A 136,655-nucleotide genomic window follows, 5' to 3' on the forward strand; every position below is an offset into this window, starting at 1 on the left:
CCCTCCCCCCACCCCCTCTCCTCTGGCCCACAGGCTATTATATCCAATGGCAAGAGCCCAGCCCAGAGACCACTGGCCCAGTCAGCAGACACCCTCAGGTCCTCACGGGTTGCCATTGTATGGAGTTTGCTAACACCCACGCGGTACACCACAGCCACTGGAGAAACCAAAAAGGCCTATAATTACCTGACAAAAGGTTAAACTATCTTCTCAAGTCCAGCTGCCCTTGTTCAATGGGAGCCCTTCAGGGAAGATGTGCTTGGTTGTAGAATCCTTAGTTACATTTGAAAAATCTGAAGGGATCCAATGCCCAGGCCCAACCTGCATTTATGTTGTTTCTTCAGTGCATAACATGAGTGATACATGAAATTGTAGGTTTCTAAAGATGAAAAGTGCAAGGGGAAATGAGCTAATTGTCTCTGCAATAGAGAAAAAAGAAGAAAAACCGAGCTTCACTGAGCCCCTGGTGTTAATCTACAGGACAGCCTGCGACCCTCTGTGCAGGCGGGTCTGCCTGCCCTGCCCTGCCCTGTCCTGCCCTGCCCTAAGACAGCTTCGTGTCCATCAGCAGAAACTGAGCTAACGCCATTCTGATGAGAAAGAACCAGGCTGAAACAAATAAACTGCCCCCGCCAGGCTCCACCCCTGCTCCTGCCTTCTGCCTGGTGACACTGCCCGCTGATTCCAACATTTCACGCTTTCAGGAGTTCCTGTTTTCCAGGCTTAGTTTGTGAACTTAGAGTACTCTGAGGCCCCTGAGAGCCTCATGCCATATTCTTTTGTTCTTCCACAGTGGGTCTTCAGCTGCCTGTGCCTAAGTGTGTACTTGTAGCAACTACAGGAGGCTGGGCTTCCCTGGAGGGGAGGGCAGGGGTCAGGTGAGAATGGAGGCCCTCAGTAAGGGGGGGCATCCACATCCGAAGGGCATAACAGAGGAGACCTAATCCCCTGCAAGCCAGCCCTGGCCCATGCTGGGGGCAGCCAGGTTCTGTCTGGTATAGCTGTGTGCACTCTCACAGCTCCAACGGAAGGCAGAGGCTGGAAGGTGAGAACCCAAAGTGAAAACTTGTCCTAGCTAGGGGACAGGACCTGCTCCCCAAGGACTTAGTCCACTCACCCTCACTGCCCTCTGCCCCCTTAGGCACTGCCCAGCCTTTCACATGGAGCTCTCCATGTGCCCTGGGAAGTGACTTGGAAGTACCACTGGAAGTATTACTGGCAACCTCGCCCAAACACAGAGTTTCTGCAGAGGCCTAAAAGATGAGAAAAAGCCGCCTTCAGAACTCTCAGAGAAGTCTTGAGCAAACTGAAACTCTTGAGGCCATAAATCAGTGGGAGAAGCCCTTGGTCCTGCTTCAGAGAAATGCCTTAACGCCTGCAAGGCCCAGAGGCATCTCCGCGACAGCCTGAGCCCCCAGTTAATGTTCCAACTGCTGTTTAACAATTAACACTAACGGCTTGGGGTGGGACAGGGTGATTTGATGGGATGAGAAGAGGGAAATCAAGGGAAATGTAATTTTTGAGGTTAAAAATGGCTTCTCTGAGGCATCTTGGGCAAGGCAGGGAACAGCAACCCACCAAGGGGCGGGGGAAACAGCAACGGAAAGCCTTGCTCAACCACTCTGAATTCTGCTCTGTGGAGCAAAGCGACTGACCTTTGAAAACCCCAGCTGCTAGTCCCTCTGCACTCATGCCACCAGGCCAGAGCTGGGGTCCCAAGCTGGTCCAGGCCACCAGAGCCAAGACAGGGGGAATATTGACTTGGAAAGAGCAGGCAACCAAGGATATAGCTCGTTAGTCAATATTTGCAAGGCTGTTGGCAGATTAGATAGATCTGTGTTCAAACACTGCAATCTGATTTCTCTATCAAAAATACACTTAACATTTTTGTACCTTTGGTTAGCTTAAGTGATTTCTCTACTCAGTATCAAGTAAGGTTCTCTTAGCCCACTGTGTGTGTGTGCGTGTGTGTGTGTGTGAAAGAGAGAGAGACAGTGCACGTGTGTGTAAATGACAGATCATTATTTAACATGAGATAGTTCCTGTGGGTACAACTGCAGCACAAATGGGCTGCACGTTCTCTGGACACATGTGTGTGTAGACTGTGTGTTAGACACATGGCCCCAAACTCCTGAAACTATTTATACATGCCTTGTTCTGTGCTTTGCAGAGATCCAAATCATATAGGCACAGAGTTGCAAAGTACTGAGATGGTCCATCTACATGTAATATAAACAGACACACAGTAGCCAAGAAAGTAACCCAACCTTGCTAGTACTCTGTTTACTTCCTAACTGATAAAATAATTGAATCCAGAACACCACACCAGCCTTATGGTAACCGCTGAAGAGCATGTTTCAACTAATCAATAACCTGATATCTATGCGGAGCCCATAGACCTAGCGAATAGAAAACAAAATCTCAAAACTTTTAGAAAAGCAGTAATTTTGAAACAACAGAGCAAGCTCCTGCCTCCATAGGAAGCTTCTGAAAGCTACTCCAACAGCCCCTCCCCCAAATAGGCAAGTAATTTATGGATCTTTTACAAGGTAATAAACCACAGTAATTACCTCCCTGCATCCCAAACTAAGGGAACAAATTAAGCCAGAACTTGAAAAGAATTTTAAAGCGTTTTCCCTCGTTCCAAATAGGAAAAGAAAACGTCCAGACTTAGAGGACGCGAGCTTTTCCTGTACGAGGACCCGCGGATCAGCCCTGCTCCAAGAACCAAGACCCCGCTGCCTGAGAAGGCCGCCGCGTTCAAAATGCTACAGCAACTTCTCTCGTGCCAAGGAAAAGCAAAAGGCTCACAGAACCTGCGAGGCGCAAAGACGGCGGTTTCCAGAACGCACTGCCTCCGCCGTGGCCTCGGCGGCGCGGAGAGCAGCCCACGCAGCGGCCGCCGCCCCCGTGGCCTCCCTTTGCTCTGGCCTTGCTCTTCTGTGCCGCGGTGGGTTTGGGCTTGCAGGAAAGAACAAGCACACCCCCACGGACGCCCCCCCAGCCTCTCTTTGGCTTCAGCAACCGCCGCCCCTCCCGCCTTTCGCCGGCTTCGGGGCAGACTCTTTGTCTGCCTGGTGCCCCGCATGGTCGGGGCGCGCCGCGGAAGGGAAGCGGGCTCCAAAACTCGTGCGAAGTTAAATATTGACCAGAACCTCTTTCGCCAGCTGCAGCCGCCAGGAGCCGCCCGCATCAGTCCCTCCCCGCCCGTGGCGAAGAGTTTTGGCGCAGCGCTTACCTCCAGCGATGTTTAAGTCGCAGCCAGGAATCGTCTCCGGCCCCAGGCGCTCGGGGAACCGCCTCGTCCGGTGTCCAGACTCTGCGGACACACACACAGCGGAGGGTGAACGGTGACCGCGAAGGAAGGGAGCTGGAGGAGTCCAGTTGGAACCGCGGCCTGCGCGGGCGCCAGGGTGGCCCCGGGGATGGCGCGGACACGGAGGAGTCGCCAGGGCGGTCGACCATGTGGCGCACTCCTAGCCCGAAATGTTCCAGTCTACAAATGGCCCGAAGATGGTGATTTATTTTTGGAAAATAAATACATACTCCATCTCCGCACCCATACTTTCTCCTTTTCTTTCTTTTCTTGGGGGGGGGGGGTGGAGGGTGAGGAAGGGGGATGGGCAGAACACGGACTGTACTGGACAGAGGAAGACAGGGTGGTGGAAGAGGCTGCTCTGGGAGCGCTGCTGCTGTACCCCAATTTGGGAATGTGAACGCTGCTTTATTTTCTTTTGCTAACAAAGGGAAGCCTTGTGTGGGAGCCTTCAATCACCGACTCTCCCGAAACCTCGCTAATAGTGTGCATTTCTGTTGGCGGGAAAGCAGACCCCTGCTCAGTCCACAGGCCAGGGGCAGTCTTGGGAGATTTTTGTCTTCTGGTTGGCCGCAGTCACCTCTTGGTGTTGGTGGCCCATTGGACTCCCGCTGGTGCACAGTCCCTCGGAGCAGGCCAACTGGGGGCCAACTGACTGGGCAGGACCGGGCTGGTGGTGCCTGCTGAGCAGCAGGGTGCCTGCTCAGGCCAGCCTTGCACAGCAGCCAGAGGCCGACTCCACTCCCCCATCCTGCTGCAGTCTCATCATGCTTCCACGCTTGCAACCCTCTCTTGCCCTCTGACAGCAAATGGTCCCTCAGCCCTCAGCCAACTTCCTGGGGAAAGTGCCAAAACCTCGTCCTTTCGCGGGGCTCTGCCTGGCTGGGCCTCCGTGGGCCAGTCTCCTTGTACAGCCTGCCCCGCTCCCCCTTTAGCCAGACCAGGTAACCTCCCCACATGCCAGCCTGCGCCACACCGGCCCTCTGCTGTCCGTCCTGCATCCTTGCAGTCCTGCTGATTAGCGCTCAGAGGGGCTAGGGAGTAGCTGGGGAGTCCCCTGAGCCTGGGCTGTGGAGCCCAGCCCGCTGAACAAGTGGCCACCAACCCGCAGCTGCCCTGGGCCACCACTCCACCCACGGGCACTGCCCTCTGTCAGCCTTGGGGACTCAGAATCCTTGCTGAGCCTCTTTCTCTTTTTTCAGACTCACCCATTGTAGCCCCAAGGAGAGTGCCTCCTGGGCTTAGAGGCTCCAGGCCTGACCCTGAGCCAGGTGGGGCTTCGCCATCCTGCACTTTGGCACTCAGCCTCACCCGGGAAAGATCGGTCATGCTGCCGTCCACCACCACCCCCGCGCGACGCTTAGGAGTATTATAATTGTTATGGTTATTATTATTGTTGCTATTTCCCAGTCTAATATTCATGACTGCTGCTCCTCATAAATCCTTCAGACTAATGAGTCAAAGAGATGTTGCCCAGGTCTCCCGGCCCGCAATGGCCGCCTCCGTGGCCTCTCTCTGCGCGCCTTTGGCGGTGGCTCGCTCCCTCGCTCGCTCTGCGTGGGTGATTTATGAACGCCGGGAAAATTGAACAAAGCCGCGCGCCCGTGTCCGGCGGTATCGCTGCAGCCTTCCCCAGCGTGAATGAGAACATTACCAACTGCCTGCGCTTCCGTCCCGCTTCATCAGCAGGGCGAGAGGTGACCGCAGACTGCCCGAGCCCCGACTCACGTTTCCCCCGACGACGGCGACGACGACGCGGCGCACTCCCCGCACTGCCGGAAAAGCCCCAGAACCCCACCAGGGTCCGGCCCTGCTCGTGTCCTCCCGGCGGGCCAAAGGGGACGCTCCTCCCTTCCCAAGGAGTTAAAGGCTCTTGGAGATAAATCTGAGGATGTGTGTTTGTGAAAAATCAAATAGGAAGTTGAAGTCTCACTTCTGAGAGATTCAATCCTAGTGAGGCCCAGCGACTCCCATCCATTCCTGATGAGCTGCATTAATTATTTAATGAGTCACGTGACCTCAAAGATTACAATTTCAATATCTCCTTCCAACAGGCTACACCTTTATCAGCTTCAACCAGGGTCCTTGTTTGGCTCTTCTGTTCCTTAGGCCTCCCCACCTAGTCAGCCCTTGTGCTGGTCCAGGGTAAGCCATGTCATTGAGCCACTAGGGTGAGCAGAGCAGAATTAGACATCCCGGGACCAGGAGCACCCTGGACAGGGAGGGGCCCACTGTTCTCCCAGGCCCTGAGATGCCCCTCCCCCCCGGCACAGTGGTCAGCCCACCTGTCTTCATGCAAGGATTAAGGGTCTGGTCATATCATTTTCCTCTGCAGCTTTGATGGTACATCAGGCAAGAACCCTCCCTTCTTCCCTGCTACACATGTCCGGTGTAAGCCAGGGTAAGACCAAAGTGCTCTCTATTCAACTTGCATGCTCAGGAACCTGAGACACATTGGGAGGTGGATCACTGGGCTGCCTCAATTTCACCTGTAACCCAAGAAGCTGGAACCCAAGGACCCGAGGTCCCCTTCCAACTGGCCAGTCTTTGAATCTGGGACTCTCAGCCCCAGGAATGGCCCCCAGAGAGGGGCTGTCCTGAGAGGGACAGCTTCCTGAGTTCAGTGCCTTCAGAAGAAGAGATGCCAGATTCCAAGTCCGGAGATGCAGGCCAGAGGTGTCACAGCACCCCCAGCAGCATCCTGACGCTGTCAAGAATCACCCCACACCCCTCCTCCTCCTATTGTTTCCAGCCCATGTTCTTCCAGTGTGAAGCTGGGTTATCCTTGGGCCACTCTGTAGTATGGAAAAGGCAACAGGACCAGCAGCTGGGAACGGTGAGCCTGTCTTCTTCAATACAGAACTGTGCCTTGGGCTGCAGAAACCAAGGCAGTGCCGAGAATGGCCTACTGCCTAAACAGAACATCCTCATTCACATGGGAAGCACTAGGTTTCTGTCGCTACATTGATTTGGGGTGTGTGTGGGGTCCTTTCCTTCCTTCCACTCTAAACAGTCACTGGAACTGCCAGAGAGACAGCAGTGAGACAAGCAGCACAGTTTGGAAGTTTTGGGGGACCTGGGGGACTGAGAAGGAAATGTGATACCCACCCCCTGGGGAGCAGGGAAAGAGGTAGAGGGAGTGGGGCACCCCAGGATAGCTGGTTATAGAGGCAGAGAGGCTGTGCGGAGGGCCCGCCCCCATCTATCTAAGTAATCTTCCCATGAGCTCCATCCTGGGTATTAAGTACTCTACTATGCCTGTCACAGTTGAATTCCTGCTGTAATAAAACACCGGGTATATCGTAGATTTCAGCAAAACTAGGGAAGAAAGCCTGCAAAGTGCCATTTTTCTTCAAGGGGGAGAGTGTTAAGTACTTAATTCAAACTGTGACCATTAAAGTGTCTCCTATCCGATTTAGGTTGATTTCAGATGTTGACAAAACTTTTATCTCTGGAGTCATGCACAGCTTGGCTCTGTGACTAAAGCAGATGAGTGTGTATTGCAGGGAGGGAGGGAGGAAGAGCAGGAGGAGAGGAGAGCCTGGGGAGGGTCACTTCAGTAGGAGAATTATAGAGCTTACAAAAATACTGTCTTTAAAGGTCAAGGGTTTGAGGGGCTAGTGGGGTGTGCTTTAAAAAAAAAAAACAATTAATGAGATAGAAAATTTGTCCTCTCGGTGAACTCTTATGGTTGCCCTAGCAAAGGGCAGACAATGCCTGATTTTGTAGCACAAAGTGGGATTTTCTAAGCTCTTAAAACAGCCCTCTTAAGGGCTAAATCTGAAACAGGCAGAACACTGCACAGAGATGACATGCTCATTTGGATAGTTTTGGCTGATTCTGGTTTTGTAAAACCCACCATAACCTTAATAATCAATACAGCTTGCACAAAAAATGCGATTTTGTCCTGGAATAGTGGAGAAACGAGCCTCTCTTCCCTTCCTGGATAGCGGATAAGAGCAAGTGAAAGAAGATCAGTCCTGTCAGCCCATACAACTGCCTCCACCGTGAAGCTAATGAATGCCCACTCCTCCTCCCCCACAAAGGAGAAATGGAAGAATTTACCTTAAATGCTGATAATCTGCCATCTGAGGTTTTGCAGCTTGACACCGAGTTTCCACCGAGGGTCTAGGCATTTTTTTTTTTTTTTGAGCAGACAGCCAAGATGCTGTGTCTTTGCCTGAGACCACAGTGTTTGCAAGGAGAGTCCTCTCTCGTCCACAGACTTTTCCCAGAGAATGCCTTTCAGAATTGCTGTTGAATTACAAAGAAGTATTTATTGTATGAGGTGATTAATGATTCCTGGGAAAATTGCTATTTTCAGCGTGATTTAATTTCGTTTTACAAGTGCGTGTAGCAGGGGGAGGGTTTATAAGTTTCAGCAGAGATCACAGTGCCTCCAGAAATCCCTGGCGCTCGTTCTCACCTTATAAAATGCATTTTATGCCACGTTTGCCCTGACTTGGGAGGGCTTGTGTGTATCTGTTTGCCCTTAGATTTTCTTTTTCTTTCTTCCCCACATCTGGTTATTCATAGGTGCAGAAGAGATTGCTCTTGTAGGGGTAGCAGGAATGAAAGTGGTACCAGCACTGGCTAAGGGTTTGCCACTGACAGAAGAACATGTTGAAGATTCCACTGAAGTTGTAGATATGTAAGCATTCCTTCCCATCTCTGCTAAAATTACACGACCTGAAAACCACTTTTTCAAGGCCAGGTGACAGTTCTGACATTCTGGGGCCAGGGTGCTTTGGTGTTCTGTGTTTTGTTACACAGTGCTCCCTTGTAGTAAGCACCAAGTCTAAATCAGTAAACAAATATTAGAGATACAGATATTGGAAAGTGGGTTTTGATTTTAACCTTTTGTATCTAGATCTCTGGCAATCTAGATCCCTAAGCATCTCAGAGAAGTGCCCCTGGCTCAGGGTTTGGCACTCTTCCAGCAGCGAACTCCACCATGTCCATTTTGCTTGGGGTTCACTTTGGAGTGTCATTATGCTTTTTCTTCCCCACCCCTGAAGAACTTTTGGAGGGTATTCTGGGAAAATTCAATTTATTTTGAAATATCTCTTTTCAGACAGAGAGAGAGAGAGGAAAAAAAAAAAGCAAGCAAACTAAAAATTTCCAAGCTACAGTTAGTGAAGAAGACCTTAAGAACAGCCAAGAAATAAAAATCAATCTCAACCCTTTGCACAAACTATTTTTTATCTCCTGGGAAACGGCAAATTAAGTGTGAAGGTGCAATAAATGCCAAAGGGAGCACTTCTTTCCAAGTGTGCTCAGAGTTCAGTGTGTAGAACAGCTGCAGAAGCTCCTGGGCCCGCTGCACTGCATGGTTTCACCTTTCATTGCAGAGAAGGACACGTTTCTATACCTCACAGAGACTGCAAGCCTGCAAGCCTGGCCAAGTTGGGGAGGAAGAGGAGCCCTCTCAGAGCTCAAGAGCCTTCCTGCTCTTTGGAACCTTTCCACGATGGGTCAAGCTTGACAGGAGCTCAGTGCAAGTTGTGCACGCACGTGTGCACATGCACACACACACACACACTCACAAATTATGGGAGCAGTCAGAATACAAGTGAATACCACTCCAGCCACCTACAAGGTCTGAACATGGAAGGTCACATATCTCAATCCAGAGAGATTTTTTTTTTTAATGAAAAGCTTAAGAAACACACAAATCTGTCTCAGATTTTTAATTTTTTTTAAATGGAGTTTATTCTCAGCACATGGCTTTCTATACAGCCACATCACAATTCATACAGTTGCACATGGGTCTAAATGCACTTCCCTCTGCCCCTGGAGTCCATGCCCCAGAATAAGACAACAGCTCTGTAACAATATCTTAAATAAATGCAAGGACAGGAAACTAACATGTCACGCCTACCATCAAACTCTACACATTAAATAATCTTGTGAGGTCCACAATGTCTACTCATTTATTTCAGTTCAACACAAGCTTGCATGAGCTGCCTTAATAGAGGAGGTGGAAGTGAGGAAGGTAGGGAGAGGGTCTGTTTTCTCCTGCTTGCCACAAATACACAAGTAGGCATCTGCATCCAGTGGTCTGCAGGTCAGCAGGGGCTGTCCCGCTGACTTCAGCCATCTCCAAAGTACCTATCTGATGCCAAGTGGCCCTTCTGAGGTGTCCAGACCTGGCAGCCAGGCTCAGAGCAGCAAGCAGGCTGTCCCACCATCCAGCATGTGTACGACTGTTCTCTCTCGGGTGGCAACCAGCACACAATTCTGAGGATAAGGTCTTCTTTTTGGTTAGCTTCTCACCAAGCTTGGGCTTTGTTTTGGTGTCTCATGGTCCAAGTGGGGAGGGGTGGATAGGGAACCAGGCGGGAGAGGAGAGGACAGTAAGGGAGAGAAACTGATGTGGGTCCCTAATGGATTATATGGTGGAGGGAATGGGTGTGGAGGCGCCCGGGACTGGGTGGGGGTGGGGGTGTGGGCTCTGAGTTTGTGCTTTTCCGGGCTGGCCGGTGGAGGCAGAGTTTGTGGACCGCATCTTGGTGTTGGGCAGTTTGTGATCTTTCTTCCACTTCATCCTCCGGTTCTGAAACCAGATCTTGACCTGGCGCTCGGACAAGCAGAGTGCGTGGGCGATCTCAATGCGGCGCCGCCGGGTCAGGTAGCGGTTGAAGTGGAACTCCTTCTCCAGCTCCAAGACCTGCTGCCGGGTGTAGGCGGTTCGAGAGCGCTTGGGCTCCCCTCCGTTATAACTGGGGTTGACTGAACCCGCGGAAGACCAGGGAGAAGGCAGTGAAGGAGAGGGAGAAGAGAGGAGCCGGGGGAGAGAGAAGACGGGGTGGGGAAGAGCAATTGGACATCATCATTATAGAATAACCTGACACCAAGTTCACGCAAGATACATAAAACGGCAAAGAAAATGTTTCACAGGCTATTGGCAACGGGAAACACCCGAGAGCCATAAAGAACGGCGCTGGGCACTGGGGCTGAAGAAAAGCTTCAAAGACACAGGGCCTGAAGCCTCTGCCAGGGCAATTAAATTTATGGGGGCTATAATTACTGCCCTAACAGTTTGGCGTCTCGTAAATCTCCCGATAAAGGGACCCTGGGTACAAAAGGGTTCTCATGTTGGGAGCAGGCGGCTGGCTGGCGCGCACACACCCACAGCCCACCGCAGTCCGGGCCGGACGGGGGCTCCCCTCCCGAAGACCCCCCTTCCCCAGGGCCTCTCCCTGCTGACCCTCGCCCCGGCCCCAGCCCACCCTCGCGCGCCTCCCCGGCGGCGCCACGTACCGGCGCTGACATGGATCTTCTTCATCCAGGGGTACACCACGGGCTCCTTGCCCTTCAGGCCCGGCGGGCTCTTGTCGGCCAAGAGCAGCGGGCACGCGGGGGCGCTGCCCCCTGCCGGGACGCCCGGGGTGGCAGGGGCGGCCTCGCAGCGCCGAGGGGGTGCGGGGGGCGCCGCGCGGTGCTGCGGGGCAGGCGGCGGCGGCTGCCGGCCAGGCTGCAGGACGTGGCTCGCGTGCAGGCCGTGCGCGGGGCCCTTGGCGTGCGCCGGGGGCTGCTCGGGCTGAGGCGGCCGCCCGGGGCTGGCGCCACCGCGGTAGCCATAGGGGTAGGCGGCGTCCGCGGCACCGTGCGCGGGGTAGAGCGCGGCCGCGGGGTAGGCGGGCTCGCGGGTGGCCCGCGGCGCGTAGTAGGTGGCGGGGGGCTCGCGGCTGCCGCCCGCGTGAGGGAGCGGGGGCTGCTGCGGCGGCAGGTGCTGGCTCGCGGGCGCCGGGGGCTGCTGGTAACCCGGGCCCCCGCCCGGGCCGCCGTCTCCGCCGCCCGGGCCGCTGTGCTGCGCGTACTCCTCGAAGGGAGGGAACTTGGGCTCGATGTAGTTGGAGTTTATCAAAAACGAGCTCATGGTCATTAATTTGTGAAGTGCAAAAATACTAATTTTTCTCGCGTTGTCGTTTTTCTGGGCTCGCCGAGGCCCCTCCCCCTCTCCCCTCGCTTCCCATCCCCCTTTCCCCGGCGCCCTTCCCCTCCCCCCGCTGTCAAGTGCCCACCCCTCCCCCTCCCGCCGACGCCTCCACCAAAGTTCGCGCCGCTCCGCCCCCGCGCGCGCACGCGCGCGCGCGCGCGTTCTGCCTCGGCCCCGCGCGAGCCCCGCCCCGAGGTCCACGTGCAACGCCCCCACCAATGGGCGCGCCGCGCGCGCGGACCCGGATCAGGAAACGCGCGGGTGGGTGATGGATGCGACTGTCCTGCCCCGAGGTGGGGGGAGGGAGCGGGTGCTGTGGTCCCCTAGCCCCCCAGCTTTATTCCCACTGGAAATTCGGGGGCCTGTCGGGCTGTCGGTCCTCTCCGGGCTCTAGGCCTGGGCTGTTTTGGGCCTAGGCCGCAGGGCTCCCGGGCGGCAAGCCCAGTGCTGCTACCGGGCCGTATCCAGCCAGGCCTCCCGTCCTGAGGGTTCGAGTCCACCTCGGGGAGCGAAGGGCTTTGGAACCAGAAGGCACCCTGGCTGTTATCCTGGCCCCGAATAAAACGAATGAGGCCTGCGGACCCGTTTTCTCACCAGCCGAGCCCTCTCCCCGTCCCCTGCTCGCTGCCTTTGCCAGCTTGGAGAAGCCTAACGCTGCGGGTGGCAGGGGAGCTTGGAGAAACCGACAGAGGGATGTACCGCGAGGCTGTTCTAATGTGACTGCATGGCCGCGTCGCGTTCTTCCCCTTTAGAGACAGCGTCTGTTTAGGCAGAAAATCCGGAGCCTTCCTGGTAGCGCCTATTTGACGGAGGTGTGGATGAGAACGCTACCTTTGCGGGTGTTTACTGGGGGAGAGTGAGAGAGACGGTGGTCCGAGAATGCGATCGGATGGAAGCGAGCGGCGCTGCCACAAGACCCAAGCTGTGAACCCCTAAGTTCCCACTTCAGAGCAATCCCCAAACAGAAACAAGCTGAGGGTAGGATAAGCCCCTAGCCCGGGCCGATCGCCGAGGGCGGATGACACTTCTCCAGCTAAGAATTTTGTTTTCCCTTTTGGACGCCTTTGTAGTTGAGGCTAGAGTTACATTTACAGCACAGTCTATAATTCCTGAATTGCTGAAAATTAGCATATAAACGATATCAGTAGCTCCGGAAAAGAGAGGACCATTGCCTGCCATTTGGTAATTAAAATTTGATAGGTAAACTAATTACACCATTATTAACAAATACATTACTTATTAATCTCACCTAATGTTGATCTTTGAAGTAAATACTGATACCTTCTTCGTACTGTGTACTTTCCCCCACCCTGAGTAGCAGACACACCTACATCCTTTAGTTTTCAGCCTGGAGGAAAGCAGTTGGAACTGGCATAGTCACCATTCTAAAAACACTTTCATACTGGCATGCAAACCAGGGATTTTTCAGCTGGTTCACCGGAGTTGATTTTTTTAAAGAGCAGTATAAACAGCCTTCTCACAACTGAGTCTGGAGAGCAGACAAGGAAAGTTATACCCTAAGCCTGGAGACACTTCAAAAAGCATGTCAATCCTATCTTCATTTATATCGGTTACTCATATGAGTTACTAAATGCCGGAATATATCCATTTGATGGATAGTCATTTAATGCTTAGCCACATAAAGCCTATTATATGGGACTAATCTTTAAACTAATATAGGAAAAGAGGTTAAAAAAGGGATCATGTTAGCTTTCTAGCTGGGATCACCCTGAAGTGGTACAAAGAGGTTTTCCACAGTGGGTGTGTGTGTGTGTGTGTGTGTGTGAGTGAGCAGTGCTGTCCGTTGACACAAGGCCCCCTGAAAATTTTTTTGTTTTCAATGAAATCTGAGCCACAGACAGAAATCCACGGTGAGTGTAATCTTTAGACATCCTCTCTAGATGCAGGGAAAAACCTAGCCTGTGATAAAGCTGCCTAAACCAATCTGTCTCCCCAGCAAGAAAAATAATTTATACGTAGATTGTACTATATAGTATAAATAACATACAAGGGTACCATGTATTACAAATCTAAACTGTAAGCTTGGGGGGGGGGGTGGCAAGGAAACCTTGCCCTCCTCCTCGTGTCATCAGCCTTGAGCACTAGGGTCTGTGTAATATTATTTGAGGACACTAAAACACCAAATCCATGCTGTTTAGCCTCAGAACCTTCTAGGGAGTTTCTATTTTTAAGTATTAAGGAGACACGGACGCTGTTTTGTATATGGTTAACCCAAACGAGTGAACTGTGCCTGTGTTTCGTGAGGTTCTATTACTTTAGGAAGATGGGCTTACACAGAATCCCCCAAGGCCTGTAACTTGTCTTTGCGGTTCGTATCATAAACACAAACGGAGCCAGGACCACCAAGTGTTATCTCACCCACCGACATTTTGACATTTTACTGCAAGATTTATGGCTGTAATAAACAATCTCAGTACCTTTTCTGAACCTTCCACAATCTCCCTTTGCAAGCCATAGCATCATTCCACTGAATCAAATAATCTCTTTAAAAACATTTTAAAAAAGAAATACCTCTTGCAGTTATATAAAATTCAAGACACCAAAGTAAAGCCAGGAAGAAGCTAATTCAATTAAATAAAAAACACCACCACCACCACAACAACAACAAAAACCCTGAAGTTTACCAGCATCATCTCACCCGGGAAAACACGGGGTGCCCTGAAGTGGAGCAGAAAGGGAGCGTGCTGATCTTCGCACACCAACTGGCTCCAGTCCTAAGCCGGGTGAAGCGTTCTCTTTTCCTTGGGAAACTGGTAAGCACATTTGCTCAATTCCACGAGCAGGGATAACATATATGCCCAACAAAAGCTTTCTTAAAATCCCATTAAGTGAAGTAACTTTTCATCATGTCTTCACATCCCAGATGGAGAAGGAGAGCGAAAGCAGTCCGAGAGAGGGAGGGCAGAGAGGGAGGCAGTGTGAGCAGCTTGGTTTGAATCTGATTTGAATCATTTTGAATATATTTGGAACAGCCTTCCCTCTTGAATGCAACCCTGTCCCAAGTTTCAAAGTGACCGAACAGTGACACCGTGTGCATTTTGTTTCTTATTAATCTTACACATTGACAGTCTTTGTTAAATCACAAGGCGCGCCCTTCACCAGCCGACATTTTCATATTTGTTAGACGCGCTGACCTGAAGTTCACCTCGGCCTTGGACTTTGCGCTTCTAAAAGGTCTATACAGTGTCTTTTAGAGAGCAGGGTGCTTTGCCCAGGTCACTCCTTCTCAGGAAAAACCAAGGGGAAAAGGCAAAGGAAATGTAAACGTTATGGAATGTATTGACTGTATTTGTCCTTTGTTCTTTAGAGCCAGAGTCCCCAGACTGTTCCCTATCTGAAGCCAACAGGGGAATGGCAGAATTTCAGAATACCTCATGGTGGCATTTGAGGGCCATGAGGCATATGATTTTAGAGGGACAACACTTTCTCAGCCATTTGACCAGTTAATTATTTGGGGGCTGACTTCCTTGCAGGAGTTAAAAATAATCAACACCACCCAGACATAAGGGCTGAAATTCACATTAGGATTTTTCATGAATTTAACCAGGGTTGTGTGAGAGGCCTGAAGTTCAAAAAAAAAAAAAAAATTCCTGCAAATAATAAAGAAGTAAGCACTCTAAAAGCTATAACCTCAGCAAGTACCATTTTCTTTCAAGGACTAGCTGAGAAGTATCTGTGATCATCAGAGCTGACATGTTTCTAAGGGGTGGCACATTTTTAACCAAAAGCACAATAAAGAGATTTTCTCAGAGACACTTAATTGTCTTGGTGGTAACCACTGAGGGTGTGCAGGGTTCCTCATTTCAGCAGCCCAGATGTGGTAAAGTGCTCACTGCTGTAACAGCCATCACCACAGTTGTTTCTGTTTTGTCTGGCAAAACCCCATTTGGCTCCAAGCTCTTGATCAGAGTGGAAACTACACATTGCACAGTAGAAGCACCCTGATCACTTCCATGAGGGCAGTGTTTGGGAAATATTTACTTTGCTACCGAACATACCTGGCACAGTTAAATCCCACCAGTCAGCATATATTGGGATGAACGTAACTATCCCTACAAACACTACATTCTGAATGGTTGAATTATCTTATCTCGAAAAGTGAAAAGGAAAAACCTAGCAAAAATAGGTCATCTTTCTCTTCTGTTTGCCAGCACTGATCACTTGAAGGTCAATACACAGGAAAAGAAAGTAAGTCCCTTGGAAAATAGAATCTAATGGTGCCAACACTAAAGCTAATCTAGATGCATGAAAAATAAAATATTGTTTAGTTCGGCAGTTGCAACTCACACATGAGGGCATGGTTCCAGTCTGCTTCCTTAATACACTGTTCCCTTTCTTGTCCACTCTCCCGCCCCTTCCTCCTTAGCTTTCTACCTCTCGCCTTAGTCTTTTTATTATTATTCCACATGTATTTTTAAAAAGTATTTTCTGTCAGCAGAAGCCTGACATGGTGGCTTTATAGAATGGCCTGGGATCTGTGGACTCCATCCTCCTCTGCGTACTCTACAGCTCAGTTATTTGCTTGCAGATTGGAACGTTTCTCTTGCTTTCAGTTGTGGTTTAATAAGAAACGCAACAAAAAAAAAATCTCCAACAACAGGGACATTTTCATGGCACCAATAAGCATTTTCTTGCTGGTGGTGATGGTGGCAGAGGGGGTCTGGTCCTTATCTGGGGGGGTCTGCTCCTTCCTTTCCCTCCCCAGTTCTGAGGAACCTTTGCACTCAGAAACACATATTCCACTTCTGAAAACGGCAAAGAATACATTTTGCAAGAAATGCCTGTGTTTGCCCTTGTTCTCACACACTTTAGGGGTCATTCTATACACTAAAAATAAACAAACAAACCTGACCAATCAAAATCACCTTTTTAAAATAAAGGCGGTTTCCTGCACCCTTCTCTTGCCTTTGAAGGTTTAATGGGACTTTGGAAACTTGCTACGTTATTTCTTAAAGATCCACTGATGAGGGCTGAGTGTTTTTTTCTCCCCTGTGGCAAAACCATAGACTCTTTGGTTCTCCACCATGTAAGGTGTTGGTGTTTGTTCCAGTAATCTATGCCTATTTACCTGCTGCTAGTCTCTCAGAATGGGAGTGATAATTCAAGATGAAATACAGCATGTATTACTCTTGAAAAGAGGAATTTTCTATCCTTTCCTCCGTAATTGAGGTCATTCAACCACTAGGGTTCACCTGGAGTCCATACAGAGATGCACGCGTCACTCCGAGCCATTTTATCTTTTGTGCTGATAGTCAAGATCGCAGCTCTAACATTGACATCAAACTCTGTCTGGGCAGATGACTAAGAGTGCTACACAACGTAAACTTTTGACCCTCAACTTTCTGACCTGCCGTTGTAGTGCACCAACCACAAAGATACACAAAGCGGAGCCTCTCCTTCCAGGGGGAAGGGGCCCCCTAGGATCTCAGGACGCCCTGCTTCTGCCACCGCCTTTCAGAATTAGAAGTCGAACTGCCTGTTTGTGTGTGTGTGTGATTGCATTTCCTGTCACATCAGCCTCCTATCTGTTTATCAGCATTTAGATAGGAACTGGATTAACTTGAAATCACTCCTGCTTCCCTTTACAAGGAAAATGTGGAGTAAACAGGAGATCCTTGGAAAAAGCAAAAGAAAGCAGAAGACAGGGGAGCAAGCAGGCAAGAGGTAGGAGGTGGAGTCTTTTTTCCTTTATTTAGAAATAAAGACGCAGCCCTAATTGTTGGGCGAGCTGGCCCAGGCTGGCGAGTTGACTGTGAACTTGTACTAAAGCGTGCTCTGCTGGCGATTCCTAGGGTGTGCAGATTTATCTTCTCTGCATTTACTTAACCTGGCAGTGAACTGCGCGGGCCTCATTTGTTAGGCGATGACAGACTTCACCTCCAGCAGGGGCTGCTTCACAAAATCGCAATAATTACCCAATAACCTTCATAACAAATATTATTACTGAAAAGGCTGGTTGGTGGGGAGGGGACTTAGGGGGAGAAAGATGCATTTCTTTGTGAAAAACACCAAACAAAACAGACCTAGGCATATCAGCCAGTTCTGGGGCTCAGGAGGGATTGGACTGAGGCTGTCCTCTCCTAGATTGGTTGGGGGGGGGGTAGCCTATGCTGGCCCCCTCAGTTCTGCCTGGGAGTCCTTGCTAGAGTTTTGTCATTGACTGGCAGGAATTTCCCCTGTTAGAAGCCAAAGGGATGGAGCCCAAAATGCTTGGCACCCTGCATAGTGGGCAAGCCCTGGGCAGAACCCCAGCAAAGGCTGGGGGAGGCTGCAAAGGAGAGCCTTGCAGCTGAAAGAATTGTTTTCCTTGTTAGCAGCCCACCTTGGAGGGTGGGGGTGGCCCTGCCTCACTAGCTGGGTGGATGCAATCCTCTGCAAAGCTCCACAAATGAACAGGATTGTGTTTCTGGTAGGAGCCTCTGTCTTGCTCTCCCAGAGCTGCCTACAAGGAAGCCAGGGAAAGAGCAGGAGAAAAGGCATCTTGGCATAATGTTGTGAAATCAGACCATGGAAACCCTAACAAACCCCTAAGTAAGTGTGACCAGAAGCTTCCTATTATATTTATAGTTCAGGAAATATTGTCTCTTCAGCTTGTGGAAACAAACGAGACCCTGCACATTTCCGCCGCCTTCTCCTACAAGTCCAGGAGGAGCTCGTATACACACACACACACACACACACTTCTTCCCCTGGCTCAGGCTGGACATCTTCATAAAGCTCTCAGTGGCAGCCTTTCTGTTTTCTAAGCAAGTTCCTCTGCAAAAGCAACCAGAAAGAACTTATCTACCAAAGGAGCAGATAAGCAGCCATCCTCTTTATTATGCTTCCTATGAACATAGGAAGAAAGGAAAAAATCCCTCCAGTAAGGTTCACATAGGTCTGATTGGATGCTGTATTTTTTTCAGTCACTTAACTCCATGTGGCTTGACCTCCTCTCTTAAATTCTACCTAAGTTTTCTGAAGATTAAAACAGACAGAAATAAGCAAGCTGACAATACTGCTTGCCTGTCATTTTTAAATTTCTAGGAAAGATTCTCTATGGTGGGTGGTGAGTGATGCTGGATATGACTTCAGCTTTTGTGTCCACTCCCACAGCCCAGGGTGGGATGTGACCACAGACGTGGCATGGATGCTTTGTCCATGCCAGCTACTCAGCGCAAAGCCACCAGCTTTCTCCATCACTTTCTTTCTGCTTCTAATTCCAGTCACTAAGAAATCATCCAAGCAAGATCACCGAATGAGGAACCAAGATAAAACTGTATCCCAGTATTTTCCCGGAAAGACGTGAAACTCAGGGCAGCAAAACCAAGTCCAGAATCCTTTCAGACACACAGAATAGTAAAAACAGACCCCCACGCCCGTGCAGAGTCTGAATTCCAGTTCCCACTAAGCTGTGGGCACATCTTCCTGATTTATTTTGATAGGTTTCACAAAAGGACTGTAGGGTTTCCCCACCTTGCCACTACTTATGAGAAGTGGCACTTGCCAGAGAGTTTTCGAGTATTTCTAAACAACTTCCCAGGTTTTACTGTTGGGACACTGATTTGGGAACATCTGTTGGACTTGGGTTTTAGGTAGGCAGCCTTTGCCAGTAGTTGATTGAAATCCCAAATCTGTACTTCCAGGAACATGTTCACCAGGAGCCCTTCGTAAATTTCTTTAACAATTAACACTTGCCAAAAACTACCCAGCTCCCAAGGAGCAAAGCAGATCCCATTTCTTTGGTTTTGTTTCATTTTGTTTCTGAATGCAGGTGGAGATAGGATTAGAGAAATCTAAGTCCTTTGTGGGTACCCATCCAGAAAGAGACCCCAGGACAGACCAAGGCATCCCCAACCCCTTGGCTTAGTGCTGCCATTCAAGAATATGGAGGGCTGGGGCCAGGATGGAATCGCACCCAGGAAAAATTTTTCTCTCCTTACTTCACCCATTGGTGCAATCGTAGAGACTGTTTTGGAAATCATAGATTATGTAAATTTCCTGGGATCAAACAGAAAGAGCAGCTAACAAAAGAAAGGCGGAAATCTCCTACTGACAAACGACCCATTTCTTTCCTAAACTGCCCTTTATGATGTGTCAGGAAAAACAACCTACTGTCTCCGGAGACTTTTAAGTTGGGCATTGAAGACGCCTCGATTTCCACCACCCCCCAAACTTTAGGGCACAGTTTAGGAGAGAGAATCCGTCTGTATATTCAGGGGGAGTAATTTCTCTCCTCTTTAGTGTCACCTAGGGGGACGCCTAAGTCGCCTTTTGAGGGTCCCCTTGCATAGACGTTTCAATCCTGGAAAGAAGGGAGGCAGAAGAAACGCAGGGCGGAAGAAAAGAAAGCGCTTTCACCCCTTTCAATTAGCCTGGGATTCAAAGACTAAAGTTAAATCCGGCCATAAAGTTTATTGCTTCAGACTCACAGGCGGGTGAGAACAGTTCCAGCGAAATAAAAAGAACGTGCAGGCCTGGCCCCGGGTGCGGGGGAGGGGATGCTGAGCTCCTCACCCCCCCCCCCGCCCCCGCGCCCGGACCCCCAGAAGGGGACCCAGGGTCCCCAGCGTCAAGTGGGTGGCAGTAGCCTGGGCTTGGCCTGGCAAGCCGGGGCCCAGCCTGGCAGTGCAAGCCCGCGCCTCGCCGGCCTCTGCCACCCTCACCAGCCGGCCTGAAACCTGGCCCCGAAGGCCGCCGCCTCAATTCAGCCCTGCCAAATGACCCCGGCCCGCGAAGACACATTGCCACCGCCCCGTAAGGAATCCCGCCAGGGTCCGCCGCCGCCCTGCCCCGGCCTTTCTTTGCAACCCGCAAGCGCAGCGCAGCCCTAGGCGCCCGCGGACGGCGCCCTGCTGTCTCCCAGCCCCCGCCCCAGGGCGCCACGACCCCCGAAGAGCAGGGACCTTCCAGGCCGGAGCTGGGGAGGGGGGAAGCGGAGAGTGCCAAGTCTCCACACACAGGCCCGTTCGCACACAAAAATCCTAGTTTGCACGCCGGCGGGAGCAGCGGAAGTCATTACCGTCCGCGGTGGTGCAGCGATTAAAGTTAGGCCTGGGAGGCGCGCGGCCACGGGCGCGGTGCCCCGCGCGGCCTGAGCAAAGCAGGAGTTGGCGCTCTCTCTCTTCGAATTTAGAGGCAGCCTCAGAGTTACTGCACCAGAGAGAGAGAGAGAGAGAGAGAGAGAGGAGGAAAAAAAAAAAAAGTTTTCAAGAGCACAAATAAACTCGAAAGCGCTCAGGAGGCGAGCTTACCTTAAGTGGAAGGGAGCCATTTTTCAGGGAGTTTTGAGAACTTGTGGTTTGGACACTTCTGGACCTAAAATTGACCACGTGAATGACCAGGCGGGCACACGTAGCCTGCAAAAGAGTCAAATGGAGTCCAGCGTCAGTGAGATTATATGTTATGTGGTATATAATGTTGGATGTCAACTCCCCAAAACCATAAAACTTGCTTTAATGGCCTCACGTGACGGTTTATAGCCAGTGAGCCGACCTGCCTGCGCTATGGATGATTTTACGATCTAATTCATAGACAAAACCCTATTCATTTGGCACCCAAATGTCATCTAGCCGGAACTGGGGCTTATAAAGTTTACTGTTTTATAACTTTTAAAAGGAAAGGCGGCATCAGTGTAAGCAGTCGGTAAAAGTGCAAATCTCTAGTGGCGCTTTAGCCGCTCTGAGGAGTTTCCCAATCGAGCTAGGATGGGGTAAGTACCTTCCATTTGTAGCAAATTAAACGTAGCGGAGTGAGGCGTGGGGCAGGGGCGCTGGGCTGGGTGCAGGGCCCAGGGTTGGGTGCCCAGCAGCTGGCAGAGCGGGGCCTCGGCAGTGGAGGCCCAGCACACAGCCTCAGGGCAGAGGCAGGCTCTGTGTGGGCCCCAGGGCGGCTAACAAAGCCAGGAGCTCTTCCTTGTCCTTTCTCTCTCTTCCTTCCTTTATTTTGTCCCCAGTAAGTGCACTTCCTTTCCTCAGAGGTGGGCAGGGTGGACTCAGGCTTTGGAACTGCCTACAGCTCTTCCACCCTCTGCCCGGAGGGACCGTTCTGGTGGGGCCAGAGGTAGGGAGGCGGCGGGTTGGGGTGCTGGTCTGAGGTCCCCAGGCACAGGCGGGCTGCTCAGGTGGCCTCAGACTCACCAGCTGCCAGGACTGGACAGACAGACAGAGAAGCAGAAAAAGTCGCTCGCTATTTGGCACAAATCAGACCAAGAGAACTTACAATAGAAAGTTTATTTTTTTTTTGTTTCCAGTCAGTATTTTTTTTTTCATTAAAAACAAATACCAAAAAAAAAAAAAAAAAAAAAAGCTGATCACAGTTTGCTTAACAGCCAGACTTGGACAATATTTGTAATTTTGTTCACAAAAACATACATCACTGAAGCTGCGCTTATAAGAGCCACTTCCAGAGTCCGTGCAAAGGGTCCTACAAGGCACGCAGGGACACACCGCTTGGAGTCACAGTTTCTGTCACAGTTACTAGCACTACACGTCGAACAAGTTAAGTTGTGTCTCATCAAGTCACCTCTATAACAGCAATAATTACACAAGGAATATAGGTAGTCTGAATAAAAATATCTTTAAACAGCTTGGAGCTATTGAGACAGGAACACTTGCACGCACATGCACAGTTAAACAACTTGAGTGCAACACACAACATTGGCACTAAACGAGGTCGAAGGGGGACTTTTTTGTGTGTTTTTTTCGCTTTTCTTTTTTGTTATAGTTACTTCAAGTAACACAGCTTGCTTCATATAAATAAGTTAAAACATCTATTTTTTTTTTTTCAAGACAAAGCCATTCAGGACAAAGAGGTGAAGAGAAAGCAGATCTACTTATACAGGCGCTATAAATGGCAATAAACAGGCTCATGATTAAAAGATGAATCAGGGCAACGAGAACAGGGCCTCTTCACAGAAGGAACACAAGGGAGTTTCCGAAAGTCACCTTAGTACTGACACTACGCGGGATCCGCTAATACTGCGCAGTACTCGCGAGGCGCAAAGACTCAGGGGCGGAAGGCGCCCCCCGCCGCCGCCATGCTCATGCTTTTCAGCTTATTATCTTTTTTCCACTTCATTCTCCGGTTTTGGAACCAGATTTTAATCTGTCTCTCGGAGAGGCAAAGAGCATGTGCTATCTCAATCCTCCTGCGGCGGGTCAGGTAGCGGTTGAAGTGGAACTCCTTCTCCAGCTCCAGCGTCTGGTAGCGCGTGTAGGCCGTCCGGGCCCTTTTGCCTTCCGGGCCGCCTATGTTGTCTGCAACAGAAAAGTCAGCGCTTTTTAGCCCTTGCCCTGCAGAGCCCGCCGGCCGCACCGGCCGCGCTCCCGGGCCCGAGGCTCAACAAGTCCTCCCTGCTCGCCTGCATTTCCTCCCCTCTTCCTTTCTAGAGACCAAACAATAAGATCTGGACTCTGGGCTGCAGCCGCGTCCCCGAGGACCGACCGGCTGGCCCTCGCCGCGCTCCTGCCCTCGGGCCTGGCCCCGGGCGCCCCGAGAGCCTGAGACGCAGCCCTGCCAGACCGCCCACCTCTGGGAAGCGCACCGCAGCGCGGTCCTTTGCGGCGCGCCCAGGTGGCCTTCGGGCCACCCTCCCTGGAAGTTGCAGCCTCCAGTTCCAGCTGCACGCGTGGGGCGCCTGCTTGCTTTTTTTTCCCCCTCCCCTTCTCTCTCTCTCTCTCTCTCTCTCTCTCTCTGGAGCTCCCCAAACTTCAGGCTCTCGCCGGCTCTCGCCTCGATTCTTCCCCCCTCCGCCCCAGCCCCTTTTCGGGGGCTCTCATTAGTAGGCTGTTTCCCCAGCGCAGTCGCCCTCCTCATAAATTATCCGCCGTGACAAGCCCGATTCACGGCCCCCATTGCATCCTCTGCCTCCCCGCAGCCTGCTCGGCTGGCCCGAGCCGGGGGCGCTTTCTGAGGCACTGGGGTGCCAGGCGGGTTCTTCTCCTTCCTCCCGCGCCCACCGTCTACACTGGCCCGGTTCACCCCGCCACTGGAGCGCGCGCAGGGCGCCGCGGAGGAGGAGGGCAGAAGGGAGGAAGAAGGCAGGGGAAGGAAGGAGAGCGAACGGCAGCGAGTGGGAGAGGCGAGACCAGGGGAAGAGACGCGGAGAGAAGGCGACAGGAGGAGAGAGGGGGACCGGGGGCCGCGCCCCCGCGGCCGCGCGGGGTTTAGAAAAAGGCTGGCTTTACCATGACTTATGTGCAGCTTGCGCATCCAGGGGTAGATCTGGGGCTGCGCGGGCGGCGCCGGGCTCGGCTCGCTCTGCGCGCTCGCCTGCTCGCTGCTGGCAGGGGCGTCCTCCTCGGTTCCGGACGCCGTGCCAACCCCCTCTCTGCTGCTGATGTGGGTGCTGCCGGCGTTGGCCGAGGCGCCGCTGGAGTTTCCCAGGGAGTTTTTCCCGCCGTGATGGCTGTCGCTGCCCGGCGAGGGGGCCACGGCGGAGCAGGGCAGCGGGTCGGGCGGAGGCGAGTGCGTGGACGCGGCCGGCTGGCTGTACCTGGGCTCGGCGGGCGCCGCGCTGGCGCCGGCCGCGTAGCTGCGGGCGCGCTCCCCGGAGCCAAAGTGGCCTGAGCCCGAGCGGCCGACGCTGAGATCCATGCCATTGTAGCCGTAGCCGTACCTGCCGGAGTGCATGCTCGCCGAGTCCCTGAATTGCTCGCTCACGGAACTATGATCTCCATAATTATGCAACTGGTAGTCCGGGCCATTTGGATAGCGACCGCAAAATGAGTTTACAAAATAAGAGCTCATTTGTTTTTTGATATGTGTGCTTGATTTGTGGCTCGCGGTCGTTTGTGCGTCTATAGCACCCTTGCACAATTTATGATGAATTATGGAAATGACTGGGACATGTACTTGGTTCCCTCCTACGTAGGCACCCAAATATGGGGTACGACTTCGAATCACGTGCTTTTGTTGTCCAGTCGTAAATCCTGCCTGATGACCTCTAGAGGTAAACTCGTGCACTAATGGGCGAATTGGGTGGAGGCGAGAGGGGTGGCGCGCGCGCCCCGGGCGCGTGCCCGCTGCCCGCCGCCGCCGTTCAGTCGGACTCGAGCGCCACCCGCTGGAGGCCGGGCGCATCGCTCCGCTTCCGACCCCGGGCCGCGAGGGCCGGGGTCGAATTGAGGTTACAGCCCATTATGGCAAAATTATTGCATTTCCCTCGCAGTTCCATTAGGATGTACCAATTGTGAGGCCGTCAGCTGCCGATCGCGCGCCCGGCGAGGATGCAGAGGACCGGGGTGGGGGGGGAGGTGGCGACTCGGGTTTTATTTACAGCAACTTTATTTCGCCCGCTCTGCAGCCCCTCGTATGTTTGTATCGAGGTTGGGGTCGGCTCTGCCCGTCCTGCCGGCAGCTCTGGATTTGGGAAAATGCAGATATCACCTTCTGGGAAGGGAGTGGGGGAGGCCATGTAGCCGATTGGAGAAATAAATCCTGCCCGCAGCAGCAGCTACAATTACGGCTCTGTTTTTTGAGAGCGCATGAGGGACAGGGTCCCTGCCGCTCTTAAATGACAGGCGTCTGTTAAAGATAGCTTTTGTGCAGTGTTTCTCCGAGGCGAGGTCAGATCCCACACGCTTCTGTAGCCGGGGTCGATTTTTCTTTCGTGTAAAAATGGTTTTCGTGTCATTCATTTGCTATTTGGTTTGTTCACGCATCCAGCCTGGAGAATCTTCAGAACGGGGTGCTCCTGTTCCTCGAGCCAGCCGGACCCCAGATCGAAGGGTTCTGGGCGCACCCAGCGGGCGGGCCCCGGGCTCCCTGAGGCCGCGGGGGCCAGTGAGGGGCTGGGGACGCCGTGGGCCGGGTTCCCGGGGTCTCGCTCAGATCTCCAGGGGCGAAAGGAGGGAGCTAATGGAAGCATTTCGTAGCAGCGCCTAGCATCTCCGTGATTATTTCCCCGGGCTCCGAAAGACGAAAGTAAACCACAAATGCAACCGCGAGGCCGGGGCGGTCTCCCCGCCCGAGGCCCGGCGCCGCGGGCGCCCCTGGCACGTTCGGAAGCCGGGACTCTCGCCGCCCCCATGGCTCTGGGCCCCCTGGTTGGGTCCTGGAAGCTGCTGTGGCGGCGCCGCCGGCGCTGTCGGAGGCGAGGCGCGGGAATCCAGAGCAGGGAGCCCGCGGGAGCCCGCGGGTTCCAGGGGCGGTGAGGGTCCACCCGCGCCCAGGTCGGCCGGCCTCCCCTGCGGCTGTTTCTCTCCCACTGACGGTTGCGCGCCGGCCCGAGGCTCGGCTCTGTCGGGGCCCCCTTTGTTCCTCGAGCTTCGGCCTGTCTGGGGGCGGCTTGAGAGGCCGCGACAGGGCTGGGGCCCTAGCCCGTGGGCCCCCCTCTTGCCAGGGCCTGCAGATGATTTGGCGATGCCCTTCAGAAGTTACTGGCGGACGAGACGATCGAGGCGGCGGCAACGCCCAGACACCAAATCCGGCTCTTCCCGGGGCTCTTTCCTCTCCAGCAACCTTGCATCTCCAGCTCGGGGAGCGCACGGGCGCTAGCACAGGAGTCGGGGACGACCTCGAGACGCGCCCCAGGACCCCGAAGCAAGCTTAGGCAGCCCTGAGGAGCGAGCCTCTCGTGTGTGTGTGTGTGTGTGTGCAGTGCGCCTCGCTCCACCGCCGACGCTGGCTGTAAGATGTTTTTGTTTGTTGTTGTGTTTTTTTTGTTTTGTTTTGTTTTTTTTGTAAGAAATAAATGCTCAGGCGCTTGCAAAGCTCGGGCTCTCCAGAAGCTGCTGAAGCCCCACGGATGGGAACAGGCGAGGAGAAAAGTTGGGGCGAAGGCAGGCAAGGGTAAGGGGGCCAAACCGAAGGAAGTCGCAGCGCTGGCCTGGTCCCTGCCCAGGCGTCTACTCGCCCGCCTTGGCCTCCGAGTCCTCCCCGCTGGGCTGGGTGGAATTGATGAGCTTATTTTCTTTCTTCCACTTCATGCGGCGGTTCTGGAACCAGATCTTGATCTGGCGCTCGGTGAGGCAGAGTGCGTTGGCGATCTCGATGCGGCGGCGGCGCGTCAGGTAGCGGTTGAAGTGGAACTCCTTCTCCAGCTCCAGCGTCTGGTAGCGCGTGTAGGTCTGGCGGCCTCGGCGCCCGTGGCTCCCGTACACAGCACCTGCAGGCAGCAATGGGCGGGCGCGGGGTGAGCGAGGGTCCGAGCGGCCGAAGCAGTGTGCCCCACGCCTCTGCCGGGGCCTCTGGGCTCCAAACCACCCGCCTCCACTGCACACTCTCCCTGCCTGTGGAGCCCAAACAGAGCTGGATGGGAGAATATTCCTTTATACAAGCGACATGTTTTCAACCCAAAACGACTTGGGGTGGGAAATTATTGATTTTTTAAAAATCTACCCCATAAGAAAACCATTATGAGGGAAGTAACAGAGTGGAGGTTCTTAATTTGGGACAGTCAAGTCTGTTTTGGTGGGGGTGTACTGGGGGGGGCATAGGTGAGTGTGGAGACCTAGAAGTGTGGACACAGCTCACCACTGGGCTCTATGAGGCTGCCACTGTGGCCGCCTGATGGGGCCTCAGGCATGGGGGAGGTGTAGTTAAATAGGGTCAGCTCTCTCAAATCTTTGCAAAGTCTCCCAAATTATATGACCCTTCTGAAAAGCACAGACCTCCTTGGGGGTTGGGGGGAGTCGGTTTTCAAGCAAAACGCTGTAAACTCACAAATCTGCCTTAAGCTGGGTCCTGTTCGCAGGGGAAGGGGATTCCCGGTGGAGTCTTGGGAAGCCAGGGGTGGCAGGATGGCAGTCGGGCTGCCTGGGGCCGCCTGGGGCCGTCTGGCAGTGTAGGACGGTGAAGTGGCTGTCCTGGTGCCTGCAGTGCCCATGGGTAGCATGGTCCTCCCAGGTTGGCCATGGGAGATCAGGCAGGGGCACAGAGGGAGAGAGAAGTTGGCCAAGAGTGGGTAGCTGAGCTGCCAGAGGAGGAGGGGAGGGAGAGAGAGGGGGAAATCCTGAGGGTGGGGATGTGGCCCTGCAGGGCGTGGAGAGACCCTGGGAGAGGCCAAAGGGGGCCCCTCGCTCTCTGTGGCTTTGCAGAGAGGGGCGTCACTGGTGGTGCCAGGCTGGAGGCCCTCCCAGCTTGGGCGCCTGAGCAGGGTGCTACCAGTTTCGGCACTGGGCAGGCACTCCCTGAGTCTCCAAGTTGCCCCTGGCCCAGGTCTCACCTGCCCTAGCAGTGAGCCCCACACACACACCTGCCCCTGAGTGTCACCTTACGTGGACACGGGCGCCCCGCCTTTCCTCTATTACGGCCTGATGGTCCCACGGGGGTAATGCTTTTTTTTCTTTTTAAAAACAATCTCTTTAAAAGCCAAAGAAACTTGGTTCGTTCTTTCCTCCTTCCTCTTGCTACCCCCACCGCCGCCACGATCTGTTCCTGCCTGCCTCCCCCCTGGCTCCCCAGTCCTGGCGAGGGCCGCAGGGCAACGCCTTACCCGCGCACGAGTTCATCCGCTGCATCCAGGGGTACACAGGGCTCGTGTACTTCCGGTCGGTGCCTTCGTCGTGGAGGGCTTTGCCCTGCACGCCGCTGCTGTCGGGTTTGTACTGCTGCTCGGGAGAAAAGTGCAGGTAGTCCCCCGGGCCCCTCTGCTTGCCACTGCCCGAGGGCGAGGCGCCACTGAGGTCCTTATCGGAATAGAAGCACGAGGCCCCGTACTCGTAGGACGCCCGGTTGCAGGCCAGGACGGAGTTGGACTGTTGGTAGAAACAGGGTGAAGTGTACGTCTTGTCCGGAAGGCTGGACGCCCCGTACGAGGCCGGGAAGGGCCTCAGCGCGTCATAGCCGGCCGGGTAGAGGGGCAGCTGGCCCAAGAAGGAGTCCTGGCCGCTGGGCAGGCTCCCGGGGAAAGTGGGATTCACAAAATAGGAACTCATTTGCGCGCCCCTCTGCAGGACTGTGATTTGTTGTGTATTAGTACATCTGGCTATAACTATTAGTAGTCATCGAACTGGTTTGTTTCTGGATGGCCGAACGCCAAAAGCGACAGCAGCAAATCGCACCAGCTGACGCGGCGGCGGCCAATGGGAGCGAGCGCCGGAGCCCGCTCCCCGGGGACCGCGGCGACCGAGGCAGCAAAGTTACAAACAGCCCCCAGCCCGCCCGCCCGCCCGCCCGGCAGATTAATGGGCGCGCACAGCCAGCCGGCCCGGCTCTCCTCCCGGACGCCGGCGGCGGGCACAGCCCGGGCACGCCAAGCAGCTCGGACCCCGGCGGGCGGGGCACCAGCGCCCCGGCCGCCAAACAGGCCCCGCTAGGCCTGCTCTCCCTTTTTTGTCTCCTTGGATTTTGCCGGTTTCCCCCCTCCAAACAGGAAACCTGACAACCCCCGCCAGGAGGGGCGGTGACAAGGACGGCCTGGCTCCCTGCCGGCCTGCCCTCCAGGCCTGGCCCTGCGCTCCCCTGCCCGTGGGTGCGCGTTCTTGAGCTGGAGACGGGGTATGAAGAAGCCAGGCCCCCACACCTTGCCCTGAGCTTCCGCAATCGGTGCACCCCCTTGTTCTATCCTCCCCCTCCACACCTTCACCCTCACCCCCCAAGACAAGGCCAAAGACAGGACCCGGCCACCACCCCTCCTCCCACGTAGTCCGGGCTGGCTGGAGTCCCCAGGGTTCCCTGGCAATAGCCGGTGCCTGCCTGGTCTCAACACAGCCCCATCAACTGGGTGCCACCGGTCAGTCTTTGAACGCACGGAGGTTCCAGAAACTGCTGGTTTCAACAAGAAAAGACTCACACAGAGGAAGCTGGCTGTGAGACCTGACTCCCAAACCAGCAGTGGGACCTGCTCCCCTCACCCGGTGCCCCAAGACTTGCCCTCACCGGCCACTGGAACCACCCAGAGCTGGGTGGTTCTGTGGGTCCTCACTCCAGAGGCTCAGGAGTGGCAGGGCCCTGGCCGAGGTGGGCACAGACAGCGGCCCTGCAAGGCCGCGGGATAATGGATGGGCTCCGTGTGCTGGGGTGCGCCCTCTTTCCTGTCCTTCCTGACATTTCTCTGGGGGCTCCTGCTGGCAGCTGCTCCAGAACAGGGACTCCAGAATGGGGGAATGGTCAGTTCTCAGACCCCAGAGACCCTGAAATGCTTCCCCTTGGCGTCCCAGGCCTGGCTGTCCCCAGACGGGACAGGAAAAGCCTGACCCGGACTGCTCTCTTGCCAGGGAGCTGTGCCTTCGAGATAGTGGGTTTTTCTAGCACACGGATCAATCTCGTTTTGTAAAATGTGATATCGGTCCAATGGCATTTTTACGACTGTGTGTTGGGCTCGTTAAAGCCCCATGAATTAGCTTTAAAATCCGTAATTCAGTGGAGGATGAAGAGCGACTGCGATTTGGCTGGATTCTGGAGGTTGTTTACAAGATCTGTAAACCCCTGGCCAGCGCAGGCTGATGCGTTTCAACACTTAGGGAGGAGACGGCAATTGGCAGGTCTCCCATAAGAATCTGCTAACGACTTCCTTAGTGTCTTCCCTGCTTTTCCATCCTCCCCCCACCCTGACCTGCTTTTCCCCAAAGGAAAACAACGGGGAAGGGCCTGGCCTGGGTGCCCAGAGCCACTAAGGGCACCCGCACCAGCAGCTGCACCTTGGGAAGCTTTGCATCTCGCCACAATGCACCCAGCCCAGGAAACTTTTTTCTTCACCTATAAAAAATAATCTCTCAGGAAAGGAGAGAATTTGGCCTTTCCCTTGCATTTCTTCAGGGAAGGGAGCAATCAATGAAAATGAAAACCCAAGTGTCAAAAAAATAAATAAAAGAGGGATTTTTTTAAGGAGAGCCTCGTTTGAAGAAAATCATGTTTGACTTATTGTTTTTTAAACAACATCAGATGACAGGGATTTCAAGCAGGTTATTATTGAAAATGATGACATCATTTTGGAGATGCTGACAAACGTTTACATTTATAATTCTCCCTCATTTCTCCACAGCCCTCACAGGGTTGGGGCTGGTTCGTTTGCTGTTATTATTTACTAGGTTCTGACCTGGATTCCCGATCTAATAATTGCTCCAGCCAATGAGAGAATTTGGTCTGCCAGCCAAGCGCCAGAAAACATTCTATTTCTGGCTTCTGTAGGCACCAAGATGAACAAATATATTAAATTGAAATCTGTATGTGTTAGCCAAGCTGATGCATATCACGTTGGCAGCTGACCAATTTATTTCTCCAGCCGCGCGCACACACACACACATATATATATATGACACGCGAGAGAACCGTCCCCGTTCAGGCAGGGACGGGAGCCCCACACCCTCCAGCCGGCGTCTCCGGGGGATGGCGACAATGGTCACCCCAGGACTCTCCCATCCAAGCCGCACAGAACGCCCACTTACCTTTGCGCTTTTCTCCGAGGGGGCAGGGTAGCGCGCGGGGCCTCACAGTCCGCCCTTGTCCTGAGCTGCCCACTGAGCCCCTCCACCTCGGCCGGCCTGGAGGGGTGGCCTGCAAGCCTGCATGGGGGCGGCCCGGAAGGCCCCCTCGATAGTCCAGGCCAGAGCCCAAAGCCTGTAGGTGCGGCCTCTGCCTGTCACAGGCCTTCATCTGCAGCCAGAGCCCGCCTTCCTTGCCATAGCCAATCCTCCTCAGGGCCAGCCAGGCCCGCAGGCCTCAGGACCACAAGTGGTCTCTCCGATTTCAGCATCGCACAGCCAGCGCGTTCCCCGACCCGGCGTGAGTCCCCAAGGCGCCTTGGGACGCTCAGTTTGGACAGAAGCAGCCGTGACGTGCCAGGCGGCCTGTGCAAACCAGTCTCCATGGTGCTGGTGTGGGGGTGGGGGGAGCCCCGAGTCCATTCCGCAGCCAGCTCCTGTCCTGAGTGGCCGAGGCGCAGAGATTTCCCGGCCAAACAGGTCCTGGGAGACCGTCCCCCAGGTCCCCGTTCGTCCCCCTCTTCCCTGCTTTCTGGGGAATCTGAGGGCCCCGTGCAGCGGTCGCGCCAGGCAGCAAGAGGCTGGCTGCGGCTGGCGCCGGTCCCGGCGACGACCACAGCGTGGCAGCAGCGAGCGTCCGGCTCAGTCGCCATAAATAACCTGTCCGCGGCAGCCGCAGGCAGGCAGCCCGCGGCCCCACCGTGCAAATGTGCCGCTGTATCTGCTCCGAGCGCACCCATGGCGCGGCGAGAGGTCCCAGACATCCACAGCCCCTTGTCGATTATATAACACATACAAAGATCACAAGATGGGGTAATAGCCGCAAAACAAAAAAACAAAGAACTCGAGCCCAGAACCGAGGGATTTTTTTTTTTTTTTTTGCTCGCAGTGCCGGGAGATCTGGGGGCAATCTCTGGCCCAATGCGCACCCAGGCCGAGCCACGGTGCGTGCCACTGCGCTACGCAAAGCCACTGCCACCTGCACCCTCTGTGCCTTCTCCCTGGCGGCTCCGCAAGCAGGCAGAGCCGGGGCACGGGTGCCAGTTCGCTGTGCCCAGGTGGGGATGGGGCGTCCCCCTGTGGCCCAGCCCTGGCTTGCGTCCTTCCTTCAATCTCAGCTGCGGGCCCCTGGCGCCGGTACTAGCGCGACAATGCCCTCCGCGCGGAAACTTCCCACCAAGTAGCACTCGATTAACCCCATCCTCTCCTCCAACACAGAATTCATCTTTGCGCCTGTGCCCTCTCCCAGCGCTCCAGACGCGTCTCTCAACAGAAAACCGGCCCGAAGGAAGTAAGCAAGCAGCGCAGAACTCTGGCTGGATTAGTAAGTGTCTGTCTGTCCCCCATTCTACCTTCCCGAACCGGTTCCCACGGAACAGAAGCCGCTCAGCTGGTGCTAACAAAACGCCCAAGCATTAACGCATTTTACCCTCATCTCGTCCCACCTTCCCAGGTCGGGAACTGTTGGGCACTTCAATCGAATCCATCAGACCGTGAATAATAACAATAATAAAAACCCAAACCCGAGAACCTGGCGGGGGACGCAGATGCGGGGGCCACTTCCTTTTTGGGCTTCCTGGGGTCGCTGGGGAATAGGGGATAGAGGCGCCCCAAGCGTTGCTGTCCCTTGCCAGGGCGCCCGTGCCACCGAGGGAAGGCAGGCGCTCCCTGCCAGGGTGAGCACGGGAGGGCAGAGGGAGGGAGTGGGGTGCGCGCGCGCGCGCTGCCGCGGGCGTGAACGGGTGCGCGCGGGCGAGGCGGCATATGCCCCCTTTGGAAGCCGCCCCCGGTGCCCTCTCACAGGGCCGCCGGCGCCAGCGGCCACCTTACCACCTTTGCTCGTGTCTCCTCCCCCCTTGTCTCACCTCAGACGGCGGCTTCCAGGAGCTCCGGCCCCTCTGACAGCTGTCGCTCGGGCAGCCCGGGAGACGAATTGTCCTTCCTGGTGCCAGAGGACGCAGGACATTAGCCAGGTTGCGAGCAGCGAAGCGGCCGCCGCGGCGCCGGGAACTGAGCGCGCCCCACCAGCAGCAGAAGCCGCCAGGCCTGGCCTGGCCGGGGCTTCCCCTCGCTCGCCATCGCCGGACAAAGCGCAACCGAGCCGGGCTGGAAGGCAGAGCTCCTCCGAAGCAGGCAGGACGGAGCGGAGCGAAAGAATGCGGCTCTATTCTCGCAAGGGAAATTATAAAAAAGTTCATGTTCACGGTTCCCATCCACATGACCGACAGCGGCCAATGGAAGGGCCGAACAACTCATAAAGTTGTATTGCAAAGTTGTAAATTTTCATAAACAACAACGGATTTATGACCCTTTCCCCATCACTACGAGGAGGCGGCTCTTACACCGGCGCCATCTTACCGCCGAGGCCGCCCCGAGTCGGGGCCGCAGGTTTTGCAGACCCCTTTGGGCCAGGTTTTTATGAAAAGAGCCCCAAAGCGCCGGCCCAAGCCACTCAGGAGAGTGGAAGGCAGGCCTTGGCGGGACAAACTCAGGATGCTCAGCCGGCCTCCCTCGCCTTTCCCCGCACCCAGACGCCCCCCGCAGAGGCTGCGCAGCCAGGGACTGCGGCCCCGGCCCCTCCCCGCACACCTCTGCTGCAGTGCTGGACCCTGGGGCGCCCCCGCCTCGCCTGAGGGCGGGGTAGAGGCTGCGGCAGACGCCCCGAATCCCACAACCTCGCCCAGGGCCAGGTTCAGGGCGCATGCGGAGTCTGCGACCAGCCGCTGGCTAATGCCCGTTTCCAAGCCCGCTCCGTAGCCTTAACCTTAGAGGAAAGGCTGGGTTTGGAATTTGCTTATTTTTTTTCTAGGAAGGTTCATGGAATGTAATGTACCTATCGAAAATTATGTTTTCAAGGGCTCTAGAAGATGATTGTGCACATAACAAAACCCTGACCAAATCCACCAGAAAGCCACATCTACAGTCATGGGGGGAGAGAAACACAGACACTCGGTTGAGGACAGAGACACGCAAACAGGGACACAGAAACATATGCACCCAATTATGGACGCGGAAATACACACAATAGTGGATGCAGAAATGTACACCCAGTTATGGAATTACGTAAAAATACAAACATGCACAGAACCAAGTAATATGTACAAAAATAGACAATACAATGTAACACACGCATGAAAGTGCCAGTTATGAACACACATACACACCCACACTCGGACCCCAGGACAGTCCCTGCCCGTTTTGCAGGCCCCTCTGGGGGCACACAGCCATGCTTGTCCCCCATCCAACCCCTCCTCCCACACCCCAGGTCCCTTTGGATAAAGCAGTATGGGTTTCTTTGTCACCAAGCATCTTTATTTTTCTGTTACATAAAACATGGTTAGCTGGGCTGGCAGATGTGCCGTCCCTGCTCCCCAGGCTGGGGCTGAAGGGGACACAGGGTAACACAGGAGATGAAGGGCACTGGGAAAGGCACGGGACCTCCCTGCCCACTACAGAGTTAGCTCAAGACAACACACCATGCTACAAAGTCACCCATAAACATATCCAGCCAGAGTCAAGACACTGCCTTACAAATGAGCTCCAAGACTATAGAAACGACAAAAAAAAAAAAAAAAGTTCAAATATACAGTATTTTCCATTGTAGGAAAAGTCAGGGTATACATAATTGAAATGGCTGAACAGGACACAGGGGCCCAGGGAGTGGATGGCCAGGCTGGGAGCAACTCCAGAGCCCTACTAGGCAGAGGCTAGCACAGGAATGCTCCCCTCCAGAGTGGGGGTGTTGGACCTGAACACTTGGGGGTGCCCAAGCCAGAGAAGGAAGGGTTCTGGGTTGCAGCACTTAGAATGCTTTGGAATAAATATATTATTTTTTTCAATTTAAATAGAAGCCAATGCCCTGGTCCCTGGCCCCCAGTGCCTTCTCCGTGACGCCTGAGGGACCCAAAGGGCTGCCTGCTGGAAGCAGTGGGAGCCTTAGGCCTGGGCGGGGCCCGTGCTAGGTAGCAGGCAAGCCAGCCAGCACTACATAGGTAGTTTGGGTGAGTAGGTAGTACAGAGAGAGTCAGGTTCTTGCGCATACGCATACGGGAGATGGTGCTGGGGGTCTGCCAGTGTTGGGACATGCTGGGCTTCCTGGAGGTGGAGGCCCACTGGGGCTGGGCCCATAGGTAGTCTGGGGAGGCCCCAAGAAGAGGCCTGTGCTAGGTAGTATTTTGGCTGTGCCAGTACCGAGTGGCTGGCCTGGGGTAGGGGGAAATTTGTCCGGGTCCTCCGAGGCAGAGGGAATCCCAAAGATGACCCAGTCTCCGTGCCGCTCAGTCCAGAAAAAGTGGGAACTTGAGTGGGTGATGGGGTGGATGGGGTGCGGTTTGGGGACTGGGGTTTTTTTTTTTTTTAAATCATTTTATTGTTTTCCCCCATTTTGTAAATAAAACCAGTGAGTCTCTTAAAGACGCTTTTCCGACTGTCCGCTACAGCCAGGGCCCCCGGCTGGGCCCTACTCCTCATTCTTCCTCCTCCTCCTCCTCTTCGTCTTCATCGTCGTCCTCGTCTTCAGCCTTGTCGGCGGCAGCTGCGGCGGCAGTAGCGGCGGCGGGCGCGGTGCCCTCGGGGGCTGCGGCGGCCGCCGGCCCCTCGTCCTTGTGCTCTTTCTTCCACTTCATGCGGCGGTTCTGGAACCAGATCTTGATCTGGCGCTCGGTGAGGCAGAGCGCGTGGGCGATCTCGATGCGCCGCCGCCGCGTCAGGTAGCGGTTGAAGTGGAACTCCTTCTCCAGCTCCAGCGTCTGGTAGCGCGTGTAGGTCTGGCGGCCCCGCTTCCTGTCGGGTCCTGAGACAGACACGTGGACACACGGACAGAGAAGCAGACGGGGACACGGACAGGACGGTGCATTAGCCAGGCCGCAGTCCCAGACCCGTAGCTTCCTCCCCGCCCACCCACGCACCCACCCACCCCCCTGGATCTCATCCCCAGGCTGGGCTGGGGGAGGAGGCCGGTGCAGGGGAAGACCCCAACTGCAGTGCCCAACGCGCAGGCAGCCCTGTAAAGCAGCAAAGGCGCGCAACCCCAACCTCACCACCGACCTTTCCAGCCCGCTACGCAGCCACAATGTGCCGCTGTCCCCTGACAAAGGGAAATCGCAAATGCAGAGTGTGGGCAAGTGGGAGACTCTCCCCGGCGGCCGGCGCCCCCATCCCCACACCCTCCCAAGGGCACACCACCCCTCTGTCCCTAGTCCCTCCTGGCCCTGTCTTGAAATGGCCCCTGGCACAGAGGCGGGTGAGGGGCCCTGCAGGGCTAGGCTCTCCGTGTTTTGGAAAAAGAAAAGCCAGGCAGAAAGGAAAAAAGAGAAAAGAGGGAGCGAGAGAGTGAAGGAAGGAAGGGAGGAAGGGAGAGAAGGAGAGAACAGCGAACAAAGTTAATGTTAAAATTCCAAGGCAAATGGAGTTAAATAAATTTACGAGGATCGAACCCATTAATTGGGTCATAAAAAGTTTTATGAGCCTCATTTACATACAATGCTATGGGCTCTCCACGCAATGGCGCCTCAGCCCTAATTAAAACCAGAAAGGCAGCGCTGCCCGGAGTCACCGGGCCGCCGGCTCGCGGCCGCCCGGCTCTGCTCTACCCAGCCCGGCACTCCGCGCTCCGAAGCGCGGCGCTCCCAGCTCCCGGCTCCCGGCCCGCCCGCCGGCCCGCCGACCCGCCTGGCAGCTGCGCCTACCTGAAGACCGCATCCAGGGGTAGATGCGGAAATTGGCCTCGGCCGGGCCGTGCAGCGCGCCCTCGTCCGCCTTGTCGCAGGCGCCTTTGGCGAGGTCCCCGCAGAGCCCCGGGATGTTTTGGTCGTAGGAGGCGCAGGGCAGGTTGCCGTAGGCGTCGGTGCCCAGGCCGTAGCCGGACGCGAAGGGGCTCTGGTACAGGGGGCTGTTGACATTGTACAAGCCCGGTACGGTCGAGGCGAAGGCACCGGCGCCCGCCCCGTAGCCGCTTCTCTGCGAGTTGGGCGCAAAGGAGCAAGAAGTCGGCTCGGCATTTTGGAACAGAGAAGCCCCCGCCGTATATTTGCTAAAAAGCGCGTTCACATAATACGAAGAACTCATAATTTTGACCTGTGATTTGTTGTCCGGCAGCTTTCAGTGTCGGTTTTACGAGGTAGCGTGATATATGATAACATTACACCCCCAGATTTACACCAAACCCCATTTTCTTTTGGACGGAGCTTGCCGCAGCACGTGACCGCCCACATGACCGCCTCCGCCAATCTCAGCAGCCCTCACAGGTGGTCTGGCTCCGCCGAGCCCGCGGCTGCCTAGAATGGAAGGAGAAGAGGCTCAAATATGCGGCCGACGAATCTGCCCGCGACCGGCAGGCCCGGCGCGCCCCGCGGAGAAGGACCTCGCAGCTCCGCGCGGGCGCCCGGAGGCCCTGCGGCCCGGATGCGGAGACTGCGCACGGCCGGACGCAGCCGGCTCCCTAGTGCGTGTCAGGGAACCCCGGACCCAGCTGGTGGCTCCCTCTCCGGTCTGCGGACCAGCCCCTGGAGGATGCCTGTGTCCCGCGCCCTCGCCTGCCCTGCGGTGGCCTAGTGTGCGGCTCTTGGCTGTGGGCCGGGCTCTTGGCCTGCGTCTGCCCCAGCCAGGTCCAGGGGGCGTCAGGCGGGACTTAGACCCCCGCCCGGTCGCGGCCGGCGCGGCGTCGCTTCCAGCTGCAAACTGGAACCATGTGGTTCGAATAAAGTCAACGTCTCCCAGCTTCCTTTCCTTAATCGGCGGCGCACTGTTTATCCGCCCTAAAGGAAGCAGTGAAATATTTATCTGTTAATGAGCCTCATTTGCCAACAGATTTATTAACGTGGGGTTCCCCCCCTCCTCCCGGACGCTGCGGCCCTGCAGGCTGCGTGCGTTCACTCCTGGACACCTGGCTGGCCTCCCGATAATGGCCAAGCCGAGCCCTTCTTTGTCCTCCCGCAAACTCCCGGTTTTCCCTGGCTCACGGGGAGCCAGGTCTCTCACCCACCACCCACCCTCGCATCTTGTAAAAACCTCAAGCCCCACACCTCTCCAAACCTTGCCGTGTGGTGCCCCGCAGCCATCACCGCAGCCACCCCTGAACCTCCACTTCGTGGGCTGGGTGTCTGGGAGCAATCTGGAGAGAAGAGAGGGGGCTGGGGAGTCCTAGTTCTTTTGGCTACTGCATCTTCCAGTGTGCAAACTCGCTGGGAGCTGAGAACACTGGTCTCCCTCCCTCCCTACCATCCAGGTCCCCAACTCATGGTGCCTACCTTTCCAGGCCTCCAGCCCTTGCCCAGCGTCGGCCCATAGGAAGCCCCCGCTGCCCACCGTTCCCTTGGAGGACGGTAGGGCAAATCGTTCCCCTAAACGCCTCATAAACTGCCCAGGCCGCGCTGGAAGCCGGGCCACCTTTTACTGCCCGGCTGGATTGCACACCATAAACCCGACCTCACAATGGAATTGCCCCGGAAATTCTTCTCTGAATTATAGAGTTTGGTTCTGGTGTACAAAGCCCTCCTCGTCCCATTCGCAGGGTCCAGGCCGTCCCCCGTTCACTGCACCCTCTCGGGGGTCCTGGGAGCACAAAAGGCGAAGGGGGTGTTCAGATCCGGGTGCAGGGGGCCTCAGCTCCTGCCCGGCAACCCGCCCGGGCTTGCTTGGGGAGGCAGGGCTGCCTGAGAGGGGGCAGGTGGGCTTGGGCTGTCTCCCACGAGCATGGGAGTGGGGGCGCAATATCCGGGGATGCCCTTTATGGTGGATCCGGCTGCTTCCACTCCTCAGATGGCGAAAGGAGTGGGTAAGATGGGAAGGGAGAAAAAAAAAAATCCACCAAATATATTCCAAATAAGTGTCGCCTTCCGGCAGGAAATAAAAACATGAAAAAGTTAAAGGAAGACGAAGCAAAGAAGCAGCAGCCCAGCAGATCAAAGAGGCGGAATTAGACGGCTTTAGACCAATAAATTGTTCTTCGGGTGACACACGGCAAGGCGCAAAAAGAAAAGCCCGGGCCCGCCGCCGCCGTCTGTCTAGACGCAGGCGACAGCGACGGCGTTCCGAGCAGAGCCCGCCCTAGGCGAGCTCCTACCCACCCCCCAGCCCGAGTGGGCCGCGATTTCGTGGGGCGCGGGAAGTAGCGCGCGTCCCCCTGCGAGTGAGGACTGGGCGCCTTGTCTCGGGCTTGTCCCCGGGCGGGTCTTGCCCGGCGCGCGTCCAAGCGATTGTGGCAGGACGCACTGTCCCTCCGCGCGGGCCAAACAGGATCCGGATGCTGCCCGCGAGGCCTCGGCCCTTCGGCGCCCACGTCGGCCAACTGGGCCGAGTCCCGCGGGCACCGAAACTTCCCTTTCGTTTCTCGGCTTCTCTCCGCCCCTCTGCCTTCCGTGGTCTGGTTGTAAAACGAAAAGGCACACAGTGTCAAGCTTTCGGGGACCCCCGTTTAATCGCGTGCCATTCCCCATTTATTTTTCGAAAACAGGCGGGAGCCCTGGGTTATGCGTGATAAGAACAGAAACGCTGGCTGGCGCGCAGCCCGGCGCAGGCACGTGTGGGCGGCTTTCCAAGCGGGCGACCGATTGCGGTTGGCACTTTGCACTGCGCTCCTAGGGCCGGCTTCCCAGCCCCCTGGCAGTGGGTTTTCCTTGCTGCCAGAGTCCCCAACCTTTAGATGCAGCTGAGCAGGTAAACCCGGCTCTCAGCCGCGAAGGGCGCCTGTCGGAGAGCCCGGCGGCCGGGGGTTTGCTTCTCCAGACTTGCTTCTACCTGGGGAACCGTGCCTAGCCTGGGCACGCTTGGGTTCTGGCCGGCGCCGGGTCTTGCGTGGGCGAAGGCCCCCATCTCCCAGGCAGCCTCCCAACCGGCCAAGGGCAAGCGAGGCCCTGCCGGGCAGTCCACCAGGCCTCGGAGGCCTGGGGCGTCCGGCACCTACCTGGGGCCTCCGAGGTCGGTGGAGGGGAGCGATGGCCACCGACCTGCGGCTTCGCCGTGTGCGTGTTGAGAACGCAAATCGAGCTTTCCGCTGTGCGCTCCCCGTTTATTTGCGGTTTTACAGCAAGTGGAGCTTGCTACGTGCGGCTTGAACCCCGCCATGGGCGACTCAGGGATGAGCTAGAAAATGCTAACAATCAGATGCTTACAGAAATTAAATGAAGTTGGGCACACACCAGCGTGTGTATTTAAACACGGAGAGAGGAGAGAGAGGAAAGAGAGGGAGAGAGTGGAGAGGAGCCACGTCAGCCAGAAGCCGCCCCCGGTTTTACTGCGCGTGCAGTTCGGAGATGCGGATCGTAAACGTTTTGTGGGCTTGGCAAAGACGATTACGACCCAAATAAACGCACGGTGCGGCGCGTTCACAAGGCTCGGGGTGCTCCGAAGCATTCTGTTGGTTTTGCGTTTCCTCCCGAAACCAAGGCACACCCGGGGCCGATCCTGGCCCCTGGGACCGGGGACAGGAAGCGCCCAGGATTGGGGTCTCCTCCCGGCAGGGCCTTTTGAGCGAGGGACCCCGGAGCAGCCTTGGCGCCTCTGCGGCCGAGGGGAGAGAGCACAGGAAAGGCGGGTTCCACGACGTGAGCGCCAACTCTGCAGCAAGGGTGTTCTCATAATTATTTTTACAAATCACATTTATTTGAGAATGACCAAAGTAGGTCCTGGGCTGTCTCCCGGGTTTCTCCATCTGGGCCAACTCCCGGCAGAGCTGCACCAATCTCCACGAATGGTTTTTATGCCCAGTTTTCACCGCTTAATTTCATCGTCATGTTCTCCAGCCGGCTGAATCCCGGGGTCCCGGCGCTGGCTCGCCAGGCCCTGCGCCTAACCCCGACCCCGCGCAGGCCTGCGGGGCTAGGGCCGCGGCGTGCGCCTCCGCGCGCCCTCTGCGGGGTCGTCCGCTCCGGAGGCTGTAGGCGTTTGTCCCCGCGTCTGCCGCCGGTCAGCTGAAGTGGGGGCGGTCCCCGCGCGCCTCGCCGTCCCAGGCCTGTGCCGAGCTGGCCGTGGACAGTGACCGTGGAGTCGTCCCTGTGCCAGGCGCTGCGACCCCGCAGCCGCCCGGACAGCCGCAGCCCCGCAGGGAGGGGGGGAGTTCTCGGGTGGCGCCCGGGAGGCGCGAGCGGTGCGGGTCACGCCAGACCCCGCTGCGTGCTTATTTCCCAGCGAGGCTTCCAGCCCAGCGTGAGCAGCACCGAAAATATGCGACTGCGGTTCACTGGAGCTGGGGCTCCCATTCTAGAGAAGCTCGCGTCAAGTCGACATCTTAGGAACTTCCCGGGGTGGCGGCCGCTGGAGATGGCGGCGAGGAAGCCTCTTGCGTGGAGCCACACTGCCATCTGCTGGCCGGACCTGGGCACTGCAGCCGCTGCCGGCCTGAACTTCGGCGGCGGAGGCCGACGCCCGCACCGCGCCGCGGCCACTCCTGGCCGAGGCGGGGCGAGGGCCCAGTGCTCCGGGGGCTCTGCGTGGAGCCCGGAACCTGCACTGCGGAGGGGGCGATGCCCATAAAAGAGAGCTGTTTCCGCAGCCCCTTTATCGGCGGCAGACGGGGGGCAAACAAATGAAAGAGCTTTGGTAGAATATCCTAATTGGGGCTGGACAGTTGTAAACTCATTAAAGGCCGAATTCCAGACGGTTCGCAGACCGGGCCTTTATGGCTCCCCTTACTGCCCACGCTTTGAAGTTCCTCGGGTCTGCGACAACAGAGGGCGTCCCAACCTGGCGGCGGGCTGGGGGGCGAGGGGGCGCCCCACCGCCCGCGCCCGGGCTCCCCCGAAAGCTCCAGAACGCCGCCGGCTTTGTGGAAGCCGCGAGGGGGAGGGCGACGCGCGGGCGGAGACGGGGTGGGGGCGAGGGCGACCACTCCGGCCACATCTGCAGGCCGCTGCGGCCTCTGAAGGGGCGTGCGTCCCCCCGCAGCCCTTTACACCCCATAAACCCTAACAGCCCTCATTTTCTTTTATGGCGCTTCGGGGCGCCGCGGCTGCCGCGAGCGGCCTTCCCCGGGCCGGGCCTTGTGCTGCATCCACGCTCGCTCTCTCGGCTGGGGATGGCAGAACCCGGCCGTGCGAGGGGCGCGGGGCGCCTGGGTCTCCCGCTTCTCGCTTGGGAGCCTGCTGGGGTGGCACCCTGGGCCCTGGGTGCTGCCGCCGCGCCCCAGACCGCGCATCCCCTGCCCGCGCAGGCCTTGAGCGTCTCCGTGGCCTGCGCTCGGGAACTCGCCGCGCCCCCAGGCCTCCCCGCCGTCCCGCAGGCCGGGGGCAGGCCCTGCGCTCGGCCTGGCCGCCGCCGGCTGTCCGGCTCGCTCCTCTGCTGGCTGGGCCCGCGAGGCCTGGCAGCGGCCGCTCCCGCAAAACTGGGGCTCCTTCCACCCCCCCCCCCCCGCAGCCCCGGCTCCGGCCCCCCACCCAGGCTCAAGGAGCAGACCCGCAAAAACAAAAGTAAACAAAAGCACCATAGGAAAGAATCCATATATTTTTATTTTGGCAAAAAGTTAAATATTTCAACACAACAGTTTGGTCAGTAGGCCTTGAGGTAACTATTGCAAACAGTGTGTGTTCAGCCCGATGGGGAACCGGGAGTCAGCCAAGACACACAGCCACCGTCACCCAACGGCGGTTCCATGTGTGTAGTTTATTCTCAATAAAATCAACTCCATAAAACAAGCATTGCTCCCACCCCACCCCACCCCCTCCCCCATTACAACGAAGCCCAAGCCGTAGGTAGGTAGGTAGTCGCTTCTGCACTCGGTACAGCCCCGCGCCTCCTGGCTGCTCGCCCCGGGCCAAGCCGAGGCGCGGTCTTCCTGCCGCTCCGGTTCTGTACTGGGCACCGAGAGGGGGCTGAGAGGGGGCCGCCTCCGGGGCCTGCAGCATTTCGGAAGCTGGGTGGGGGTCGGGGCGAGGGGAGAGGACACCAGGAAGCTGTGCAGGCTTGCATTTTTTTTTTTTTCTGCAACGTTTATTTCCCCGGAGACACGTACAGCGAGTGCACACCAGCGGACCCACGGCCTCTTACACAGAACACGGTCCCACGACAGAGCTACACCCTACGCAATGCCCCCTCCCTGCTAAACACCCTGAGTTCCAATCGAATGCCACCTAGCACAGGAGTTTGAGTCACAAAATGTAATCACCACACACACACACTCACGCACACACACCCACAAAAACGCAAACGAAACAAGAAACACAGTGTTCAAGTATCTGGGCAGAGAGCTCTGCCGCACAATGCAAATTAAATTAGCTACAGACTAAAAACTAAGCAGCCCGCCTCCAGTTGTGCGTTATAAAAAGGTAGTTTTTTTTTTCCTTTTGTTTTAAGTCAGGAACAGGTAGATTTCTTAAATATATACAAGCTAGCACACAGAGCCACAGCGCTAATGCCTCCCTTGTTTCTTCTTTCTTTTTTCTTTTCTTTTCTTTCTTTCTTTCTTTTTTTTTTTTTTTCCTCGTGTGTTTGGGTGTCTTACAGAAAATGGAAAGCTTACAATACCTCCTGCATCAAAAAGAACGGCCTAGGAGCCGGGGGAGAGCAGAGGCAGGGGTGGAGAGCCGCGTTGTGCGGGCTGGGACTGAGAGAGGGAGCCGCTGCCCCCTCTCCTCTCTCTCTCTCTCTCTCTAGTTCGCTCTTTCCCACGCGACCCCGCAGGGCGTCACTCGTCCTTCGCCCGGTCCTTGTTGATCTTCTTCATCTTCATCCTGCGGTTCTGGAACCAGATCTTGACCTGCCTCTCGGTGAGGTTGAGCAGCCGCGCCACCTCGTACCTGCGGTCCCGGGTGAGGTACATGTTGAACAGGAACTCCTTCTCCAGCTCCAGCGTCTGGTGCTTGGTGTAGGGGCAGCGCTTCTTCCGCGTGGAGCGCGCGTGCAGCCAGTTGGCCGCCGGGTTATCTGCGGGGCACAGAGACACTGCGTTGAGCGGGAGCAGCCGCACCGCGCGCGGGCCGGCATCCAGGGAGCCTGCGGGAGACGCGACGCCGCGGAGCCTGCTCGGGGAGGCAGCCGGTTCTGGGACGCTATGGTCCCCGGGGCGGCGCACGCACGGGCTGGCACTGACAATGGCGCACAGCAGCGAAACCTTGGCTCCCCTGCCCTCCGCGGCCCTGCGGCCCCCTCCCCGCTTCCACGCGCTGCACAGCGCGATCTGGAAACCCAGCTCCCCGCCAAGCACAAGGAAGCTACATTGCCCTGCGTCCGGGCACTGGCACTTGATTTTTCTCCTCTCTCTCTCTCTCCTTCCCAGCCTTCCCTTCTCTCTCCCCAAATTTATCTGACCTAGGGAGGCCTAGCTAGCCAGGCGGACCGCCGGGGCGCCTCCAGCGCCTTCGGACAGGTCTCCGGCCTATTGTGAATCATCAGGCCACCGGGGTCCCCGTGGCCTGGGCGCCCGCGGCCGCATCTTGGGCGGCATGGGCGCTGCCGCCGGCGCAAGGCATAGGGGGAGGCAGCCGCTCTGCCAGCGGCCGGGCTCGGGCTGCCCCGGCCGCCGCCGCCGCCGCCGCACGTGGACAGTCCTGCCGCGCACAAAAGACTCTCTCGATCGCGCTGCTTTCGAAGAACCGCCCCAAGGATCTCTCTGTCCCCGGCCCAGGCAGCCAAGGAGAGGGGCGGCCGGTCTTGGCTCGGCCCGAAGTTTCGCCCGCCCCGCCCCCCTCTCGCCGCAGTAGCCTTTTCCCCTCCCCCAAGGCCGGCGGACCAGCTGGCCACTTCGCCCTGGACTTGGGGCCCCCATCTCAGGAGTCCCAAACACCAACTTCTGCTGGCTCCAGCTCATAAGGCTCCCAGCGTGGACGAAGGCAGTCTCGAGGAAAAAAAAAAAAAGGCTGGCAGGCTGGCAGATCCGGGTGGCCGGCGTGGAGGCGGCGGCTGGTGCGGAGGGAGGAGGCACTTACTGGGGTCGATGGGGGGCTTGTCTCCGCCGCTCTCATTCTCAGCATTGTTTTCGGAGAAGGCGCCTTCGCTGGGCTGTTTTTCTCTATCAACTGGAGGAGAACCACAAGTATAGTCAGTCAGGGACAAATTGTGAGTGTCAAGCGTGGGACAGTCACCCCTTCTGGCCGACAGCGGTTCAGGTTTAATGCCGTAAGGCCGGCTGGAGGGCAAGCCCGCGAAGGAGAGCGCGCCGGGCGTGGGCTCCAGCCAGGAGCGCATGTACCTGCCGTCCGGTGCCGCCGCCGCCACGGGCGCCTGGGGGTGCACGTAGGGGTGGTGGTGGTGGTGGTGGTGGTACACGGCCGCAGGCACCGCGCTGGCGCCCGCCGCGTGCACCGGGCTCCACGAGGCGCCGAACACCGCCGCCTTGGACTGGAAGCTGCACGGGCTGAAGTCGGGGTGCTCGGTCAGCGCCGGGGCGGCCGCCTGCCGCGGGGGCTGGCCCAGGGCCCCCGGCGGCGCGTAGCGGCCGGCGCCCAGCTCGTCGGCGGCGTCCGCGCCCAGCAGGAGCGAGTCCACGTAGTAGTTGCCCAGGGCGCCGGTGGTGGCCATCGCCGTGCCCCGCGCCCGGCCGGCCCAACCCGACCCGCGGAAATTATGAAACTGCAGATTTCATGTAACAACTTGGTGGCACCAGGGGGGAAGTACAGTCACCTAATAAGTCGCCAGCGCCCGCGCCCCCATTGGCCGCGCGCGTCACGTGCCCGCCCGGCAGAACAATAACGCGTAAATCACTCCGCACGCTATTAATGGCCCGGTGTTTTGCAGTCATAATTTTTATAGCAAAAGCCATATGTTTTTATGCAAAGGGATCGCGCCGCTCCACGATCGGGTTTGTTTTAATTGTGGCCAACGAAGATTAAAAGATCAACCCTGGCTTTGTCTCTGTTTCCTCCCCTGCCCCCCAACCCCACCAGACACGCGCGCGCGCACACACACACACGGACACACACACACACACGCTTCTTAAGCGGACTATTTTATACCACAATTAATCACGCCATCAGGAAGGCGCGGGTCCCGAGTGCGGGTGCGGCCAGTGGAGCCCCTCACATAAAATTAGACAATAATTGAAGCCATAAAAAGCAGCCAAATCGCATTCTCGCTCTACTGTATTTAAATCTATATTTATGATATTTCATAAGGAGTTATTGTTTCCGAAGCCACACGGGCCGGTGGGAAGTCGGCGACGACCGACAGATTCCTTTGCCTCGCTCTGGCTCCCAGCTGTAAAAATTTATGAGGACTTGGAAAGGTTAAATTAGACTGTTGTGTTTGGTCGGCGCACTCCCTGTAAATAATCGCTGCGGTCCCCGGGACGTGGGAGTTTACCCTCGGCGGGCCCGGAAAAGTCAAATTCAACGCGGTATCGCTCCCAAATCGAGCCGCCGCCATCCCTGCCCCAGCGCACCGGGCAGGCACCGCCCGGCGAGGGCGCCCCGAGCCCGCCAGACTGGCCGGAGCCCCACACTCGCCCTGGTTCCTCCACAGCACGGGCCCCACCGAGGAGCTGGCGGCCGGAGAGCAGCCCGTTGGCCCCAAGGCGCAGAGGCTGGAGGGCCTGGGGGCGCGGCGCGCCCGGCCCCGGCCCGCATCCACACGCACATGCGTGTCTGGCTGGGCGACGGTGGAGAATCCGGTTTTCCGCGCCGGCGCCGAGGCCGCTGGCGACCTGGCTCCGTGCTCTGCTCTGCAGGCCCTCACGCTGAACTCCAAGCAAGCCTCGCCGCGCTCCCCGAAACCCAGCCCGAGCTGGGAAGAAAACACCAGGCCGCCTCGGTGGAAGGCGCGCTGGCCTGGCAGGAAGGCACCCGTGCGGCGCCAGCGGCGACCGAGCCCGCACCCAGCGCTGAGACCTGCGGGCCCGTGTGAGCCTTTCGGGGCACCGCGCCGGGCTACCCACGGGGCCCGGGCGGCTCTGCAGGGGCTCCGAGGGCCCTGAGCGAAGCAGCCGCTCTCAAGTCCAGGGCTAGAAATGAGAACGGGGAGGGCACATCGGTTTGAACCCCAACCTTTCTTGGCCGGGCCGGGCTGCCCACGTTATTTCTCACCGCGGGCAGTCTCCAGGGGTGGGGATGAATTAAAAGGCCGCGGTAACTCTGCTAATTGGAAGAAAAAAAAACCCACCCCAGTTCGAGCGGAAAGGCTGCGCCTAGAAACGTGGTAATTAAATTCACGTGCGAAGACTGTGCCTGCAAGAGTGTGTTTCTCATTAGCCCCCTTCCCTGGCGGCCGGTCTGGCTGCCTCGGGCTGTGCCATCCCTTCTTCTTTTTCTTTTTCTTTTCTTCTTTTCTCTCTCTCTCTCTTGCCTTCATCCTCACCAACTGTTCCATTAGCCATTCTCCCTCCTCCCGACCCCCTGAAATATTCCCATCCAGGGCGGCGACCACCCCCACCCCGTGCCAGGCTCTCTCCGGGTGCAATGCTACGAAGCAGCAAGCAGTGAGGGTAGGGCCCGGTGCCCCTTTGCCAGCGCGCGCCGGCATCGGGGAAGCAGCGGCTGATACAATGAACTCCGACGCCTCGGGCCCCCTTTCCCAGTAAACGTCTCTGCCCCATCCCCAGCCCCATCGCGGCCTGAAGTATCCCAAATATCCGGCTGTGCTCTCTGAGTCTCTGGGATTTTCGTGTTAAAAAATCAACCCGGAAAAAACCCTCCTTCCTAAGTGCAATTGTCTGCAACGGGGCCTGGGCACGCCGGGCTGCCTTGTTCACTCTGTGTACCCAAGAAGACACAGATAATTAGTAATTTTTTAAAAAATAAAATAAAAAGGCTGTTCTGTTTCATAGCCTTCACACCCAAACAGGACAATCACTAAATAATTAGTAGGCATTGAGTAGTAGCTATTACCAGTGACGAAGAGGTAAGAGGAGACCCCAAAATCAAAAATTGTCCCCTTCCACACCGGGGATTTTGGGCCTGCATATTCTGACTGTGTCCGCTGGTATTTGACAAGTGAGAAGGGTTACACGTACATAAAGAATACTACATGGAGGTGCTCATCACAAGTGGCTCTGGGGAGGGGGGCAGTCTTCTAAAACCTTGGTGCCCACAAAGAACCCAATCTCCTGGCCTAGAAACCGGCAGCCAGGAGTTGAAAGGAATGGGTTTGTGGCTGAGCCCCGGAGCAGCTTCTGGGCCACCAGCCTCAGGAAGGAAGGGAAGTGGAGCTTTGCAGGCATGGGCTCAGTGCACGTGTGTATGTGTGTGTGTGTGTGTGTGTTGGAGGCAGAGGCAGGAAGGACGTTTCTTTGCAGTCCCCGGTGAGGAGAAGGGTCAGGCTGGCTCCTGTCTCTAGACTGCCACTTGGACCAAGGCCTCAAGTTTGTCTCCCAGTGCTCTGGAATTTGGAAGTCCTTTCACCCATTTGAAACATCCCATCCCGGCACCTGGAGAGGCCCTCTCTAGCACTGAGCCATCCAAGGGTGCCCTGCCTAGCATTCTGGGCCTGGTAGAAGCCACCGGCACATTAGCAGTCCAGCTATACCCCAGCAAGGCTCCGTGGTTGGGAAGCCAGAGCCGGGGAGGGTAGCCTGCAAGAGCTTGCTTAGCCGCCCGGGGCCACCTAGCCTGTCTGGGCCTCAGACCTGGTCCCAGCCGCGGGCCTCCCGCCAGGCTGGGGAAGGGCTCCCCTGCCTTCAGTGTGGCACACAAAGACGCCACCAATGTCCCTGGTCGAGCCTCCCAGGCGGCTTTTCGCAGAGCAGAAATGCAAGGCCGCCGCCATCCGGTCGTGATCGTAACCGAGGCCTTGTTGGTCCAGCGGCAGCCAGGCCACAACCAGACCCTCCACGGCTGCCCCACGCAGGCCCTTTCCCCAGCAGACTTCACCGACCTCACTGGGGCGCGGAGAGAAACGAGAGCTCCAGGTTCTCCCCAAGCCAGCCCTGGCCGGCTCCCCAAGGATGTTTTGGAAACCACCCGAGGAGGTAAGATAGGGACCCGGACAGACACAGGGAAGGGGAAGAAGGAAGGCAGGAGCCACAAAAGGAAAAGGAAAAGGAATTAAAGAGGAGGCAGGCAGGGGAGAAAAGAGGCAGAGGCGACTCCTGGGAGCCCAGGGAGCGCCTACGGAGAGAAGGGTAAGTGACAAGGCCAGGAGCCCGGCCTCTGTCCGCCTGGTCCCTCCTAGTTCGGTGGGGGTCTCCGGCCGACTGTCTGAGGGTTTTTTTCTGAGCTCACATGCGGGCTGTGTTGTGCATGCGTTCCAGTCTTGCAAGAGAGCGACGGGGTCCCCAGCCAGGCGCAGGCCTGGACCAGGGGAGGCTCTCGATCCAGCATGCGCCCCTGACCTTGAATGGCCCTGGGCCCAGAATTCTTACCACGCCCCCGGCGTCTAAGAAGCAGCCCCTAACCTGACCGTACCTGCACCGGGCCTGGTCGGGGGAGGGGATGACGAGGAAGGCACGAAGCTCCTGCGCTTGCTTGGAAAGCCGAAGTTGCCGCCGCAGGCCTGGCACGACCGACCGAGGCCTTGATACCCCGCCCGGCCCGGCCCCCGCGCGCACAGGTACCTGGAGACGATTTCAACTGAAGTAATGAAGGCAGTGTCGTGCTGTCGAGAGAAAGGTGGATCCCAACAACAGGAAACTACCTAAATCACCGACCAGTTCTGGTGCTGCCCGCGCGGGGCTGCCTCGCCCGCCGCCGCCGCTGCCGCCGCCGCCGCCGCCGCCGCCGCCGCCGCCAAGGGGAGAACCCCGCGATCGCGCCCGGCCCACCGCGCCCACCACTGCCGCCGAGTGCCCCGGGAGGGAGAAGCCACCGGCCCCAGCTAGGTAAGCTCGGGAGTGAGGGAGAAGGGAGCGAAGGCCAAAGGAAGCAGAGAAAGGCAGGAGTGGAGTAGGCCAGAAAACGGAGATCGAGCGGTGCGCGCGCGCTGTGTCCCCAAATCCTGCAGCTAGGCGAACCGGTGCCGAGCGGCGGCAGCCGTGGGCAACTCGGAAGCGCCAGGGACAGCACGGAGCCCGGCTCCCTGTCTGGCTGCGCGGCCTCCCGCGCTCGCTCTCCCCCTCTCTCCCTCGTAGCCATCCGCCTGCCGGGGCGCGCGCTCCCGCGCCCCCTCCCCTCCCCTCGGCGCCCCCCCCCCACTTCGGCGAACAGGAAACGCGTGGCCCCGCGCAGGGCCGCCAGGTGGGGGAGGCCGTGCTGGGGAGGGGGCGGCCCCAAGCGGCCCGTCCGGGGTCCACCTAACTGCTGTCGCAGGCGCCGGTGATGCGCTGTGGGCCCGGACTGCTCCCCGGAATTAGGCGGGGGTCTTCTCGGGCCCCGGTTGCCTCCCCGAGGGTCCGGAAAGAAATCTTGTTCGGCTTGCTCTGTCTATGCAGCGCCCCTCTGCACTGAAACCACTGGTCCAAGACAGCCACAATCCAGATATACTAGCAAGTCATAAAACTGAACAAAAGCCGACAAACCTTACGGCACCGGGGCTATAGGGTCCAGACAAATTACGACCGTCTAGGTAATATTTAAATAGATGCCTAAAGTAATTGCAGGAGACTCGGGCTAGCTCTCCTGTTGTAAAAGTGGGGCACGGGATAAAGTGGTAGGTGAAGATAAGAAGTCAAAAAAGAGGTAAAATGAAAAAGCTTCATTCCACAGCTTTTATTCTATAAGAACATAAACATCGTCTTTTTTTCCACGCACAGCAGCAATACAATATTAATTTATTCTGATTTAAGATTAGAAGTAAATAGAGCTAGAACTAACATTTATAATAACAATAGAATGCATTTGCTTAAAACAAGATTGGCAACTTTTCTTAATAATAAACATTTATACAGATTTGTATTTATAGCTTTTTTCTTTTTCTGCACCTACAGGTTTGACCCTTTTATGCATGTAACTTCACAGTATAAAGGAAATCCAAAGACTCTCTCCCTTCTCTAGTTTCTTCTGCTTGCCCCAGCCCTCCTAGGCTTCCATGAAATTGAGAAAGCCAAAGGGGGGAGGAAAAAAAAGGTGAATTAAAAAAAAAAAAAAAAACTCCACAAGATAGGGAGAACGGGTGTGCTTGTCTAGTGTTACCAGTGGTAACGATTTAAATGATAAAAAAAAATCCACGAATTCCAGACAAATACAAACGACATCACCAATAGCCATGATATGGAAATTCAGAGGTAAACTCAAACATTTTGGTCAGGCAAGGTGAGACCTCGCACATACTGGAAGAGAAGTTCCCTTCTCTTGGTCTTTTGTTTTGTTTTGTTTTTCTTTTAAAGCTGGTATATCTTACAGAGAAAGGAAAAATTAATCTGACTCTTGCTTTTGCCATCAAAGTCAAGCCCTTTTGCCTACACGCCCATGCCTGTGAGCCCTTCTCTAGGCCAAGGAAGAAAGGGGGGAAAAAAAAAAAGACACCTAGAGGCCTGCCTGCTCTGCTCGGCACAGCCCAGCCCAGCGCTCCAGGCACTCGTGCCCAGCTCTGGCTCCTTGCACGTGGAACTCAGGCCAGACAGCTCAACGCCGACAATGGGACATCGGCCTTCCAGCAGGAAACCGGCTCTGCAGAGAGGACCCCAGACTGCCCGGCCGGCCCACATGGGACTTGCCACCTAGGACAACGTCTGTCTCTATAGAATCCTAGCACGATATGGCTTTTTCCCCCAGAAAACAAGTAAACCGGCACCAAGCAAATAGACAAAGAAACAGAAAGAACAAACCAGCCCTGCACAGACGCAACTGCCCGGGAGATGGCGGGTGCGGGAGGGAGGCGTGGGGCTCCGGCACAGGTGCGAGTTCCTGGCAGAGGCTGCAGGCAGAGGGCGGGCACCGGCGCTCCGGACGCGGGACGAAGTGGCCTGGCCTGGAGCTTCATCAGGAAAAATTAAAGTTGGCTGTGAGCTCCCGGATCCGGTTCTCCCGGTTCATTTTCTTCAGTTTCATCCTGCGGTTCTGAAACCAGATTTTCACTTGTCTGTCCGTGAGATGGACGCTGCGGCTGATTTCTAGTCGCCGCTCCCGAGTAAGGTACATGTTGAACAGGAACTCCTTCTCCAGCTCCAGCGTCTGGTGCTTGGTGTAGGGGCAGCGCTTCTTCCGGCCGCTCTTCGCCGTGAGCCAGTTGGCTGCGTTTTCGCCTTTGGAGTTGCCTGGTGTTTAGGGGAATAGAAAGGGGGGAAGGTTAAACTGAGGCCACGCGGGCTGAGCGCCCGGGGCGGATTCGGGCCCGCGTCTCGCGTGAGCCGGATGCCCTTTGGTCTCAGACCGCGCGCCATGCCCCCTTGGGCGTGCGGAGAACCGCAAGTTCTTCCAGAACGCACGGCGACATCGAGTGGGCCCCCAGTCCACACCTCTTCTCCCAAGTCACAGTCTCCTCCGCTTTCCCCCTAGACACCTGTTTTAGCACAAAGCGGCTGGCACTAGCAGAAGGAGAGGCCTAGGAGGGCAGGCTGTCCATCTTGAACTTAACGCCTTTTTTTTTTTTTTTTTTTCAGTCTGGCCCTATGGCGGACAAGCATTTCCTGCAGCCTCCAGACTGGGGGCATGGGGCGCTTCCTCGGAGGGGGGCCTGGCCTGGCGGCCATCTCACTCCATCCCTACGATTGCCCCAGGTCCGGATGAGAAGAGGGAGAGAAGGACACAGCTGCATCCATGGGGCAGCCAGCAAAAGCCGATTCTGGGGTCAAGGGCCCTCTCTCACGTCTGTCCCTCCAGGAGCCAGGGCTCTGCAGCTGGGCAATCCGGATTACAGGGGAAGCGAAATAGCCCCTCTCGGGGCGCGCGGCCCAGGGCGCCAGCGTCCGGGCCGGATTTGCCTTTTCTTCTCCTCGCAAAAAGGATTCCCGCCCCTGCAGCAACTTTGAAAAAGGCATGGGGGATCGTAAACTCGAACTTCGCCGGTTAATGGGCTTATTTATTGGCGCTGGCGGCCGCTTATTTTGGATGCCTTACAAACATCCGCGCTATCTGCGGGAGAGCAGCTTCCCCCCCCCGCCCCCTCCCCCCGCGTGGGCCGCGCCGCGCGGGCAGGGCCGGGACCGGGGCCTGGGGCGCTGCGGGGCCACGGGGAGCAGCGTGCGCGGGAGGGGGGCTCCACGCCGGTGTCGTCGGCCTCCAGCCGGGGTGAGCTGAGGCCAGCGCCCAGGACGTCTTGGTGGGGGGCGCTAAGCCGGACGTGAATTTTTACTGCGTCCCCACGCCCAAATATGAAACAGCAAGTTCACAAGGTCAGCCTGCCTGCAGCTTGGGCCAAGGCCGGCCGGCTGCTGCGCGCGCTCCTGGGGCTCGGCTGCTTCCCTTTTCCGGCCGTGCCGCTCTGCCCGCCTGGCTGCGCCCTGCTTACCCAGGGAGTCCTTCTCCGGCGAAGCTTTGCTGCTCTCGGAAGGGGCCGGGGAGAGCTCCTCCGCGGCCGAGGACGACGCGTGAGCCTCCTCGTCCCCCTGCGAGCCCCCGCCGCCGCCGCCTCCGCAAGCCAGCGTGGGCGGCGGCGGCGAATCGAGGGCTCGCTCCTTCCGGGCCACATCGGCCGAGCCGGAGGCGAGTGCGGGCGGCGGGTCGAAGCCGCGCCCCGGGGGCTGCGCGGGGAAAGGGCTGGCGCCGAGCTGCTGCGCGCCGCCGCCGCCGCCGCCGCCGTAGCCCTTGGCCGTGCCGTAGGCCTGCGAAAGGCGGAAGTAGCCGGGCACTGGCACCCCGCTGGAGGCGCCCAGGGCGCAGCCGTCGGGCGGCGGGCCCCGCGGGAAAGGGGCCAGCTCGGCGGCGGCGGCCGAGCCTTTGGGGCATTTGTCCGCCGAGTCGTAGAGGCAGTAGGAGCTCTCTTCTTTGATGTTCTGCGCGAAAGAGCACGAAGTGGCCTGTGGCGGGGGCTGGGGTGGTTGCGGCGGGGGCGGCGGCTGCGGCTGGGGCTGCTGCTGCTGCTGCTGGGGCGGCGGCGGCGGCGGCGGCCCCTCGGGCGGCTCCATCCGGCAGGAGCGCGGCGCGTCCAGCCACAGGTCTATGGGCGCGGGAGCGTAGCCGTGCGCCCCGGGACCCAGGCCCCCGCTACCGCCGCCGCCGCCCGGCGACGCCGCCTCATTGCGCTTGCCGCCCAGCGTGGGGAAGAGCCCGCAGCTCTGCAGCCCGTAGGGCAGGTCGGTGGCGGGCGGCAGGTAGACCCCGCCATGGGCGTAGTAGCCACCGCCACCGCCCCCCGCGCCGCTGCCGCCGCCGCCGCCGCCCGCCTCGCCTCTGCCCGAGCTGATGAGCGAGTCGACCAAAAAAGAGTTCGCGGCGGGGCTCTCCGAGCATGACATTGTTGTGGGATAATTTGGCGAAGGCAGCAGATAGCCCTTTCTGGCTGACATTTCTTGTGCAAAACATGCTGAATACGATTAGCAATCCCCCCGCACCGCGGCGGGCGCCCGCAGCCAATCCTGAGCCAGAGTTTCCGCGCGACCACTCCCAGTTTGGTTTCGTAGGCGCGGGGCCGCTCTCCGAGGGCGCCCTCCGAGCCCGCGATTGATATAAATATGTAATCTGTATTGACGGGCCGGGAGACGCGCGCCCGACACCTTGGCCCGAAGGCTGGGAGCCGTAGGGGCCGCCCGAAAGCGGGCTGATGGGGGCCTGGCCCCTAGGCTTGCCCCGCCCCTGCCCGGACCTGAGCCCCTGGCGAGGGTCTGGTTGAGAAGCCCTAGGGCCCCGCGCAGTTAACAAGTGGGGGTGTTTACGGTACGCGCCCCGGCCTGCCTTGGGTGCTCCCCAACCCCGTTGCGGAAGCGGCCACTCGTACCTGGCGTGCGGTGACCACTGAAGGGGGCTCTGTCGGGACCTCACTCTCGTCCCATACAGCTCTGGAGCTGGAGCTGGCCTCATCTCGGAAGTGTAGCCCCTAAGACCACCAGAACCGTCTGAGTATTGTGAACCCCCTGCGGAATGGGAGCTGTTTTCACTGCTTCCAGCATCCCACATACAGTGTCCCCCAAAAAACGCAATGGCTGTTCCCTGGCCCTTCTGCCCTCCTCCCCACCCCATCCCCGACTGGTCCAGCCTGGACTTTGTCCTCCGCAGCGCTCACCTGGCTCGCCTTCTCTCCAACTCCTGTCGGTGGAGTTGGTGGGCTGGCAGGAGCGGCGGTGGGAGGCTGCGAAGCCTTGACGGAATAACTCCCAGAGCCGGCCCCCCGGGCGCCCCTGCCCCACCACCAGGGAAAGGCCCTGCACGAAGAGGTGGGGACTCTCAGAGGATGCGCCCAGCAGACACCTCTACCACGAGGCTATGCGCCTCTCCTCTTAGCCTTGGCATTTGTATGCTCCTGGAGGCTATGACAAGAACCAGTGTCACTGTACTCCTGCCTCTCTGTCTCCTCCCTTCTGCCCCCTCCCCCTGCGAACCCTAGGCTGGGGCAGTCCTTGCTCCCGCGGTGTGAGCATTTTAACGAGGCCCCGGTGAGGAAATCCGTTCCCTGAGAGGCCAGACTGAGCCGGGGCCTTGCTATAAGAGTGTTCTGAGGCCAGGCCCTCCACTCAGCAGACAAGGGGCGCTACCCTAGCCGACTAGAAATGGCCTGCCTGGGGCACTAGCCCCAAGCGTGGGCCTCACCCGCAAGCCTCAGGAAATGCGGCCTTTTCCGGCCGGATCCAGCAGGGCCTGGAGGTCGCCGCCTTGCCCCTGGCCTGCGCGAGGCTGCAGATCCCCAGGATGCCCTAGGTCTGCCTGCACCACCAGTCCCAGCTGGACCTGGAGATGCCGAACGCCAGGATCCCAGGAAGTAGCCGGGCTAGGCCTCTGCCTCTGCAGTGGGGAAGACTTGCATCCCGGTAATCTGCCCGTCCCTTCACCTCTTCCTCCCGGTAGGAACCCAGCCCCAGGAGGGACACCAGCTGCAGAGGGCCACAGGAGCCACGGAGAGGGCTAGCTAGGTAGCGCCCAAGCCCTGGCTTCAGGGATTGGAGCAGCCTCGGTCCCTGCTCTGCACAATGGCCAAGAGGTCCCGGCACCGCTCACGCAGTCGCTCCTGCCAATTCCACCTTGGTCTCCCCATGCCGGGCATCCGGGTGCAGAGGAGGAAGATGGAGAACGAGGGAGAGAGCCAGAAGAAAAAGACAGAGGGAGACAAAAGCGCATGAGAGCCCGTTCTCTCCAGCCCGACAGATTCTGGGGCCCGCAGTAGCAGCTTGGCAAAATCAAGACAGAGATTGGTGTGGAGAGATCATTGACTCTCCTTCGCTTTTCCTGCTGCTCTAGCCCCAAGGCCAAGGCAAGTTTTCCTCCTGCTGGGTCCAAAGACCAAGTCTGAGTGCAGGGACGCTTCAGAGTACTGCAGTCTGGGGTCCTAGCTCTGGCTCCACAGATCCGCCTGGTTCTGACCCAGCTCACCAGATGGGTGGGTGGAGGAGCTAGCTGGGACTGTGGTGCTCAGCAGTGCCACCTGGAAATGCTACAAAGCTGGGGATAGCCTGTTGAAGGAGACTTTGCTCTTCTGCCCAGGCTGTGCCTCTCAGGAAGGGATGGCAAGCAGGTCCCTGGAGGAGGAACCCCACCGGGCCAGGCTTGGAGCCATGCCTGTTCATGCTCAATGCACAAAGCAACACGCCTGGTCGAAGTCAGGGGAGGGACCCGGAGTATGCTGGAGACGGAGGAGTGAAAGGCAATGATATAAACCTATTCCAGCCTATTGTGCAGTCAGGGGCCACTCCGGAAAATCTCTCACAGATTCCGACTTATCCTGCGAAAGACGCATCTCTGCACATCTCCACAACTTGATATGTCATGGTCAAGGAGTTCCCAGACCCTTGAACGCCTTCTCCCTGGACCCTTTAGAGTCCTCAGGGACTCTCCTGGGACTCGGGCCTGCCAATTTGGCTGGTTAGACAAGCCGATCCCCTGCTGCAGACAGCTCAGGCTGCTCCCAGCTAGGACCCCAGTGGGGTGGCCAAATGGGGCTGGAAGCTGGATGGGATCCAGGGGAGGCTGCACGTGCCAGGCAAGGTTACAGAAGTCAGCTTGATACTGTGTCTGCATCAAAGGGCCAGGCTAGCTAGGCCTGGAGGGGCTGCAAGGTGGGCTTCGTGACTGGCACACCGAGGTGTTGGCCATCGGGGCTTGACCTGGCCCTTGTGGACAGTGGGGAATGTTCCTCCTGCGTAATTCTCTCCCGCTTGCAATAAACCAAACAGGATGTGGAATTTGAGCTCTTTCTTTAGAAAAAAAAAATCCCCCCAAATTGTGTATGCCTACGGAAGCCCCTCTGTGGCCCAGAACCGCCGCCCAGACTTGCTGAGCAGGGAGGCAGGGACTCTGCGGGTGCACCGCCACTCTGACCGCCTGATAGATCAAACCCGCGGCTTCGGGAACTCAACTGAAATGCTGCCTCCTGCCTCGGAGCCCTCAAACTCCGGGCTCCCTAGACTGCAGCACGGAGGTGTCGGCCTGTTCGGTAAAATGTTCCACGTATCCACTGCCTCGGCTTTCGGAGCCCTCGCGAGTCAGGGCCGAGAGAGGAAGAGCAGCGGTTCTGCCGCCGCGCGGGGTTCCCGCCGCCGAATTTCTCCGTCTCCCCCAGGATGCCTTTGGCCCGAAGCCTCGCTCAAGCCCATGCAGCAGCTGCGCCGCCAGCCCCAGAGCCTCTGTTTTATTTTGGAGTAAATAGCACCCGCTTCTACCTGGGTGATGACACCCATAGCCCGCCCGTGGGTTAAGCCCTCCAGCAAGGATTGCGCGGCCATTCACTGATTAGCGGGTTCCTCCTCCTGAGTAGGCCCTTTGGAGGCAGGAGAAATAAACATATTGCTAAAAACAAGTTCTCTCTCTTTCTAAATAAGTCGAAATTGAGACAGCGGGTGAAGAGTTTGTATCTGCAAGTCAACCTGTATGAACACAGGGGCTCCGAATCCTCCATCAGGCTGTGTGAGTCGCCAAAGAAAAACAAGCATGCCTCCACATAGCTGGTTTTAACAAAAACTCAGGCATTTGTGCGTGGCTAGAAAATTGCACACTGGAAAGTTCTCCTGTAAGCAGGGACATTATGTTCCCCTCTGAGGAGGTCCACAGAGGCAGGGGTATTTGGTGTGCCTGCTTTGAGCCGATCAGGTGCAATCTATCCCTCAATAACACGTTGTAACATTTTTTTCTAAATCCAACCATTGAGCTGGCCTTCCTCTGCCCCCACTGCCAGGGCGGGAGTGTTGGGCCTTTTTACACACCCCTTGAATTGCAATATTCTTAGTTCTGTCTGTGATAGAGCGCCTCTGGCCTTGAAGCTGGAGGCGGTTCTGGGACTGCAGAAAGCGGTCCGAGGTGTGGGCGCTAATTCCTTCCTGTTCTGCCAAGGTTGGAAACCCACACTCAACAAAGACTAGTGATTTGGATAAGCAAAATTCACCCACCCACAGATACACCCAGCACCCACTTTCTCTTTAACCCATACTACATATTTAGGAAGAGAAAAAAAATTCGAAGAAGTGTATAAAAAGATATGGAAATAAACGTTTAAATATGAGAGAAAGGAAATTTTAATCACACACTCAAAATGTGCGTTACGATCCTTTAAAATGAGTTCTGTGACAACACTGATGCAGTGATTACTCAACTGAGTTTATCCTTGGTGCCAGTTTTTCGAAAATGTATGTCTTTATGCTGCACTTTTGCAAAATATGCAAAATCTCATTCTCACATCTAAAAATTTGCTGCAAGATCCCACACCGGGTATTTCTAGCCCCGCATTCTAAATATGCAGTTCAAAGACTTCGCCGGCGGCCTCAAACATCCAATTCGACTTCTCGGCCTTTTTGGGCAACAAAGGGGAGACCTAGAGACCTCACCTAACAGAAAATCTGCAAACTCCCGGCGTCTGCCTGGGAGTGTGCGAGCTGAGGCGGCCACGGTCGCCGCGCGTGCACCATTTTGTGGGGGTAGAAACTTTGTTTCCCCACTCCCGCCATCTCTCTCTCTCTCTCTCTCTCTCTCTCTCTCACACACACACACACCCTATCCCCCCCTTCCCCCCCCCCCGCACCATACAGCCAGAACCCCTGGATATTTCTACGGAATCGAAAGCTCGCCCTGGGTGCACAGCCGGCGCACGGAGCTAGCCGTCAACTTTTCCACGAAGGCCTTCGCTCTGCGCTGCAGCCAGGAGCGGCGAGGCGCAGGGGCGTGGACGCTGACCGCATCGCCCTGCAGCCCCAGCCGCGCGCTCGAGCTCCGCTGGGACGGCGGCCGCCTCCCCGCTCCCGCCCCGGCCAGACTCGGGGCCTCTTACCTGGACACGTTTCCGAAATCGCCGGCCAGGGGCCCGGGCTTCTTCGCGCCGCGACGCCCGCGACGCCCGGCCGAGGCTCGCCGCTCTGAATTGTACCCCAAGCACGTCTTGAGCGTGAGCCCCCTTTTTTTCTGACACGAAGGGGAGCAGGACAAGTCAAATCATGCCCCGCGCAGCTCTTAGTATCAGGAGCGAACAAAGGCCAAGAATCACGCTGGGGTTCCCGGCTCCCCGGCGGCTTTGACATTGATCGGAAGTGCGCCATCTCGTGGCGGCTGAGTGCCTAGGTGCGACCGGAGCTGTAGTCTGGAATCCAGAGAGCAAAGCCGGCTGCCGGCGAGGAGAGAGGGAGAGAGAGAGAGAGGGAAAGGGAAAGGGAGAGAGGGAGAGAGAGAGAGGGAGAGAAGAGGGAATGTGCCCAGCCCGCTGCTATTGAGATCTCATTTTTACATCTAAGAAATTGCTGCAAAACCCCAGCCGGGTTTATAGCGGCGCATTCCAAATATGCAAATTGGCCGGCCCCAGACGGGTTTACGACCGCATTGTCACAGCCATCGGAGGATGGGCTTTTATAGGGCTCAGAAATCAAACCCGCGCCCGCCCGCCGCCCGCCCGCGAGCAGTCCTCCTGGCTAGACTCTCCAGCAACTTGAGAGACTTCGGTTAATCTTCAACCACCCCGAAGGAAGTCTGTCCCCAAATCCGGGCTTTCCTACCCGCCCTTTCCCTGCCCCCCCACCCCCAGGAGGGCCCTCTTCCTCTCTGTGTGTCCATCAACCAAGACATCCATCTCAGCGCCTGTCCCCTCTCCCCTTTCAGCTCAGTTTCCCCAGTCGCGCCGGTTAGACAAACACACAAACAAACAGCGCAGAGTCTAGGGCCTGGGGCCTCTCTCCAAATGAGACCCTCTCTGGTGCTCTGGCCCTGCCTGGGTGGCGGCAGAGAGGGTGGGGTGGGCAACAAAAGGCTCTGTCCCTTCCGCCCTGCCCCTCAAGGTTATGGGTGATGTCCAAATTTAAGGCAGAAGTTCAAAGGCAGAACACAAAGGGGAATGCGGCATCCTTCTCTCCCCAAGGGGAAGCTGCCACCTCAGACGCAGCTGCCCCTGCTGAAGGGATCCACAGGCACCCCCAGAATGCTTCCCAGTGCGCAGGTGAGCAGGGCAGCCCAGGGTCAGGCCCACTGGTCACCACAGGCCCCACGGCCTTCTCCAGGGTCGAGGTCAGTTTGAGCAAATTGAGCTCCACTGGCAGCCCTGAGAGAACCCATCCATGGATCCCACTTCCCACAAGGACCAGGGCCAAGTACCTTGGCTTCCTAAACCTGAGTTGTACTGCAGTGAAATCCTGACTCAGCCACCTCCTGGCCCCCTTGGGAGCTTGGTCACCTGCCCTTTCCCTAGTCAGTGGATGGGGGGGGGGGCAGACATTTGGCAGCAACGGACCAGCAGGGAGAGGAATGTCACACCAGCAACTGATGACACTCATGTTTCCAGTCTCCACCGTCTTTATTTTCCTTGTACCATGTCGCCTGTATGCACATTGTGACATACACGGTGGGTCAGAACTGGGCACCAGCTGACACTCCCACTCCCAACAGAGCCAGCGGACATTTCTTAGCATAGGAGGGCAGAGGGCATTCAATGAGAGGGTGCTTGCTGGCTTTCCCAGATGAAGCTCCAAACCGCCTCCACGCATCCCCTTAACGCTTTCCAAATGCCACAAGAGATGAAAAAGACCCTCCTGGACCCCTTCCTGCCCCAAAGGAAATCAACGAATGAATGACAAAAGAAAACAGCCAACCCAAATAGGCTATGGTTCCTTTATTTACAAGTCTTTTGAACACCATCCCTGTATGAAGCATACATTCAAATACTCTTAGCAGTGAACGAGAGTTTAATCGTGGGACACTGTAAACAGATAGAGCCTTTAAATATTCTCATCATCTTTTCCCCCCTCTCTACATTGCATCTTTTAAAATTCGCTTTGGTTCCTTCAGGGAAATATATATATAATATAATATTTATCTTTTAAAATAATTCCAAATCACTCTCAGGCTCTTCGAAGGTGGTCGGAAGATTCTGAGCTCAGTTCTGGAGCCAGTGAGGGCCGAGCATGGCACCGGAACTGGGTGTTTGGAGGGACCCAAGTCCCTCATAGCCATGGCCTAGGACCTGCTGGCCAGGCCTGCCGCTCTCCTGCCGGACACCAAGAAAATCCAAGCTTCGCTAAGTGTGGTGCTGGCCTTGCCGAAGGGCCGCAGCCTGCAGAGCTCGCGACCGGGGCCAGCAGCCTAGGCACAGCCTCTGGCAGCAGCCTGCTCTGCAACCAAGCGCTGGGCCTGGGATGCAGGCTGGGACCAAGACCCCGCTTGGTAGGAAGCAAAGCCAAGTGGACTGCTGGAGGCGGCCGCTCGCAGCTCAGGCCCAGGACAGTGCGGTGGGCAGCCGGGTTGGGGGTAGGAGGCCGAGAGGCCACCTGGAATGGGAGATTCCTTTGCACTCAGGGATCTGTAGCCCTCTTCCTCCTCACGGCCACCTCTTGGTCCAGCTGCCTTTCACATTGGCTTTGGAAACAGCCCCATTCCCGGTCTCTAGGAATCCTCCCCCTTCCTCCCACCCCTGTCCCCACACTGAACCGGACTAGCAGAGAGAGCACATAGCCTTTTGATGCAGGGGTCCTGGGGGTGGGCAGCTCCGGTGTGGAGGGTCCTGGGGGAGGGGGCCGGCCTCCAGGGGGCCTGGCAGGGGGCCCAGTCCTCACTGGAGACCACACCCAGCCCAATGCTCCACAGGCTCCAAGACTGAACCACCACGGGTCCCCAAACTGCTCATTCTCCTTGATGCACAACTCAGAATTCGATTCTTCTCAGAACCTAACGGAGACAGTCCCAGGCCCCTCCTGCTGGGCTATTCTCTGGGTAGCCTCCCCGCTCTTGAACACCTTTTTTTTTTCTTTTTTTTCTTCAACAGTCACCACGTGGCTTGACCTAGTCAAGGGCAAAATCTTGCATTTTATCTCCTGTGTCTGCGTCCCCCCACCCATCTCCAGCCTGCGGGAACCTTAGAGGAGCGGGTTGGCTGAATAGTACTGTAAACGGTCTCTGTTAATTTTTTTTTCCTTCATTCTTCTGTTCTGAAACCAGATTTTGACCTGGCGGTCGGTGAGGTTGAGCATGCGGGACAGCTGTAGGCGTTTTTCTTTGTTGATATAGACGCTGAAGAAGAACTCCCGCTCCAGCTCCCGGATCTGGTACTTGGTGTAGGGGCAGCGTTTCTTGCGGGTGCGTTGGCCACCTAGGAAGGAGAAAAGCAGGCGGGTGAGCCAGGCAAGCCAGGCCTTGGGGGCGGCACCCCCAGGCAGGGACTGAGGGCTCAGCCCAAGCCCCCTCCAGGTCTCCCCAGGCCCCTGCCCTGCGACTCCTGCTGCAGATTGGGGCAAGTTGTAGTCCCAGGCTGTGCCCCAGATAAAAGCCAGCTCCCACAGAGGCCCCGGGGGAAGCTGCCCCCGCTGGCCCCAGAGCAGCAAAGAGGGCTCCTCGCAAAGCTGCAGCCGGCTTTGAGAGCCGCCGAGTGGGGGTTGCGGCTCCCACCCCGCCAGACTAAACAAACAGTCGCCCGCGGACATTTCACCTTCCAGCACCTGGGCCGCCCGCTCCGCAGGCAGTAAAGCCGGCCCCAGCCCCAGTATTTGCCTGTTGCGGCCGTGACTGGGCCCTCGGTAACATCTGGGGAGGCCGGCGGGTCTTTGTGGAGCCTGAATCCTGGCCACTGGCTCGGCGGTCGGCCTGCGGGCTCCCCGGGGGCGGGCGGTGACAGCGGGGGGGGGGGCACGCCGGGCCTCTGCTGAGCACCGCGAGGGTCCCCTGGCCCGAATGCAAGACAGGGAGGGGGGGTGTGCTACTTTGGATGGGATGGAGGGAAGGGGGCGAGCAGGCTTCACTTCCCCCTCTTAAAAGAAAAGGAAGAAGAAGAAAAAAAAACCAACACCCTACAAGACCAAAAAATTCTGCTTTTGACAGATTGGATAACAATTGCTAAGTAACATGCAGCAAGACAGAAGGCAGCACGTAATTGCCACAGCGCCAGCGGAAAATGGCTTCCTTTGGACAAAAAGGCCAACTTTGGGTTAATTTGTTTCGTTTAATATATTGCTGCCGCGGAGAGGGCTGCTCTCTCTGGGCAGCGAGCTCCCAGCGCCGCCGCCCGACAGCGCAGCCTTTGAGTCGCGGGCCGGGGCTACAGTTCCCGCGCCACACATGGCTTTTATAAAAACCTCCGGATTACCTGGCTCTCCACGGCCCCCGCTCCGCGGCGGGCCAGGGGGAGTTCGCGGGCGCCCACCGCCGGCTCCCCAGCCTGCAGCCGGCCCCGGGCGGCGCGCAGCTGCCGGGCTTCGGGAGCTGGGAAAGGAAAAAAAGGGGGAAAGGGAGTTGTTGGTTTTTTTTTTTTTTTTTTTTTTTTTTTTTTGCAGGCATGCTTTGGCCGGTGGGTATTTCACGGCCAATTTCAGCACTCGCCACGTGATCCCGCCTTTTATAACAAAGTTTTGTTGGGGGGAAACCTAAAGGCCCTTCATAAACCTTATATGCTTATAAAACAGCATATAAAAATTTAACAGCGGCGCTGCGCTAGATTTCCAACTCCCCTTTCGCAAAGCGCAGGGCGCTGCCTGTATACATACTGGAGCCGCCGGCCTTGTCCTCAGTGTGGCCGGAAGACGACTCCGGGCTGCTGCTGCTCTCCGGGCGCCGCCGCCGCTCCTTCTCCGCCGCCGCCTCCCGGCAGCCGCCGCCGCCGCCGCCGCCGCCGCCGCTCTCCGAACTTGAAGTTGCCGGCGCGCCCGTGGCCGCCGTCACCGCCGCCGCCGCCGCGGAGGTCGTCGTGGCCGCCGGGGGCCCCTTCTCGGCGCTCTTGTCCCCGGGGTAGTCGGAGGAGGCGAGGCTTTCCGGGGTGCCGTAGGCAGTCTCAAAAAACTGGTCGAACGCCTGCGGCAGCACGCCGTTCCTGCCCACCGTGCTATAGAAATTGGAGGAGACGGCGGGGGTGGGGTGGTGGTAGACGTTGGCCGAGCTCTTAGCCAGCACGTCGCCGGGCACGCCGGCCGCGCTGGGCGCCTGCAGGCAGTCTCTGTGCACGAGCTCCTCCGCGGAGTAGCAGTGGGCCAGATTGCCGCGGGGGTGCCACTTAGTGGCCGGCTCAATGGCGTACTCCCGGAAGGTCACTTCGCGCACGGGTTGGACCTGGGGCAGGTTGGAGGAGTAGGAGTATGTCATTGGGCGCGAAGACGGGGTCTGGGGCAGGAAAGAAGGGAGGCTGGAGAAGTCTGGACCCGAGACGTAGTAAGTACAACTTGGCAAGTACATGTTAGAGGAGCAGGGACCACGCTCATCAAAATCCATCATTGGCTACCTTGGGCGCTCCGCAGTAGCCGAGCTTAACATGATTCTCCACTGCAGCTGCCTCTTTGAAGCGGATCCGTGAAGTAGAAATTTGGAGACGTAGGCTGACGTGGAAATCTATCCCCATCCTTAGCAGGGAGGTGCTGGTCATGTGACCCGATGTTGAAATTGACAAGCTGCGAGCTAGTCCCGGCCTTTTTTTTTTTTTCTCCCTCCCTCTCCCTCTTTCCTTTTTTTTTTTTCCCCCTCTTTTCCCTCCCCTCCCTGCCCGGCTTCCTTTCTTTGTAGCCACCTCAGGGGAAGCAACAGATCGTCACTCGGCGTTCTCACCGAAAGCACGTAATCGCCGGTGTAACTCATGTTGGCTGGGGGGCCTCCCGGCGCGCGGCGAGGCCGCGGTGCGCCCCGTGCAGGTCGCGGCGCTCAGCGGCACGGCCCGAGCCTCCAGGGCGCCAAGGGCGGTGGGAGCACGACTCGCGGCCCCCCCCGCCCCGCCCCGGCCCCCACCCCCGTCGTCCGGGAGGACGGGGCACGTCCGGGGCTAGCGTTGGGGTGGCCAGGTGGAAGCCCGGTGGTCTCACCGTCTGCTCTCCGCGAGGTTCGCGTCCGCAACCCCCTCTCGCACTAGCTTGCTTAGGGGAGCGCCTCTGTCGCCGACCCCGTTCGGGGCCAGGGTTCGCCGCCGTGGATGTGCCCGCCTCGTGGCTTGTCCGATTTGCACGGTGACTTGATTACACGCTCGCATTCATGGTCACTTCCGAAGCGCTTTAGTGCCTTCCGTCCCTAAACCGCCGACAGCCGGGCGGCTTCCCCTCGTGGCTTGTCGATGATCCGCTGGGTCCGGAAGGGCCTTCGTCTCACCCGGGATCCACCTCTCCCTTCATCCGCCCTGCTTGCCTCCCCCACCCCACCCCTTGCCCTTGGAGAGATCCCCCTCTTCTCGCCGCCGGCCGGGGGGTCGCAGTGGCTGGGCAGAGCCCCAGGCGCGGGGCTGCGCCGCCGCTCCCCGATCCGCACGCCTGTCTGGTCTTCTGCGGCGGAGGCGTCGGACACCGCGCAGTTGAGGCGCGCCGGGGGCCGCTTTAGAGGCGCTGACATCCGAGGAGACTTCTCCTGGGTATGCTGCACCTTTGGGGTGTGTGGGGGGTCCGCCAGGTTGCTCCAGGGCTGTGGGGGAGAAAGGGGGCGGCGAGGCGGGGTGGGGGGGTTGATGAGCAAGGAGCCCTGGCAGAGAGAGGGATAAACCCGCCTCCTCTTCTTCCTTGCAAAGCTTGAGAGTGAAAGCCAGAGGTGTGCAAGGTAGAAAGTCACACTTCGAGGCTCGCCTTTCCTGCCACTCACTCCCTGGAAGGGACACGACGCCAGAGAGAGAGATTGAAAGACAGAGGGAGAGAGATGCCCCCCGTTTGACATACCTTAGGTGACAAGGTGCCTAGGGAAGATTCGAGCTAAAGATGCAACCAGCTTTCTTGGAAAGAGGAGAGAAAGGAAAAATGAAAACAGCAAAGTAATGCTCGCTCTCTACAGGGTTGAAGGAGACAAATCTGGAGAAAGCAAGGGGAGGGAGAAAGCGCAGGGCAGCCAGGCAGGGGCCAGCAGCTGGGGGGCAGGGGGTCCCTGAAGGAAAGTCACAACGTGATCAAGGGTAACCTTTTCCCTTTCCCCTCGCAGGAAATAGCCAAAGGTATTTACATATCTTGGGGAGATTTAGAGTATAAACTCTAAGATCTTGGGTATTTAAGTGTCAGCATCGATTTATTTATTTATTGCTGAGCTGACTGTAACTGACTCAATAACAAATCTGATCTTGTATTATACTGGAAATATTCTTATGTATTCTCTCCAAATAATGGCTCACTATTGCATTTGAATGCCCCCTATAAATATCAATAATATCGAATAATGACTCTGTAGTGAACTAATTTATTAGCGTGAATGTTTATGTGGTCCTCCCTGCTCTCCATCTCCTCCTCTCTTACAGGGGGTGCTTATCAAAAACCAAGCCGCTCACACACATTGGGTTAATGAAGTCCTTTATTTGGGATATGTTTCAAGAACTTTATTTGAGGGCCCTCGAATCCCTTAGAGCGGAACTCAAAATTATTTGTGCTTCTTCATCCGGACCTATTTGTCCAGCCTGGCTTGGAAGAGAGAGGGTCTGAGCAGTGGGAGGGAAGGTTGCTGGGGAGGGGTGGCTTGAGCCCTCCTAAAGCTGGGAATCATAATTACAAGATCGCCCTGCAGTGGGGGGGTGGGGGGGGTGGACACTTGTATTTCCAGCAGCGACCAAGGAGGCAGAATGCTACACAGAATCTCTGTCTTGGAGAGAAATAATTCAAAAGGGGGAAAAGAGGTTGCAACCAGCAGTGTTGGCGCTGTCCCCAGGCTTGATTTGGGCTACCCCAAGCTCAATCTCAGCAGCCCACCCAGTCCTTGCCACCCTTACCCTCGAACAAAAGGAATGCAAGAGGGGTTTCAGTGAGTTTGCCATAACAAAGGCGCCACCATTGCAGGGCTCGCCCCGCCCCTGGGTGAAGGCAAACAAATTCTTGCACTTGTATTAGGGCTTTTAAGACCGTAATTGAGCCCGGGGGGCGTCTAGGAGAACCGAAAACAGTTCTAGACAGACCTGCGGTTTTATAGCAGTTTTGGCAGTCAACTTCAGCTTGTGCCTGAGCAGACTGGCCGCAGTAGCCTGCCCCGGCTGAGTGCAGCCCCTCTCCTAATTAGGTCCGGTGCGCCAGAAAGAGCGGGTCCCCGCCGAAAGGTCGGTAAGGGGGTGCACGCCGTTCCGCCTCGTATCGGCTCCCCAAGGCCCCTTCAAGGAGCAAGCCGGAGAGTGCTGTTTGGTCGGTTTCCTATGGGTGTGCGGAAGACAAGGCCAATTCCCGAGGCAACGCGGGAGCGGAGGAAGGCGCTTGGGGAGCGGCTGGCAGGGCGATTCCGCAGGCTGTCCCCAAGCGGGGTGCCCGCAGGGACTTGCAGCCTGGAACGGGGCATGTGGGGGCGCTGCCGTGAAGATGGACCAGGGAAGAGGCTTTTGAAGCCAGCAGAAGGCCTGATGCAGGGACCGAAGAAGGGGGTGCTCGGATCCCCAAGGCCGCACAACGTCCAGTCCTCTGCGCCACTCGGAGGGCAGTACCTTGGCCGTGTGAAAATGTCCCCCAGGCAGGCAGCCGGGGTTAGGGGGTGCGCGCAGCCCCAAGGATCCGACCAAATCTAGGGGACGAAGGGAAGCCGGAGCTGCCGGGTCCCCGGTTTTGACACTGCTTTGAGCCTAATTGATTCTTTGGCTTTGCAGGAGGCTCAAGAAGCCGAGCTGAGCACCCAGGGCCCTGGGAAAGAGCCGGCTGGGGGCTGAGGCCGCCCCGGAAGGCCAAGTCCGAGTTGCAGTTCTTGCAGAGGCCGCGGCGGGCGAGGCTGTGACATTGGCCCTGGAGACTGATTTCCCATGAGCTGCTCTTTCTCAGGAGTTGCACGACGCAGGGCCATCTCCAGAAAACAGTCTGCGGCGTCTATTTCCTTTCATCGTCCACCCGGAGCCCCACGGCGGGTAATGCAAGAGGCCAAAAATGTTTGGAGGAAGAAAAACAAAGGCAGGAAGTGGCGGCGGCCTGACGGTGCGTGTGTGTCTCTGCAGAAGGGAGGAGGGATCCGGGCCCAATCTCCTTGTTTTTCCAAACTTCAAGGTCCAGGCAGCCCTCGGCGGGGCCGGGCCCAGTCGCTCCCCGCGCAGCGCTTGGAGGTGGCCACCGGGAGAGGAGAAGGCCGGCATTCGCGCCAGCCTTGTCAGGCGGAAACGGCTAACAAGGAGATTTGGTCAGCAAAACAGACCGAGCCTGGGCGAGACTCGGTCTGATTTGGCCCTAAGGGTTGGACTCAGCGGCGAGGGGGAGGGTTGTGCAGCGCCTCTCGGACCATCCTCCGCCGGCTGAGTGCGCCCCGGCGAGGACTCTGATCCGTGCGCCCGGCATTCCAGGCAGAACCCCGGAATAAAGTGTGTCCAGGCGCGTCTGCCGCCTCCTCCTCCGTTTCTTCTTGCAACCGGAGGGGTCCCAGCAGCGGTGGGCTCGCAGGCGGGCGAGGTCCAGAAGGAGTGGGCTCGGAGCAGTCAGGGCGCACTCCAGGCAAGGTTCACCCCTGGTCTCCGCAATTGTGCCAGGGGCGTTTCCACCACAGTCCTTCCAAGGAGGTGCGCGACGAGGTACATCACTTGATGGGCAGCTTAACACCCTCTGGCTCCCTGGACAGACCAAGCTGCAGCTGGCGGGGGAGCATACCCAGCCTCAACCACCTCAACTAGTGAGGCTGCTAGGCCACCCTCCCCTCTCCTTGCGTTAGGAGGCAGCAGCTGCTCCTCGTCCCTGGAATCTGAGAATCCAAAGTCCCCTGTGCCTGCATTTGGAGCCCCCTGAATGCCCAGAGTGAGGTCCATAGTGTGAATGTCAATGCCAGCGCTGTTCCCACTGGCCACTCCTTCTCACACCAGGCCTGTCCGCCTGCAGCTCCTCTCTCAACCTGCCTCTGTACTGCAAGACTTCCATGCTGGTGTCTCCTGGCCACCCAGTACTGGGGGTGGGGTGTGGTGGCTGTTAGAGTCTTGACTGTCCCTTGAGTCTGGCCTCCCTTAGAGACCTGAACTAGGTCTCCCACTTCCTTCTTTGGACTACGCTACCCCACACTGTACCCTGTCTGTCTGTTCTCCCTCCCTCAGCTACATGTCCTCCTCTTCCTGATGCATCTCCTGCTTTTCTGGCTGGCTGATCCCTGGTGGTAACTAGCCTGGGGGGGGGGGTGTTGCCCACTAGACCAAATCTAAGCCCGCAAAGCCTCTAGTTGTTTCTCCATGGCTTGCGTGGAGCACCATCAGTGTTCTGCCTCTTATTTTCCTATTATCAAATGTGGCACTCTTTCGAGAAAGCGACACACAAGACTATTTCAGCCCTAGGGACCATACTGTACACAGGTTCAGCAGGCAGCAGGGAGCCCTAGGGTGGAAACAGCCACAGAGTCCTTCCGGGAGGTTGGAGGCCAGGCCACCATTAAGGGAATGTCTCCTTCCATGTAGAGGTGTCCTGTGGGTGCATCTGACTGCTTTGGTGAGCTGGGGACATGGGTTGCCTGAGATGGCCCAGTGTCTGTTCTTGGGGCTTGGTTCATCAGCGGATCACCATCAAGCCATCACATTTCCAGACCCTGCCCAAATGCTAAGGCTTCAATAAAACACCAGATCATCTCTCCTCACTGCTAGGTGGGTAAGGGCTCCTATGCCCCTTTATGGAGGCCTCTCATCTCCACCCACAGCTCCCCTACTCCCCCCCCCCCAAACACAGGAACAGGTAATGCCTTGAACTTGACCTCATGGTGGGTTCTTGATCTGAGGAGCAAGTTCCATCATCATTCAATGCCCTTAAACATCTGAAAAGTCAAGACCTTCCTTCTGGCCACTGGGGGCTGGGGCACAGGGCTCAAGTGCCTGGCCAATCAGTTGGTTTAGTGGGTCTCTAACTCATGGGAGAAAAGAGAACTATTTTTATTTTTATCTGCTCCAACTCATTAGAGAAGATTTTATTTATTCTTTTCCTTAAGAGTGGGAACAAATGGGGAGGGCAGTGGGGGGGGGGATGTGGAAGGGTGAAATCCTGGTTCCCACCAGCTGCCTTCCATTCTCCCTGCAACTTCGGCCGAAACGGGTTTCCCCAGCCACCAACCTCTGCCATAAAGAGGACAAAAGACCGTGACCCAACCAGGAGCTTGGCTGCGGTCCTGGCTCCTCTGTCCCCACCGCTGTGGCTCACAGGATGCCCCCACGCTCCCAGCCCATTGCCTCCTGGGGCAGCTCACATTCCAGGCTGGGGAGCAGCCCCCGCCCCCCACCCCCTGCCAGACAGTGCTGACCGTACCCACTCCAGAGGGATCCCTCCAACTCTCAGCCCCCACGCAACCCTTGGGGTAAAGGCCAGCTTCCCACTCGTGGAAGGAAGAGCTTCACAAGGTCCTCTCGAGTTCACCTGGAGCCATAGGCTCAGAGGCAGAGCAGGCTTCGGCTCTTTACCGCTGGGCGAGTCGCGCAGACGTTCAATAGGGACGCTCGGGTAAGGGCCTCCCGCCTCTGGGGAGCACAGTGAGCAGGTCTCAAGGCCCAGGAACCGGGGGTTTTACCTTGCCAGGATCCACCTCACTTCTCAGTGCAGATTTCAGGCGGCAAAATAGGTTGGAGATATCATGGTCTCATCCGAGGCCTACAGGGGCCCCGAAAGAGGGCTGAGCTCCACGACTACCCAGCGAGGGCTTTGCTCTCCTGTTCTATTCCCCGCCCTCTGGCTCTGCCTGGCCCCTCGTTCCTACCGGACCCAGACCCCCGGACTCGCCGGCGCGCCCTCTCATCCCGACCAGGCCTCTGGAGGCTCCGTGTTCTCCTGGACCGGGGCACATCTCACCCTTCCGGGACAAGAACACGGCCTGGGCCATCGCTAGCTGCGGGGACTCTCTTCCGACAGGGCTAGGAGCGAAGGGAGTCGGGAGCCCTGCCTCCCGTGTGCGAGGCCTGGGCGAGCAGAACGCGCTGGCGACAGCGTGACCGCCCCGCCGGTTGAGCGTTTTTGCTTTCCTTCGGCTGGCGGGGCCGGCCCTGACCATGGAGGCGGCGGTGGCGCCGAGGACTTGACCTTTACAGCCCAAGAGGAAAGCGCTCTCTGGGCCTCCAGCAGCGCGCCGCGGCTGTCTCCAGCCTCTTCCAACCCAGAGGCAGCCCGGGCAACCCACGCATACTGCGCGGCTCACCCCATTCCCCCTATGTTTTCTGCAGGGTCCGCAGGCCCGCGGCCGGCAAACAAAACTCCCAGTTGCGCTCCCAGCACCTCCCTCGCGAGCTCCTGTCCCCGACTCCCAAGCGAGAAGGCTCAAGCGGCGAAAGGCCCTCTCCAAAGCCTCTTTCTCTCGCCTGACCCCCAGTGACCTCCGCCAGCGCCTGGGCACTTCTCCGGGTGCCAACTGGGCGCCCGCCGGTGCCAAGTTCCCCCGCGCCGGGGCCTAAGGCCGAGCCCCGCGCCGCAGGGGCGCAGAGCGCAGCGAGGCCCGAGGCTGCCTCCCTGGCCCAGGTGCAGAACGCGGCTGCCCGCGGCGCCCGGATTCCACTGCCGAGATCCACAACGTGGCCCTGTGTGCCCAGCTCGCTCTCGGCGGCGTTCCGGGAGCCCATCCCGCCCCTCGACTCCGGGCGCAGAAAGCGGAAGTGTTTGGGAGAGAACAACACGGTTTCTTTTCAGCCCGTCTCAAAACCCCTTTTAGAGAAAATGCTCCTGTCAAGTTTTATTTCCCGTTGCAAACCACCTTCCACGCTGCCAAGAATTAAGACCGGGAGAGATTAAATACCCGATTATTCTCCTGGGGAGGGCGGGGCGGGGCGGAGAAGGGGGCACCCGTACAGAACCTGCCTCTGAATCGCTTGGGGCTCACCAAACAACGCCTCGACAGCCCTGCGAAGGCCCTCGCGGCCTGCGGTGACGTCAGCTTGAAACTGCGGGCGACCCACCCGCACCGGCCCCAGCCCCGGCCTTTTGGGGTGCGCAGGGCGGGCGGGCGTCTCCGGGTTCCCGGGCCTCGGCGCCCGCCGTGGTCCTGTCCCATGGCCCGGACCGGCCCACCAGCCGTCCGAGCCAGGCCGAGAGGCGCGGAGGAGTGGGGGCCGCGCCTGCGCTACGACCTCGGGGCTGTCCGAGTCCGCAGCGGCGCTTCTCCCACGCGTCCACCCCGCGCACGCGAGCGCGGCCGGTGCTCGCCAATCTCCGCCACGCCGCGGCCGCGGTCTCTGCGCGGAAGATCCAGCTAGCGGGCCGCGCGTCAGAGCCGGGCAGAGATAAAATCCATTGTGGCAAGGCCTGGGCAGCCTTCACGGAGGGATTTTTCGGCGCACAACGTCCTTTTTTTCCTTTCCTTGAAAATAAAATTAAAAAGCAGCAGCAGCAGGCACCTCTCGGGCGTGGGTGGGCGCTGGGTGGACGCGCGAGCACCGAGCGGGGATTTTGGTGAAGAACGAAGCTGCCTGTTATTGACCCGGCAGCCGAGCGACGAAAACTTAATTAGCGTGCCTGTCTTAAAACTCGCGCATAAATCTCCCCAGGCCCTTCGGCTGCCGCTCCATCTTTGCTTATGAAAAATGGGACGTGGGCAACTCGCCGCGCGTTTCTCTGAATTCCCCAGGTCTGGGGCTGCGGACACGCATTCGATCACGTTTAAAGGAATTCGCATAAATCAGCAAGCCCCCAGCGTCTCCACGGGAGAGGTCCGCCAAATTCAGCAGGGCGCCTCCTAACCCAGTGGCTCTGGGAATTAGCAGCCGGGCAACCCCAAGCTGGGCTCCTAACCCGGGAATTCGCAGGGAGGCAGCATCTTCACCAAACCCTTGAACGCGAGCAGCAGCGCGCTCTGCACACATTATGGGACAGTGCAGTTCGTGTCGTTAAGGACCGTCAACCGAATGTATCACCCCCAGCTGAATTTTGCTATCATGTGCTGAATTTTTAAAACATCATTTCATTAAAGTTGCGTTAAAAATTTTTTTCTTCCTTCCCCTTTAATATTTTTTCCCTTTCCCTTTCTATTAAAAAAATTACAAATTAAACGGATGACTTCAGGTCTGGATCAGGTATAAATAGTAGTGAAATGCACAATGACATTTTACAATCATCCACTTAAAGTCACGTAATAAATTTGACAGTATTAAGAGCAGATGGAAAAGGTAAGGTTTTTTTTTTTTTAAAGGTCCCATATTTATAATTTTTAAAAATTCAAGTGGAGTTTCCTTTTTAGAAAAAAGACACTGGAAGCAGGTTTCCAATCACTATCCATGGGTCAGTATGGGGCATGAATTTTCCTATTTTTCAAACAAGAGGGCCGCATCCTCTTGGATAGTGTGTGTGTGTGTGTGTGTGTGTGTGAAGATTTTAGACTAGTATGAGGGCATTGGGGAATCATAATCCACGCCCTAATAGATAACACCCTCCGGTTATCTGGTAGATGGATGAAAAATTTTAAATAAGAAGGGAGTTCGCTGAGATTGACACTATCAACAATCACTGTAGAACTGCAGGGATGTGTGTGTGGGGGGGGAATCTGAGCTCTCTTCCATTATTACAGTTTCAAAAATGGGGGGGGGGGGGCGAGAGAGAGAGAGAGAGAGAGAGAGAGAGAGAGGCCTGCTACTTTACCCAGGGTTCCTGCAGGGTGATGACTGGGAAAGGGCAGTGCCCCAGGCGCCGGGCCGGCCGAGCTGCTGTTGGCCTCCATCCTAGGCCTGAGGCTCAGAATAGTTCTCACATTGAGAGAAAAATCTCCCCCTGCAGCAGAAGAGTCTCTTTCGGAGCTGTTCGCAAGCACACAGCTTGATCCAGCACGGAGGGGATTTCCACCGCTTTAAACATCTTGGGAGAAAGTGGTTGCAGCGGCTCCAGCTCGCTGAGCCCTGGAGCACCCGGCGGCCAGGCAAGGGGAGGTGGCTCTGAAGCGAGGTTTCCATCTCAGGGTGCAAATCCGCAGGACAGCAAAGGAAGGCTGCGTTTCCCAAGCCCAATCGATCCATGTGTGTGAGACCATCCTTTTTGGAGACAGCTTTAGAGAGGTCTTTCCTGAATCCTCCCTCCAGGAAGTGGCTCCAAGTCTTCGGCCAGATTTGTAACCAACCAATATTATTTTCCATAAAATGCCAACTCCTGTTCTTCCGTGCACTATTGTGTTCATCTCATGGAGAGAGTATAATTAATATGCAGCTCAAAATTCTGTGTCCCAAGGCCACAGGCTCCACCAGCATTTTAATACATATGGGTGTAGCATGGATTGGACAAAAGCACATTACCTTCTGGTGTATTAAGTATAAAAACATACATAGGTGTTATTTATGGGTCTGAACACGGCATCCAGCATGTTGTTAGGGGTCAATAAACAGTAGATGTAATACTTGGTATTATTGTTTGGATGGAGGTTGTTAATATTAAACATTTATTTCTCCTACAAATCACATGGCACTAGAAGATTGTACACAGCCTGGAGCAACACCCGCCTTTAGGATCACTCTCCTTGCTCATCCATATGATGGTCATTTGGTAGACAGGAGGTATTTAAGTTCTCTTTACTGACCTCTCAAAGGGTACATCTCTTTGAATTTCTGAAATGTAACTCTAGAACCCTAGAGGCAGCAAGGCACCCCAATTGCTCCAATTAGGGTGGCACGACCACCTTGGAGGGTGAGGGCCAAGAAAGAATGGATACTTAAGAACACCTCTTAGACTGTGGCAGAAATGTACAGCTTTCAAAGCAGACCTGCAGAAATCAAACACCAGGCAAGCCGCTGGGGAGAGAAGTCAAACTTGGCCATCCAAGCAAAGTGGCAAGGTTTCACCAAGTAAAGTACATGTTGTCCCTCCACTCTGAAAATCACCTTAAATTACAATATCTTGGGTCATCAGCAATTAATGATACTATATCTGTACAGATTCTACAAATATATATACAAGCACACACAAGCACTAATATGCAAATGTATACATGTATACACATATATGATATATATTCACATATATACAGGCACATGTATAATTTACATATATTCAAATACGCTTCATCTGAAGCCAAAGAAATGAGTACTGAATCTCTAAACCAAGTCAAGGAGGTAAGAGCTCGGGCTCTTGATTCCCTTGAAGCTGAAGAATTACAAGGAGGTTTGTCAACACCAGGTGGCGCCCTTGATCTACTAATCCAGCAGAGGCCAATTCATGAGCTGTCAAAAGTCAAGGTCACAAATTGTCTTTTTTTCCTCAAGGTCAAGGTTTAAGGCCTTTCCTAGTCCTGTCATTTCAACAAATATCACAACCTGCCCTCTAAGACATACGCAGGCCCAACAGCAGATTTTAAAATACGGCAGCCTAGGCATTGCTGATGCTACACGACTGGTTTTCATTTTCCAAAGGGAGCCTGGGAATTGATACTATCTCTTCCTCCTTTCTCCCCCCCTCCTTTAAAGATACCTGACACTTCAGTCTCCTTAAAGCACTTATAAGTTTTAGGATCTTAATTATGAGGGATTTCTCCCTTTCCTTAAAATAATTTGTAGCATTTTAAAAAAAAGCTAAATAATAGTAGAAAAGAATGGTCCTTGGCTTGTTTAAGACAAACCTGCTCCTTTTCTTTCTGTGTGGTGCACATTCAGCGTAGGAGACTAATGCGTGTTTCTTCAGATGTTCATGGCAGTGACTACATTGTTACCAGAATTAATACCACTGTAGCAGTATCTATAGATGTTAGGGTTTTTTGTTTTTTTTTCATTTTTACCAGAAGTATTTCAAAAGCAGGTGCACAAATACATTTTCACAGTGTGCTGAATGTCTTTATTTACAAGATAGCATTTATAGTGAATATTGAACAAAACCAATGTGCTGGTTGAAATAACTGTTTGATTAAAAGTGCGCTGTGAAGATTAATCCCTACACTTTCTAATATGGTTTTATGACACAGTTAACGAAGAAAACTCACAAATCCCTTCATGGATTAAAATGGAGAATTTAGACACCTAAATATTTCAGGGTAATGGTTTTCATGCTGAGTTTTCGAAAAGAGAAAAGCATATTTCTCCAGCAAAGTTTTAGCAAATATTGGAAAATGTCAATTTAAGTGAAAAAAATATGAATTGTGTCCATCATGTTGGGGTGAAAACTTCCATGAGTTCTGACATTAAGTGAATCCTATGGAGCCCCCGAAAATTTACATTTTTAAGATACCAAATCCTTGGGGAAATAAACTGCTAATGGTGCAGTAAACAGAGCCTAAGTGCCACCAAAAAATGCTTGTGATAAGCAAGGAAAAAGTATTCTCAAAGGGATACTCCCAACTTGGGTTCTCTTGTAGCCTCAGAGGTTCAGCTGGTTGTGTCTGCTACCAAGACCAACGATCCTCTCTCGGAAGAGCTCTCTCTCACTCTCTCCTCTCTCCCTTCGTGAGAAACAATCCAAGATCATTCTTTCAGTACCTTCTCTTCTCTCCTCTAAATCTATACATGGATTTTTTTTTTTTTTGGCAGAATATACAATGGTACGAATTTCACTAAGGTTCACCTGAGCAGGCACTTAACATGCAGAAGGGATGACGACTTAAGAAAGACAATCAGACGTCTGCTAGAGCTTCTCGCTTGCTTTTGTAACCAGCGTTCAGATTATTACCGCCTAACATAGTGTCCTAAAATACAACAGTCACATAAATACTTACAAGATCTCAGTAAATGCATAACTTGTCTGCCATTGCATATTTGGGGGTTGGCGTTTGACCCCTAGAGTTTGTCATTTAACCGTCCTGTGGGGTTGGCGGGAGAACTGGCAGATGCACCGTTTCGCAAAGTTCCAAAAAAGTAGTAGTAGCTGTAGTAGAAGTAGTTGTAGGTTCCACTAGAGAGAAAGAGGTCGCCCTCAGGAGAGCACATCGCCCGTGTCTCTCATTCCCGCTCTCAGTTCTTCTCACTACCGTCAAGTGGGCCAAGCCTCGAGTTCTGAGGCATTTCTCCAGCTTGCCCCGTCCCTTCATTTTTAATCCATTAACTAGTGGTCTTCAGTTTGTTGATGACTTTTTTCTCTTTGACCCTCCTGTTCTGGAACCAGATAGTGACCTGCCTCTCCGAGAGGTTCGTCGTGGCTGATATCCGCCTCCGTTTGTCCTTGGTAATGAACTTGTTCGTGGCATATTCCCGCTCCAGTTCTTTCAACTGCACCTTCGTGTAAGGCACTCGCTTCTTTCTGCCCCTCCTGTAGGAGCTGGCATCCGAGGGATGGGAGACCACGTCTGGAAGACAGGGGGAGAAGGCAAGTTACACAGGGCTCCGCCTGCACCGCGCCGACCGAGCCACCCGCGTGGCGGTGCCCGGCTGCTCTTTGCCACGCGCAGTACAATCCGGCCTCCTGCCAGAGCATGGAGAGTCAGTGAGGAGGGGTGCTCAGGTCTGCGCTGCAAGTCGCCCCGGGCTCCAGCGACCACCACGACTGACTCATCCTGCATACGCTTGCGTGCCCATTGCCCTCCGTGGCCTGGTCCAGCGGCCCACAGCTTAGCGCCAGGCTCGGGGTACTGCACGGTCTCCTGCCCTGGATGCCCCAAGCCCCAACACTCGATGGCTCTGCAGTGGAACCCGTTGGGGGTTTTTTTGGAAAGAAGGAATGGGAGAGTTTGGCGAACCGTTTTCTGGTCCATCTCTCATTCTTAAGTCGGTGTCAAGCGCTGGGAAGAGAAGGGAAGGGGGCAGCGGGGAGAAGGCAGCTACCGGGGTCCCCACAAACTCCCACCCAGCCACCCCTCACCCAGGGAGGGCCGGGCGCCAGCTTCGCCGAGGGCAGTGTGGTCAGCGCCAGCCAGCCGGGGAGGGGAAAGGGGGATGTCAGGCTCCCAGGGGCGCAGAGATGCTAGGGCCGGCCAGGGAGAGCGCAGAGGGGCACCCGGGTGACCCCGGGCGCGAGCGGAGAAGCTGGAGCGGAGCCGGAAGACCCGGGCTGGGAAGGGGGCGCCATTTACCGGGCAGAGTGGACTTCCAGAGGTGGGGAGGCTGCGCCTGCTCTTTGGGGCAGTACATTTGGCCGTTCCAGCTGTTGGGCAGCGCCCAGGGCTGGTAGCTTTCCATGGGAAGACCCAGGGGCTCGTGGCGCGACTCCCCGGGGCCGCCGAGGCCCGGCACCACCGGCATATCCAGGTAGCCAGGCACCGGCTGGTGGTGGTGGTAAGGCCCGGTTGCGTAGCCCTGGTGGTAGAAGGCGAACTCCTTAGCGCGGGAGCTGAACTCCTCGGCTGCAGGGCCAGCGGTGTCCATGTACTTGTCGGCGAAGGCGGCGGCGGCGGCGGCCGAGGCGGGCTGAGCGCACGACTTGATGGCGTTGGGGTGCGGGCCCATGCGGGCGCAGGGGTAGTAGCCGCTGCCGAAATAGCCGTAGGGCAGCGCCGCGGGCCCCGACGAGCTCTGCGCCGCCGCGGAGCAGGGGCTGCACTGCTTGGCGGCCTCGGCGCCCGCCGGGCCCGCCGAGCCGGGCCCTCCCGAGGACGACGCGGCGGCCGCGGCGGCGGCGGCGGCGGCGGCAGCGGCGGCGGCGGCGGCGGCCGACGGGGGCGCCTCCCCGGGCGCGCTGCTGTAGGCGGCCGCGGCGCCCGGCGCCAGGGGTGCGGGGTGCGCCATCAGGTTGCGGCACTGGTTGGCCGCGGCCGCCGCCGCCGCCGCGGCCGCCGCCGCCACCGAGAAGTTGCCCCCCGCGGCCGCCGCCGCCGCCGCCGCCGGGTGGGGGAAGCCCCCGCCCCCGGCCCCGGCCGCCGCCGCCGCCGCCGCTGCCGCCGCCGCCGCCGCCGCCCCTTCCATGTTCTTGTTGAGGTCGTCGGCCACCAGGCCGCCGCCGTTGTCGTAGAGAAACATGACGGTGGGCTCGATCCAGCGGGGGTGGAGGAGCACGGAGGCTGTCATAGCCCGAGCCGCATGGAGAAGACCCCAGTGGCGCTGTTTTAAAAAGCCCCCAAGAAGTGAAGAGCGCGCGGCGCGGGGCCGGGGCCCGAGCGAGGGGGGCGGATCGCGCCCCGCGGGGTCGCGCCAGGCGGCCGCCCATTGGCCCGGCCCCCCTGCTCCGCCCACGGCGTATGCAAAGCGGGCGGCTCCAAGCCGGCTCCGCGCCGTGCGCCCGCGGTCCCCGCCGCCGCCCGCGCAGTCCCCTGCGCCCGCGCCAGCGCCGGCCGCGCGGCCGCACACCATTTACCCCGGGGAGAGGCGGGGGCCGCAGGCGGGCGGGCGGGGCCGGGAGGGAAGGGCGGCCCCCTCGACGCCCCCCTGCCCTACCTCTGTCCCCGTAGGGACCGGGGCGGCGCAGGCAGGCGGGGCCGGGACCTCTGGGTTGCGACCTGAGGCGTTGGGGGACAGGTCAGGTAAATCTGCCGGTGGCCGGGCCCGGGCGTTTCCTGGGGGACCTCCGGGGCTGCTTGCTTTCCGGATATCCGCGCGTCTTTAGGCAGCGAGACCCTAGTCGGGGGTGTGTGTTGGGGGTAATCAGTGCTTTCGGCAGCCACAGCGTCGCGATTTTACTCTTCAGGGCCACGGGGCCGGGGCGTTTGCTGCTGGTCGGTTCCTGCGGACGTGCCTGGCTCGGAGGGACCCCCGGACGTGCCGCCGGAAGGCTTGGGCTGAGTCTCGGAGCCCCCTTCCTTCGCTGAGTGCGGCGTTGGGGAGGACGCGTAGTGTCATAGCTTTGCGTTTAGGCCCAGAGAACTGCACTCATCATGACCCCCCCCCCGTGACCCGCACGCACACGCACACACTCGAGTGCACACGGATGTGCACACTCACATGCACACACCCAAGTGTACAGCGGGTTCCTCGCTCTGGCGCAGTAACAAATCTTCCTCCGCCCACAGAGACTGGAGCGCGTACCCTTCGGTTCACCCAGGCTCCCACATCGCCAGTCCAGCGGGCTTGTCCTAGAAAGGGCTTAAGAGGAGAGCTTCCAGCAAGGCCGGGGCCTCAGCCCCTCCTGGCGAAGGGGAGCAGCTCCTGGTTGAACGTGACTCTCCAGGAAACCCACTGCTTCTCTCCGTGTTGGGAAAGGAGAGAGCGGGATCCCCCAGCCCACCGTGTTTGCCCAGTACTCCTCTGCCCAAGGATCCATCCGAGAAGCCTTTGCTCTGTGCATGGGAAATGAGACCCTTCCCCGGGAGGCGGTGGGACGTTGCTACTGGAGGAGCCACGTCCGGACCCCTCTCGTAGCCGCCATGTTTTGGTGAAGGACTCCAGGGGTGCTGCCGCTGCCGCTTTGGGAACGCATCCACTTCTGATTGTGCGCCTTGAACTGGTCCGATGGCCAGAAGGGGAACCAGCGTTCAAAGTGAAAGTGGGTGCATTGCGGAGGACACCAGAGCTGGGAGGGGCCGCTGGGCTCCATCCCACCCTGGGCGCACTGGTAAGCAGCGGGGCTGAGACCTGCCCTCTGGTCCCAGCCCGTGGACTCAGCCCTAAGCTCAGGACACTGTGCTTACCAGCACCTACCACGCCCTTGCTCTGTTCTCTTAGGCACCTGGGCTTCCGGCAAGCTCAGGGCGGGCCACTGTGGCTGGGCTCAGGCTTTTATCTGCCCAGATCCTGGGTTTGCCCTGACCAATGTAAGTGTCGCCCAATAAAACCGTCTATGACCCCCACCATGTCCCCTACACACCCAATGTGCCCTTTCCCTCTTGACATTTTAGCAGCTGTCAGTAAATATTGATTTGCCCCCAGTTTACCTGCTCCCTGGCTGGCCACTGGCAGACTCGGGGACCGGCTTCGGGAGGGGACTTGAATTTTGTATGACTTTCAGGCCCTTTCCGCTCTCCCCAAACCTTCCCTCTGAGTGGCATTGTAAAACACAGTGACAAGGAGACAGAGTAGGGCTTGAGGCCCCAGTTCCTGGGGCTGCAGGGCGGTTTTACATACGGGTCAGACGCGGCTGGAGGCCAAGGTCAAGTTGAAAGTTGCAGTCTAGCCAGCGTGAGAACTTCCATGCAAGCCCGGAGACCCTGGTGGCCGCAAAAGGCCAAATCGCCCACCTCCCCTCACTCTTAATTCCCTTTTTCCTTTGGAATTCTTGTTTCTGGCTCTGGCTACCCGGCATTTTTTGCTGCCTCCGTGGAGTTTTTGGGGCATTGTTTACCGACTCTTCTTCCCTGCCTCCGCCCTGCTCTTGGCCGGAGCTTTGAGCTTCTTCTGTTTTCCAGCCAGACCCGGAAAAACGAAAATACAGCGTGGGGAGCCCCCACCAGCCAGCGCCTGTGCCAGCTCACCTCTGGCCATGGCGCGGCTGCTGGTGCACACAGCGGCCAAGGCCGGCTCCACATTCTTCCCTCCCCTCCCATTTTCCCGGAGCCCGGAGCCCCGTGCACAGAGGAAGGGCCTCAGCTACGCGGACTGCCAGAGTCGACTGGGTGTCCCTCCTCACCGAAAAGGGGGAGAGGAAATTTCGCCTTGTCCCCTGAGGAGCCACTAGCAGGTTTGTCTGGGTTGGAAGGTGCTGGCGACAGGTTTGGGGATGCATTGCAGATCAGGCTCTGCTCCTCACAAGTGGCACCCCTATCAAGGAAGCGCTGGACTGAGATTTAGGCTGAACCTTTAGCGATCGTATCGTCCAGAGATTTTTCTTAGTTCTCCTCATCTCCCCGTTCATTTTTAAAACGCTCAAGATGTGATTACTCAGAGGGAAGCAGCCTGGCGGCCCTCTCATTGTTTTGGATTTCAGGGCTTTTAAGTGTCTATGTTCTGGTTAGATATCAGTGGGGGGTGGCTTCTAGAAGGAGATTGAGCTCTGTGAGTAAGTAAAGGTCTGGGTTGTTAGAATTTTTACTCACTCCGGAGCAAGAATAATACTCCCTCCTCACCTTTGTGCTGGGGGAGATTCATTTGTGATTCCAGTTGAGTGTTTAATGCCCCCCCCCAAAAAAAAACTGGCTTGCTGTTAAAAAAAAAAAAAAGGTCAGAAGGCAATGCAGACTGCAGTGTGCTGTTGCAAGCACACAACAGACCTTCCCAGCGTTCCTCTTTCTCCCAACGGCAAGTTCAAGATTCACTTGTCTGCCCAGCTAGAGGGGACTGACCTCCTGCGCTCCTGCGTGTGTGTGTGTGTGTGTGTGTGTACACGCGCGTCCTCCAATATCAGGAATTCCTATAGGATGGTAGAGAGGCACCATCAGCTCGACAATTTTGCCCTCAGACTCCGTGCGGGTTAGGCTGAGGAAGGCAGAGCATCCACTGCTTTTGCAGGCAGCAGTGGCCCCTGGAGCAAAAGAGCCAAGCTAAGCACTGCAGGGGTGGAGGTGGGAGAGGCTCTGTCTGGGGCACCCAGGTTTCCCTGGAGGAGCCCTGAGAAGTCAGCTCAGGCAGGACTGGAGGGCGGTGGCCGCAGACGGCCTTTGTTCAAGGAGTTGCCCGAGCCTGGCTTTTGCTTGGCAGGCGAGGCTTCTTACCTCGTGGAGCGCACCAGGACGTCCTGAGAGCTCTTGGCTGCCACGAAAGCCTCCCACCAAAAAAGAGCCCTCGGTTGGGTTTTTCTGGATGGGGGAACTTGATACCCGTCTGGGGTGTGGGGAAAGAGAAAGGGACAAAGGGAAGCCGAGTTTTAATTGAGTTTGATTTTCATTAGCAAATGAAATTTACCTGCTCTCACTCCAGTGAGGAGGAAGTTGTCAGCACTGGTTGCTGGCACTATTTCTCTGTATCCATCCAGCATTAGGATCAACCGCCCAGGGCTGGTTTTAAAGACACTTTGTATTTCAGGATCTTCATGTGTTTCTAATGTATCCAGGCAGCTTTAGGAGCAGCGTTTGCAGAACATCTTAACTCTCTCCCTCCCACGCCAGGAGGGCTGGGGGCGCAGACATAATGGCAAAGGAAGAAAGATCCAGGAAAAAAAAAAAAAAAAAAAACAACTGAGGGGCTGAGGGTGACCAGGAAGAGGAGAGAAAAAGAGGAAAATACTCCAACAGGGGAATGCCTCTGCCTCTATATCTACCCTGGAACAGACCATTCGAGAAAGGGGGGTGCAGTGTTCATAGTGGGGCTTTGGGGTGTCCCCACATCATCCCCACTGGGGTGGGAGCTGTACTTTCTTTCTTACGCAGGAAAGGGTGGGTCTTGACATCTAGGCTGAAGCGGCTGGTGGGCAGGAAAATGGCCCACCCTGAGAGTCTTATCTCAAGCTTTGCGCTTAAACTGTTGTGCATTTGGAGCCGTCAAGAAGTACCAAAAGGGTCAAGGTTGTGGGGATAGTTTTGATCAGGAGAACTCATTTGCAACAGTGGTGACCCCATGATGACATGGAGAAAGTGAAGAACAAGGTCGAGGAAGACCCTCACCCACCGCATGTTGCCTTTAAGAATCTCATCGGATGGATTTTCAGGACAGCGAGTTCTTGGAGGAGTCAACTGTGGCACTACCTGCTAGGCTCCTTCCATTATCACAAAGCCACTAACTAGTGTCTCAGAAAGACCCGAGCTCAGCGCTGCCCTGGTCTGTTTCCCTTCTCCTGAGAAGCGAGAGCGGTGCCTCTTCCCCGTCTTAGAATAAGAAGCCCTAGCTCCCAGGATCCCAAGTAGAGAGGTCCTCTGCTCGGGATCGGGCGCAGCTCCCCATTGTTGTCCCAGTCTTGGAGCGAGGGGCACGCTCGGGCCTCGGAGACCCGGCTCTCCGGCACCCGAGTAATTCTGGTGGACCTGGGAGAGCTCCCTGCCCGGACCGCGCCCCGGCTCTGCTCGTCCCCAGACCCGGACACTCAGCCTTCGCCTAAAGGACCGGAGCGCGCATCAGAATCAGAGGGAACGAGTTTCTGGCGTTAGAAGCGTACCCAGAAGAAGGAAAAACGCCTTTTCGTTGTACGCGGCCGGCAGGCTGGAGCGGGCACCGGCCTGCTGGCCTGCGGGGCCGGAACCACCCAGGGAGTGAGCCCCGAGTTCGCAGGTCAGGGGACTGGGAGCGCGCAGGACGGCGCGGGGAATTGCATGAGGCTGCGACGTGACAAGGACAGAGGGGTCTCTGTATGTGATGCTGCCTGTGCCCCCACTGCGGGGCGGAGGGGGAAGATTCCTACCCGCCATCCCCCACCCCCCGCCCAGCCTGATGCTCACGCCCGCAACAAAACAGGAAACCAGTGCCGGACTGTGTATTCTTTATGTCAACAAATACACTGAGGACGTTGGAAGGTCTGAAGGAAGCAGGGGGTTTGTACGCCAGCGTGCCCCCACCCTGCTCCCGCCGGGCGCGGGCTAGTTCGCCGTGGAACTGGTGCAGACAGCCGGGCCGCCTGGGGCCGCGGGACTCCTTGGCTGCCCCAAACCCCCGAGGACGCCCGTGCCCCCGATCCGGGCTTCGAATTCTAACTGCACAAAGCAAGTGAGTGAAGGAAACTCGCCAGCGCGGCCACGAGGAGGGGGAGCTCAGGACCCCTTCAAGCACGCACTGAGGTGTGATCAGACTTTTACGGGCGCGTTACACGCTGTAATCATAACGATGTGTGCGCCCTGATCCTCGCACCCAGACCCACACAGCAAAGGCGCGCGCACACACGCAATGAATGCGCACATCCAGTGTCCCGTGGGTGAAATACAGGCATCATACCAAGCCCTCAGAAAGAATGTCACCCCGTTGGACCAGCTTGGTGACATACTTGAGGGCGGCTGGCGCATCTCCCTACTATTCCTAACTGCCCCCCACCAACTCTTCCCTCCGGGGGTACTTTGTGGGCCCACGGAAGTGGGCTATCTGACTGGCATTGATCTGGTTCACTGGTTCTCCCCAGAACCCAAGGCTGGCCCGGGAGACCCTTGCTGAGCCCATCTGCAGCGCCCCGTGCAGCCTTCTCCCCTTTGTCTTGGATCTCCAGCCGTGCTCTGCTCAGCTCTTGGAGGAAACATAGCAGATTAATAATAATAGTAAAAAACCACTTTTGATATTAGTGTTTATGGCTATTTGCGCTCTGGCAAGAGGAGCCCAATATAGAAGCTCAGGTAATCAACCCCCAGCCTCTGCTCTGGATACTCCGTTTATGGGTTGGGAAAGGGAGTTTGCCAGAAAGAAAGCACCAGGATGGCCGGCTGATTCCGGGGAAATGAAAAGAGAACAGCGCCGTCGGTCTGTCCCTGAAAACGGAACAGTAAATGGGGAACTCCAGGTGCCGCCCGATGGACCATTTTTATTTTTCTGAGCCCCCTGGAAGATATAATTTTTCTGCCTTTGCCCAACGTAATTGTTTTTTAGTAAAAAAAAAAAAATGTCATTATGGAATCTTTGGAACACACACACACACAAGGACAACAAACCCCTATAGACCCAACTGCTAGCTTCAACTTCTATTATCCTTTTGTCTTTCATGTTTAGTCAGCCACTTCCATGTTTTTGAGTATTTTAAATTAAATCCCAGATATCACATCATTCCATCAATGTAGGATTTTGAAAGTATCCTTCAAGATGGAACAAAAAGACTTGAACTGCTCCAATGACAATTTACAAAGAGCTTGAGAGTTGACCCTGGAGAAATGCAGATGAAAAAGGAGTTTCAGTTGTAATCATATCTTTCCTGCACTGCTATTTTTTTTTAAAGTATGTATGAGGGATATTTATATTTCCCTTTTCCAAAGTGAGCCTTTTGATTTCTATTACGGTATCAGGATATGGGGAGGGGGAGAGATGAGAACCATACCTCGGTCCTTTGTTCCAAATCTGTGCATGTTCATTAATTAAAGGGTAAATGATCATTTCCCCTTTCACTACACCTTGTCCCCTGGTGGAAACCCCAAAGAGATTTCTAATGGTTAAACAGGAGCAGGGAAATTGCCGCTGAATTGATATCTCATTACAGCAATCACAATTTTCACAAAGAAATGCAAGTCTCTGTATTTCTTTAGAACCCCTCTCAGGGGTAAGAGATGAAAATAAATCAATCGAGTGAATAAAAAATGATTTCTTTTTTTTTTTAAATTCAGTGATCTAATTGACAGTGAGTACGGTCCTCCCCAGCGACGAAGGTGATGTAACTAAAAATCAAAACAACCCACCACCACCACCACCACCACAACAACAAAAAACCACGAGCTGTTGAATTTGACAAATTCCCTAGCAGGCAGCTGCTTGAGAGATTCCAAGCCTATTTGTCCAAATGGGCACTAGTCTTTGTTATAGAAGAATACTGGGTTTTTCTGCACTTAGCTTGTTTATGATCTCTTGATTACCTTGTTTTTGACTTGTTAAGTATCTGGGAAGCTTTCATATTTTGCATATCACTGCTGTTAGCACTAGAGAAGAGCTGCTTAACAAAACTCATAAGGGGTATGTCAATTAAAGGAAAGAAATTGTGTGCATGCATTTTCTCCCAGTCTCTAACTCCAACTGTGTCTGTCAGGAAGCCCCAGAAGTACCAGCCGCGAGTCTTGCCTGCAGCCACAGCCTGTGGGGCACCAGCAAGATCGGTCCCCATCCTGACCTTGGGGACAGGTTGCCGGTTCATGGGACACAAATATTATGACCCCAGGAGGGAGCTCACCACAGTGGTGAAGCTAGGTGGTCATTGCAGGGAGAGGTGAGAATTTTCAGAGGAAGAAGGAGAGGGGAAAAAGATGCCATACATAATGCTGGGAGACAAGGACGGGAGAGGAAGCAACAGCAAGGAAACCTTAATTCCCAACAAAAATGAAAGCCACAGGAGCCCAAGGAAGGGCTGTGCTGCGAAGTATCTGCAGAGTCAGAAGCCGCAAGCCTCCCTGGGATTTATCTAAGCACAAAAAATATCTGGCCTTTGAGAAGCTGACTAGGGTCCAGCATTAAATGCAAGCTCTAGCTTCTGCCCACTGAGAGCCCAGGCACGCGAGCGCCGGCTTCGGAGGCATAGGTTGGGAGCCGAGTTCTGGGCGGCCGGCAAGCCTGCTAGCAATTAGGAACTCTCAGCCACCTTTAAAAAGGCCATATTTCTTCACATTTCTCAGATCTAATGTGAGGTTATGTTGGGTCATGGGACCCTCGGCTGGTGCAAAGTAATTTGATGTCACTAACAGCAAGCAGACCCCTTTGTCACCCTGAGGAACAGAAGTCCCCCAAATGTGCGCTGGCAACAGAGCAGAGAGGAGACACTGGGGTCCTGGGATCCAGCCAGGAGTCTACTGCGGGCCTAGCCAGGTGGGCTGGCAGGGTGCTTTAGGAGCTCTGTGTGCTCCAAGGGGAGAGGGATCTGCTGGGCTCGCCACACCAGCCCCATCTGAGCTCAACATGGGACCTGGACTGCTCCTGGCCCTTGCTTGGATCCTGGGTTCATCTGCAACAGAATCAGCTCTGCCTTTTTCATTCTGGAGATTAAAGCTGGTTAATCCAGCTGCAGTCCTTTCTCCCATCCCCCATCTACCCTTGCCCCAGCAGTACACAGTTGAATCAGGAACACCTAAGGGAGTCTCCCTCCCTTGGGGATTAAGGTTCACCCAGCTAACAGAAGATGGTGGTGGTGGGGGGCAGCAGGAACTATAGCCTATGCACCCCTTGAGGATGCATTTCGGTGTGTGATAGGGGCTGGCTGAGGTCTCAGGCATTGTCTAGAGTGTTCCCACCCACAGTTTCCGGTTACTTTCAGATATTTTGGGGGCGGGAGGGGGGCAAGGATGGGGATGGCAGCCACAGCACAGGGTTCCGGGAGCCCTTCTTTGATTTGCAGGGATGGTCCAAGCCCTGGAGGAGTGTGGGTAGGTTTGGAGAAGGCAACTTGATGAGCAAAATGAGGAGAGAGGGGGCTGCTCCCCGAGGCCCTTGGTCAGTCCTAGTTCCTAGCATTGAGCTGGCCAGGCCAGGGTCCTACAGCCGGCAGCTCCCAGCAACTCCAAACCCCAGACAGGCTGCAAGTGTGCAGTGGGGCCCCGGGGTGCCTCGGTACGCCCTGAGCTTCACGCGTGGAAAAACGCAGCAGGGTCTCCAGGCCCTCTATTCTATTAGCAAAGGGGCTCCCGGCAATTGTAGGATTAAAAAAGATGTCCGGAATAAATGGAGTGAAGAGGAGAACTTAGATCCAAAGCAGTCAGCCAGGAGGCCTCCCAGAAGGGGGACCCCCGCTCGGAGCACCGGAAAAGCTGCCCTTGGCACCTGGGAAGCACACAGGAGGCTGCCCCGAGCTGTCTGTGCGCTTTCACCCGCAGCTTCGGAGGCCCTGGTAGGGTAGCGGGAGCTAAGAGGCAGAGGAACTCATTGCTGCAGAGTCGCCATCAGGAAACCCCCGTCCTCCACGAAAATTAGAATCTGCATGGGAGAAGGGATACCTGCTGGTCCGATGGCTGCAAGCCGCGAATGGAGCGAAAATTCCAGCCTGCGCAACTCGGTACGCTGGACCTGGCGGGGGCCTCCTCGCTGGGGGTTTAAGGCGAGTAACTGTTTTTTGTGTTGTTTTTTTTTTTTTTTTTTTTTTTTTTCCCAGAACCATTGAGGACCTGCGAAGAGGACCCGCATGTGGGCGCCCCAGGGCTCCACCAGCTGCAGGATCTGGAGCACCAGGAATGTTGGACGCGAATTCGGGACGCTGGGCCCCCTGCGGAGTAGGACCCCGGACCGCCGCGGAAGCCGGATCTTTCCTGGCAAGGTGGAAAGGCCGTTTCGGGGCCTGAGCACCGGCCCAGCCCCGGGGCCTGGGATCTGCACGACGGTCGAGGGGCTGCTGGGGACACACAGGGGCTTCTCTACGGCCTCGGCTGCGGGCGCGGTGCGAGCCGCCGCTGCAGTTGCGGCCTCTCCCCACTAGATGTCTTCCCAGTTAATGAGACGGGCAGGGCGCTGTCCCGCTCCAGCCGCCCGAGCCTCGGTTTCCCCCTGCCGCCGCCGCCAGGCTGCGTGCCGCCGGGAAAGCAAACCTTTCTTCCCTACGGCCCCTCCTCGCCTTGCGCTCCGCATCCTGGCCCTGGAAGTCCACCAGAATCCAATGCTGGCTCCCCGCGGGCCCGCGTCGGACCGGCTCACGCCATTGGAATCTTTTTATGACCTTTGATGTGTTTAAATAACGTGGCAGGGCTGAGCACACACCTCGGATTAAACTTTAATCGGCTGCAGTCAAGGTCGCCCAGGTGGTAAACGCGTTTCCTCCGACGTCTCCTGGCGGACACTGCGGGGTCCAAGGTCTGGGGGCACAGCCTGAGGCTCCCGCCGTGCCCAGGCCTGGGTGGGGGCCAGGACCGGGCCACCCCATTGAGCTCCAAAGACGACTGAGGAAATGGAATCGGAGGCGGACACCCAGGGTGGGCTAATGACCCGAGCAGAGTTTTTATAGCTACTAGACAGAATAGTTAAAAATTCCAAGAGGCACTTCCAATTTCCCCTGACTGCAGAGAATGGTGGACGACCCAAAGTCATGGTCAGTGCCGTGATTATTTCCCTCAGCATGGCTCTGCCGGCCCAGGGAGGGCGGGGGTTGCCTGTGATGACGGCGGCGCAGGCCGGCTGGCTGACTTGTTTTGAAGGTTGCCATTAGCAGTAGGTCAGGATCTAGAACCCAGGCATTTGCAGCCTTTTCCTGGTGCCAGGCCACATAAGGGCAGCTTTGGTTTCACCCGGGCTGAGTCACCGGGTCTGAATGTATCTTTCCCAGCCAATACACCTGTCAGGGAGAACAGTCTTGCCCAGAATTTAGGAAAACGCTAAAAGCCAGGGCAGCTTGTGGAGTGAGGAATCCCACCGCACCCAAAACAAAACAAAACAAAAATCATCCCAAAAAACCTAGTCTGGAAACACAAACGTCAGCAATAGTGGCTTCCTGTGTGGAGAACTGGGGGTTGGGGTGTGTGTGTTGCAGAACAGCACCCATGATTTTCTTCCAGGTCTTTTGTAGGGCTTGGGAAGTGCACCCTTTGCAGGTGTTAGCTCTTCTTCAGAAAACGGGACACCCCATGTATGTTAGGGTCAAACATCTCTCCCAGGAATTTCCCATCAAACCAGACTTGCGCTCAGAGGACAGCACTGACAGGAGGCACCCCAAAGCCTGGATCTCCGCCTTCCCCATATCAACTCTGACCCCCAGTTCCTGGGAGAGGTGCTCAGGCTGCCAACCCCAACCCCAAGCCTGGAAACGATGCCAGCCATGGCCGCATCACCCCAGCCTTTCACAGCAACAGAACTCAATCATCTCAAAGAACAAATCAAAGCCAGATCTTCCATTCTGCCCCCCAAGTTCTGGGTGCCGGCGTGTGTGTAAACAAGGCCCCTAAGAGCTCCTGCCTGCCTCCTGGAGGTTCCCACCGCCCCTAGCGATGGCGGGAACAGCAAACCGCCTTGGCAGCGTGTTGGTCAGTTCTCAAGAAGCTCCGCACAGGAGGCTAGGGTTTCCACCTCCCTCTCAGAGACACTGTGGTCCGGGCTAGGGTTACTTGCAACACCGCCTCTTCACAGAGCTTGGGAGGAGCTGGTAACACTCTACATCTTGTTCTTTGTTGCACTTACCCAAGTGTACACATATATAAAAACGCAGTGATCTGGGTGCTTAAAATTTGTATGCTTGCTTGTATGTAAGTTATACGGCAATAAAAAAAATTTTTAAAGTGCTTCCTCATAACGACCTGTGAAGTGGGTCCCGAGGTTACAATAATCATCTCCATTTAACAGACACGGCGGCTACGACTCAAGGCAAGCCAGACAGTCCCAAGTCTCCACGGACGAGAAGAACCATCCCGGTCCTCCTCCCGGGCCAGGGCTTACGGAGGGAGCGCGTTCTTTTCCCGCAGCGGCCAGCGCGGTCTGCAGATGCGTTTTTTGCGCGATGGTGGTGAGGCAGGAACTCAGCCCACCGGGAAGCATCCGGGAGGGCGCAGAGCCCAGAGTCTGGGAGGCCCAGAGAACGCGGCTTATGCGCCCCAGATGAGGAGAACAGCGCCCAGGGCAGCCCAGGGTATCAGAACCCATTTTCTTCTCCAGCCGACCCTGCTCACATTCATCCGCCGCGGAGCCCCAGGCCCCCGAGACCTCCCCAAACGGCCGCACCCTCCCTGCTCACAACCCCTCCCTCTTCACCCTGCCGTTTCTCAAAAAGCAGCGGCGAGGTTGCGTGGATGCGCGGGTGTCCCGAAATTACGGGGGTGGGAGAGGGCCGCAGTTAGACGGGTAAAGAAGACACAGAAAGCGGTTATTTATTCCAGGCTCAATGGCAAAAGGTTTCCAAAAATATCGAGCGGAGTTATTTTATTGTCCAGCCTGTCTACAGCCTGCAATTACGCGTTCAAGATGTTTAATGTGTGCAAATGCACTAGCCGCTCTCGCTGGTGTACACCCTGGCTGGGGGCGCGGGGAGGCGAGTCTGGAGGCAATTACGTCGTACAGTCGCGAACGCGGCTCCGCTCTTACTGTAAACGGCCCTGGCCACCTTTATGAGACGCTAGGACGACTTTGAAGGTGACTCGCCGCGTTTACGCGGACAAGCCGGGTGGGTTTTAAGAGATGCATTCTTTCCCGGATTGTTCGAAGTGTCTACGGGGCGGCTTCTACGCGCCAGAGAGAGGGCCCCCCACGCGCGAGCGGCCTACGTGGACCCGCGGTGCTCCTGGCCTTCGAGGGCCGACAGGGCGCATGGACCAGGGACTGGGAGGCGGCTGGGGCGGGTGGCGAGGAGCCCTGGCGGTCGGGGGCGGGCTCCACCTTGGGCAGGGTCGGGCACACCCTCTGCTCCGGACTGTTCCGGGCAGTTCCACACCCTCCTACTCAGGCCGCCCTCCCCGTAGCCCCGGATGCGGTTCCCAGGCGGCTCCCGGACGCAACGCGACCGCTAGGCCGAGGTCCTGGGCCCGCGAGCAGAGCTCAGAGGCGCGACCGGGTGGGGTGCCGGGCCGGCGCTCGCAAGCCTGGCCCGGGGTGAACTTGCTATTTCGGTTCCCGTGTGCTGCGGGCCAGGGAGAACAGCTGGGAAGGGGGACCCCCGCCTCCACCTCCGGGCCGGCACGGCGGCGCCCTGGGCAGGTCAACCTCTCCACGCCCCCAGCGGCACAGGCGTGCGCCAGCGCCGTCCCGGAACTTTGTAAGGTCTGGGGCTGGCATCCCTCCTCCACCGCCCCAACGCCGGCACACACTTCGGGGCCCCGCCCGTCCGCCGTGTGACAGTGGCCCGCAGGCTGGGCCCCTCCGAAGGTCAGGGGTGTGCGTGTGAGCGCCGACAGCAGCTCCCTTTCTCCCTGCTGCCTCCCCATTTCAGCACTGACTTTAAGGACAAAAACAGCAAGGCCGCGGGGTGGTGCAGGAGCGCGCTCAGTTGTGGTGCCAGGCCGAGGCTCCACTGGCGCGGGGACCCCAGGGCGAGGGAGAGGCCCTCGCGGGGTGGGCGGGGAGACTGGGGCCCGAAGCCCACCCTAGAGCTCCCAGAACGCAACCTTCCGCCAGGGGCCCGGGCCCCCCGCCCTTCTCCTTGGAGACAGATTGGAGTTTGGAAACTCATTTTAGACTGCGGATTTAAAACAAAACACAAGCAATGGGCGCTGTTTGCCGGACACGTTAGAGAGGCCCTGCGGGATCCAGGGGCGTTTTCTGAGGCCTGACACTTCTGTGGCTGCCCCAGGGCCTGGAGAATAGGATCTGGGAGGAGGACAAAAATCCCAGGGAGGGAAATGCTGGCAGAGAGGAAAACAAACCCGGCGAGGCGTGATGTGCGCCTGCTCCAAGTGCACGATCCGCAGGGGGGTCCCTTTGGATACAGTTTCTGGGGCTTGGGGTCTGCAGACCTCAGATCCACCAGTGGTGGAGGAGGCTCCTTATGGGATGTGTCCCCAGTTTCCCTTTGGAGGGTGCAGCTTCTAGTGCCACATGGACAGCGCTAGTGGGGGGCCTGGGTGGCTGCATCCCAAAGTAAATCCCATGCCTTGAGTAAGTCTGTATACTGAGATTCCGAAGGCGCCCCTAGACTTGGAGGGGTGTTAGCTTGGCAGCCCCTCTCCTCTGAGGGCAGCGAGTCCCTGGCAAAGGGTGCAGAGAAGAGCTCTTGGATTCTCTCCCCCTGATTCTCGCCTATTCCAGTTTGTCCCTTTGTCTCTCCCACCTTCCCCACGACCCGGAGGGAGTCAGGTCTCCAAGATGCAAGCAGCCAGGCCCTACCTGGGTGGGATGGAAAGACTGGGAAGTTTGAGGAAGGGTCTCACTAGTGGTTCTGATTTCAGAACCAGAGGTGCTTGTAGCCTCAAGCCTGAGAAAACAAAGGCCGGCTACATTCCATGTCCCCCAAGCTTGGGGCCCGAAGAGCCTCGCATAGGCCATCTTCCAGCCCAGGCTCCCGGCTGCCTGAGAGGCTGCGCGGATCTCCCCAGCAGAAGGGGATGAGGGAGAAGCCACGGTGTCTGCAGGCTTCCTGGCCCAGCTCAGATCAGGGCTCACGAGGAGGCCTGTGACGGCTCCCGTGTAATTTTTCTGTCTCTCGCTCTCACGTAGCATCGTGGGTTTCTAAACACCCTCCCAGCAACCCAATATTTGATCCTCCCTATGGGAAGCGAATCTGATCAGGGACTTCCTTGCTCTCCTCCTGTGTTGCCTGGCGCCCACAGAAACACAGGAAAGTACAGGGGAGCGGCTTGTTGCTGGAAATGACTCTGCCTGAGGCCCCGAGTCCAGAAACGGTGAGTGAGTGGTTTTTCGTGTAAGGCTGCATGGGGTTTGAGGCGGGGATGAGGCTTCATTGCCAGAGCTGCCAGGCGGCTTTTTTTTTTTTTTTTTTTCCAGTTGCATTCAACCAAGGGAGGGGTTGGAGGAGGAGAGCTTTGAAGCAGTCCAGGACCACGTGGAAGACCCAGGTTTCTCTGTTTCCTGGATCCCCTGGAGGAAGGATTCTCGGGCTGGGAGTGATCATTGCCAATTCCAGTTTCCAGATTTGGTTTTTCTGCTCAGGAAAATTGGAGCCTTGTTTAAATCTTTTCCTAGAAGCCGTGTGCTCATTCTTTGGCTTTCTGTTTTCTATTAGCCAGAGGCTTCATGTAAGATAATCTGGGTTTCTCCCTCTGACCTCTGAAACATGTAATTTGGGGGAGATACTGTATTTAAAATGCCAGTCCCAGTAATGAGCCCAGCTTAGCAGTGTGAGCTCCCTCCCTCTCCTTAATGAACAGAGCTGTCGAGAAATAATTTCACTTTGATCTAGTTTGTGACCTGAGTTTTTGGCTTAAAGAAGACTGTGCAGCTAATTGGATTCTTCAGTTGCCTTTAATCTCCACCTCAACACTTGGAACCTGACCAAGCTGAATTAAAACAAGTCTGATAAACAAGATGTAGCTGGCTCCCAGGTTAACAGCAGCAAGAAAAGCCCCCCCACCCCCACCCCCACCCCCACCCCTGTGGGGTTTAATGATCACAGCGTGGTTGGCACCTCACAAAAAAACCATGAGGCTGTAGGCTTCCAGAACCTGCAGTACGGAAATCTCCAGAATCCTTTCCCCTCCCTCCCTCCCAACACCCTGGATGGAACTTAATTAGGAAGGGAAGGAGGGGCAGAGGGAAATGGGGAAGAAACACTTACAGTTGGTGAAAGAGGCAGGGTTGGGGGCTCATCTCACAGGGACACAGGGCGTGGAGAAGACTGTGCCTGGGACAGGAAGTGGAGCAGGCCAAGCCTCGGAGGGCTGCACAGTAAAGATTGCAATTCGAATTTCCAACTGTGCTCCAAGAGCGAGGGGGTGCGGGAGGGAAATAGGATATGAGGGGCAGGGTTAGGCAGCCGGAGGGGCTGGGAATCGTGGGTTTTATTTAATCTTTTCAGATGCCAGGGTTTTGTGTTCTGGAGGCAAAGCAAGAGGAGGAAGGAGCCGGCCCTCCCCATTCTTGGTTTGAGGCCTGAGAAAGGATTCTCTCGGGCTCCCCTTCTGCTGCTTGCTGAAGGAGCTGCAGGAGTTCAAAGAGAACACTGGCTTCTTCCACAGCAGTGGGCTGTGCTTCAGGCCAGGAGATCTGGACCCGAGGTGGGCGGCGTTTTGGACCAGATGCTCCCGCGATGTGGGGGCTGTCCTGGGCGTCTCCTGCCCCAACTTACCCACTTGTGAGAACCAGACAGTGCCAAATGTCACCTGAGTGGCTGAATTGTCCCCAGTTGAGAATTGCCAGCACATGCCTCTGTGAGGCAGGCTTTCTGGGAAGCAATGGAGTCCTTTGCTTGAAATGATTGGTGCAGGATTTGGGAGAGTGGGGGGTATGGGAGGGGGGACACGGCCTCCTTCCCTGGGCGTCTCCAGCCAGCAGGATCATAGCCGTCTTGAACCTCCACTGAAATACCATCATTACACCTTTAAATGGGCACATAGCTTCCAGAGCACGTAATCTAAACCTGGGTCTAGGAGAAGTGTGTGTGTATGTGCGCCTGACTGGGATGAGTGGTGGGTGAGGGGGCCTCTCTGCTCGCTGCAGCCTTGGATACAGGAAAGCTCCTTTGCTTGGCGTGCTTGTCTTGAAGTGGAAAGTGGCCAGGCCTCTGTGCTGCTGTGTTGAGTGACGTCATCTGCGAGGGGAGCGCCTCCTGCAGACAGCGGGGAGAGGCAGTCTGTATGATGCTGAGAGGCAGATTCGTTTCTGGGCAGCGGGCCTACACCCCAGCACCCATCTCGTCATCTCTAGATCTGAGACCCAGCCAACCTGACTCTGAGCAATCTCCTGTCTCCTGGGATTTCTGGAATCTGTTAGGGTTGACCAAAGCATGAGTCAGCCATAATTTATTGAACACTTGACATCACTTTTATAGTGCTGATGAAAAAGTTTTGAGAACCTTTTGTGTTTTTGTATTTATTTGAAAAGCAAAATGACAGGGAGACAATCTTCCATCTGCTGGTTCACTCTTCACATGCCTGATATAGCCATGATGGACCAGGCCAAAGAAAGGAGCCAGGAAGCTTGAATGGGAGAAGAACTGGGACTGAAACCCAGGTACTCCTTTTTTTTTTTTTTTTTTTTAAGATTTATTTTATTTATCTGAAAGACAGAGTTACAGAGAGAGGTAGAGACAGAGAGAGAGGTCTTCCATCCAGTGATTCACTCTCCAGATGGCTGCAACGGCCAGAGCTGTGCCGATCCGAAGCCAGGAGCCAGGAGCCAGGAGCTTCTTCCGGGTCTCCCATGTAGGCTCAGGGGCCCAAGGACTTGGGCCATCCTCTACTGTTAACCCAGGCCATAGCAGAGAGCTGGATCAGAAGAGGAGCAGCCAGGACTAGAACCGGCGCCCATATGGGATGCTGGTGCTTCAGGCCAGGGCATTAACCCACTGTGCCACAGCACCAGCCCCGAAACCCAGGTACTCCTGTAGAGGATCCCCTATGCCCAATTACTATGAAATGCTCACTCTGTAAAGCAAGTTTTAAAATAAGAAATCTATTACAATCCAGACATCTCAATCAGATTCTTTCTTTACTTCTCTCTCTCTCTTTATAAAAAGATGTATTTATAGGCCGGCGCCGTGGCTTAACAGGCTAATCCTCTGCCTTGCGGCGCCGGCACACTGGGTTCTAGTCCCGGTTGGGGCGCCGGATTCTATCCCGGTTGCCCCTCTTCCAGGCCAGCTCTCTGCTATGGCCCGGGAAGGCAGTGGAGGATGGCCCAAGTCCTTGGGCCCTGCACCCGCATGGGAGACCAGGAGAAGCACCTGGCTCCTGGCTTCGGATCAGCGCGATGCGCCGGCCGCAGCGGCCATTGGAGGGTGAACCAATGGCAAAAAGGAAGACCTTTCTCTCTGTCTCTCTCTCTCACTATCCACTCTGCCTGTCTAAATAAATAAATAAAAATTTAAAAAAAAGATGTATTTATTTATTTGAAAGGCAAAATTACAGAAAAAGAGCAAGATCTTCCCTCTGCTGATTCACTCCCAGAGCTCTGAAGCCAGGATTCAGGAGCTTCTTCCAGATCTCCCATGTGGGTGCAGGGGCCCAAGCACTTGGGCCGTCTTCCACTGCTTTCCCAGGTGCATTAGCAGGGAGCTGGATGGGAAGTGGAACAGCTGCGACAAGAGCCGGTGCCCATATGGGATACCAGCCCCACAAGTTACCTCTCTCTCTCTCTCTCTCTCTTTTTTTTTTTTTTTGAGTTTTCATTCCTGAATGTGTGTCCACATACGACACAAAGGAAGGACAGTAAAGGCTGCGACATTGGTTCGCAAGGACAGTTCTGTCATGCTTGAGTATCAGTAATCACACAAGGGTACAGTGTAGGATCCTCCTATTTTTTGCCTCTAGAACATGTTTTAGTCAGCATCAGCTGGGCACATTGAGGAGTCAGTCTTCAGACATATTAAAGCTTCAGCTATTGGAGGGGAAATTCACCAGTTGGACAATTGCAGAGTGCTAATTATAAATATTAATTTATGTGATCTGCTCAGCGACTCTATAGACTACTTTTAAAAATCCTCCTTCTAAATTTTTTTCAAAGATTTATTTATTTATATGAAAAGCAGAGCCACAGAGAGGCAGAGGCAGAGATAGAGGTCTTCCATTCGCTGGTTCACTCCCCAGTTGGCTGCAATGGCTGGAGCTGCCCCAATCCGATGCCAGAAGCCAGGAGCTTCTTCTGGGTCTCCCATTTGAGTGCAGGGGCCCAAGGACTTGGGTCATCCTCTACTGCTTTCCCAGGCCATAGCAGAGAGCTGGATAGGAAGTGGAGCAGCTTGGGCTTGAATCAGTGCCCACACGGGATGTCAGCACTGTAGGTAGCGGCTTCACCTGCTACACCACAGAGCCGGCTTCCTCTATAGACTATTATTGTAATCATCTGTGTCTCATAGGTAGGGAAACAGAAAAGCCAGACAGGTTCAGAAACTTACCCAAGGTCACTTAGCTAGTAAGAGACAGCACCAGGGTTGAACCCAGACATAGGATCTAGGGTCCATATTTTCAATTAATCTCAGTTGCCTCTTTAAAAATTTGTTTATTTTCATTTTATTTGAAAGGTAGAGAGAGCTAGAGAGAGAAATATCCTCTCTCCACTGGTTTACTCCTCAAATACCCATGTGGGCGTCTTAGCCAGCGTCAAATGCTGTGTTGCCTTCTGTGAAGTCTTTAGGTAGGGACAGTGGCCCAGAGGATGGCTCCTGGGGAGGCGGGCCCCTGTGCTAAGCAGCTAGCCACTGCTCTAGATGGCTCCATCTGCACTTCCAGAGAGACCCTGTCAACCGTGGCTCTATTAACAGAAGCTTTCCTGAACACTAAAGTGCCCCCTCTCCAGTATTAACTACCTCGGGCCCACACAGAAGGAGTGAAGGTAGGGAGGTTGTAATTGCAGGAAAAAAACATCAACTCAAGCAACAAAAAGTCAGTGGCAACCAGAGACGTTCTGCCCAGGTTTCCGGCCCTGCTGGTGGCCCCTGCACCAGGTTCCATACAGGCAGGAACCTCCCCTGCCCCAGAAGAGGAAAGGGGCCTGTTACGGGAGTCATCAACCTGTCACCACCGCTGGGGTGAATACGGCCTGAGCCGGGCCGAGGGGAGTCTACCGTGCAGCACCGCTAAGCCCCTGCCACAGCGGTGGCTAGGGGCTGGGGGCTAGGGAGGCAGCGCCTTCCTGCCGGGGGTTGGGGGGAGGGCTAGCCTTCTCTTCCCTTTCAGCATGGTGCTGGGCACCACTTGGCATTGACCATGAACACGGCCCTCACAGTCTCTAAGCGTGGGCATGTGTGGGTTTGCCTGCCTGGGAGGAAGATGGGGAGACACACCTACCCACATGAGCACCCGAGGCCTGACATAGGAAGGGGGGGAGCAGTGTGAACAGCAGGCAAAGGCACAGCTTGAGGGTGAGTAGCATGAAGGCTGGGGTCCTGGGCCTGGAGGATGCGGTGGGCACAGGGTGAGAGTTTGGCTGGAGCTGAGGGGAGGCTGGAGGAGGGGCTGGCAGCCAGATACCGTACACTGTAGGGTATCCCACCCCACCTCCTGACCTCGCAGGATGCCTGTAGGCTGGGCACTGCTGAGAGCCCCGTTTTGCAAACGAGGAGACTGGGCACAGGGTCAGAGACTGGCTCAAGGTCCCTGGAGGGAGTTGCAGGTACTGGGCATAGGCAGCTCACTGCGAGGCCCATGTGTGTGGCTTTGCTGGGTTTGAAGAAGGTTCGTAGAAGAAAAAGCCATCCTCTTCTTGCGTCTCTGCGTTTTCCACTGCACCCGCAGGCCCAGCGGAGGAAGAGCCCAGGCAGCGATGAAAAATTCAGTGTTTTTTTTTTTTTCCCCCTGCGGGGTGGGTCAGGGGGCACCGTCGCCCAGAGGCCGAGTGGATAGAGAGACAGAGGCCTCCTCCCGACAGGGTCGCATCCCCTGAGCTTGCTAGGGGATACGGACTTGCAGCCCCACCTCCAGCCCGTGAGGGAGTGTACTGCAGCAGCGAAGGCCGCGTGGAAACCCTGAGTTTGCTGGGTCAGTGCAGGGACCCGCTGGCTGCAGTGCCCTGCGCTCCCTACGCTGCGTGACTCTGGGCCAGCCACGGCATCCATGAAGCGAACTTAACGACAGCGTCCCGCGAGGTCATGTGTTCAGGAACACATTTTCAACTCCCCTTACTAAATGGCAGGTGCTGTGCTAGGCACTTTGGCGCTAGGATATTTAACTTTGTGTCTTTTTGAAGGTTTATTAAAATACTGTACACCAAAAAAAAAATCTATAAAACACCACAGAGTGAACAGCCTTGTGTAACAGCCACTCTCCTGCTTGCCAACAGCAACAAATATTTATTTTTATTCAACAAATAAGCGATGATGTGACATTTACTGGTGATGTGTGATGGCATTGCCCATTGCCCAACAAGTGCTGCTAACAAGAGGCCCTGCTGCTGGTCGCCCTTGGGCTGGGAGGGGATTTGTGCTGGCTCTTGGTTCTCCCGGGGACTTGGGTGCCTCACCTCCACCTTGGCACAGACACTTAGGCTACCTCCTGTGGTCTCCCTGGGCTTCCCCAGTGGAATGGAGGGTTTCCCCGTGAGACATGGGGGGGGGGGGTGATGGGTATGTCTCAGATTTCAAGTATAGCTTGTTGCTATATACTTGTCTATGAGGACTAATGCAAATATTATGAATACAGTCACAATAAAAACACACGTTTGAATGTGAGTGTCTCAGGCAGACCTGCTGGAATGAATGTGGAGCCCAAGGCTGGGGTAGAATCCAAAAGAGGATTTCCTCCTTTAACCATTGGATTTGTGATTTTTGGAGACTTACTTCAGAGAAGAGAGTTTTGCCTCTGAGAACAGGGTCTTCCTGCCTAGTGATTTGGGAGGATCGAGCATTATTGTGATCATGCCTGTTCCAGAAGTTCCAACCTAAAAATCATCAGTAGGAGGTGCAGAACCCTAAGGAGTTTTTCTCCTCATCACACTCCTCCTTCATTTTATTTTCTTAAAGATTTATTTACTCATTTGAAAGTCAAAGCCCAGAGAGGGAGAGGGAGAGGCAGAGAGAAAAGAAAGAGAGAGAGGTCTTCCATTTGCTGGTTCACTCCCCAAATGGCCACAACAGCCAGAGCTGTGCTAATCTGTGGCCAGGAACTTCTTCTTCTTCTTCTTCTTCTTTTTTTTTTTTTTTGACAGGCAGAGTGGACAGTGAGAGAGAGACAGAGAGAAAGGTCTTCCTTTTGCTGTTGGTTCACCCTCCAATGGCCGCCGGGGTAGCACGCTGTGGCTGGCACACCGCGCTGATCCGATGGCAGGAGCCAGGTGCTTCTCCTGGTCTCCCATGGGGTGCAGGGCCCAAGCACTTGGGCCATCCTCCAGTGCACTCCCTGGCCACAGCAGAGAGCTGGCCTGGAAGAGGGGCAACCGGGACAGGATCGGTGCCCCGACCGGGACTAGAACCCGGTGTGCCGGCGCCGCAAGGCGGAGGATTAGCCTAGTGAGCTGCGGCGCCGGCCGGCCAGGAACTTCTTCCAGGCCTCCCATGAGGGTGTAGGGGCCCAAGGCCGTGGGATGTCTTCAGCTGCTTTCCCAGGCCATAGCAGAGAGCTGGAACAGAAGTTTGGAGTCCATAGGAACTCAAACCAGCACCCATATGGGACCCCATTCTGCCACAGCACCGGCCCTGTACTCCTCCCTCATTAAACAGGGTGCGGGGTAAAGACCCTTCCCGGGCTTGGGGCCTGGGCTGCACCCGTACAGTCCCCAGGGCACATTCTTGGGAAATCAGTATCCTGAGGCAGTGGAACTGAGTTCAGGTCCCCCCTCTTTTCCGAGGGGGCTCAGCTGTTCTCAGAGCAAGGCAGCTTCAGTTAGGAGACAACAGTGGAGTAAGGACTGTGTGCACACAAGGGGATTTGCAGTGGACAGGGCACTGGCCATAGATGGGCCGTTCCTCCGAGTTTTTAGTGGAGTTAAGAGCATACTTCCTGGGTTTTGTTTGTTTGTTTCCTGTGATCTTGGGGAAGAGTATGGAATGCAATGGCCCTTGTTAATTTTGAAGGGCAAAGAAATTCTGGCTCTGGTTCTGGAGTCAGACTTGGATTCGAGTCTCCCTCTCTCACCTCCTTGCCTTGTGAGTGTTCCTCCACAATCCTCGACTCCCATGTTCTCAGCCAGAGAGTGGAGGTTATACTATCCCCTAACTGGCCCATAAGGCTGCTGTGCAGTTTCAGTTCACTGGGGCAAACGAAGCACTTAGGGCCCAGATCCAACAATAAGTAGCTTTGATCAGGCACTAACAGTATGGTTATACAACATGATTCTCATAGACACAGCAGAAGAAAATCACCCTGGTAGAGCTAATCAAGCAAGGTATTGAACTACCTGCTACATCATGGATAAGCCTCAAAAATAACCTGCTGTGGCCCAGCGGGTTAACGCTCTGGCCTGAAGCACCAGCATTCCATATGGGCGCCGGTTCTAGTCCCAGCTGCTCCACTTCCGATCCAGCTCTCTACTATGTCCTGGGATAGCAGTAGAGGATGGCCCAAGTGCTTGGGCCCCTGCACCCACATGAGAGACCCGGAAGAAGCTCCTCGATCCTGACTTCGGATCAGTGCAGCTCTGGCCGTTGTGGCCATCTGGGGAGTGAACCAGCGGATAGAAGACCTCTCTCTCTGTCTCTCTCTCTCTGTAACTCTGTCTTTCAAATAAATAAAATAAATCTTAAAAAAAAAATCATGCTAAGTGAAAGACATGGGAGACCACCTATTGTATGATTTAGTTCACCAGAGGAGTTAGATGTATAGAGATAGAAAGTTGGCTCGGGGTTCCCACAACCTAGAGCTGGGGAAGGAGATCTTACTGCAGGAGTAAAAGATCTCTCTCTCTCTGCCTTTCAAAGGAAAAAAAAAAGAGCCTTTAAAATAAAAATATTTTAAGTGCCAGACAACTTTGTTTCTATATGTTGGAAGGTTAGCTGTGTTTATTTCCCATAGTATGAACTGAGCCTGAATTTTTAGGACAACATTCAGATGTATGTAAACAATCCTGGAATCACAGCCCATGTCCAAGTCACATCCCTCTCACCCAGACTCATTCGTAGTGTTTCTCCTTCAACTAAGAGCTTCCCACCCCCACTGCTGTCCCCAGGAATTCCCTTCACCTTTCCAGTGCTATTTCTTCCACGAGGTAGGAAGCCTTTCCAGATTGAATAGAAGCAAAACTGTGTTTTAAAGATCCACTGTCTTGTGTCGCTGCACGGAGAGAGAATATTTGCAGCTAGACAGCGCAACTGACACTGTGCTTGAGAAATCAGAGATGAAAAACTTCAGTGATTGCCAGGGCCAAAAAGTATCTAGTTTTTTCATTTAAATTGTATAAAAATATATTCTCCATTCTTTTGGTTTAAAGAATTTTAAGCTACTTGTGTGTACAATTTATAAACTGAAGTGAAAGAACTGTAGTTTTCTTAGATGCTGTACAGGAGGGAGAGGCTGAAGGGAAAATCAACGTAGCAAAGAAAGGGTAGGGGCAGGGGACAGATGAGAACCATCTGGTGGTCTTCGGCTGGCGAAGGAGGATGAGTTTTTAAAATCTTTATTGCTTTATGTGGGAGGAAAGACTAAACTAATGCATGCTCATTTAGAAAGCTAGTCAATTTTAAAGAACTTCGAGGGGACTTTGCAAAGTTCCTGGAAAACAATGAACCAGTGATGTACAGTTTCCATGAACTTTTTGAAGCTCCCTCCTGTATGCCACAAGCTAATAAGTTAATGTCCCACATATCCACTTTCCCCTCCAAGAACAGTTGGGTGTTTAAGTCTCTAGATATATGTGGGTTTATATATACCTATTTTATATTAAATATATATTTAATTATATATTAATTAAATATATCTACTTCCTATATTATCACCCATGGAATGAAAAGTCACAGATCCCATTGGCTCATTGTGAACATTCGCTTACAATTTCTTTCTGCATTTTATAAAATATGGACTCGCACCATTCAAACTTTTTTTTCCCCCAACGGGCTCATTTTCATGTAACATAAGCTGAGACCTATTTGCCAGTGGACACACAGATTCATTTGTGTACAGGGTGTTCCCACATATCACTTATCCAATCATCATTCTATTTGTCTACTTATCTACTTTCTGTTGGGTTATTTCTGTTTTTCATTATCGCTAAAATGATGTGGTAGATAGTCTTGAATTCACTGTGTTGGAAAAATGTACAAAAGTGAGATTTTTGGGGCCAAATGGAATAAAAACTATAAATTCATAAACGTCAAAATTGCTTCCAAAAGGTTTTGCCGGTTTCTTTGTCTCAAGTGTCGCCTGCGGTGTGAGCGTGACACTGCAGTCTGTCGTCCAAGTTCTTTTACACAAAGCGAGTGACAGGAGAGGGGGCCTCGGCTTCGTGGAGGGCAGGCTGGAGCAGGTGAAGGGGTCTGGAGTGGGGGCGCCGGTGTGGTTCCGGCGGGGAAGGGGGGGTCCAGTGAGGATGGAGGCGGGGCCACACAAGTGTTTCTCAGCAGATGGACAATCCACTTTTCAGCCCAGGAAGCAAGGGACTCAGGTCCCAGGCTATTCTCCTCAACAAATTCACCTCTCACCGCAGGCCGCCGGGGGGCTTCTTTGCGACTGGAACCCAGCCCGCCATGGCACCTAGCACCTGATGGCGGCTGCAAGTTTGCCCGCTGAGCTGCTGCTACCCCTGCCTTCTCAATGCCCTGTTGTGACCAGTGACCAAGGCCACTCCTCTCACTTCTGTTACCAGCCTGCTCCTGTAGGCATTGGTGTGTGTCCCCTGCTGGAGTCATGGAACGCCACGGTGAGGCACCCTGAGAAATAAAATCCTTTAAGTTTCCCCTGGTAGTTGATGCTGTGAATGAACCAAGGTCACCCAGCATGCGGCAGACTTGGGATTGGAACTCCCTTCACTGGGTGAGGGCTCAGAAGAGCCAAGTGACTTCTCCCAGGTCACCAAGTAAGACAGTGGCAGAGGCACACCCCAAACCCTCCTCCCTGGCCACTGGCCCATTCTCCAGGTGTCACAAGGGCTTCAAAAAACTGCGCTGACAGCCAAAGATGCTGCGCACCCCCTGCCCTGGGCTCTTGACTTTCAGCCAACACTTAGTATTTGGCCATTCCAACCAAGCTTTGGTTACCTCGTTCTATGCCTGGAGATTGGAAGGAATTAATGAGGGCTCGCATGTGTCTTACTTTCAGCTTCTAAGTGTTGGGTTCCTACATAGCAATGTGGGCGTTCTTCATTCTCATGCTAAGTGTGAAAAATAAACCTGGTTAGAGCTCTAGCAATTATAATGGGGAGTGCTAATGCAATCCCATTAGAACTCAGTGCATCTAGAGATTTTCCCAAACCTTCAACCTTGCCACCTACAGGGTGGATGGAGACTGGAAAAGTTAACATCCCTTTGGTTCTGAGAGCTGTACCCAGTTTGTCCCTGGGGAGTCAGCAGGACTTGGCTGCCTTAGCAGAGGACCCAAGTTGGGGAGACTCCCTAGTACAGGGAAAGAGCTGTTGGAGATAATGACTGGGGTGGGAAAGGAGAAATACTTCAGCCACAGCTTCTTGTTTTACTAAGGAGCTTGTCCCACCCAAGACAAGAGCATGTAAAACGGACCAGAGGCCTGGACAGTTCTCCATCCAGAAGTCAGGTTTGCTGCTCTTACGTCACATTTGCACACGCAGTATCTATCTGCAACCACATGAGCTCCTCAGAGTCCCTCAGCTCCCCAGGAGGAAGTGCACAGCTTACAAAAGCGATGGTTTCTGTGCAAGAGGCTCAATTTGGATTTGAAGTCAAGAAGGCTTAACAATATTCCCTCCATATAAAATTACCACTGCATTTTAATAAGGTCCAAGATGTTTAATAGCTCACTTAAGTAAACGGGGAGTAGAAATAGAAGAACTGGCTGTTTTTCTCAACTGGTCTTCTGAGAAGGGCTTGTTCATTCTCATTTTATCTCCAGAAAACCTTCTTGGTAACTCATTTAGATGTTATCACTGTGCAGATTAAATGATTTTTTAATTTTCAAATTTTTAAAAAATGTCTTCATTTTTGTTTATTTGAAAGGCAGACAGACAGACACAGAAAGATTGTCCATCTACTGTACTCTCCAAATGGCCACAACAGTTAAGGCTGAGACAGGCTGAAGCCAGAAGCCCAAAACTCTATATGGTCTCCCACATAGATAGCAGGGACCAAAATATTTGAGCCAGCCACCTGCTAGCTCTCCATGTGCACATTAGCAGGAAGTTGGAATCAGAAGTAGAGCCAGGACTCAAATCCTGGCACTCTGATAAGGGATGTGGCCATCCCAAGAATATTACCATTGTGCCAAATTCTTGCCCTAAAGTAATTTTTTAAAAGTGGCATATCAGGGCAAGTGTTTGGATCAGCGGTTAACTTGCCACTTTGGACATCTGCATCCCATGTCGGAGTGCTGGATTTGAGTCCGGGTTCTGCTTCTGGTTCCAGCTTCCTGCTGATGTGCACCCTGGGAGGCAGCAGGTGATAACTCAAATACTTGAGTCCCTGCCACCCACGTGGGAGACCTGGATGGAGTTCTGGGCTTCTGGCTTTGGCCTGGCCCAGTCCTGGATGTTGTGGGCATTTGAACAGTGAACCAGTAGATGGAAGATCTCTGTCTCTTTGTCTTTCTCTCTGTTGCTCTCAAACAAACCAATGAATAAGTATTGTAATCATTGTTACATGGCATATTGTACATATAATAATAATTCAGTTCCTTGTAATATTCTGGCAGCTTTTCCTTTGGTTTAGCTGCCTGCCTGGGAAAAGGTTCTGTGAAGGTGTATAATTTGTCAGTGGAGATTATCACACACACACACACACTCACACACACACCCACACACACAAATACTCCTCTATTACCACTCAAAAAGTCTGGGACATTCACATTTTTTAAAAAACTTTTATTTAACAAATATAAATTTCCAAAGTACAGCTTTTGGGTTACAGTGGCTTTTCCCCCCCATAACTTCCCTCCCACCCGCAACCTTCCCATCTCCCACTCCCTCTCCCATTCCGCTCACATCAAGATTCATTTTCAACTATCTTTATATACAGAAGATCAATTTAGTATATATTAAGTAAAGATTTCAACAGTTTGCACCCACACAGAACACAAAGTATAAAATACTGTTTGAGTTCTAGTTATACCATTGATTCACTTAGTACAACACATTAAGGACAGAGATCCTGCATGGGGAGTAAGTGCACAGTGACTTCTGTTGTTGATTTAACAATTGACACTCTTGTTTATGGCATCAGTAATCACCCGAGGCTCTTGTCATGAGTTGCCAAGGCTATGGAAGCCTTTTGAGTTCACAAACTCTGACCTTATTTAGACAAGGCCATAATCGAAGTGGAAGTTCTCTCCTCCCTTCAGAGAAAGGTACCTCCTTCTTTGATGGCCCATTCTTTCCACTGGGATCTCACTCACATAGATCTTTCATGTAGGTCTTTTTTTTTTTTTAATACTATTGGTTGAACTCTTTAATTAACACACAATTATTCTTAGGTGTTTAAATTTAACTGAAAAGTGATCCCTGTTAAATATAAAAGTGGGGATAAGAGAAGGAGGAGATGTACAGTTTGGCACATGCTCAATCGGACTTGCCCCAAATGGTAGTTAGAAATGTGCCTGGAGGCTGGTGCCACGGCTCAATAGGCTAATCCTCTGCCTGCGGCGCCTGCACACCGGGTTCTAGTCCCGGTCGCTCCTCTTCCAGGCCAGCTCTCTGCTGTGGCCTGGGAGTGCAGTGGAGGTTGGCCCAAGTGCTTGGGCCCTGCACCCGCATGGAAGACCAGGAAAAAGCACCTGGCTCCTGGCTTTGGATCAGCGCAGTGCGCCAGCCGCAGCGGCCATTGGGGGGGTGAACCAATGGAAAAGGAAGACCTTTCTCTCTGCCTCTATCTCTCACTGTCCACTCTGCCTGTCCAAAAAAAAAAAAAAAAAGAAAAAGATAACAGTTGATAGTTTCTCACCTAGTCTGGGTAGGGGCTTCAGGATTGGTGTGGTACCTGCTAATGTCAAAAACCCATGCTGGGCCTGGTGCCTGCCATGGCATAATGGGTTAAGCCACTGTCTGCTGTGCCAACATCTCATATGGGTGCAGGTTTGAGTCCTAGCTGCTCTACTTCTGATCCAGCTCCCTGCTAATGGCCTGGAAAAGCAGCAGATGGTCCAAGCGCCTGGGCCCCTATACCATCGTGGGGTCTCAGAAGAATCTCCTGGCTCCTGGCTTCAGATTGGCCCAGCTCCGAGGCAAAGTGAACCAGCTGATGAAAGATCTCTATCTCTGTCTTTCTCTCTCTGTAGCTTTGCCTTTTTAGTAAAATAAACAAATCTTTAAATAAATTAAAAAACAAAACCCTAGACTGCTTCTATCTCGTTGCTATGCCTTGTGTAGGCCTAGATGTCAGACTAGCTCCAGGCAGCAGAGAGGGGAACAGCAAAGAAGACTGCCAAGATTGTATGCAGTTCTGAGAATGCCACGTGATGATTCTGCTGATATTCCTCAGGGCAGGTGTAGTCCTAAGGCCCTGCTAATTCCAAGTGGGGCAGGGGAATGTGGTTCTTTGACTTAAAGGCCATGTGCACAGAGGATGATGGAAGCTCTTTCATCGTGAAAGAAGGGGACCCGGCTGCCTCTCACAGTTAACTGCAATCAAGTGACTAGCACACAGTAGGGCACACAGTAGGGCTTCTATGTTAAATAGAGTTAACTGATGTGCCTTCTGAGGACTTCTGGGACCTTCTCCAGGAAGACTAATAACACCTAAACCTTCTGCTGGGCGTAGGGACAAGAAAGTAGGAGGGCTGGCATTGTGGTGCAGCAGGTTGAGTCACCACTTGTGATGCCAGCATCCCATATCAGAGCACTGGGTACAGTCCTGGCTGCTTTGCTTCCGATCCAGCTCCCTGCTAATGCACCTGGGAAAGCAGCAGATGATGGCCCAAGTTCTTGGGCCCCTGCCACCCACATGGGAGACCAGGATGGAATTCCTGATTCTTTGTCTTTGGCCTGGCCCAGCCCTGGCTGTTGTAGCCATTTGGAGGAGTGAACCAGCAGATGGAAGACCTCTCTATCTCTCTGTCACTCTGCCTTTCAAATAAATAAGAAAATAAATAAATAAATGTTAAAAAGAAAGAAACTGGGAGTGGACCCTGGAAGGAGCGGATCAAGAAGTTTTACTTCCCAAATTTGCTCTATCTTTAAATTTGCTTTCTCCAGAAAGAAGAAATCTTCTTAACGTTTTCGCATTCTCTCCATCACCCAACATTGCATTAAAAACGATGCTTCTCAGGACTCATGGGCTGCAATAGCATCAAACCATGAGGAAAGCTGCCCAGGTCATCACTGAGTAGTATGACATCCGCCCGGGCAACAGCTTCCACACCAGCAAGCCAACGTGCAAGGAATCGCCATAATCCTCAGCGAGAGAGCAGCTTGTGTCACACACCTGGCAGCCACAGAAGGCCCCATGAGCGGCATCACCACTGCCTTGCAGGTGGAGGAGAGAGAAAAGAGACAGAATTACGTCGCTGGGGTCTCAGCCCTAGATCAGGAGATCCCTGAAGTAGATCCTCACACTAAGGAAATGCTCAAGCTTCTAGACTTTGGCCATCTGTCCGACCTGCTGGTCACTCAGCCCACAGCTGGGATCACTTTTTTTTTTTTAAGATTTATTTATTTGAAAGGGAGAGACAGAGAGAAAGGTCTTCTGCCTTCCTCCCCAAATGGCCGCAATGTCCGGAGCTGAGCTGATCTGAAGCCAGGAGCCAGGAGCTTCTTTTGAGTCTTCCATATGGATTCAGGGGCCCAAACATTTGGGCCATCTTCCACTGCTTTCCCAGGCCATCAGAAGAAAGCTAGATTGGAAGAGGAACAGCCAGGACACAAACCAGCACCCATATGGGATGCCGGCGCTGCAGGCGGAGGCTTAGCCTACTACGCCACAGTGCCAGCCCCGGGACCAATTTCAAAACACCATGTGGAGTCATTTGAATCTTTCTGCTATTCTATGATATTTTCAATAAACTTAGGACAATGTCAAAAAAAGAAAACAATGCCCAATGTGACTCTCTGATTTCTTAAGAACACAATCACCTTCCACAGATACCAAAGAGACTCTCTGACCACTGACTTTTATCCAAAAGGAATGGTTCTCAGCTGGCAGTTGACAATGTCCATGGCTTCACGCTGGTGTCAGTACCACAAGGTCCTGGGCGGGATGCTCCCTGTGGAGGAGGGTGAGGTCTTGGCGGTGCACCTGTGTCTTGCTTGCCTTGTTCCTGCATCCGGTCTGCACCTGTGCTCTAGCCTGTCTTCCCTCTGTTGCAGTAATGCTGATGAAGTGTTAATAGATTACTAAGGTCTGAGCAGGGAACGGTGAGAAAGGTGGCTCCTCCCTGAAGGGCAGGCTCCTTTACAAGCAGAGGGAACCTTCCTAAGTCCAAAGATTAAAAGCTAAAATGGCAGGCAATAGGGCTCTATTTGGGCCAATTACCAAATGAAAAAGGCGGGACAGCTCTTATTTGTTCCCATTTTGCACGGGAGGAAGTTGATGCTCCTGAGGTTAAATGACTTGGCCAAGTCTACCAGTAGCAGAGGCGCGGAAATGGGGTCTGTTTGGTTCTGGATGTAAGTCACTGCCCACTGGCGTATTTGCCCTGGTCATGGGGTTCTTGCTTTGTTCACCCCTCCCCCCTTTTATTTCATGAGCTTGCAGAATTCCCGCAGGCAGACATTCAAGGAGGTAACGCACCATAGTAAATACAAATAGAGATTTATCGAGGCTTCCTGTGTGTTATTCTTCTAAGTGCTCTATATGAGCTAACTCATTGTATCCTTACATGATCTCGTTTTACAGATGAGGAAACAAACTTGGAGAAGTAACTGGCCTAAAATCACATAGCGAGTATGGAGATGGGCAGGACTGAAATTAGAACACAAGTCGTCTGAAGCTGGGCGCGTCGCTATGATTCTAAGTTGCTCTGGAGTGTTGTCAAGAGGGCAACTATTGCACCTTATTGTTTTCATCTGTGCAGGCCTTTAGTCTCCCAGAAAGAGAACATTCTGTTGTTACGCTGGGCGTGTCTTGATGTTCTTCTCACCAGTTCAGATCCTTAAGAATGGCCTTTGCCCAAAGGACACAGGTGTCTGGATGCCATTGATAACAGCCCTGCAAAAGTCGGCAGCCAGATAATTCTTTATTTGCATTTCACATTTACCATCTCCACATTTGTTGAGCTTCAACAAAGGTGTGGATGCAGCCCAGTGCGCTCTGGGGCTACTGCTGCTGGGTACGTGTTAGCCGCCACGCAGGCAGAGGGGCCAGAGATGTATGATGCGCTTCCCCAAGCACCAGGAGCCCTCTCTCCACAGCACTCACCACGCATGCACTGTTGAGAAAGGAGACTCACAAAGGAGAGTGAAGCAGGGGCATTGCCAAGGTGGGAGATGAGGATGAGCAGGAACTTGCCTGGATAGAGTGTCCACTGTCGGCCAGACACCGTGCTGGGTCCTTTCCACCCGGCCTCCATTAAAATTGCAGTACAGCTGTGGGAGACAGGCCTCATATGAACCCCTGACAGCTGCAGCTTGTCATGTGGGGCTGCCCAAGGCTACCTAGCTGGTTAAATACCAGAGCTGGGAGTTCAAGTTCAGTTCTGTCTGGCTCTCAAGAACATGATCCTGCCATGTCACCAACTCTCTTCAAGGTACCAGAAATCTTTGCTGATGGGGCCAGTGTTGTGACACAGCAGGTCGACATATGGGCGCCAGTTCAATTCGCAGCTGTTCCACTTTTGATCCAGCTCCCTGTAGAGCATCTGGGAAAGCAGTGGAAGATGGCCCAAGTGCTTGGGCCCCTGCACCCATGTGGAAGATCCTCCTGGAGTTCCAGGTTCCTGGCTTCAGTTTGGCCCAGCCCCAGCCGTGTAGCCATTCAGGGAGTGAACCAGAGATGGAAGTTTCTCTCCCTTTCTCCCCTTCTCTCTCTGTAACTCTGCCTTTCATACAAATAAACACATCTTTAAAAAAAAAAAAGAAAAAAGAAAGAAATCTGGCTGAGGCCCATGTTTTTGGGTGGCAGTTATTGCTTTGCTTTTCTGTTTTTTTGTTTTTTTTTTTTTTTAAGGATTTACTTATTTATTTGAAAGAATTACAAACAGAGAGAAGGAGAGATAGAGAGAGGTCTTCCATCCACTGGTTCACTCCCCAATTGGCTGCAGCGGCCGGAGCTGTGCTGATCCGAAGCCAGGAGCCAGGAGCTTCTTCCCAGTCTCCCACGTGGGTGCAGGGGCCCAAGGACTTAGGCTATCTTCTACTGCTTTCCCAGGCCATAGCAGAGAGCCGAATCGGAAGTGGAGTGGCCAAGTCTCAAACTGGTGCCCATATGGGATGCCAGCATTGCAGGCGGTGGCTTTACCCAATGCGCCACAGTGCCGGCTCTGCTGAGCCACTTTGAGAGCACTGCCTCACCACTGACTGTTCTTGTAGGAGCTCCAGACCAGCTTGCAGCTTCCCATGGGTCCCTGGGATTTGTCTCTCTCTCAGACTCAAGATCAGGGCCCCACTGCACCTCTGAGCAGCTGCTTGTTCTCCTGCTGGATGGGAAGAGCTCACAGTCCCTAGAGAAAGTGGGTTCATGGCCATGGGAAGTGACGTTTTCTGTTTACAAGTATGGAATCCCAGGGTGCTCTCCTTTGCTATCTATGTGACCTCAGGGTCCCCACATATCAACTGGGAAGACCCACACCTCCCCCTGACAGTTGTGAGACTTAGGGGCAAATCAGCATCCCAGCTTACAACCAGAGCATGTGGCCTTTTGTTTTTCCACTGCCCATACTGGAATAAGATGAGGGTTGTGATGAAGTTACAAGAAAAGGAAAATAGGGCAACTTGTGGAGTTACCTTGGCGCGTCCGTTTCTGGGGGGCTCTGTCTAGGATTGCAATTATGACCTCATTGTTGTCACTTGTAAAAGTGCCCCGGTCCCTTCCTAAGAACAGGACAGAGTTAAATCCTGATCTGAGTTTCTTTGGTCCTTTCCGATAATAATTTTACTTATGTATTTGACAGGCAGAGAGACATAGAAAGAGAGTACCTACTGGTTTATGCCCTAAATGCCCACAACAGCTAGAGCTGGGCCAGGCCACAGCCAAGAGCCCAGAACTCAATTGAGGTCTCCTACTGGGTGGCAGGGACCCCCTTGAGTGTTCACCTGCTGCCTGCCAGGGTGCACACATTAGCAGGAACATAGAACTGGGAGCAGAGCTAGAACTTGAGCCCAGGCACTCTGCTATGGGTTGCAGGTATTCCAAATGGCATTATAACTGCTACACCAACCACTTGCCTCTCCATGCCATCTTTAAAAAGATTTTATTTATTTATTGGAAAGGCAGAGTTACAGGGTGGGGTGAGAAACTCCTGGTCTCCCATGGGAGTGCAGGGGCCCAAGCACTTGGGCCTGCTTTCCCAGGCACATCAGCAGGGAGCTGGATGGGAAGTGGAGCAACTCAAACTCGAATGGGCACCTATATGGAATGCCAGCGCTGCAGGCAGGCAGAGGCTTAACCTGCTGCGCCACAGCACGGCCCTCTCCATGCCAATTTTTGAAACTGACTTTTCTTTCCTTTTCTAGTTCTTTCCTAGAACAGTAAGGTTGACTCTGGAATATTCAGGAAAACATCCCAAAGTTGAAATATTGCAAATAATAAAGCTACTAGGATTAAGTCCACTATAATGCAAACTGGCATTACCAGGACACTGTCTTGTAGAATTGTAGATTGTTGATAGGATTTTACCAGTGTCTGCCTTTCCTTTGTGTGTATGTCAGTATTGCTGACTTTAAGAATATTGGGTTCATTCTGAAGAATTCTCTACAAAAATCCATCCTTCTGCCCCATGAAGCATCTGAGGCTTTGACCCTTGCCATGGCTCAGTGACCTTGGTCATGACCTCTGAACGCTTGAGTCTTGACTTCTTTAACTGGAAACCAGAAGGAACAGCTTCCATTAGGGATCTAGGGCAATGGGGGAACAAACCAAACACCAGGCAGGCAAGTCCTCCTGAGAAGCCTAACTAATAGGTGAATGTAAGGATTACTGTGATATGTGATTATGCATCTGAAATGAGAATGAAAGAAAAACACCAAGTTTTGTCAGCTTAGTAATCTTAACAGCTCAGCACTTAATATCTCTGGTACTCAGTTTCTTCATCTGAAAAATGGGGATGATACTAATAGCTGCTCTTTTTTAAGATTTATTTATTTATTTGAAAGTCAGAGCTACACACACACACACACACACACTGAGAAAGAGAGAGAGAGAGAGAAAGAGAGAGAGGTCTTCCATCCGCTGGTTCACTCCCCAGTTGGCTGCAATGGCCAGAGCTGCGCCAATCTGAAGCCAGGAACCAGGAGCTTCTTCTGGGTCTCCCATGTGGGTGCAGGGGCCCAAGGACTTGGGCCATCTTCTACTGCTTTCCCAGGCCATAGCAGAGAGCTGGATCAGAAGTGGAACAGCCGGAACTTAAACCAGTTCCCATATGGGATGCTGGCTCTGCAGGCACCAGCTTAAGCCGCTTTGCCACAGCACTGGCCTCATCTGTTCTATTTTGTAAGACTTCTGTATCAAGTGGGACAAACAGCTGCCTTTGGAAATGATATCAGTCTTTGAGAGCTTGGCTTCCATGGGCAGAGATTGAGCTCAATGAGTAGGAGCCTGGCCCCTGGTATCACAGCTGGAATTCGAGACTCACTTCTGCCACTATAGGCTGTGTGACTTTTCTTTTCAAATAACTGTCCTCTTTTTTATGTTTATTTATTAGAAAGGCAGAGCAATAGAAATACAGAGTGAGAGTTTGTTCACTGATTCACTACCCACAACAGCCATGACTGGGTCAGGGTGAAGCCAGAAGCCAGGAGCTCCATCCCGGTCTCCCACATGGGTGGCATGGGCCCATCATCTGTTGCCTCCTGGGTGCATTAGCAGGGAGCTGGATCAGAAGCAGAGGTTCTTGGACTTGAACCAGTGCTCTGATAGAGGATGCAGCATCCTAAGCTGTGGCTTCACCCACAAGGCATGATGCATGTCTTGCCATCCTCCATAATCTTGATCAAGCATTTAACCCTTTTTTGACTTAGCATCTCTGTCTGTAGAATGCGATGATTATGATAGCTATTGCTACTTCCCTCCTGGAATTTTGAGGATTGACATAATATATGCAAAGCATTCAGCACTGTAACTCAAACTGTAAAGATATGACTATGGAAGACATCTATAGTTATCTTTAGTCTTGGGTACTGGATAATACTCTTGGGTAATCCTGGGGGGCAACATGGCCCCATGCTGCCTAATTTATAATCTTTTCTCCCTTCCCAAGTGCATTAGCAAGAAGCTGTATTGAAAACAAAAGAGTTGGGACTCAAACCATCACTCCGATATGGGAATGTGAGCTTTGCAAACAGCAGCTTAACCTGCTACACCACAATGCCTGCTCCATAAATCTATTTGCTTTTAAATAGTCATAGTAAATGCCATATAACCATCTTGAGCTGTCCCCAAAGAAAAGTCTTTTTTGAAGCAGATGTTGTGGGTTAAGCCATGGCTTATGATGCCAGGACCCCACACAAGAGTGCCTGGAGGGGTCGGTGCCATGGCTCACTTGGTTAACCCTCTGCCTGCAGCACCAGCATCCCATATGGGCGCCAGGTTCTAGTCCCGGTTGCTCCTCTTCCAGTCCAGCTCTCTGTTGTGGCCTGGGAAGGCAGTGGAGGATGGCCAAGTGCTTGGTCCCCTGCACCTGTGTAGGAGACCAGGGAGAAGCGCCTGACTACTAGATTCGGATTGGTGCAGCACTGGCTGTGGCAGCCATTTGGGGAGTGAACCAATGGAAGAAGACCTTTCTCTCTGTCTCACTGTCTATAACTCTACCTGTCAAATAAATAAATAAATAAATGAATAAAGAGTGCCTGGGGTTCAGTCCTACCTCCATTTCTAAGCCAACTTCCTGCTAGTGCACACCCTGGGAGACAGGAGATTAAGACTCAAGTTCTTCAGTCCCTGCCATCCATACGGGAGACGTGGATGGAATTCCTGGCTCCTGGCTTCATCCTAGCAAAGCCCTAGCTGTTCTGGGCTTTTGGGGAGTGAACCAACAGATGGAAAAAAATCTCTCTGTGTTGCTCCAGCTTTAAAATAATAACAAATTAAAAAAAGAACTTAAAAAAAGAAAAAAATCCTGTAACTCAAACCCAAGATCCTGCCAGGAGGAGGCACTAGGAGAACCTCTTGGGTCTTTGCCCACAGTCTTTAGGGGCCCCTAGGAAACCTGTTTCTGGGGCTCTTGTTGTGTTGCAGTTGGTTATACTGATGCTTGTGACACCAGCATCCCCTAGCACTGGTTGGAGTTTTGGCTGCTCTGCTTCTGAGCCAGCTTCCTGCTAATGTGCAGGAAAGGCAGCAGCAGATGGGCCCCTGCCATCCATGTGGGAGACAGATGGAGTTCCTGGCTCCTGGTTTTAGCCTAGCCCAGACCTGGCTTTTGCTTGCAGCGTTTGGGGAGTGAACCAGCAGATGGAAGATTTTCTCTCTGTCACTCTGCCTTTCAAATAAACAAATTGGTAAGTCTTAACAAAACAAAACAAACCAACCAGACTATGGGGCCAGCATTGCAGTATAATTGGTTAAGCCATCATCTGCAATGTCAGCATCCCATATGGATACCAGTTCGAGTCCTAGTTGTTCCACTTCTGATCCAGCTTTCTGCCGGTGGCCTGGGAAAGCAGTGGAGGATGGCCAAGGACATAGGTCCCTGCACCCACATGGAGACCCAGAAGAAGCTCCTGACTCCTGGCTCCAGAATGGTCCAGCCCCAGCCTTTGTGGCCATTTGGGGTGTGAACCAGCCGATGGAAGATATCTCTCTCTCTCCACCCTCTGTAACTCTGCCTTTCAAATAAATAAATAAATCTTTAAAAAAGAAAAAGATTGAAAAACCACACACTATTTCTGTGCTTTACCTTTTGCAGCCTCGTGACTCCCTTGGCCCTCTTTCCACTGTTCTGTTCCCCAGCACAATGGGAGAGGAGTCTTCAGACACAGTACCCAAACACGCAAGATTTGCTCTCTTCCCCACGCTGGAGCACATAAGCCAATCACCTCCCAGGGCTTTGTTGTGTAAGAGAAATCTCTGAGTCTGACAAGTTTTCCAGCATACTTCAGCGGCTGCAGTAGGATTCCCCTGTGCCCAGGCACGAATGAGAGGAAGAGCAAGCACTCAGGTAGCTGATGACCTCATTAGGTCATACATTAGTGCACGAGGAGATACCTGGAGGTGATGCAGTGCAAACAGCAGGGTTTTGTGGAAAGTGCTGGTAACAGATGCATGAAGCTGTGCTCTAGACGCTGTTCTTCAACCCCATGGGCGCAGAGTGGAGAACCCAGGAACTTAGAGAGCAGAGCGGCTCAGCAATTCAAGTGCTCAGTATCAGCCTCTCCAAGGACTTGTTCAGACATTGCTGGGTCCACTTCCCCGGCTTTCTGCTTCAATGGATCTGCACGGACATCCGTATTCCTAGGGAGTTCTCAGGGGATCTGGGGACCCCAAGTCTGAACCATAGGATGGTGGTGAGGCTGTCTTCTTGGCACATAGGCCTCAAAAGCAAGGGGGGCCCGAGAAAGCTCAGCCCAAGCACCGTGCAGCCAGCTGGCCCAGGGGCTCCCCAATTCCTGGCCTTCCTGGGCCACAGAGGAAGACGGCGGGTAGCGTCGCCAGCGACAGGCTAGATCCCTGTCGTCCCCATTGCGGGTTCTGTGCAGCCGGGACGACGGAGCCGCAAATGCCGGCCTGTACCTCCTGGACCCCGCTGCCCCCCGGCACAGTGGCAGGCCCCGGGCCAACCAGGATGCTGCGACGCGCTGCGACTTCCGCCTCTGGCGCTCGGCAGTGGGGGGCGCACCAAGACAGCAGTTCGGGAGCCGCGCTGTGTCACCGCGGCAGTTGGGGCGGAGGACGCAAGAAGGGGCCGCGGGGACAGGACGGGGCGGTTCACCTGCTGCCAGGCGGAGAAGGGTCTTTCAGGGGGCCCCTGGCTGCACCTGGTGCGTTCCCTTGGTTGGGGTGGGAGCAGAAGGGAGTGAGCCATTCGGCCTGGCCCCTCGTATGCGCGGAGCCCTGTCCCGGGCCGGCGGCGCCCCATCTCCTGAGCTGATGGCCCCCTTGGCCGCAGCAAGCCCCCGGGAGCCCGCACCCATCCTCTGAAACCCAAAGCTGGGGGCACGCGCGCGCCCTGCCCTTTGCCGCCAGACTTGCGGGCCTGGAGCGCGCAGTCCCTCCAGGTCGCGGCGCCCTGCGGATTATCCACCCTCTCCTCATGCCCGACCCGGGGCACTAACCGAACGGCCGAGCAGCCCTCGCCCGACCAACCTGGAATGGGTGACCCCCATCCTGGGCCGTCAGTCGCACCGCGGGGTAGCAGTTGTCCGCCTGAGTGTTCAGGGACATGGTCCCGGGTCCTGGGAACGCTATGCCGAAGCTGAAGCAAGAATCTGGCTTCTGGAGGCGTGGGCGTCTTGGGTTAAAATTCTGGCTCTGTCACTTCGCAGCTGTGTGACCCTGGGCAAGTTCCCCGACCTCTCTGTTTTTCGCTGCGCGACGGGAGGGACTGTACCGCACGGTGGAGCTCAATCGGAGGGGGCTCTGTAAAAGTCAGTCCCCGGAACCCCTCACAGGAAGGCTGTCCCATTTCCGGGAGACTCGGAGCCTGTTCAACCAGCTGAACTCGCTGGCTGAGGGCGGGGGAGGGGGTGCGGAGCGACTCTTCCCTGTCGCAGTGGGCATCCACGGGGGCTCCAGTCTGGTAGAGAGAGGAAGGGGCTAGGACATATTCCTCCTCCAGGAACCAAGACAGAGCCAGCTGGAGAGCACACAGAGAGGGAGAATTCGGGGCCAGTGGAGCTGCACAGGAGAGATTCTAACTCTCCATGGTTCTGCTTGGCTGCCTCCTGGACCCCCTGGCTGGGGACCCTGGCAGGCACTTCAGTGTGCAGGAGCCCTCTTTTATTATTACTGGCTGTGTGTCCCGTGTGGCATGGCAACAATGACCCACACTCCAAGTCCCCTTTATAACAAGTGAGGGTCCGCTCTACCCAGGTCCTGCCTTTGACAGAAATCCCAGAGCCCACTCTGTCCAGAGGCAAGATCAAGGCCCAGAGGTTTTATGTGGAGGACGTGCTCAGGACAGGTGGCTGTGTGGGCAGGCCTGGACAGACCCTCAAGTTTTGTCCCTTCATTCAATCCTGGAGAGACACTTGAGGGAGGTAGTTGCCATGGGAAGGAGAGCTCCCTGGTAAAGCTCCAACTCCAGCAAAGGGACCAGGTCATGGTGCCTGGGGTGGGTGGATGGTGGTGGTTCTACACCCATTCCTCATTTATATCCTTAGCAGACCTAAGGATGGGGGGATGGGAGGTAGGGGGGCAGGTAATGGAACCTCAGGACCTGAAGGCCAAGGCCAGCTACTCCGTGCATGTTCCTGGGGAGTGGACTACCAGTGGACTACCAGACAGGTGAAACTGGCTGGGTGATCCTTATTCCTTTTCAGACAGGGGCTCCGGGCTTCTGTGGATTGAGATGGTTAGAGGACCTGGGCATTGCCTCCTAGGGTCTCCAGAACTGGCTGCAGTGCCTTTCCAGCTATTTCTGAACTCAGATCCTGAAGACTCCACCTGCTACCCCATTTCCCAGCCTTCTTACAGGTCCCTGCACTGTCCCCACTTAGCCTCTGATTCCCGACCCAAAAGAGAACAAGATCCTAAATGGTTTGGAGCTATTTGTTCTTTACTCTTCTTTAAGTCCAAAGAGAAGTGCTTGCTCGCTCCCCCTCATCCCCTCCTGGGAGTTCACCTGGAGGTGAGCTGCAGAAAAGCCACCAACAGAGGTTTTGGAAGAGCCCAGAAGCCAATGCCTGGCACCTTTCTAACAGCTGAGCTGCTGTGAGCGTGAACTTGCAGGGTTCTCAGATGCAAAATAGGGATAATCACAAATACCCTTCTAAGAGTGTGTTTGGAAGCTGGGAAAGCTTAGAACAGTGATGGGGTATCTGTTATCTGTGTGCATGTCTGGTGGTGTGGCAGGATGAGGTAGAATCCAGCAGTGTGAGCCCTGAGCCTTTTAGCCATATAGATGGCATAGAACCCTATGTCACGTAGAGGATGCCCCAGACCCTAGCAAGGGCTGAAGCTTGGTAGAGGATGTTAGGGCTTTTTAATGGTTCAGGCAAGCTGGCAGCTCAGGGCCAGGAAGGAGGACTCGGCCTGGGTCATGGTCTGGCCATTTGGGCCAAACTTGTCTACCCCGCAACTGGAGAGAAAAGGCACCGAGGTCTGCTAAGGCATTTTAAAAGATATAAATGAGGAGTGGGTGTGGACGTGCTTTGTAATGAATTATATTTCAAGACAGTCACGGTGAAGGAAGAACCCATCCATCTCTGCTGTGTGGGGGAGGGGACCCAGCCTCTGTGCCTGCCTGGATGGAGAACTGTTCTTGGACAGGTGGTTTGAGGCAGGTGCAAACCTTCAGCCTGGGGAGGCCCTCAAGGAGTCTGCTCTGTGCTCCAGCTATGGGACAGGCCAGTGGTGGGAGTGGGGACCTAAGATGCCGGGAGAGGACACCCCTAACTCAAGGCTGAGACGCTGCTAGGAGCCCAGGCAGACAGGTGTAGAGGAAGGGCTTGTTGGAGCTGTAGGTGGACGGGGCCAGAAAGCATTCAGCTTCCTGTTCCAGGCCACGGCCCTAGGCGGGGAGAGAGGGGACGCTAGCGGGAAGCAGAGTCCCAGGAGGCGCAGCCTCCCCTGTCCGAAGGAGAAATTGTCCCGCGGTGCGCGCAGACTCTGCAGCTCACTGCCCGGCGGGCGACAAGATGTCCAGCCGTTATCTCCCCTCTCGCTGGGGCAAGCCTGACCTTCAGTGGACTCTGGTCCCCAGGGCTGCACCCCGCAGCGGCGCTGGGTTCGCAGAGGGGAGTGAAGCGGCGGGGCCATCGCCAGACCCGCCCCTCCGCGGCGGGAGACCCAGTCGCCAGAAAACATCGACGGCGACAGCTACGCCGCAGACTGGGAGATGAGATGACCCAGGGCCCAAGATCAGGCGACGCTCATTGTTTACAAGGAAGCTCCCTTTGTTCTTGCGTTTCACCAAGGAAAGAAGCAAAAACCCGGTCGAATTTTAGTCGACACCGAAGCAGGCACGCCAGCGCCTGGTCCCTGTGCACGCAGAGCTCGGCCTGGATCGGTGTGCTGGTGGCTGGGAGGCCCCATCGTGCTTGGGGCCAAGGCCGATCGCCCGCGAAGCCCCCAGCCCTGCGAAGCGGGGTTTTCTTGGGAATCGAAACCGTCCAGACAGCCAGTACGGTGGCCCAAGCCCGGCTTCCGATTCCATTTTAAACGACCCGCGCGGCTAATCTTCGCGTCGCCCTCCCCGGGGTTCCCACCCACCCCCGGCCCTGCCCAGTCCGGCCGGAAGCGGGGCCCGGCGCTTTTGAAGTCCGGAGAATTTCAATCCGAGAGGAGCCGGCTGGCCCGGAGCCCGGCGCCCCAGCGGGAGCAGGGGCTGCAGGCCCGCGGGGAGGGGGGAGGTGAGAAGCAGCGGGGGCGGGGTGGGGGAGGCGTAAGGGAGCCTGTTGGGACGCTGCCACCCCCTCCCAGCCGTTCTGGCGTCGCGGGGGGCTCGCCCAGTTCTCTGGCTTTACCTTCCTTCTCCCCTCCGCAACACCGCGGTGAGGACGCTGTGGAAACGCTCGCCCTGCACAATACCACACCAAGGCAAACAAAAGGCGCGTTGGGGTCCCCGGCCCTCCTCTCCTCTTCTTCCTCCTATCAGAAATGCCACCTCTCTTCATCTGATGTGGGCGAAAGAATATTTTTTGCCAAGAAGTGACACTTGGTTCATTTTTTTTTCCTCCACGCACCTAGAGGGAAGAAACTGAGGCTGCTCTGGGGACTGAAGTCAGGAGCGGGATTGGGTGCACGGGCTGAGGGGCGATATCTCTGCAGAGTCAGATCTGGAGCCCGAGGAGGCAGCCCCCCGCGGAGAGGCTGCGTCCTGGCTTTAGCCCCCTCCCCAAGCCATCTGGGGAAACCCAGCTCGCCAGGGCTGGACCCAGGAAGGAGGCTCAGAGGCACGCCTTGATCTCTCAATCCTATTCCCTTTCATCTCCAGGGAAAACCCCGGGGAGAAAAAAAGGATCAAACAGAGAACATTCCCACAGAATGTAAAGCTGGGGGCGGGGCAGGGGAGTCTGGAGTTCCTCTGAAGACCCCGCCCCTAGGAGCTGGGAGCCGCAGGGCGACCCTGCCGAGGGAGAGGAGGGTGGGTAACACCCAGGCTCAGTGCCAGAACTCCAGACAGGGCACCGGGGAAGCTCTAAGCCCTGCACCAGACGGCTTGAGTTTGACAGCACCGAGCCAGCCAGTGCACCCCGGGGGCTCTGCCTGCTGGTGGGGAAGGGCAGGGTGTGACTGAATCCTTGGACAGCTCCACAGGGCAGCCAGAGGCTCTGGGATGCAAGGCCAGACACACCTCTCTGACCTCTCAATATTTTCCGGAATTTGGGGCTCGCAGTGCTCAGCTGATGATGGCTCTGGGACTCGCAGGCAATGGAGAGATGAGTGTGGGTGCCGCCCTTCAGCCCCGCAAGCCTTGCCCTTGTCCCCCAGTGAGGGTAACGGGCATCTCGTTGAAAGGGAAGAGGCCACTTCCGTGGACCCATGGATACAAAGACTGAGAGGGAAAAGCAGAAGAAAAAAAGAGAGAAAAGTAGGAGACAGACGGCAAAATGGCAGAGGCAGAGGGTCTTTAGAATAGAGGCAGAGGGTCTTTAGAATGTCTTTGCCTGGGGACAGAGGACGGAGGGAGGGACCAGATTGCCTTCTGCAGCTGGGCTGGGCTGGGGGTTATGGCTAGAAGTTCTTGGGGGAGGGGATGCCCTCAGCAAAGTAGGGAAGAGACCAACGAGCCCACCTGCCTGGCCCCACAGGGGGGCCATCCCTTCCTTAGAAGAAGACCTGGGAGAGGCCTGCGGCCGCCTTCCATACACCAAGCACCCTGCCCCCACCTCCTCCACTTCTGCAATGGGAGCTTCGCTCTCCAAGGTCTTCTCAGCGCCTCTGGTCACTCGCTCTTTCAGGGCATTTTCTGGAACCTTTCTTCTGACCCTGGCATCACCCGCTTTTGGGGTCAGGGACTGCCGCCAGTGGGCAGGGCCTGGAAGAGGACCTGGTAGTCCCTAACACTGCGAGCTTGGGGGGGAGAGGGGAAGCTGGCACCCCCCTCCAACCAGGGGCCTCCAGCGCTGCCACAGCAGCAAGGGACCACATTTGACAAAACCCCTTTTCTGGAAAAACCTGTTTCCAGGAGAATTCGTTGACTCTCAACGAATACCTTAAATACGGGCAAGGAAGAAAAAAAAAAAAGGATAAAAAACCACCACACCTCCCCGCCCCACATACCTGAAGTGCAGGCAAGGCTGGAGCAAACGGAAACGGTTTCTTCCAGCAAAACCACCTTGAGGTCAAGCTAGGTTCTGGAAAGAGCCAGGCCACTTAGATGGGGCAGGGGAGGTTAAAAACAAACAAACAAACAAACAAAAAAAAAAACCTTAAGCAAGCACATTGAGTCGACAGCCAACCCCAGGTCTTTAAGGAAGAAATATCCAGGTATTCCTTTCTTGCCCCCTGAAAAAGAAAACAGGGAAGTTTGGTTCCCAGGAGGAAGGAGGGGGTAGGGAGAGGAGAGGGAGAGGAGAGGAAAAGGATGCCCCAGACCCAGGCTCTCACACAGCTCAGCGGTGGGGGAAGAGACTGGGGTTTCGGGCGCTTGTGGGGAAAAAAAAAAAAAGAAAGAAAGAAAGAAAGAAAGAAAAAGAAAGAAAAAAAAGACTTGGGAGCCGGCTCAGGTTAGCTGCCCCGGGCAGGCGCTGGGAATAACTCCTGGAGAACTGAGGCCCCTAAGCGGCCTTCACACTTCTAGAATGCAGCTACGGATTCTTGCATCCGAGTTAAAGCAAGCCACCAAGTTAAGAAAACAAAAGTTAAAACAACCGAGAGAGAAAAATGCAAAGCGCCTCCGACGCCCGAGTCCCGCTGCCCCCGCCGAGCTCGCCGCGCGGCCGACGTTCCCCGTCTCCGTCGGCGGAATTCCATTCGCGGCCCTGTGCCCGCTGTCTCCCTCTCTCAGTGTGTGTGTCTCTGTCTGCTTTCACACTCTCCTCCCCATTCGAGCGAGGCCCACACCTGGCGCATCACTGCCGAGCCATTAGCCGCCGGTCTCCTTTCATCTTCCCAGTGGCAGACGTTTCTATTTATCCACTTGCGCTCGCCGAGTGGCGTCACCAGCGGTACTGTAATGACGATTGCAGCAAGAGGATGACAGCTTAGAAAGAAGAGGGCAATGGGGCTTCCTCCCAGAGGCGGTGCGGCACAGAGGAGCGCTCGCATCACAAGGTGACCCCGGCTCCCTGTTGCCACCTCCTCGGTCGCCGTCGACACCGCGCCCCGGACGCCCCGCGCCCTCCCGGTCGTCGGGCCCTCTCTTTCTGCCTCTCGCAGCCTGACTCCGTCCGGCCACTGGGGAGCCGGGGAGCCGGGGGGTCAGGAGCTCGCTGGGGCTTCCCCCCCAGCCCCCCCTCCGGAGGACCCCAGGATGGAGAGCCGCAAGGACATGGTTATGTTTCTGGATGGGGGTCAGCTTGGCACTCTGGTTGGCAAGAGAGTCTCCAGTTTGTCGGAAGCCGTGGGCAGCCCGCTGCCCGAGCCGCCGGAGAAGATGGTGCCCCGCGGTTGCCTGAGCCCGCGGGCGGGCTCTGCGGCCGCCCGGGAGCGCGGCGGGGGAGGCCCGGAGGAGGAGCCGGTCGACGGACTAGCAGGCTGCGCGGCGGGGCAAGGCGCCGAGCCGCGGGCAGCCGGGGCGGCCATGCTCGGCCCGGGTCCCCCTGCCCCCTCCGCCGACAGCCTTTCTGGCCAGGGGCAACCCAGTAGCTCGGACACCGAGTCGGATTTCTATGAAGAAATCGAGGTGAGCTGCACCCCAGACTGCGCCGCCGGGAGCGCCGAGTACCAGCACAGCAAAGGTAGCCGCCGCGCCCCTCGGCTCCCCCCCCAACCCGGGGGGCCTTCCCCTGTGCCCGCCCTTTACTTGAGCTCCGGCCAGGAGGAGGACCCCTTTCCCCCTGGGCAGGATGGCTGGGGGACCTGAGCTCCTCTCCCTGGCTCTCTGTGCCCTGGCGGGGGGTCTCCTACTGTGTCCTGGCATTGGTGGGACTGAGGGTGACAACCGTGCCTTGTTGGGGGAGGGAGATGTAAGCCCTGGCTTGAGGGGTTCAAGGAGCACCCCAGCCACCCACTGTTTCGTGGGAATGCTTCAACTACACGCAGAAAACACCTACCCCGGGGGGAAGGCAAGATCAAACGCCAGTCGGGGCAGTTTGGGGCTGGTGGGGTGTAAGGCGCATCTATGCGCGGAAGCCAGGAGTCCATAAAGGACCGTAAAACCGCGGCCGACTGTGGCCGCCCCGGCGCTGCGGCCCTCGGACCAGTTTGCACGTCGGTCAGAGGTCCAAATTACCTTGTCACTTCCCGGGCTCGGCGGCGCCAGGTCGGAAATGGTCCCAGTGGTCTAATTGCCTTTGGTCTCCGGTTGCATTTGAAAAGGCAAGGATCGGGCCCTCCCCTTTCCCCAACCCTTCCTAGTCCCACTTCTCCACCCAAAGGAAAAGGAGCTGCAGGGGGCCGCAGCACCACCCTTCCCCTGGGGGTAGGCCCAGATCACAGAGCCCCTCCCCGACCATGGCTAACAGTGGGGGTAGATGGCCCGGAAGGGAGTCTCCCTCTGTGCCAACAATCACTGCCTGGGGGTGGGGTGGGGGGGTCACTGGGAGGGAGAGCCCACCGGCAGACACTTCTCCAGGAAGCTGTGGGAGTGGGAAGAAGGTCCTGGGAGGGAGAGCAAGCCACCCCTTGGCCTTGGCAGCCAGCACCTGTGAGTACCTACACCCACTCCAAACCGTCTACTCCACTCACCCCACACTCTGTCCTAAGCTTCCCTGGAAACAAGCTCTGTTCATTGGGATGCACCACCCCTGCCATCCACACCATCGAGGGCGGGCACACACAGGAGCAAGCTGGCGCCACACGCGCCCAGCACCCTACAGTGCCCTAAGACTCAGAGTCGCCACGCTCCAACACAAACGTGCCTGTCTGCAGGGCACACCTTTGCCCACCCCTGCCAGTGGTAGGCAGAAAGCTTGAGAGGCTGCACCTTGCCTGTGTTTGGGGAGGGCAGCTGGGAGCCTCCAGACCCAGCTTGTCATCGAGAGGCCTCTCAAACAGCAGGCCTCCCCCAAATCTCTGTGTCCCCTGTCTTCCGGGTGGCTGGGAGCCCGTTCCCTTCCCATCTTGGGCCTATGGCCCCACCTGAGCTGGCCTACGTGTGCCTGTTGTGTGTTGTGTGTGTGTGTGCGCCACGCGTGTTCTCTGGGCTTCTCTGCACAGGACCCGGCTCCGAGGCATTGGCCGGCAGTCCCAACAGTAGCAACGAGGTCCCCAAGAGCAACGGCGGCGGCGGCGGCGGCGGCTCGCAAGGCTCCCTGGCCTGCAGCGCCAGTGACCAGATGCGCCGTTACCGCACTGCCTTCACGCGGGAGCAGATTGCGCGGTTAGAGAAGGAGTTCTATCGGGAGAACTACGTATCGAGGCCCCGGCGCTGTGAGCTGGCGGCCGCGCTCAACCTGCCGGAAACCACCATTAAGGTATTCGCGGCGCGGACGGCGGAGGCGGGTGTGCACCTATTAGCAGGAAGTAAATCCGCACTGCCCACTGCCTGCATTGCACGCCAGGAGTCTGGGCCTGGAATCTGCCTGGTGCGAGCACATTGCCCTGACAGTCCCTGGGCGGACCCTGAGTCTGTCCCCTTCCTGGGAGGAGGTGCCTGGGCTAGTGACAAGTGTCCCCAAAGAGAAGGCTTAGAAGGAGGTTTATTTCTAAGGCGGAAGCTGCCTGCCGGCTCACACCCGCAGCGTTAGCCACCCCCACGCTGGGTTCTGGCTCGCAGGGGGTCCAGGCCACGTGGGCAGAGGGAAGGAGGGACTGGGACTGGAGTCACTTCCTGGACCTCCCACGAAGGGACACTAGGTCCAGGGGGCGGCGGCAGCGGTCTGGTCTGGTATCAGCTTTGGCGCGTCCTCCGGAGTGGGGCAGGACTTCTGGGCCTGGGCCTGGGCCTGGGCCTGGTCCGGCCGGCGAACGCGCGCGATGCTCCCCTCTCCGCAGGTGTGGTTCCAGAACCGGCGCATGAAAGACAAGCGGCAGCGCCTGGCCATGACGTGGCCGCACCCGGCCGACCCCGCCTTCTACACGTACATGATGAGCCACGCGGCGGCCGCGGGCGGCCTGCCCTACCCCTTTCCGTCGCACCTGCCCTTGCCCTACTACTCGCCCGTGGGCCTGGGCGCCGCGTCCGCCGCCTCGGCCGCCGCCTCGCCCTTCAGCGGCCCGCTGCGCCCGCTCGACACGTTCCGCGTGCTCTCGCAGCCCTACCCGCGGCCCGAACTGCTGTGCGCCTTCCGCCACCCGCCGCTCTACCCGGGCCCGGCGCACGGACTGGGCGCCTCGGCCGGCGGCCCCTGCTCCTGCCTTGCCTGCCACGGCGGCCCGGCCAACGGGCTGGCGTCCCGGGCCGCCGCCGCCGCCGCCGCCGCCGCTTCGGACTTCACCTGTGCCTCCACCTCTCGCTCGGACTCTTTCCTCACCTTCGCGCCCTCGGCGCTCAGCAAGGCCTCCTCTGTGGCGCTGGACCAGAGGGAGGAGGTGCCCCTCACCAGATAAGGGACCGCCCGCGGGCTGCCGGCTCCAGGACGCCCGTGGGGGGTCTCCGTCATTCGGGGACTCAGCCAGCGCCCGCGGCCCCTGCTTGCCCCAGGACACGGAGGGCCGCAATGGACTCAGCCTTGAGGGACGGTCAGGGCGCCCTGGAAGGAAGGGCTGTGGCTGGCGCATTTGGGAGCAGGAGTGGCGCAACAACAGCGACGGGATAGGATATCCAGCCCGTTTGCCCAGATCGCCACCTTCCAGTCCTTTCTTACCCGGGCCCCCTGCCTGCCAAGGCCAACCCCAAGCCCTGCGAAGGGAAATTGCTGTAACCAAACGCTGTATGTGCAGAGCAGGTAGAGATAAATCTTTGCCAGCTTTCTCAAGGCACGGCGAGGGGCTTGTGCTTGGCAAAGCACCAGCCATGCAGCCGAGAGAGTGCAAGGGGTACCAGGAGCTCTCGGCCCTTCCTGCAGCCTGAATCACACCGCGTTTTTGGTTCTGGCATCTCCCAGCACCTGATCTCCCTCTTCTCCCCCAGCTCTGCGATACCTCTCACCTTTGTAGCTCCATCCCCACCCCGCCTCACACCGAGCCTTTTACTTGGCCTAAGGAGGGAGGCTGTCCAGTCCCTAGGGCCCCTGCGCAGCTTCTCTGAGGCCAAGCCGCCTCTCCCTGGGCCCCCCCGAACACAACCTGATTAGCAAGTGATATGCGTGAGGAGGGATTGTGGATGTTGAATGTATAATAATGCTCACCACGCGGCTGGCCACAGCCCCAGAGCTGAGCTGCTGTTAACAAGGCGCCCAGGGAAAGAGTTTAGGGAGTGGGCACTGTACCTCTTTCCCTGGTGTCTGCTGGCAGATTCGAGGCGGGTTTTCATTCCTGGCCAGTTCACTTTGAGTTCTTCCCTGAGCACCGGGCAGGCATTGTACATCCTCCCCTCCCTCCCCTCCTCCAAGCTGCCACTGGGACTTGACTTTCGGATACCAGCGGGTGGTGGTGTCTGCCCCTTCTGGGCACCTTGCCTCTGCTCCTCACCAGGGTGTTTGGAAGCCACGTCCAAGCCCGCACGCCACACGGTTCTTGTAGCCGGTTTTTGAGGACAAGGAGAACTTTGACCCCCAATGCAAGCTTTACTCCGATTGAGAGGGAGTCATTCTTCCTAGAGGGAATGAAGTTGCTTTGTTTTGGGGTTTCCCTCTGAAGCCCAAAGAATTTGCTGTTACAATTTGTTAACCATATTGCAATAAAAGCTGGACATGATTCTCACTTTAGCATTAAATTTTTTTTTGGCAGTAGCCAGCACTTTGAGTAATTTTGAATTGCTAGTTTAGCCAGCAAGGGCATGGGTAGGGAAGGAATGAAAAGACGGACTATAGACCAGTGTCCCAAGCCCTGTGGGGGCGTTGGCAGGCTCCAAACAGATTTTACGTGGCAGTGGACAAAGTAGGCTGCAGGCTGCCCTGGGAAGCATGCTTTCTAAATTCTGGGCGTGCTAAGAGCACTTCAAGGTCCATTGTCCCCCACAGACTGCTAACCCCATGGGGCTCACCCCGTGATGCCCTTGCCCAGCTGCTCCAGTCCTTTGGAGAAAGGGGAACTGGGCTGTGGTCGCCATGCACTCTGCCTCCACCCCAACCCAAGTGGGCAGGGCCATGGAACTTGCCACTGCGGAGGGCTGAGTGTGCTGGTCAAGCCGGGTCTGCACCTGCTGGTGGGGACGAGGACGGACGAGGGCTGGGCTCATCCTCAGACTAGAAGTCATTTTGAGGATGGAATTCTGGCCCCTTAGGGCAGGGCGACAGGCCTTGCTTAGTAGTCACACACACACACACACACACATACTCCCCAAACAGCCACCACCTCGGGAGTGGCTAGCACAGCTGGAGTCCCGCTGATACAGGGGAGGGGTGGTATCTTCAGAGAGGCGAGGAGGCTCTGGCTGGCACAGACACCTAGAGGTCCCCCGCAGCAGGTGGGGAAGTCCTGTGCACAGCGGCCCCTGCCCTCCCAGGCAAAGCCTTGTGTCGAGGTTTCCTTTCCAGCACCCCTGCCCTCAAATCTGAGCAGCTCCCTCGGCAGCCGGAAGCTCCAGAGTGCCAAATGCTGGCGAATTCTGTGGTTGCTCCGCGTTGGGCAGAGATTGCTTGCGACAGGTAAATGGGCTGCGGGTTGCCTTAATGCCAGGCGTATTTTCAGTTAATAGGGAGGGAAAATGAGGTGTCTGCAGCGATATTGGAAAGTACAAGATCGATGATCCAGCCTCGTGTCCAATCAGCAGCCTTTAATTGACTGTATTTTCTGGGTAATTGAGCCTCTCTCCCTCCAAATTGAAGTGGAAGATATAACAATACATCTTGCCAGGAGGAATTACTCATTACTTCATAATGAAATTTCCCTTTTGCCAAGGTTTGCGGTTTGGCACTAGGAGCTACTTTTCACTGCCCCTCCCCTCCCCAAAAAGGCTTGCCTGGCCCGCCTTCCCAGGGCAACCCCAGGCTTGAGGTGCTTCACTTTGGGGTGGGGTGGGGGGGACCGTGAAGCAGGCCCTGCCTCACCACAGCCTCACTCTCCGTATCTGTAAAAGGGAAACGTGAGGCTGGCACCAGGGCCTGCCCTTGGATTTGCTTTCAACTTTCTGAGGACGTCCGCTTGACTTTGCCACATCTTCATCCCATTTTGCAGATGGGGAAAGAGAGGGTCTGAGTTTCTCACAGCTATTAGCAGCCAATGCAGCTATGAGCTCCAGGCTCCTGCTTCGTCCTCGCTGCCTCCACACTGCAGCCCGTTGCCTGAGGACATCGCCAGCAAAGTCGGACATCTCACTGCCGAGTTATACTTTGCCATGGCTCCTCAATCCTAGCCCGGCCAATGGGGCCTTGGGAGCATGGTCCAGCGCCAGCCTGGGTTTGCCCAGCCCAGCAAGACTGGTCGTCCTGCAGCCCGAGTGCCGGGCCGTCGCCTGCTTGTTAGCGTGTGATTGATTGCCTTATTAAAGCGTGTTCTTGTAAGTGTGACCAAACTGATTGCATTGCATATGTTTGGGATAATGCTCATTTTAAACAACAGGATAAAGAGGATGAGCTTGGCAGAGCCTGGAAGACAAAATTATTCTGGCCAGCAGCCCCCCTAACTCTGGGATTAAATTGCCCAGTTACACAGCCAATCACTTGGTTCTTCCATCCCTGTCTCCACTTCCCTTCTGGTCTTTAGTTTGATTGTGTCCCCCAGTGTGGTATGCCCTATGGAGGCTCTCTCTAGCAACTGTTTCAGCTCCACATCCTTAGGCTTGAATCCTGCAACCACACAGCTCAGGCACGGAGTCCTCCCCAACGCAGATAGAGGGAGAAAAGATTCAGAATGCACCCCGTCATCTCAGGCCTCCCAGGGGGACAGGGCCCTAGACAGTCACCCCAGTCCCCAGGGTAAATCGCATGTCCCCCAACCCCCAAACCCAGCCCTTTCACGAAAGTTTGATTCTTTTGTCCCCAGGCTTCTCCCGCTCGGTTGCTTCTATTATCCCCCAGCCCAGGAAACACCCGTTGCCATATGTCCACCGGGGAGCACGGGTGTGACCGCAGACACTGGCAAAGATTCCGTACAGACTCTGCCTTCCTTGTGTCCTCTCAGTGCACTGTCGCTGTCACTTAAGAGTGGGAGAGGCGGGAGGAGGATTGCGGGAAGAAGCGGCAGCAAAACATTGGGGTTGCTTCTGAACGTCTCCCGGCACCCCACTTCCCAAATCATTCTTCTCTGGAGGGGTTCCCTGTCTGCTCTGATTCCATAACAAAGGAATCCTCAGCCGGCCTCCAACCGCTCCAGGAGACTTGCGGGAGAATCAAACTGCTCCAAGATTGAACTTCCTAAGGGACACCTTCGGATACGCTGAAATTCTGATTTGTTCCAGATGATGACCGTCATCAGGACAAATCAGACATGACGCCACTCTTCAGGGTGTCATTTGTAAGAGCAATCCCACCGATTCGTTCGCAGGACGCAGCTAAGCGCCTAGAGGCAAGGGCAGATTCCGTCCATCACTCAGCTCCTCCCCAGCGCTGCCAGGGCAGGCACATCAGACGGCATCAAGGCAAAACTAGGGCCCACTCTTGCGACCTCAGAAATGTGGAGCCCAAGAGAAAACAAAGCCCAACCAAACCCAGCCACAGAACGCATCCTTACTGTCTACAAAGCAAACAGAAACACAAAGTCGTTTCCAAAACCGCCTTCTCAGCAAATAAGTGTGCGATATTCCAGGCAGGAGAGAAAGATTGCCACTTAAAAATAACATGAAAGCATTAAGTAATTATTTAAAACAAGACTGTTTAGAAAAATATTTGTATTTATTGCAGCTGCTCAATTGGCCTCGTTAAAGTCGGCAAGCATTTAAATTGTGTTACAATCTCATTTAAATCCCGCTCCGTTCCAGCAGGCTGAAGACCCTGAATTGCCCAATCACTTCATAATGATGATGAATGAGAAATTAATTCAGATACAAGCAAGACAATTTAGGCCTTCATCTGTTTAAATAGCCTTCCAATATTATTCGCGATCGCGGGTCACAGATTGAATCAATTGTCCAATCTTGTGAAAGTCATATCCTGCATCTTCATCGAGATTATTTATAGCGCAGTGAGCGCTGCTGAAAGGTATACGCTGTTAACGGGGACAATTACTTAAAGGGAAGCGTTTATAAAATGGAAAACAAATGCCGGGGTCGGTAACGAATGGGATCAAAAGCAGCCATTCCAATGTGCCTTCCCCTCGGGAAGGGAGCGGCCGCAGCCCCGCGGGGTGCAGGGCGCTGCCGCCTCGTCTCCAGACGTCCCCAGGGCGCAGGTGAGCGCGAGCTTCCCGCCGCGGCCGCCGTGCGGACCCGGGGCGGGTCTCGAGCGCCTGCTTGGGGTTCGCGGCTCTGTTGCAGCCTCGTGTGGCCAGGGCAGGGCTTCTCGAGGAACTGAGCCCAGGGAGGCCCCCTCCAGGGCGTCCCAGGGTGTGTCTGCGGGGGTCTCCGGCCCTGTCTGGGTCTGACCGCCACTCTCAGCGGCCGCAAGGCTCTCGGCGCTCCGTTGTGCAGGTGCGGAAGTCTCGTTGCGCGCCCGGGCTGGGGGCTGCTGGGGGGCCTCTAGACGGGCGGCTCAGCCTTCTCTTCAACGTGGCCTCCTTCTAAGCCGACGGCGGGGAAGGGGCCCTATTTCTGCAGCCCCCTCGCCCTTGCCATTCTGGCACGGGGAGTCTGGTTAAGTCCTTCTAGATTCGGGACCCTTCCCAAAGAAGAACCATCCCCACCCCCCACCCTCGCCCCACAACTCCGCGAGCCAGTGTGTCCCTTCCCCATATACCGAAATAACCCCTCCTGGGGGGAGGCCAGGTGCCCTAAGATGCCTCCCTCGGATCCAACGCAATGGAGATGGCCGTTACCACTTGGAGGTGACAGGTGCCTCCCTGTCTGCTTCCCCTCCCTCAGCGGATTTAGAATGCAGCGCGCAGGCAGGTGCGTGTGTTTCTTGGGTATAACCAGGAGCCGCATTTACACGGGCTCTGCGCGCGTGGCCGAGGGAGTGGGAGCCTGCTAGGCGACGCTCTTGTGGGGGTGGGGGAGTGCCACGGCCTCAGAGCAGGAGAGTGGGAAAGATCGCTTTATGTGCGGAGGCTGAAAGAAGAGAGGCCAGCGAGAGGTGGAGGCGTCCACGCGGTACAGCACGCGCGCTGGTCCCTTCCACCTCGAAGTGTTTCTTCTTCTTCCGCTATATTTCCGTGTTTGAAACAAAAGCCCAACGAACGGATTCCTGGCGCTCCAAGGACCCACTCCCGGGAACGACTTTGATGCATTGCTGTCCAATTAGTGTCTTTAATTGGTGTCCTCGGGGACAGGCAGGCCCGGAGCTGGGACACATACTCTTCTCGCCTCTCCGGCACGCTGGAAAGGTAAAATTTATAACGCACTGGAGCGATCCCCCGGGACAGCCAGCGAGGCGGGGAAGGAAGGGAGAGGGGCGCATCCTCCAGCCTCTGGCCTGGGCGGGGGTCGAGGTAAGAGCCCAGAACACCCGGTATAGGCTGGCTTTTCTGTGCAAGAGGTTTGGGGAGGCTGGGTCGCTGAGGATTAGGAGTCGAATCTGCTGGCAGAAAGGCCAAGGGAGCTCACATTGTCTGTAGAAGCCCACCCCATGTGGTCTCCTATCTCGTTAATAATGGCTGTTTGTTAACAAGGATGCCGAGGTTAAATAATCCGGGTGGAAGATTAAACACGCCTCATCAAGGCACTGGGAGCTGCGAAGCACACAGACCTGCGCCAGAGCCAGAGCCAGAGCCGCTGGGCTGGCTGCAGGCCCCAGAAGTGGGAGTGGACAGCCTGCCTTGGTCCGGAGGAGGAGGCAAGTACAGGCCCCCTACCCAGGGTGTTCCTCCGTCAAGTAACTGCCAGCCCGGGTCCTGGACGTGTTACACAGCGAATCCATACAGGGGCGGCCCCAGGGCGGGCCTTGGAGTGGTCAGAAAAGGGAGCCTGGGTGCTGAGAGCAAGCACACCTCCCAGGCCTTACAGAGTCTACCTCCCAGGAAGGGAGGGGGCATTTGTACCCCTGTGGGAAGAGCAAAGGACTAGAGGATAGAAGATGTAGCTTCCAGTTGGACTCTGCCCCAGAGCAGCTGTGTCATCTATGTTCCATTATTCTCTCAGCTTGGTTTTTCTAGATACATATGCTAGGCAGGAAATGGGGCTTGATGGAGGTGATGTATGATGTTGCCTTTTCTTTCCTCTGCCCACAGGAGTTAGGGGAATGTAAGAATGTAAGATGCTGCCTTATAGGGTTTAGTCAACGGGTTCTTGTTCAGCAAACATTTGAGTGCCTACTATGTGTCAGCCTCTGTGTAGTGTGTTTAACTGTGAGAATAGAATATTCATTTGTATTCCCATCATTGTTTTTTAAAATTCATTGTTAAGAAGCAGAGAGAGATACACACAGAGGCACACACACACGCACACACACACAGAGGCCCTCATCAGCTGGTCCACCCCCCAAATACCTACAAAACCCAAGGGGGATGAAATCAGGAGTCAGGAATTCTTTCCAGATCTCACTCGCTCTTCAGAGTGCTGTCTCTGACTTCTGACTCCAGCTTCCTGCTAATGCAGACTCGGGGAGGCAGCAGTGATGACTCCAGTGAGTGGGTTCCTACCACTCAGATGGGAGACCTGGATTGAGTGCCAAGTCTCCGACTTTGGTCTGGCCCCTGCAGCCACCTTGGACATCTGGGGAGTGAACCAGTGGACAGGAGCTCTGTCTCTCTCCCTCTCTCTCTCTCTCCCTCTGTGTGTCTCTGCATCTCAAATAAATAATTAAACATTCTAAAAAAAAGGAACATAAATTCATTCTGCCTTCCAAAAATACAGTCAATATTCCTTTGCTGGAGGTTCAATGAGCAGTTTAGCCCAATGAATGAATCAATAAATATTTATTGATCACCTCTTATTTAGCAAATACCAGACTTAGGCTTACACAACAGCTTTTTTCTCCTCCAATTTGGTGTTGATGCGACTTCGATTGTGTTTGGATCCTCTTCTAGCTAATTTGTGCCTTGCCTGAAAAGATCTCATTAGCGGTGACAGCCGTGGCCAGGGTGCCACTGTAGTGGGAACTACGCTTGCTTTGGCAGAGAACCTGGTGAAGGGGAGCTTTAGATAAAGCCGCCTAGAGCCTCTGCAGTTTTATCATCAGAAGCGTTACATTTTACAAAATACAAAATATAAGTGCGCTGACACCTATTTATTAGAGCATAAGCCATCTGAGCACACAAAAGTGTAGTTCCTGGGCTTGAATTTCTACTCTGACACATATAAACTGTGCCAGCTTGAACTGTTTCTCACCTCCCTGAACCTCAGTTTCTTCATCTGCAAAATGGACGTGACAACAATAAGCCTGTTGTTATCTATTTCTGTTACTCCAAAATTTAGCCAGTGAAGCAACAAACAGTAGCTGAGCGTCTGTGGGTCAGGAGTCTGGTGCAGCTTGGTTGTGTGTCTCTGGCTCAAGGCTAGGCCACTGAGGCTGTGGTCTAATCTCAGGGCTCAGTGGGGGAGCATGTTGTTCCAGGTTCGCTCACGTGGTTGCTGGCAGGACTCAGTGCCTCTCTGGTGGGCCAGGTGGCTTCCGTTCCTTGCTGGTTATTGGATGGAGCCCTCTTTCAGTCCCTTGCCATGGGAGTCTTTCCATAGTAGCTGTCCTCACTTGAGAGAGAGCAAGGAAGAGAGAGAGAAAGAGAAACTCAAACAGAAGCCAGTTTTTTTGGTTACCTAATCTTGGCAGTGACAGTCCCTCACTTTTGCTGTATTTTATCATTGGTGAGGCACTAGATCCAGCCCGCACTGAAGGGGAGGGGATGACACAGGACGTTCTATCCAGGGGCAGGGGGTCACGGGGCTGTCGGGCAGGGTGGCTGGGAAGATCTGCTGGCCTCGGATCTATGGAGAGTGCAGGCCCGCACCTACTTTCTGTGGCCGCCAGCGTCATCCCTGTGGTCCTACAAAGCACCATTTTCTTCCTCCACACGCTCCCCCCACCCCAGTCCTGCTGCTCTTTCCTTCTTGCAAAATGCTGTGCATGCCAGAAGGGTGGGGCAGAGCAACTTCTACAAGGAAAGGGAAGAAGAAGAGCCGGCGTGGAGGATTCTGAAGCGCTTTGGGGAAGGATCCTGGAGAGAAGAGGTGACCTAGGAGACGCGTGGCTCCTCAGGTGGCCTTTCCACGTAGAACATCACACCTGATGCTCGCCGCAGCCGTGTGAAGCAAAAATGACCATCGTCTTCATTTCAGAGTCGGGGAAGGAAGCCCAGCAGTCACACAGCTGAAAACCAGGGGAATCTAGGACCCAAGTCCAAGTTCTCGCGTGTGGTACACCTGGCTCTTCCGGCTGCTTTCTGCCTTAGCTGCCATGAAGCTCTGGCTTCAGCCAGAGTCAGAGACGCCGACGTGGCAGGAGTGTAGTGCCGGGGAGGCTGGGGTGTAGAGTAAGGGCCCCCAACTCTGCCTGTTTGTTGCTGGAGTGGACTTGGGAGGAATTGGACTCACAAGTGGACAGCGGGAGGATAAGGCGCGGGCAGCCTCCAGAGGCCACTGCTGATGCCGCGAGCTTTGGGTACTGGGCTCAGTGAGGAAGGCGGAGCTTGGCAGAAAGAGGCAGAGAAGTTGAGGATGCACTGCTGGGGCCAGCATTGTGGCCTAGTGGGCTAAGATGCCACCTGTCACGCCGGCATCCCATGTGAATGCCTGTTTGCGTTCTGACTGCTCTACTGCCCACCAGCTCCATGCTAATGTGTCTGGGAAAGCAGTGCAAGATGGCTCAAGAGCTGGGGCCCCTGCCACCCACATGGGAAGCCCTGATGGAGTTCTGGGCTCCTGGCTTCGACCTGACCATGGCAGCTGTTTGAGAAGTGAACCAGCAGATGGAAGATTTCTCTCTCTCTCCTCCTCTCTCTCAAGCACTCTCCTTTTCAAATAAGTAAATAAATCTTTAAAAAGAAAGTACATTATTATCCAGAAGTCTGAGGTAAAGGGTAAATGCTGCGACTGGCAAGAGACATTGGGGCCGAAAGGGCTGGATAAATCCGACTTGCTAGACTGCGGATGCTCAGGTAAAGGCCAGAGCCCTGGAGATACAGCAGAGTCTGGAGCCCCAGACCGGGAGCCGAGGCTGAGACGTGGCTGAGTGATAGAGTAAAGCTGTTTCATCTCCTTGAGCTTCTGTTTCCTTATCCTGGGATAATAATTTCTTTAAAATTATTTTTTTTTCAGATTTT

General features: G+C 55.7%; 9 protein-coding genes across 12 annotated transcripts; 1 reads left to right on the forward strand and 8 right to left on the reverse strand.

The window, feature by feature from the left end:
- Positions 1–9,030: 9,030 nt before the first annotated feature.
- HOXA4 (homeobox A4) lies at positions 9,031–11,241 on the reverse strand. Its single transcript, XM_062179269.1, has 2 exons — positions 10,580–11,241; positions 9,031–10,048 (listed from the first exon to the last, which is right to left on the reverse strand). The coding sequence occupies exons 1-2, from the start codon at positions 11,202–11,204 to the stop codon at positions 9,708–9,710; spliced, it is 966 nt and encodes a 321-aa protein (XP_062035253.1). The 5' UTR covers positions 11,205–11,241; the 3' UTR covers positions 9,031–9,707.
- A 9,298-nt stretch (positions 11,242–20,539) lies between these two features.
- Positions 20,540–25,266, reverse strand: HOXA5 (homeobox A5). Of its 2 annotated transcripts, XR_009864628.1 has the most exons (3): positions 23,447–25,266; positions 22,205–22,516; positions 20,540–20,617 (listed from the first exon to the last, which is right to left on the reverse strand). XR_009864628.1 is itself a non-coding variant. In XM_062179268.1 (2 exons), the coding sequence occupies exons 1-2, from the start codon at positions 24,339–24,341 to the stop codon at positions 22,266–22,268; spliced, it is 1,146 nt and encodes a 381-aa protein (XP_062035252.1). In that variant the 5' UTR covers positions 24,342–25,266; the 3' UTR covers positions 21,162–22,265. The 2 variants fall into 2 exon arrangements, 1 of the variants encoding a protein (XP_062035252.1); XM_062179268.1 differs by lacking the exon at positions 20,540–20,617 and having other exon boundaries at positions 21,162–22,516.
- A 174-nt stretch (positions 25,267–25,440) lies between these two features.
- HOXA6 (homeobox A6) lies at positions 25,441–28,336 on the reverse strand. Its single transcript, XM_062179271.1, has 2 exons — positions 27,697–28,336; positions 25,441–26,367 (listed from the first exon to the last, which is right to left on the reverse strand). The coding sequence occupies exons 1-2, from the start codon at positions 28,136–28,138 to the stop codon at positions 26,108–26,110; spliced, it is 702 nt and encodes a 233-aa protein (XP_062035255.1). The 5' UTR covers positions 28,139–28,336; the 3' UTR covers positions 25,441–26,107.
- A 5,584-nt stretch (positions 28,337–33,920) lies between these two features.
- HOXA7 (homeobox A7) lies at positions 33,921–39,717 on the reverse strand. 3 transcript variants are annotated; one of them, XM_062179024.1, is made up of 4 exons: positions 39,528–39,717; positions 37,658–37,736; positions 36,313–36,900; positions 33,921–35,417 (listed from the first exon to the last, which is right to left on the reverse strand). In XM_062179024.1, the coding sequence occupies exons 3-4, from the start codon at positions 36,689–36,691 to the stop codon at positions 35,092–35,094; spliced, it is 705 nt and encodes a 234-aa protein (XP_062035008.1). In that variant the 5' UTR covers positions 36,692–36,900; positions 37,658–37,736; positions 39,528–39,717; the 3' UTR covers positions 33,921–35,091. The 3 variants fall into 3 exon arrangements, with proteins under 3 accessions (XP_062035008.1, XP_062035007.1, XP_062035006.1); XM_062179023.1 differs by lacking the exon at positions 39,528–39,717 and adding an exon at positions 37,873–38,633; XM_062179022.1 differs by lacking the exon at positions 39,528–39,717 and having other exon boundaries at positions 37,658–38,633.
- A 3,299-nt stretch (positions 39,718–43,016) lies between these two features.
- Positions 43,017–45,945, reverse strand: HOXA9 (homeobox A9). The gene is made up of 2 exons (XM_062179270.1): positions 44,482–45,945; positions 43,017–43,480 (listed from the first exon to the last, which is right to left on the reverse strand). Exons 1-2 carry the CDS (start codon positions 45,071–45,073, stop codon positions 43,242–43,244), a joined length of 831 nt encoding a protein of 276 aa, XP_062035254.1. The 5' UTR covers positions 45,074–45,945; the 3' UTR covers positions 43,017–43,241.
- A 4,177-nt stretch (positions 45,946–50,122) lies between these two features.
- HOXA10 (homeobox A10) lies at positions 50,123–53,995 on the reverse strand. The gene is made up of 2 exons (XM_062179266.1): positions 52,808–53,995; positions 50,123–51,614 (listed from the first exon to the last, which is right to left on the reverse strand). The coding sequence occupies exons 1-2, from the start codon at positions 53,802–53,804 to the stop codon at positions 51,340–51,342; spliced, it is 1,272 nt and encodes a 423-aa protein (XP_062035250.1). The 5' UTR covers positions 53,805–53,995; the 3' UTR covers positions 50,123–51,339.
- Positions 53,996–60,516: 6,521 nt separating this feature from the next.
- HOXA11 (homeobox A11) lies at positions 60,517–64,264 on the reverse strand. Its single transcript, XM_062178439.1, has 2 exons — positions 63,384–64,264; positions 60,517–61,996 (listed from the first exon to the last, which is right to left on the reverse strand). The coding sequence occupies exons 1-2, from the start codon at positions 64,102–64,104 to the stop codon at positions 61,764–61,766; spliced, it is 954 nt and encodes a 317-aa protein (XP_062034423.1). The 5' UTR covers positions 64,105–64,264; the 3' UTR covers positions 60,517–61,763.
- Positions 64,265–75,290: 11,026 nt separating this feature from the next.
- On the reverse strand, positions 75,291–78,641 carry HOXA13 (homeobox A13). The gene is made up of 2 exons (XM_062178840.1): positions 77,647–78,641; positions 75,291–76,923 (listed from the first exon to the last, which is right to left on the reverse strand). Exons 1-2 carry the CDS (start codon positions 78,575–78,577, stop codon positions 76,679–76,681), a joined length of 1,176 nt encoding a protein of 391 aa, XP_062034824.1. The 5' UTR covers positions 78,578–78,641; the 3' UTR covers positions 75,291–76,678.
- Positions 78,642–123,696: 45,055 nt separating this feature from the next.
- Positions 123,697–126,875, forward strand: EVX1 (even-skipped homeobox 1). The gene is made up of 3 exons (XM_062179453.1): positions 123,697–124,123; positions 125,544–125,800; positions 126,321–126,875. The coding sequence occupies exons 1-3, from the start codon at positions 123,697–123,699 to the stop codon at positions 126,873–126,875; spliced, it is 1,239 nt and encodes a 412-aa protein (XP_062035437.1).
- Positions 126,876–136,655: the final 9,780 nt, after the last annotated feature.

This window comes from Lepus europaeus, chromosome 20 (assembly GCF_033115175.1).
Source record: "Lepus europaeus isolate LE1 chromosome 20, mLepTim1.pri, whole genome shotgun sequence".
NCBI classification, from domain to species: Eukaryota; Metazoa; Chordata; class Mammalia; order Lagomorpha; family Leporidae; genus Lepus; species Lepus europaeus.

Coding starts and splice junctions, on each gene's coding strand:
- HOXA9 (XM_062179270.1), bottom strand. CDS start 45,073: ATGGCCACCACCGGCGCCCTGGGCAACTACTACGTGGACTCGCTCCTG. Junction 43,481..44,481: donor CAAGCCCCCCATCGACCCCA/GTAAGTGCCTCC, acceptor TGTGCCCCGCAG/ATAACCCGGCGGCCAACTGG.
- HOXA13 (XM_062178840.1), bottom strand. CDS start 78,577: ATGACAGCCTCCGTGCTCCTCCACCCCCGCTGGATCGAGCCCACCGTC. Junction 76,924..77,646: donor CTGGAAGTCCACTCTGCCCG/GTAAATGGCGCC, acceptor CCTGTCTTCCAG/ACGTGGTCTCCCATCCCTCG.
- HOXA5 (XM_062179268.1), bottom strand. CDS start 24,341: ATGCGCCCGGCCTCCAGCGGGTGGCGCTCGAGTCCGACTGAACGGCGG. Junction 22,517..23,446: donor CAAGCTGCACATAAGTCATG/GTAAAGCCAGCC, acceptor TTTCTGTTGCAG/ACAACATAGGCGGCCCGGAA.
- HOXA6 (XM_062179271.1), bottom strand. CDS start 28,138: ATGAGTTCCTATTTTGTGAATCCCACTTTCCCCGGGAGCCTGCCCAGC. Junction 26,368..27,696: donor GCGGATGAACTCGTGCGCGG/GTAAGGCGTTGC, acceptor TGCTGCCTGCAG/GTGCTGTGTACGGGAGCCAC.
- HOXA10 (XM_062179266.1), bottom strand. CDS start 53,804: ATGTCAGCCAGAAAGGGCTATCTGCTGCCTTCGCCAAATTATCCCACA. Junction 51,615..52,807: donor GCCGGAGAAGGACTCCCTGG/GTAAGCAGGGCG, acceptor CCTAAACACCAG/GCAACTCCAAAGGCGAAAAC.
- HOXA7 (XM_062179024.1), bottom strand. CDS start 36,691: ATGAGTTCTTCGTATTATGTGAACGCGCTTTTTAGCAAATATACGGCG. Junction 35,418..36,312: donor CCCCTGGATGCGGTCTTCAG/GTAGGCGCAGCT, acceptor TGTCTGTCTCAG/GACCCGACAGGAAGCGGGGC.
- HOXA4 (XM_062179269.1), bottom strand. CDS start 11,204: ATGACCATGAGCTCGTTTTTGATAAACTCCAACTACATCGAGCCCAAG. Junction 10,049..10,579: donor GAAGATCCATGTCAGCGCCG/GTACGTGGCGCC, acceptor CCGCGGGTTCAG/TCAACCCCAGTTATAACGGA.
- EVX1 (XM_062179453.1), top strand. CDS start 123,697: ATGGAGAGCCGCAAGGACATGGTTATGTTTCTGGATGGGGGTCAGCTT. Junction 124,124..125,543: donor CGAGTACCAGCACAGCAAAG/GTAGCCGCCGCG, acceptor TTCTCTGCACAG/GACCCGGCTCCGAGGCATTG. Junction 125,801..126,320: donor TGCCGGAAACCACCATTAAG/GTATTCGCGGCG, acceptor CCCTCTCCGCAG/GTGTGGTTCCAGAACCGGCG.
- HOXA11 (XM_062178439.1), bottom strand. CDS start 64,104: ATGATGGATTTTGATGAGCGTGGTCCCTGCTCCTCTAACATGTACTTG. Junction 61,997..63,383: donor GGACAAGGCCGGCGGCTCCA/GTATGTATACAG, acceptor TCTCCTTCCTAG/GTGGCCAACGCACCCGCAAG.